Source organism: Hippocampus bargibanti, linkage group LG20, assembly GCF_051943395.1.
Source record: "Hippocampus bargibanti isolate YZ-2025 linkage group LG20, ASM5194339v1, whole genome shotgun sequence".
Taxonomy (NCBI): domain Eukaryota; kingdom Metazoa; phylum Chordata; class Actinopteri; order Syngnathiformes; family Syngnathidae; genus Hippocampus; species Hippocampus bargibanti.
This window is the reverse complement of record NC_142753.1, coordinates 12,579,230-12,716,330: the sequence shown is the minus strand read 5'-3', so window position 1 is coordinate 12,716,330 and position 137,101 is coordinate 12,579,230. Positions and strand designations below refer to the sequence as shown.

The following is a 137,101-nucleotide window of genomic DNA, read 5'->3' as shown; positions in this document are numbered from 1 at the left end:
TCCCGCCCGGGAACAGACACAAGAGGATGGCTGGGAGCATGATAGGAATGCCGCAGTGACCGTGTCGATGGTTACACGAAAACAATCGGATGAATAACGAGATGAAGTCGAGAAAAATCTCCGCTACTGATCTGCTGCCAATGAGGTGAATGCAAGCGATTGCTGTGGTGAAGGAAGGCCTCAGCTCCCCTTATTCATTTTTATTGGGGGGGGGGGGGGGTGTTGGATGTTAAAATGTAATATGGTAATTCTGGAAAACATACAGAATTTGATAAAAGGCCCAGAAAAATAGGAAAAAAATGGACAAATAATTGTCATGGATTTTTCTCCCTCAAATATTGTGATTACGATTTTAAAATCGAGATTTTTTTTTTCCAGGTGCTCCCCCTTGTATTTTCTTAAATAAACACAAATAAAGAATGTATCTATATTACAATAATCCATAGAACATTTATCATTGATTTTATAAATTAGGCTAATGCTAAAATAAATCATGAATTAATCCAAAATATATTGATGTAATGTTGTAAATTTACTCCACTTTTAAGTCCTTGCAGTGATAATTTTACTAAATTCTACCAAGCAGGTGTGAACAAAAGTCACGGATATAAAAATCTGACGAGGTAGACAAGATAGTGAAATGGAAATTGGTCAAATATCACAAAATATTACTCAGAACTTGAGAGCATATTTGGCTTGGTGATAATAGTTGCTTTGGTGACGAGAGACAATGAGTCACGAGACATCATACTCTTTGCTGTTTGTTTGTTTGTTACATGACAAACCTCTCCTCCTGCGGAGCTGAAGCTGTCTGCTCTGGCGCCTCTGGCGCCTTTGGCTTTTCTGGGTGACGAGGGGGAGCCCTCTCTCAGTCCTGCAGAAAATCACCAGCATTAAATGCGTCGGGAGGATCATAAACACAAAAAAAGGTCTTGCTCTTGTCGCTGTGGGAAATGCTAGCGGAAAATACACAGGAAAATACGCTACATTTGGTAGGTTACAATATTACGAGATTTCAGTCACACTGAATCAAAACAAAATCAACCCCCCCAAAAGGTTGAAGGTCTTAATAATGATACATTTCATTTATAAGCAGCTTTTAAAACTCTCAAGGTCACTTGACAAGTTAGTCTGTGGGTGAGCAGCGACAGCCACACGCGTCGGCTTGACTCAACCCGGAAGTAACTCAAATCAATAGAACGCCAGCTAGCTAATAGATAGCTACCTAGTGCTAATATTAGCCTGTAATATTTTAGTAACCTAACACTAGATAGCTAGCCAGCCAACTAGACAGCTAATAGATATATAATAGATAGCATAAGATAGCGATTACATAGTTAATAGATAACTATTCGATGGCAAATAGATAGCTAGTCGCTATCTTAATACCAAGATAGACTGTCATCATTTATGATAGAACAGCTCCCCTAATCATCAATTGAGATCATTCCATTTTTGGGGCACATTGTGGGAAAACACACTGTGGAAATATGTCACGATGAAGGTCAAGGCATCGAAAGCTTAAGTTGAGGTGGCGCATACCTGTCAACCGCCATCATTTTGCCCTATTCCGGACCATCTTTGAACACTTTTTAGACGTGTACGGCATACAAGAAAGTTTGTAGAGGAAACGCAAAAATTGTTCAATATAATATTGACATATTCTCGATTCCGTTTTCGTCATTAAATATTAGCGGTCATGTTAATGAAAGCAAATATCGCTACTTGTAGAAAACGAAGTTCACAACGGAGAAAACACGTCCGTGCGAAAAAGTCTCGCGAAGAAACAAAAGTTCCGAGAAGAAAGATTCCGCTCAAGTGAAATTTAATTTTGAAACATTTTACCGTGTTTTTTTTTCGTCGTAATATCATTTACTGTATGTATTTTTATCAACGTTATACATCGTAAGAACACACATTCATTTTTTTGTTGCTGTGGACAAATTCAATTTGACACAGCAAGAAAGCCACGATACTCTACGACAAAGATGTTCTTTGTCGTAGAGTATCGTGGCTTTCTTACTTGATTATTGCTAAAAATATGTTGTTCAAAGTATTCATGTTTACTTGTGAAATTTGGTGAATAAAATAGCAGCACAATGAAATACTAGACACGCGTATGTTTTTTTCCTCAGCAAGTAAGTAAAAATGGAGCCGTTAGTCAGGTCACAGTGTCTCCCATACAGGTTGACACGGGTAGGGAGGGGGGGGGGCGGATTTCTGCTTTTTAACCAGCTCAAAGCATTGTTTTAAGCTCCGTAGGGAAAAGAAACTTTTGGCACCTTCACGACTTGCTTAGAATTCCAAATGTCAGTGACATTTTATCTCCGCCGTGCTCACGCTGTTCCGGCATGATTATGCTCGCCACAGCCGCTGGTTTTCATGAATATCAGCCGAGATTGGCGGATACGCAAAGCATCCCGGCCGCTGTTGGCAAGCGCTCAGCTCAGCGTCGACCGTCGCCCGCCGCAATTCTTAGCAACTGTTGCCATGTGTAACACCGTAGAACTGCACCTCTCGCTCGCTCTTGAAATACAAATGACTAATCCGTGGCTGAGCACCCTGGAAGCTGTCGGTGCGACCTCTGTAGCCCCCCCCCCCCCCCCCCCCCCCCGACCGTCTCCTCACGACTTGATAATGTATTCACGCTTATGCCTCCGCGGCGCTGGCCCTGGCCTCGTAATGGGAGGAAGCAGCGAGCGGTTCCAACGAGCCCGGCCCAATTTGCACTTCATTTTATTCAGCCAAAAACAGGGCGCTTTGGCTTGCCGGAGCCTCCCAAAGAGCGCCGGGGCTCCAGAGTGACGCATTTCCCGCGACGCGACGACAGGATGGAGACTCTCAAGCATCAGTGGGGTCCCTCCGCCGGCCCCCGGGAGATGCTGTCATCGCGCGTGTTTGCAATCATCGCAGCTGAATAGCCCGGCTGGAAGTGAGGAAGAGGGAGCGGAGCGGAGCGGTGGCTCGGGAGGAGGAGAACGGGCCTGATCGGGACTGATCGGGCCTGATCGGGCTGGGGAGAATCAATGTTTGTGTTTGGAGCTTTCTGAAATGCATGCGCTATCATCGCCGTGTTGTGTTTACCTCAGCGGGAGACAAACACAGAGTCAGAGAGAAACGCCAGACGCGGTGAAATGAGCAAAATACAGACATTACTCATTACTCATAAGACAAGGAAAAGTCATTTGAATGGAAATGGCAGACGAGCGAGCGAGCGAGCGAGCGAGCGTGTCATTATATCAGGGCATATCCCTCTTTTTAGACCCCCACTCCTCCATTTTCTTTACACCTCATGCATGAAAATATCCAAGCCAAGACCCCCGAGATGAGTTGAACTGAGGAGTCAGGATGTCACTGTTAATGTTCTTCCTGTTGCTAAGACACACTCTCTCTCTCTCTCTCTCTCTCTCTCTCTCTCTCTCTCTCTCTCTCTCTCTCTCTCTCTCTCTCTCTCTCTCTCTCTCTCTCTCTCTCTCTCTCTCTCTCTCTCTCCCTCTCTCACATCTATATAACAGAGGCCCCAGTTCCCTCGCCCATGGTCACTGCACGCGCTTTCAGTCAAAGAAGCTTTTCTCTTCTCCGGGTCTTGAGGAGCCTCTCGGAGACCCCAACATCTGGAAGGCTGTGTTGTGTTCATTTCCATTTTGGAGGGAGGGTAGGAGGGTGGGATGTCTCCCCAACAGCTACTTGAACACGCACGCAGCCAATCTTGGGTTGTGATGATCACGCTTGTGTTTTGCGGCGAGTAAGACGCACACTTCCATGCAAGTGTCTGCAGACTTGCTAGCCACTGCATTTTGGCTTCATGAATTGTTCACGCTGATGCAATACTTCTGGGCCGTGGATTTTAGCTCTAGGCCTTCAGTGGTGCTAAGTCTGAATCAATCCAGACTGAAAACAAGTGTGACGTGATTTGCTACAGGTCCCCACTAGAGGATACAATTAGACAGGAAATAACTGAGCCACCTTTCTTAACGATGTCCATTTTTTTTCTTCAAAAGTCCGTCATGAAAATGACTTTAACAGTAAATCTGCAACCGAATCCATATCTGCTGCTCCTTCAGCCATTGTGCGTTGACAAAACTGTTATTAAATCAACATCATATATTTGCTTATGCAGCTAGCTACCGATACAGTGCGCTAGCTCTGGCCAGTATGCTTTTATGACTATAGCGGCTTGTGATATATGTTTGGCTAGTGACTCGCCAATCATAGTTTGCAAAAACGCTGACCTTGACCAGCGCCTTCAAGAAGGCCTTGGCGCCCGTTTTGGGTTTGCCAACTTGAAATTGAATTGATGGACATATTTGATGCGACCGTGCCCGCAGAACTGAGTGTGAAGGCGTCCAGATAGATTTCTTAACCTGGTAACAAGTGATGGTTCAATGATTGAATACAAAAACACGTGTCCGGTCGCAACGCAACAGGGAATAAGTCATGGAATGAAACGGAAAGACAATTTGGAATTATTTAGTAAAAATTCATGGACAAAATATAATGAACGCACCAGTCATTGATTCAGATATTTTTAGATCCTCAATAAATTTCGCATGAGCAAGGCATTTAAAAGGAATCATCGTGACAGTCCGTTGAAATGTGCCCACAAATACGTTCAAATTACACCGAGGATCTAAAAAAACAGCGTGAGAGAATATTTCACTATCCCTGACGCATTTTCATCTCCACGTACAAAATGTCATCCTCGCATTTGGACAGTCGTGCGTTTGGGCATCACGTGAAAAATGTGTCCAGGGGAACTCATGTCCTTGGCAGTGAATATGCACGCAAGGAAGGGGCTGTTCCTTGAGGAGCCGGGCGCTAAAATGACAGGCGGGGATTTCATTCCTGAATCCTTTTAGCGGCACGTTGACACATCAACCAAGGCAACAACAAAAAATAAAAAATGGAGGAAAAACAAGAGCAGGAATGAGGCAGCGACGGGCAGGAGGGGCTAAGGGAAAAAAAAAGTCCACAACCAATTTGGGAGTAATGCGACTAAAAAGTGACAAGTGTAATTTCATCCATCTGGGCCGATGTGTAAAAAGCGCTGGCCTGAACATTCCCCCTGTGATTGATCTGAAACAGCTATTATTAGCCGGCAGTCTAATAGCACCAGGATGGCTCGGCGCTCTCCCAGGGGCCAAATCTCCGGTCATCTGCCCCCTCACTCACCGCAGCTGCATGTGGAAGCCAAACGAAGGGGGGCAAGGGGAGCTGCCACGAGGGGATGCTTGGAGGCGTACCTGTTGGGCCTTTATGGGGGGACGCGTATTGCATGGGCAAAGACACAAAGTGCTTGAACATTGCATGGCAATGGTATAGCCCAAAAACATTCATTTTCATCATGGTAAATTGCAAACATTTCACGGCAAGTATTACATGAGATCTATTATTATTATTATTATTATTTTATTTTATTTGTATTTTTTTGTAAAAAAAAAAAAAAACTGGAAAAATGAATGCTGCGGTCTGAATTGTTGTGGCGACTTGCTGTTTCAATGGCATCGAATGGATTGACAAATGAATGTGACCTCCTGCTATCAAGCGCAACAACATTGAATTGTTCGATTGGTTACTATCGGCATGGATAGATAAACAAAGAAAAAACATTATTTGTTATAGAAAATACATTTTGGAACAGTTTGAGAAAGACTTTTTGTCATCTACTATCTTTGTGACTGCTTTATTTCCTGTATATGATAGTTTTTTCATGTTATGCGATTTGTTACAGCTTCAGCTGTAAAGTGTCCTTGGGAGTTTTGAAAGGCACTTATAAATTAAGTGGATTATTGTTAGTAGTAGTAGTTTGTTTTCAATTACAGTGCTACATAAATCAATATGTCTTGTATTGCTTATTTGTTAAAACTTTCACTGTTGTAATTTGAATTTCATTGGACTTTCAAGAAACCACCACGTCAAAAGAAAAACAACCACTCAGAGACATCATTTGGCAAAAAGTGGAGATTTTCACAAACATGATTCATTTTATATGAATCAATGTGTATTGTATTGTATTGTATTGTATTCTATTCTATTCTATTCTATTCTATTCTATTCTATTCTATTCTATTCTATTCTATTAACTCATTCACTGACATTCCCAAATTTATTCAGGAATTGAAAATATGACGTCGAGCGCAATTCCCAAATTTGTTCAGGTTTGTTTTTTTCTTGTTTGGGTGCCAATAAAGCGCTGGCCACGGCCTCTGGCAATGTTTTTTACCCTTCCACAAGGGGACAGAATTTGCCTTTTTCCTTCTTAGCGCTTCGTTCCAGCTTCAGCTGCATTGTGTTTTGTACAGCCGCCCTCATTTCAAGCTCATATAACTACAGACTCCTATAATTGAGGAATGAACTCTTTTTTTGCGATGAAAGAAGAGAGCCGAAGGTTTCTTCCGTTGCATTGAATGTTGATGTAGTCCTTAGACTGTAAATTCTGTGGGTCCTGGAATTGGAGTGACATATGACAAAAACCCTGGCACTGGAATGGAGCACTTTTTGCACGTCTGTCTGTGAATGAGTTAATTTATGTAGCATAAACGCTTAGCTTTTTATGGTATGTTCTTTTTCGGTGGACTGCATGAAAGGTTGCAGGTGGCCTGTTAATGGTCTCTTCACTCACACTGATTGATTGGCCTCCTCCGGTGAGGCCTGATGTGACCTGCGTGGAGAGTTTTACGTATTATTATTATGAATGAATGCATTTTCGAGGGCAAATGATGACAATAATTGGCTCCCTTCACCTCACCAAAATGGACAAAGTCCTCCAAAAATGCATCCACTCAACACTGACACATTCCATGTCAAAGAAAGAAAGAAAAATCCTCTTAATGGCGATATTATATATATAGGTTGGGTCTGATATGGAAATGAGAGTATTTTCATATCTTTCCTGTATATAAAAGGAGGTCTGCCTTGGCCTTGGCCTTGGCCTTGGACAGCATTCCAGGCCAAGCATGTCATTTGCAACCTCTGCTGGAACATCTGTAGGTAAATCAAGCAATCAATCCATGCATCAATCCATCATGGGGGGTGGGGTGCATGGTGCTAAAGCAGAAAGCAAAAAGGTATGAGGTATGAGGGATACTGCATGTCTTGTTTTAAATTTCAGACAAATTCGTGTCAACGGCTTTCAAGGAGGAACATGGAAATGTTGCTTCCGCCCTCTATTTCAGCGTCCTGGCAACAGAGCAATTTTCTGTCATCAAGGGATAAACGGCTTCGAACAGTGCATTCTGGAGAAAGGAAAAAAAGGGAGCAATATCTCCAGATGGGAGGAAAAAAACAATCCTGTGATTGCTGCCCTTCCTGTCTGTTATCTCGCGACCAAAATCCTCTCCCGTACGTGATCGGGAAAGGAGGTCCCATGCATGCCGTGCAGCCTGTACGTTTCAGAACATATCCCATGACCGCTCCATATTTCAAGATCTCTGTTTTTTTGCACGAAAAGCCCTGACTTGTCGCGCTCATCTAGCTCGTGATCGCGCACCTGCGGCGCGCGCGAGATGAGATGCCAAGTCGCCCCCTTCGTCGTCCGGACGTCGTGCTGCTCTTTTTCCACACGTGCACCATCGACGCCGTTTCAGGGCGTCAAAAAGGCGGCGCGCCACCGTTTGGCGTTCGGGGAGGGTCGAGCGTGGTCTTCGAGGTTCTTTATGTGTCACACGCCAGTGCGTGGGGGAGACGTCGGTTTTCTCTTTCGTGGCAAACCAAAGGGGTGGCTTTCCACGCGCGCGAGCCAGTCCAAAAAAAAGCCACGTGCGGTCACGCGTCATCTGGTGGATTTGCAGCTTCTGGTTAACGCACGCGTTCTGTTTTACACCCGGCGGGCGGCGCGCTGCATGGCGACAAGTTTATTTCACGTTCGAATTTGGACAGTAGCTTTTTTTCTTGTTAATTGTTTTAATTTCAAAGCAGGTTGAGGTACCAGGGGAATCCCGGGGAAAGTGCTTTCAAAGAGTCATTCGTCAGTGTTCATAAGACAGAGTACTTAGATTAAACAACCATTGATTGAGCTACGGGTCAATCATCTACTTATATGGAAACTAAGTGATTTTTTGGGAACATGAAGTTGACGATTATGGGCGCTCTGGCGAGCTGCAATTTGACAATATAATAAGCACGTGCCTGATGTGTGATAACAACGCACGTATTGTCTCGTTGTTTTTTTTTTTTTGGGTGATATGACTAAAATATCGATCACGCACGGAGGGGGCTGTTTATGAGCCTTTGTTTCGTTTCTAAATTTTAAAACTAACAAGTTAATACATCGCCGTTCAATATTTCACCACATAGTTTTAAAACTAAAAAATACATACATAAATAAATAAAGCGTCTGAATTTGGAATTTTAACGTGGTTATTATAGTCAAGCTGTCAATTCAAAGACACGGACTAGCAAGCAACAAAAATTAGCATCGCCGCAATGGACGATGAGTTTACCTTCGATCCTCCGCATATTCGTTCCTTTTATTCCACTCGTCAAATGTAAAAAAAAAAAAAATACATTTGAAAAGAATCCCGGTGGATGAGTCCGCCTGCTCGCTTCTCTTCTGCTCTCCTGCTGGTGTCAAAATGATGATCTGCTAGTCGGGCTGTTGCACTTTTAAATGGCACAAAGTAAATAACGACCGCACGCATGCAGTTGACGATAATAGCAAGGTAGCAAGGAAAAGTGAAACTAAACGCCGCGTTGAGACGAGCGTTCTCGATAAGATGATAATTGGGGCGACACTGCATGGTGTGTAATTAGGGTATAATTTATGCTATATCCACTTTTATTCCAATCTCCCAAAATAAAGCCAGTCCACCATCATTACGTGGAATTATTGTACATTTTATGGCTGCAATTTGACGAAAGTGCGACCGCTAATCTCAGTACCTTAACTGAATGTAATTACAGTATTTCATGGCCTTTTGTAATGAGATGATTTAATGCTACACTCCACGAAGGAGAAAAAAAATAAGTACAAATTGTCTTTTTTTTTGTATTAAAAATAATTTGAAGCCTCGTTGTCGAGTAGAAAAGACGACATGACATGTTGGAATCTCGAAGTCACCCGTTTGCATTGATTGGGAATGAATTGAATTCTGAATTATTCGCTGTGCGTGCCGTGTGCCTGTTTCTTTTCAATCGGATGGGATCAATTGTTCTAGTAAACATGCAGGGGGGGGTGCAAAAAAAGGGAGGTGGGGGGCAATCTATTTGGATGATAATTGTTCGGGGTTATTAGTGGAAATAAACGTACACAAATCGTCTGATGCTCCTACAAGTCAATATAGGATACATTACAAATCCAATCCAATCCAATTACAATACAATACACATATAGCGCTTTAACAACAGCTGAAGCTGTAAAAAAAATTTTTTTTTTTATATGATAACTATCAGATACAGGAAATAAAGCAGTCACAAAGATAGTAGAAAGCACCGAATCTTCAGTGACGGGTCATTCCGGAGAGTAGATCTTGAAAATCACTCTAAAATGATGCATTACATCTTGATTTATTTAGCTATATTTTTACATTGATGTTCATGAGGAAAAAAATAAAGAGTATAAAGTAGTAAATAAGAGTTAGAAAGAAGCACACGTGTGCTGCTGGTGCATTCCGGTGCGTAATTTGATTGTTTGGGTTGATCTGGAAGGGAAAAGAAAGAAAGTGAAAAGCGATAGGGCGATTCCAAGCAGCTCGGCTTGTCTTTCCGCCATGTATTATTTCTCCTCCCCGCCGCCTCAAAGTTGTAGTCGGGGCTGGTAAGGTGGGTTAACTCCGTGCAGCTCAAGTCTCCGTGAAGCTGCGCAGCCCTGCGTGATGACGTCACGATCGGATGACCAATAGGAAGGCGCTGCCCTTTGGAGACAAACCATTTTACTTGTAGCGTCTGCACCAAGTCTGCAAGCAAGGCTGCGATTTTAGCAGCCGCCTCTTCTAGCCTACCTCGTCTGAGACTTCCAATCCCTCACGGTGGTTCGGTGGTGGCGCTGGTGGTCGCGGTGGCGGTAAGGAGGGGTGGGGGGGGACCCCGGACCCGATCGGCGCGGTAAAGAGAGAGAGAGAAAAAAAGAGAGAGGGAGGAAGCCGATTCGGTCTTGAGAGAGAGGGGGGGGGCGAGTGCTCTCAAGGCAGGAAAATTCGATGATGACCATGACTACGATGGCTGGCGGTCTGGAGGCGCAGGACTCGTCCAAGTCTGCTTTCATGGAGTTTGGCCAACAGTCACAGTCGCAACAGAACTCGCCGTCCATGGCGGGCGCCCACTACCCGCTTCACTGTCTCCATTCGGGAACGCACCACCACCAGCAGCACGACAATCCCGCCGCCTATCCGAGCGGCAACGGCTACAACAGGTCTTTAGCCTACCCTTACGTGAGCCATCCGCACCACAGCCCCTACCTGTCCTCTTACCACAACAGCGCGGGCGGACAGACGAGGTTGGACGGCGCAGGTAAGAGCAAAACCGCCTCTGAATGGATCGGTTTTTTCGTCCTGTCCGCCTCCGTCGCGGTCAAATCATTCCACGATATACGCAAGACATCCTTTATGTCCTCCTCACCTCCCCCCTCCCCCCCAAAAAAAACCCCAACAACGGGGTGTGATCATCTGTACCGTGCAATCTAACCACGAGAACAGCCTCGAACGTTGTAATTAGCATTTAATTGACATGTCATTAGGAGGCGATATGTGGAAAATGGCGGCTCCGTCTTGATTTAGACGATAATTGCTTTTCTTTTTGTTGCAGAGCAGCAGAAGACGACGGTGATTGAAAACGGGGAGATTCGTTTTAACGGCAAAGGGAAGAAAATTCGCAAACCTCGGACCATTTATTCCAGTTTGCAGCTACAGGCTCTGAATCATCGTTTCCAACAAACGCAGTACCTCGCCTTACCTGAACGGGCCGAACTGGCCGCTTCGTTAGGATTAACACAAACGCAGGTACGTCTGTGTCGGGTCTCAGTCGTACAGGAGTGGTCCATTGCATTGGTGAAAGGGTTTCTTCAGGCGTCATCTGTACTTTTTTCGAAGAAGCACACGCAGATGACGCTACTCAAGAAACCTTTTCATCGACAAACTCGGGTACAAGCCATTTTGAAAGATCACTTCCGTTCTCATTGCATTGTAATCCCTTCTACTCTTTTTTTTTTTGCAATAGGTAAAAATTTGGTTCCAGAACAAGAGATCCAAATTCAAGAAACTACTCAAGCAAGGCGGTAATCCCCACGAAAGTGACCCCGTGCCGGGTTCTATGACCCTTTCTCCGCGTTCTCCGTCCATAGCGCCAATTTGGGACGTCTCGTCTTCATCCAAAGGAGTAAACATGGCCGCTAACAGCTACATGCCCGGCTACTCTCACTGGTATTCATCCCCGCACCAGGACTCTATGCAGAGATAGACGATGGACACAACCGCTTTTGACCCCCCCCCCCCCCCCCCCGCCCCCACTTCGGATGCGGCCTCGAAATCGAAAACGGACGTTAACGAACGACTGTTCAATGGCGTTATCACAAAGTATATGACTGTCATCCGTCACCAAATATTGTCAGTGACATTATGGGCCTTTTTTTAGGAGGAGTAAAGACTGACTCACTTGGACTTGTACACTGCTTTATTCTTATTTTGTTGTTGTTGTTGTTGTTGTTGTCTTTGCAATCGTGTGTCTGTAAGCCACTTGAGTTTGTACAGCCCAAACACTTTTTACGTTCTTTCAGATTGAGTAAACAGTGACTCAGAACACGCTCCGTATGCTTTGTAAAAAAAATCATCAGCACCCAAATAATTTTTCTAAATATCATCTTCCCTCTTATTGGGCCAACATCTGTGAAAAAAACGCACCGCGTCGATCTGAAAAGCGCTAACAGGCTGTAAATACTCGAGCTAGCGAGGAAATCAACTTACCATGCATGCAGTGCAGCGCGGCGCCGCTTTTCCTGCTTTCACCTCCCAAAAAGCTTCTCGCAGGCAGGCAGGTCGTTCCAGCCGAGCTCAATGATTAATGGCAAGTATTGACAACGTGTTTTCTGCCGTCTGTCCGTCCCTCGCGCAAGCCGTGAAATGCCAAACTCGGCGGGATCGATGGCGAACAAAGCAGCCAGCTGCAGCGGCGTTCAATGTGAAGGAGATATTTGGGACAATTTGCGGGCTTTTTATCCCAGTCGGCCTTTTTTCCTCCCCTCTTTCTCATAAATGCAGCCGTAATTAGGGTAATTTTTGATGTAGCCCGCTGATTACGGCGTTTTTACCGTCAAAGATAATTACCTGTAATTTTCTACCACTTTAATACGAAAAGGCATCTTTATTTTGGTTTGGAGGTAGTGCGGGTGGAACAAAGAGGGGAAATTATTCGCTTATTCAGACACAAATTGTCCCAAAGAGACGATGCGTGCATGGGGAGATGATGTGAAAGGACGACTGCCTTGCCTTGCTCAAAAGGCACCGCGCAGCTGTCAAAAGTCGCGGATATTCACACTACCTGGGGGGCGCCTGCACGCGCACACACTCACACACACATTTACACACTCACACATTTATACACACATACACACGTTATCACATGCACGCACATATACACGCATATACAGTCATACACACACATGATTACACACACAATCTCACACACACACACATGCACACACGCACACACACACACACAATCATACGTAATCACATGCACACGCATGCATACACGCACACAATCACACATAATTACATGCATACACATACTGTATACACACACACATACACAGATATATATATATATATATATATATATATATATATATATATATATATATATATATATATATATATATATATATATATATATATATATATATATATATATATATATATATATATATATATATATATATATATATATATATATATATATATATATATATACATACATACATATACACATACATACATACATATATATATATATATATGTATATATGTATTATAGCACCTCCCGACCGAATGGCGTTTCTATGCAGTCTAATAAGATCGATGCAGATCGGATGTACTTTAGCAACCAGAATGCTAAAAAAAGGAAGCCGGAGACAGTCTTACCTTCCTTAATTGCTCGCAATGGCCAACAGTTAGCCGGCGTCGGCGGCTCCGTAAGCAAATCCAGGTGGGAAAGTGTTTGCACGCCGTGCTAAGCTCTTATATATTGGCTGCAAAATTAGCTGTTATTACTGTCACTGTTTAGTGATGGCGAGCTCGGGAGAGAGGAAAGGAGGGCAGAAAAAAAAGAGCCCTCTACAATCAAGGAGCGTGAGCATCTTTGCAAAGGACAGCTCATTGGCAATGTCCACATTATCGTCATCAGGCCCTAATCCTGCAAGGACAACAATGATTGGAGAGTTGAAACTGTCCAGTAAAACTGGCAGTCACGACTTGTCTTACTCAATTTGCTGAAACATTAAAAAAATGAATACAAGAAAAATAATAATGGGGTGGGGCTGAGTGGAAAATATTCAGTTGCATGGGAATCAACGTGGGCTCTCCATTTAATGGCACCGCTGTGTGCGTGTACTGAGTACAATACAATACATGATCATTTATATCGCGCAGCTGTAACAAAGCGCTTCGCATCATAGTCAACACAAAACAAAATAATAAACACAACAGTAGAAATGGTCATCTTTACATTTATTATTATTATTATTATTATATTATTATTATTATTATTAGTAGTAGTAGTAGTAGTAGTAGTAGTAGTAGTAGTAGTAGTAGTAGTAGTAGTAGTATCATTATTATTTGATTTAGGACGAGGGTGATTACCAAGCATGCATCGGATCTGCCTTATATTGGGGAATTATCCAATTTTATTTTATTAGTCTAAAAATGCTCATAAATACTTTTATTTGCAATAAAATGGCAGTCTACTAAATTGAGGAACAAATAAAGTGACATTTTGTTTAGTGTGATTTCATATTCTTGAATGTAAAATACTACATAAAAATGTGCCCTGGATTTTTTTCACCTATTACTCATTCAACCAATTATGGATTGTATAATGATAAATATTTGCTCCAAAAGACAACAACAGTGACCACGATAATACCAAAACAATAAAAGAGAGAAAGAGAGAGACTGAGAGAATTCACAATAATAATAATAATAATAATAATATAATAATAATAATAATAACATTAATTTTTAAGCGCCTTTCAAAACTCTCAAGGAGACTTTACAGTGACAGGATACATTTCCCAGCGGCAGCCACACACACACACACACACACACACATACACACACACACACACACACACACACACACACACACACACACACACACACACACACACACACACACGCCAGCGTTCACTCAACCCGGAAGTAACTCAAACAGATAGAAAGCAAGCTAGCTAATAGATATCAAATAGATATTTAGCTATATAGCTAATAGATCGCTAGCTAGATAGCTAATAAATGGCTAATAGATAGATGGCGCTATAGCCGGTAGGTAGCTAGATAGCTATCTAGCCAGCTAGCAATTGAAGTGAAAGGTGGGTGCATTTAGTGTCGATTTAAAAAAAAACGCATGCATTATCTTTTGTGCGCATGCCCAGAAAAAAAATGCAATTAGCTCCATTTCAAATACTCAAATATGTCGTGTAAGTAGGCAAGTTTATTTAGTGGTTTCACGGTGGCTCTGTGTGTCTAATAACATGGTGAGGCTGTGGCGGATTTCGCCTTCTTTTTTTTTACCCGGAAGAGGGGTACTTGCGGCCGGGAGTGGCAAATCTCTGGAGCCCCCATGCACGCGGAATGCGGATTGTCTCACATCGCCGCGTGGCGTCCCACAACCAACCACCAAAAACCACCAGAAACCACCAAGAACCACCCAATCGCCCCCTTGCTGCCATTCAAAATGTCTAATTGTGGAGGACACAAAGGGAGGCTGGGGGGGTCGGGGTGGGGGTGGGGGGGTCTGCGGGCTGTCTGCAAGCACACAAAAAAATCTGAGCTGTCGAGTGGACAGCAAGAAAATCAATATTCGCGTGACAAATGCACTGAAAATAGCAACGTTGGAGAGCATCAATGTACAATAAAAGCCTGTCTAAATGCTCATTTCTGCGACAGCTTTATTTTAAGGTGTAATTTTAAGACGTCTATAAAAATGGAAATACACGGCAGGCCGTGCCAAGTGAAACATCATTTGAATACTTCATCTTGCTGCTGGAAATGTGATTTACAAGCATGTCATTTCCCCCAAAAAATCATCTCACCTGAGGCTGATTTTTGTGTGATCTTTAGCCAATTTTCCAGGTAAATCCGCATGCACGGAAGATAAAACGGGAAAATAAAATGGCATCTTGCGGAGTTCCATTGTCCATTTAAACGTTTAATAGACTTCCAAAAAATGCAATAAATTACATGCACACATTTACACATCTGACATGTTTCTTCTACGACGGTCAAATACATTGCATATTCCCCTGAAATGTCAACACGAGTCCCATAGAAGTTTTTTCGAAGGAAAAAAATGAAAGTAACCCCATTTTTTTAATATAACGTCCCCGCTCCGAGAGCCAACGAGTGCTGTATGGAATTGGGGTTCTGCAGGTGGGGGGCCACCGAGCTTCCGACCGCGGCGGTGTACCAAGACGCCGAGTTTTCCAAAAAGTTCGATGCCGACGCGTTGAGGCTTTGAGGCTGCAGGCCGAGCGGCCTGGCGGGCCCGTGCGCGTCCCACACGGCCGGCGACTGCGGGGAGTTGCACGCCATGGGGTCGCTGGAACTCGGGCTGTGTTCCGGGGGGAGCTCGCCGTTTTTCATGATCTTCTTCATTTTGGATCTCCTGTTCTGGAACCAAATTTTCACCTGGGGATGACCAAAGAAAATGGCCGTTTAAGTATTTCGTCCAAGATTATAACGCACGTATGAAGCACGTAGACGGGGAACGGAATAAGGCGTTTAAATGACAAGGCGCGTTATTTTTCCTGAAAATGAAGCACAAGCAAATCTGCAATATGATCGAATCCCAGCAAATGTCTGATTGAATCCCACCTGCGTTTGCGTGAGGCCCAACGAGGCGGCCAGTTCGGCTCTTTCGGGCAAGGCCAGGTACTGCGTATTCTGGAAGCGCCTTTGCAAGGCGGCCAGCTGGAAACTGGAGTAGATAGTCCGAGGTTTTCGCACTTTCTTCGGCTTTCCGTTCACCATTCTCACCTCGGGCTCGGCCATCTCCTTTTCTGTATGGAATAAATAGACGCGTCGCATTTTTTTTATTCTACTGGCGACAAATTCAATTCAACCTTCAGTTTGTTTGTTCGTTTGTTTGTTTGTTTGTTTTTTTTTTTTTTTTTGTCGTGAGGCAAAAAAACAAAACTAAAATGTTGACTGTCATTAATCTAAAAGTAATCCCTTACCTTGTGGACTCGGTTGAGCTCTGCTGTAGGCACCGGGATACTGGTGGTAGGCTGGAGTCGTGTACGAGTAGTCTGTGTAAGATTTAGTCGGAAAATTCCGAGGAGACGCGTTCGCGGCCGGGTATTGGTACTGGTAAGCATTAAGCGGCTTTCCGTACGAGGCTGAAGAAGGCGAACAATAGCCGTGAGAGACTCCGGCGGCCGGACTGTAGTAGCCAGAATCCGTGGCCGTGGACTCGGGTAAAGTCGGAGATTCCTGGGAGGGATGATGCATGGCGGAGAGTTGAAAAGAAGTCTGGAAATCTGCTGCTTTGACACTCGGGGTTCTCCGGTCAAATACTCCAGTCATAGTTCGGAAGGGAACGCTTCGAATAGTTCAACGAGTGCAACCAAAAAAAAAAAAAAAAAAAAAAAAATAGAAGAAAAAAAAAAACAAATGTAGTGTCTCCAAAGTGGTGTGGAAACTACACTGGCATTGTGGGAATAGTCTCAGGTCGTCGGGCTCTGGTGAAGACTGCAGCCAGGCGCTCGGCGAAGACTTGGTTAAATCCGAAACGCGCTTTTACGCACTGCAGGGAGGATCTGGTTCCATTGGCCGGGACACACACACACGCGCGCACGCGCGCGCGCACAATCAAAAACACACTCACACACGCAAACGCGTACACACAAGAGCGGTAACGCGTTCAACATGCACCGGAAGCTTCCTTTTTGGAAGGGATTCACTCGGACGTGAGAGACTGCACTCTTGTGTGCAAGCAATTCGACTGTTTGGACGCGTTGCTCATTTATATACAGTATAAACATATATCAAGTTATAAATCATGGATACGTCAACGATTTGTTCCTATTAATTCCATTCTAATAATAATAATACATTTCATTTCAAGCGCCTTTCAAAACACCCAAGGACACTTTACAATAAAAACAACAAAACAAAGCACATAACAATAAAACCATAAGTAAAATGATACATAATAAAATAGCAGAAACCTATTTGGAGAATATAAATAAAATATAAATGCACATAAAACGAATGGAATAAACAATAACAAGCAAAAACAAATAGTTAAAAAAGAAAATAAATTCATCAACTTGTTTATATTTTTATGAACATTTTGGGTAGGTGAATGAGTTTCTTCAAAAATAACAGCCTACATCCGTTAATTAACCATTAAATCACGTACAAAATATCAAACCATGACCCTAGAAAGCGTCATTTCCTTTTAATTGCGGGTCTTACATTCATCGCATACCAATAAACTTGTTTTAAAACCCCTACAAAAGAGCCAATGAAGACAACCAGGCTGCCATCCGGTGGTGAACCGTGACGACTTGTGGGCATATTCTGTAATTGCACACATGCGCGAAAATCCCAAAGCGGAAATACGTTGCACGAGTCGCCGGATGTTTTGGTCCAATTTTCAAACATCCAGTCAATTTCGTGAGATAATTTATATGAATCAAAATTCCACACAAACTTCAAATGCAACTTTGATTTGACTTTCAAAGAACAATTGGATATTTAACGTAATTTTATGTATGTCCACTGACGATTCGCCTCCATGACCCGGAAATGCTTCTTTTTCATAGCGAAAGCGCGCCATTCTTGTTGCCGAGAATCGACGCGGCGCAATGAGTTCATATACTTCTAAATGAATATTATGTTTCGTAATTGGAACAGTGTAATATATATTTGAAGGGCTACATTTGTAGTTTAAAAGATAAAAACTTTTTGATTCTTTATCCTCGTCAAATCGACTTGCATTCGACGTCATCAACAAAAATAGTCCGCCTCCTGCCGAGGTCACACCATTAAATTCTCATATTATAATTGTAAGTCTAATAATAAAAAATACAATATATATGGATGGAAGAAAAAAAATCGTTTAAGTGTGATAGAGGTGTATCAGGTTGAACCAAAGAGGTTTAGCCGATACCGGAAGTAAACACGATGGTATGCTCTGTGTTACCGCCGAGTGTCTTTCTGTGCTAGCTTCGCAGTTCGCACTCGGCTAGCGTTTGTGAGTTTGGGGTATTGGGCCGCGCTGAAGATGAGCGACTGGAAATATTTAGCAAATAGAACAATTTCGCAGCTCGCATACCCATGTTTTTAACCCAAGTACTTTTCGCATCGCGCATGACTTTTGTTTGGAACTCGCCGACGTGAAGTGGAGCATTTTTGACCGCCACGGCGTGGCTTGAAAAGTCGACAAAATGTATCCCACGGGTGGAGGTAAGTGCTACAAGCTAATACGAGCGTAAGAGAAATCAGAGTTGTTAAAAGTCGACACGAGCGTCAAATAGTTCGCATAGTTTTTACTCGGCAGCTAGTGGATTTATCCGTTGGTTGTTTTAGCGAACGAGCTGACCAAAATAATTGAAGACCAGTTAGTTCAATGTTACGTGCGGCAGTCATTGGCGAGCAAGCTTCGCGTGCAACAACAAGCTGCTGCTAGCCAAGTTAGCTTTGAGCTAACCTCGTTCTCCGAAACTTGGAATCTTCCAAAAACTCGCTTGGTACTAGACATAAAATAAAGTATCTATGTTATTTGTACGTGTAATTTGAATTACACTTCGCCAGATCAATGATGATGATCGTGTAGGGCCGATGAATTTGGTTTTGGAGGAATATTTAGCACCTAATCTCATCCCCAATCTTAGCTGAGGTAAAGATGTAAAGTGAGTTATCGTTGAGCTAATTAGTTTAGAATGGCTTTGCATCATGTGATGCTTTTTTTCCATTATCCAGTATCATGCCTTTTTACCCATCACCCATAGCAAGCGTATTTTATTCATGTTGTTACAAAATATTTCTTCTGTCGATGCATAATCATGAATTTAACTTCGTCATTTAAATTTATCTTTCATGGAATGGGTGGCTCCCACTTCTTTAGATTAACAGCTTGTTGTGGTCCTTCTGGCCTTGTATTGATAACAGATATATTCATACGTGTATTTTTACAACCTGTATGATCCAAATGCAAAAAAAAATGTATTTCATGTAATTTTGTTTACATCTATTTTTTTTCTTCATGTTTAGCAACAGAGATGTTTGAGGGGCCACGTTCTTCTGGGTCAGCGAGCTCCGGTAAGTTCTTTTAAATGTATGCATTGACCAATTGGCCTTTTGGTAAATTCAATGTGAAGGAATGCAATGTAATTGTTTTTTTAAATGTAGACATGTGTGTGTGTGTGTGTGTGTGTGTGTGTGTGGGGGGGGGGGGGGGGGGGGGGGGGGGGGGCTGGTCATGTTGGTCGGATGGTGTCAAGATAAAGTACATTGCTTAAGAAGTGCATGCATCCCTTATTTTAGGGTCTACCTAATCTGTAAAATCTGTGAATAAATCTCATAGTCTTATTGCAATGGAGACAGCATTTTTTTGTTTAAAAAAATACACGGAAAACGACCTTGAAAAAAAAATCCCATATGAAATTGGAATTGCAATCCTAAAGGGGGAAAAATCGGAAATTCCAGTAGTTTCTTTTTCAAAATGGTCCAGCCTGAGTATGTAAAAGTGCATTTTTCAGATTGGTTGCGTTCAGGTTTTGCTGCTCTCGTCTTGCTGTGCTAGCAAAAACCCGGAGGTAAATTTGATGCAAACCAGTCAGACCGCCATTTGGCTGTATAATGTGTTGTGCCAGCCTGGTTGATCTTCATATCTTGCGCCAGACAAGTGGTTCAAATGAAAGTCTTCAAAGTTCATCACATTTCATTCTGTCACCCGGGTGGGCTTCAAACTTAGTGTCATTTTGACATATTTCTTTTTTTTTCCTCCTCAGAGACCACTCATGAAAATGAGTGCCTACCTTCATGTGTACCAATCGTCATGTTATTTCTATCCCATTTCTTTGACTTTGCTCTGCTGAAGTGGTCTGGGCGTGTCGCGTTTGCAAAACAGATGCCTTCATTTTCATGCCAACCCTCTCCGAGGTGTGTGTGTGTGTTCCTCACCATACCCTGGCCTGCAGAGGTTGAAATGCGACCGTGTGATCGCAAGTGTTTGAAGAGTAGCAGGAAAAATGGCTTTGAAGAAGTTAGCCAAGCCCTAATTTGAATCGGCAATGTTATGGACAGGTTGAATATACGCTCTGACGCTGTTTTCACACTTTTCTGCAATCTGGGTGGAAAAGTGAGCGTCCCAAGTGACGCTGTCGCTGACCAATGGAAAAGCAGCCTTGAATAACTTGCAGTGATTTGAAGTGTACGTGGCTTTCTGTCGTAGAGCCGCCCTCATCCCCGGTGCCAGAATATGTTTTCAAGCCGCCCTGCAGGCCAGACTTTGGCACCATGGGCAGGACAATCAAGCTGCAGGCCAATTTCTTTGAGATGGAAATCCCCAAACTGGAAGTGTACCATTATGACATTGACATCAAGCCTGAGAAATGTCCCAGGAGGGTCAATCGGTGCGTATCATTTGGACTTGACTTCATTTCCTTTTGACTTTCACATCTAAAGGGGGCATCTTTCTCTCCTCCCTCTCTTCTCAGTGAAATTGTGGAGCACATGGTCCAGCACTTCAAAACCCAGATCTTTGGGGATCGAAAGCCGGTGTATGACGGGCGGAAGAACCTGTACACAGCCATGCCCTTGCCGATTGGCAGAGACAAGGTCAGTCCATTTTTTAAAATCCCCCTGGACATCACGAATGAGCATTGAGCCTTTGATGATGTGCTCAGGTGGAGCTGGAGGTGACCATTCCAGGAGAGGGCAAAGATCGCAGCTTTAAAGTCTCCATCAAGTGGGTGTCGTGCGTGAGCCTGCAAGCTCTGCATGAGGCGCTGTCAGGGCGGCTACCCAGTGTCCCATTTGAGACCATCCAAGCTCTGGATGTGGTCATGAGACATTTGCCCTCTATGAGGTACGCCCCCGAATCTCCTTTCTGATTCCGCATTCTTGATTCACTCTTGATTGTTGCCGTCCAATTTCTCAATGATGTCTATGACTTCTTTTTTGGTTTGTTTTTCCTTTTCTTGTTCTTTTTTTAGGTATACTCCAGTCGGTCGTTCTTTCTTCACTCCCTCAGAAGGCTGTTCCAACCCACTGGGTGGGGGCAGAGAAGTTTGGTTTGGCTTCCACCAATCTGTCAGGCCTTCACTTTGGAAAATGATGCTCAATATCGATGGTAAATTTATACTCTCAATGTCTTGAAGTCATTTCTGCAACTGTAACGTAAGTCATTCACTGTCATTCCCAAATTTGTTTGGGAATTGAAAAGATTTTCCCTTCCACGGGGGGCATTTGCCTTTTGTACATCTCCCCCCAGTTCAAGCTCAGATAACTCCAGACACATATCATTTAGGAATTAGCTCTTTTTTTTCTGACAGAACAAGAGAGTCACGGGTTTCTAACACTGTATTGAATGTTTATGTAATGCTAAAACTGAATATTCTGTTGGGTCCTGGAATTGGAGTGACAATGACAAAAACCCTGGCACTTGTCTGGCAGCGAATGTGTTAAAAGTCCTTTTTTCTTGCATCTAATTTTGAAGTGATTTTTTTGTTTCAGTTTCAGCCACTGCGTTCTATAAAGCCCAGCCTGTCATTGAGTTCATGTGCGAGGTCTTGGATTTTAAAAGCATTGAAGAACAACAGAAGCCCTTAACAGATTCTCAAAGAGTTAAATTTACCAAAGAAATTAAAGGTATTGTGTCCTTTTTTTTTTTACATTTTGCTATTATTATATTATTTGTGGATAGGTCATGTTTGTCCGTCCGTGTCTACATGACATGGAATAAAAAAGAACCGCATGTTTCTTTCAGGCTTGAAAGTGGAGATCACACATTGTGGTCAAATGAAGCGAAAATATCGAGTGTGTAATGTGACCAGAAGACCAGCAAGCCACCAAACGTAAGAATCATCTTGGCTGGTTTTTGTTTTTGCATATTTTCTATCGGTTTTAATCCCTTTCCGCTGTGTGTATTCTCGCTTCAATGGCCACCATAAATCCAAATATATTCCTTGATTTAGCAACAGAAATGCAAAGATGGGTGTTCTGAGCTTGTGATTTGTACCCGTATGGCACAGTGGAGCAGTCAAATGTGCGTTGTAGCAAGTCATCCGCTATTTTCTCCCCTCTTCAGCTTCCCCCTGCAGCAAGAGAACGGCCAAACTATTGAATGCACCGTGGCGCAGTACTTCAAAGATAAATACAAACTCATGCTGCGATACCCTCACCTGCCGTGTCTCCAAGTTGGCCAGGAACAAAAGCACACCTACCTGCCTCTCGAAGTCAGTCAAGTAGAAGCTCATCCACCATCTTATTTTTTTTGACTTGCGCTTATGGTGTGTGTGTGTGTGTTCCCAGGTGTGTAACATAGTTGCGGGACAGCGTTGCATCAAAAAACTGACAGACAATCAGACGTCTACAATGATCCGTGCCACTGCTCGATCCGCACCGGACCGTCAGGATGAAATTAGTAAACTGGTGAGTGAAAATATTGAAAATGGGCTTTTTTGTCAAGCTCAGTCTATTTCCAACGTCCCGAAGAGTTGAAACAGATCATTTTGCTCAAGCTTGTCTAGCGGGGACTTCCGATGTTCAAGCTCTATAGAGAAACCAATATGTATGTATTGCATTGTACTTTGGATAGCCACCCTCATTTCAAGCTCATATAACTCCTCCGGTCGGACCCATATCATTTAGGAATTCTTTTTTTCTGATGTAACAAGAGAGTCTAATGTTTGTTACGCTACATTGAATGTTGAGGTAGTCCTAAAAGTCAATATTCTGTGGTCCTGGAATTGAAGTGACAATGACACTGGAGTGGACACATTTTTACCACTTGTCTGTCAGCGAATGAGTTAAAATCGACTCATTCAAACACGAATCAGATCTCTGGAATGATGCAAAGTAGCTTTGTCGAAGCTTCGCGGCGATCATTTTTGGCGCTGGAAAGAAAAAGTGAGCCGGCTGACTCCATGGCACGTGCTTGTGTCCAGATGAGAAGCGCCAACTTCAACACCGACCCGTACGTTCGCGAATTCGGAGTGATGGTGAGGGACGAGATGACGGAAGTCAACGGCCGTGTCCTCCAAGCACCCTCCATTTTGTATGGAGGCAGGGTATGTCCATCAGCAGTTGTAAGTACAGTGATTGTTTCAGATGGCTCAGAGAGAATGTGGTCACAGCCCGGCTTTTATTGTCACTTCCAGAACAAGGCCATCGCCACGCCAATCCAAGGCGTGTGGGACATGAGGAATAAGCAATTCCACACTGGCATCGAAATCAAAGTGTGGGCCATCGCTTGCTTTGCACCGCAGAGACAGTGCACTGAACTCTTACTGAAGTAAGTCGCGTCACACGCACGCACACACAACTCGTTCCACATAATCAAGAGAACAATGGCCTCTTTTAGAGCATTCACAGATCAGCTCAGGAAGATCTCCCGGGATGCAGGCATGCCCATTCAGGGTCAGCCCTGCTTCTGCAAGTACGCCCAGGGCGCCGATAGCGTGGAGCCCATGTTCAGACACCTCAAGTACACCTTCCAGGGCCTCCAGCTGGTTGTTGTCATCCTACCGGGAAAGACGCCCGTCTACGGTCAGGGATCCCGACGCCAGTCGCTCCCACGTGTTCATCTTTGATTTTGTGTGCTTGACATTCAATGGATTGGGATTGCAGCCGAGGTGAAGCGTGTGGGAGACACGGTCCTGGGCATGGCCACCCAGTGCGTGCAGGTGAAGAATGTCCAGAAGACCACGCCGCAGACGCTCTCCAACCTCTGTCTGAAGATCAATGTCAAGCTGGGTGGCGTCAATAACATCCTGCTTCCTCAGGGACGGTCAGTGGAAAGGCATCTCTTCAAAATGCACCAATTAGCATTTCAATCCCCCCCCCCAAAAAAAACAAAAAACTTGTATGCCAATGGGGCTGACAATTAGCTCATTCGCTGCCAGACAATGTGCAAAAACGTGTCCACCGCAGTGCCGGGGTTTTTGTCATTGTCACTCAAATTCCAGGACCCACAGAATATTGGCTTTCAGGACTACATCAACGTTCAAGGCAGCGTAAGAATCCTTAGACTCTCTTCTTTCATCAGAAAAGCTTGAAACGATACAATACATACATACTGGTTTATATAGTTCTTTAACAACCGCTAAAGCTGGAAAAGTGAAAAAACATTTCCAGGGGCCATGGCTTTATCGGCACCCAAGCAAGGAAAAAAACTCACCTGAACAAATTCGGGAATGGCACTCCACGCCACACATGCTGATTACTTTTCAAAATGGACAAGAACTCTTTCCAAATCCAAATGTTTCTGTGCCTTCTATGAATGCTCTTGCTGTCTTTTTTTGTTTAGGCCGTTGGTGTTCCAGCAGCCTGTGATTTTTCTGGGCGCCGATGTCACTCATCCTCCTGCGGGAGATGGCAAAAAGCCCTCCATTGCCGCCGTAAGAAACGTCTCGCGCTTTCTATTCCCGGACCGGGTGGAGAGCCAAATGTGTCCTCCTCGCAGGTTGTCGGCAGCATGGACGCCCACCCCAGCCGATACTGCGCCACCGTTCGGGTCCAGCAGCACCGGCAAGATATCATCCAGGACCTGGCCACCATGGTGAGAGAACTGCTCATTCAGTTCTACAAGTCGACCCGCTTCAAGCCTACCCGAATCATCTACTACCGGGATGGGATCTCCGAAGGACAATTCAACCAGGTGCGTAACGCGGATCGACAACTTTTTTCCACCTTCTTGTCTGAAATTGTGGACCTGTGCAGGTTCTTCAGCATGAACTGCTGGCGATCCGAGAGGCCTGCATCAAACTGGAGAAAGACTACCAGCCCGGTATCACCTTTGTCGTCGTCCAGAAGAGACACCACACCAGACTGTTTTGCACAGATCGAAACGAGAGGGTGACTAAGATTATTTTCCGCATGCTAAACTTGACAATCAATCGATCATCTCTCTTTCACCATACGCGGGACCCATCAAATGCGTTGCTGCTTTTTGCGCAGGTTGGAAAGAGTGGCAACATTCCAGCAGGCACCACGGTGGACACCAAAATCACTCACCCATCCGAATTTGATTTCTACCTTTGCAGTCATGCTGGCATACAGGTACAAAAAAAAGAGAGAGATTTCACTGATGACGATTGCCGATCACATTTTCCAACCCACGCTGTCAGAGAAGCTAATCAATAACTTAGAAAAAAAATTTTTACAAGACAAAGTTGGTGAAATAAGTTACATAGTGCTACGGAGGCCTGCTCATTCTCACATTATACTACAGAGAAAAATAGTCCTTTTCTTGATTCATTTTTTTTTTTATTGAACAAATATTTTCTGAAAACAATTCTTAATTCATGAGAACATTCAGTTTAGTTATATATCTTTTCATACCCGTGTAAAATCAACTTGAACTCATTGACCGCCAGACAATGTGCAAAAATGTCCACTCCAGTGCCAGGGTTTTTGTCATTGTCACTTGAATTCCAGAATATTGACTCTTAGGACTCCATAAACATTCAATGCAGCGTAAGAAAACTTAGTCTCTCTTCTTTCGCCAGAACAAAGGAACTAATTCCCAAATGATATGGATCTGGAGTTATATGAGCTTGAAATGAGGGCGGCTGACCAAAATAAAATGCAATATTGGCTTATATATAGCGCTTGAACAACAGCTGAAGGTGGAGCTGAGCGCTAATATGGAAAAAAGGGAAATGATGACCCTCGCGGAAGGGAAAAAAGACTGAGAAGCGCTTTATCGGCACCCCAGCAAGAAAAACCAAATTCCGAACAAATTTGGGAATGGCACTCCTGAATAAATTGGTGAATGAGTTAAACTGCAGATTTTATTTCCACAAAATCACAAGTGTTCTCCGCAGAATGAAGGCCTTTTTTGTGGGCATTTCTGAGGGGTCAATTCAACCTTAGAAATGTGTGTTTACTGTCCAAAAAAAAAATCAATTTTCTTCTTGCAACTAACAAACATGCATCGCCACAATCGTGTGGCTTGTAGAAAGGAGCATTCGAACTTTCTCGCTGCTTTGCAAAAAAAAAAAAAAGAACACAGCAAAAAATGTAGTGTGTCCACGCGCGTTTTGCGGGTATTTGTGTTTGCGTGTGCCACCGCGACAGCAGACGTGACTTGCGTGCAGGGTACCAGCAGGCCGTCTCACTACCACGTCCTCTGGGACGACAATCACTTCTCTTCGGACGAGCTGCAAGTGCTGACGTATCAACTGTGCCACACTTACGTGCGCTGCACCCGCTCCGTTTCCATTCCGGCGCCCGCCTACTACGCCCACTTGGTGGCTTTTCGCGCCCGCTATCACTTGGTGGACAAAGAGCACGACAGGTGAGGATGACGACGCCCGCCGGCCGTCTGGTGACATCATAACCACCTGTGGATTTCTGACTTTTCAGCGCCGAGGGCAGCCACACGTCAGGTCAGAGCAACGGGCGTGACCAACAAGCCTTGGCCAAAGCCGTTCAGATCCACCAGGACACCCTGCGCACAATGTACTTCGCCTGAAAGTGAGGAAACGCATTAGCCACTGCCGCCCTTTGCTGTCCTGTCCTGTCCTGTTCTGTCCTGTCCGCCTCTCAGCTATGTATGTGCTTTTCATGTCCAAAACACCAGGCAGCTCAAGCCCAACAAAAACATGCCCTCTGTTATTAAACACCTTACCAACCAGATACGTTCCCAGCGCTCGGAACAAACTTTAATTTGATCGTGTGTGTGTGTGTGTATATACAGTAAAGTCTCGTTATATCGGTTATATCAATAGTACTGCTTATTACGATACTATTTCTATGAACGCAAGGAGAAAATTTACATGCCGCAGGATCGGATATATCGATAGTCCGGTTAGATCGATATTTTTTGCGACTGCCGAGAATATCAATATAGCGAGACTTTACTGTATATATATATATATATATATATATATGAGTATTGTTGGTGCTTTGTGATTTTGGGGAAGCAGCACCTCCCCCCAGCAGCCTGTTTTTTCAAATCCTATTTGAGGGGGCTCTTTATTTATTTTTCATGGAGCGTGTGTTTTAACCAGCCAAGTGCGCAGTCAAGAATGAGTCCTTGAATCAAAATCAAAGTACTTGCGACGTTCTCAGAAAATAACAACAGTGCCATTCAGAGACCACATTCGATCCTGTTAGTTTAGCCACACTGTTTTGTTTGTTTTAATTCAGTATTGGTCCCGGATGACCTTGATGCGCCAAAACGTGGGACAGTTCAGCCCTCTTGAATCTTGACATGAACTTTTGAAGCAACACTTGCAGGGCTCTTCATATTTTCCTAGTTGTCTGTTTTCATGAGTTTGTTCTCTCATCCAAACGGCCGTGCTGGGCCCCGATTGGGACGGGTTCCCAGAAATGTACAAATCAATATAGGAAGCAGAAACACCCCCCCTCGCCCCACTCCCTTGTCTTTTTCTCCAATGTTTTTAATTTCAGTCAAACTTTCTCGTGAATATGCATGTAGCCAGATGCTCATTATTCAGATGCTTATTAATCTCCCCTTTCCTTGATACACTTTAACCGGTACTCTATTTTTGTTGCATAATTATACAGTATATATATATATATACAGTGTATACGAGTGGAAGTTTTGCCAGAGGAGCATGTTGATGCGGCGTTTCCATAGTGATGCGTTGGGTACGGTGGTCTAAAAGCTTTGAGAGCAAATTCCTTCAAAAACAACTTCAAGTATTTCCTCCTGGAAGCGAAAAAAAGGAGTTGTCGCGCACACTAGCGTTGTTTTTTTTTTTTATGCAAATGACTTTCTCTGAGTCTTTTTATGCTGTTGAAAATGAGCTATATTTTCAATGAGTCTTCAATGGCGACTGCCGAAACAGATTTTTTTGAATGATTTTTTTCTATTTAAAATAACAATCCCACAGATAGTTGAAAGTAACAATATTTGTGTGTCGAGTCCAATGCAAATCTTCTCTTGCCTTTCAAGACTCGGAACAGTCTGGGCACATTTTCTCGAGTCCGCTCGGATCAAGTTGAACCTTGCTCATGTGCTCGAATGGAGTCGATGGCGTCTCAACTTCCAACTATGCATTGTTTTTTAAACAATGAGATTTCTCACCCCAATCTGTCGTTTTTATAGATGTCGGGTGGCGCTTTTTAGTCGTTTGTAATCATGTCGCGTCCTTTGTCGCTTTGCCGATTTTTATACAGCTGGACTATTTGGTCTGCTCTCAGCCAAATAAGATTAACAAATAAACATTCAAAAGCACAGTGATGAAACAACACCAATGTGAGATAATTTCATGACAAACCATCTCACTAGACTGCTCAACGTGTTTTTATTTTCTTTGTTTATTTTCACAGGAGACGTATGGTTGTAATGCTAAAATGAAAACCAATTGAGACTTATTGTCGCCATCTTGGCAACAGAAATCCGACTGACTGTGTTTGCGGGGCATTCCGAACACCGTGTACTTGATATTTCCTGTTGACGTCAATATTGTCATTCTTGGTGCTCGTCTCAAAGCATGCACATGTGTATGCGCTTTTGATAGCATGGCGATGAGCTCCGCTGGGTTTGTTTGTTTGTTTGCGATCGTGAGTGAGTTTGTGAGGAGAAAAAAAAATCACATAGTCTTGGCCATATTATGACACTGGCGTAATTGTATGGAAATGGCTTTGTGTTCTACCTCTTGTTACCTGTTCAAGTGTTATGGTAACATCACACTGCTGGCCATTTCTGCATAATTGCCCATCTGCATAATTGCTATCCATCTAAAATGGCATTCAATTGTATTTTTTTTTTTTTTTGTGTGTGTGCGCGTGGCGGCAAAACACATGTTGTGTTTTCATCGTCAAACGAATATCGCCGAGCGTGGTGGCATTTGTATTCCTTGAAAAAGAGACTTTTAGCATCAAGCTGCACGACCAAATTCTTGAAGGTGCGTCACTACTCGCGCACAGCTTTTCCCGTTTTTTTTAGCCATTGACTCTATGCACCGGTGATGTTAACGTGGTAAAAAAAATGGACACCTCAATCTATTTCGACTTGCGATTTACACCAGTAATAAATAAGTCATAGGAATGAATGTTTTTGTGGTTGGGTTCAGATCGCTTTGGTTCCCGCATACTGAGTGCTTTTCAAATGAAGAGTGTACGCATAGTTGTGATGAGATTGGTTCTCGGGGGCGGACACCAAGAGCGATATTGTGGTCTGGCTTTGTTTTTGGGACTCAACTTGTAGTCTGATGACAAGTACTTCTCAAGCCGCCTGTTTTGTGTCAGTACCCCCTTTTGCGCCCCCAAAAAATGGGGAATTTATTTATCTGTGCCTTTGAGAGAGAACGCAGCAAAGGGGCGAGGGCAACGCAGCCACCTGCAAAGTCAAGGATTGAGCAGAGCATGCGCCCCATGGGAAAGAATCCCTCCAGCCGTTGGTCCTTCCTCTGATATGAGGTTGGAAAAGTTGACGTCAAGCCGCCAAATCCTTCCCATTCACGCTGAAAAATGACCAGGAAGAATTTAGATGGCAAAAGTCTCTTGCTCAAAAGCTTTTCGTACTTGTTGTTTTGTCTGTCATGGGGTTTGACTTGACCTACTACTATACCAGCACCTTAAAATACCACAATGTAAATGGCGTTTCCTTTAAATCTATCGAGTCCAACCTTTTGATGATGTTTGTTTTTGCACTAAAACAAGAATGGCTTTTGTAGCGCCCACCCCCCGATCCTCCTCCCAGCATTTCGTTGTTTGTATTTGGGACGAAAGCAGTCGTAAAGCAAAAAATAATAGCCTTCGTCGGACCGCTACACACGCCTCCTGCGTTTTCTCCCCCTTTTTAAAATAGGAGAAAGCGTGGGCTGAATTGCCGAGAGAGAAGTTGAATTAGCACCGACGAGCTAGAGATCTACAAGATCCAAAGCCCAAAAATCCACCCCTGTCAAAGAATGGGAACATCTCTGAATGTACTTTGTTTTTGATGCCAGTATTGGAATAAATGTAGTATAAATAGACCATCCATTTTTTTGAACAAATAAAGTCAAATTGGATCACCCATCTGACCACTTCAAAAGATGCACGAAAATGACTCAAGGCTTGGGAATCTCTGACTTTGACTACATGTTAGTTCATAGGATGAAAAATCCAAATCAAGACCCTCCACATGGCCCCCGTCCCTAAAATGAATATACATTCTCCAAGCTCCATAATTCTCATTCGCGTGTTCCCAAATTGACCCTGTCGCCGTTTTATGATACAATTGTTGAAGGCAGTTGATGAAAACGGTTTCTTCAGCCGTCATCTGTACTTCTTCGAAGGTTTCGGACGTTTCGCTTCTCATCCGAAGCGCTTCATCAGCAAACTATAGTTGTGCTGCTAACTGGTGCCCTTTATATATCCCTAATGGACAGAGGTGGCGGTGCCAGACCTCTGCTCTCACAGGCACCTGCTCCAGGATTGGGGGAGACTCCTCCCTGAAGCTAACCTGATTATCTCTTTTTGTAAAGGGTAAAAAAAGCCATTTTTGTCAAACAGAAAAATCCTTTCACTGAATCGCCACGATGGTTTAACGTTTAATTTAGACCGTGCTTATAACAGACTTCTTAGGACGTTAACACGTAGCCTTAATCAGGCTAATGAGGTGACACCGAAGCGAATGGGGCAATCGGAGCCAGGCATAGACATAAGAGGTAATCGGACAGAGCAGAAGAGATGAGATGAGCTTCAGGGAGTAGTCCACGGCTCCCCCAACCTGAGAGCAGGGACCTATCAGAGCAGAGGTCTGGCGCCACCACCTCTGTCCGGCACAACTTTAGTTTGCTGACAAAGCTCTTTGGGTGACACCTTCAAAGAAGTACAGATGATGGCCGAAGAACCATTTTCATCGACGGACCACTTGTGCACGGCTGAGAGCCTACACAGACGTAGAGGTATCGTGGTGCCGGGAACTACATTGAAGTACATTGAGGAGCTTCACGTACCGTATATGGTGCCGTTGGTCACGAGGTGGCATCCATCGGCGAGTACAGAATGTGTACAAGTACATCCCTTTGTACTAAGCCGCGAGCTTGAGACTTGAAATGAACCCAATGCTGATGAGGAATCTGGCGGCGGCTCCCGCAAAATGGCGCTCGCCGACCTAAAGGTGGCACAGCTCCAGAAGTTGACCGACGCCAGGGCTGCAGACAGCCAATTGACCGGATTGTTTTGGATCGTGTTTGACATTTTGGCATCTTTCGAACTTGAAATGCACATTTTCACCTTAGTTGGCCTGCTTTTTGCTGTCCCTACACCTGGACAGACAGACCGACGTGCTAACGTAAGCTCATTGAAAGGTCATTTCACCATAGCAGCGCTTGGTCTCCGCTAGAAATGGCGTGAGGTGGACAAGGACATTTTGTCTCCGTCATTCCGGCGGGTTTTCGACCAAAGCTCCGAACGTCTGGAAATCAATTAGCGCTGCCCAAAAGCTTGAGCGTTGGATATTTGTGTGTTTTCTCTCTATGCTAGCGCGACAACCAATTTTCCTAGCTAGCTCCAGGTAACAATGAATGTATTTCTAGCTCCTGTGTGCTTTGTAATATGATGTCGTTAAGCCACCTTTTTACATTTCTAATTAGATTTTTGTTGTGTGTGAAAGGTGTATTTTTGGGGGTATTCTGTTCTTGGTTCTTAAAGTAGCTCCTTTTAGATGTTTTGCCCTTGTGATCATTAGCCGGCTGTCTCGATACTTGCCAACCCCGACTTCTCTTTTGTTGTTTTTTACTCCCGAGTCACTCTCTTGATAGATGATTTTTATTCTTACGTTTTGTGATTGTACCACATTCCGATTTCCCGTCTGGTTGAAACAGCACAATTATTGGGAAGCGTCATTTTTAGTCAACCCACCACTCCAAACTAAGCCACGTTGGCATTTAATCATTATTTTTGGAAATCAAATGTGAATTAGAAAAACAATTCGGATTTTAGGGTTTGTTTGACCAGCTTGGGGGAAAAAATAACCTACCTCAGCGCACAGTGTGGTGCTAGCTTACATATTAGCCCTGATTTACTATCACAGGGGGTCGGGGGGGGGGGGGTGTCCCATTTTATAGTGAACGAAACAAGTTCATATCATATGCCAGCACTGTTAAATGACTGATTTGGTAGTCACGGGGCTTCTTAAGTTTGCCAGTTTCCAACCTTGAGTCTTGAGACTTCACCATTGTTTTTTTTTAAACCACCATCTTACAATAAGCTGCCACAGTCCGGCCAGTACTGCAATAAAAAACAACATTTCTTTTCCACGCACAGCCAAATAATACTCAGCACTACGTCTGAGGGGTTGTCGAAACTGCTCACTTTGCCGCCGTTTTCTGTCCCTCTTACCCCCCAGCCCCCGAGACGTGGCAATCTGGCCCATAGATGCTGCGTAGAGATCGATCAGTATTTGTGTTTTGCACTTTTGAAGCAGTCTCAAACACGGCCCACTTGAAGTCGGCCGCAAAGTTAACAAAAGTCGAGGTATTTTATGCTTTGAGTAGGAATATGACTTCTTCAAATTAAAAAAAAAAGTTGATCAGATTTTTTTATATATATAAATACATATATATATATATATATATATATAGCTATACACATATATAGATCTACACATCCATTCATGAAGTACCTCATAAGCCTGATATATGCTGCATTCACTTATTTCTTCGGTGTACTTCAATATGTCCAAGAAAATTGTATCCCGCCACCCCCGCGGGGGGAGCTTTGAATTGAAAAGGCCGCCGTGTATTGATTTCATGGCTTGTTCTGTCTTGACAGTCCCAAAAAGCAAGCCCCAAACTAAGCCCTCGAGTTGCTTGCCGTATCCATTTTACGGTTGGACAATCACCAGCTCTTCCGCAAGAACAGCTATGGGCCAACTGTAGTTTAGGTTGGGATGATCAAGTCAAAATTACAGGTGGAGAACATCTGTCAAATCGTGTCCAAATGTCATGATAGCTCGATGACACTCACTTGGATTGAGTTGCAGATGTAAAAAAAGGATAACAACCACAAGAAAAAAAGTGAGGCCGTTCCTGTTCTAAATGACCATTCAAGCCTGGAGCTTCCAATGGCGGCAATTCCATTTTCCAAATCCAACCCGCGCGGCCATATCCATTCAAAGCTCCCATCATTCACGTCTTCTAGATTCTTTATCTTCTCCCTTATTTAAAGCGTGACATGCCAAAAGTCCATTTGCAGTCGTTCCTATTCTGGTAAATGGAGGGAGTTTGGGTGACGGTCGGACGGACGGGTCTTTATATAATTGATGATTTTTGAATTCCTTCATCCACTTGCAAAAACTCCTTTCTTTTTTTTGGAAGGGGGGGTTGTAAAGTTTGTAAAGATTTTCATTTCTATGTTTCCTGTTGTATTTTTTTATTTTTTTGGTCTACTTTTACGCTTACGGAACACAAGATATGCTGTAAAACCCTGTTAGGACACAATGTGAATATGTATCACTTCATGTAGTTCTTTCCTTGGCTTGACTGTAAGTTACATTCATTAATAAAAAAAAATATTGAACAAAAACTACAATGTTGCTGTTTTCTTTTGCAATTGTATTTCTTCTATTAAAAAAAAAGACAAATTATTGCTCTGATACTTAGCGCAGGCAGTACAGTGATCCCTCGCTACTTCAGAATTAGAAAACTTTTGTTCGTCCCACAATGGGGAAATTTGCACGGTTCACTTATTGTGGCTTCGGCGCATCGCAGGTTTTTTTTTTTTTTTTTTTGCCTGGAAAAAATGTTTCAAAATGATGAACGACTCAGAGGTTTTGTACATGGCTATAGTTTGATTGGTTCCCAGCGCTGACGCCACCCAATGACGGCACGATATCTCATCTAGATTGGCTGTGCATCTTGTCAGCCCCGCCCAGCACCGCCCTCTGTGTTGTTATTATTATATAACTCTACTTGGCGGATTTTTGTCTATCGCGGGTGTTCCTGGTCCGCATTAACAGTGGAAAGCGAGGGACGACTGTCTTCTGTCATTTGTGTTTCTGTGTCCAGGACGCGTCTCAGCAAATCGTGGCTCGTTGGTGACACCTACTGGCCACTTGCATTGTTTTTTTCCAGGCAATCAAGCATTTACATTCCAGTCCTGTCATATTTGTTGCATTCATTTGTCCCTCCCGCGCCCCAAATTGGTTCAATGCTACCATTTTGTGATTTATTGTCAATAGTAAAGTCCCAAATGATGTCGCAGCTGTTGAAATGCAGTCACCTTTATTCATCTAAACTTTGCAGGTAAAAATGTAGAAGCAAATTGTTTTAACATCGAGTGATTGATGAAAACACCTTTTCACAACATGCAGCGGGTTTCCTACAATGTGGCACAGGAAGAACATTGAACTTGTAATAAATAACGACGAAGCGGGTCCCGGAGGGCCGCCGTCCCGCCTGTTTTCCAGCTCTCCCAGGAGCAACGCACCCGATTCAAATCATCGGGACCGTTTTGATGCTGCTTCAGAGCTGGCTGATGAGCTGATCATTTGAATCGGCTGCGTTGCTCCTGGGAGAGCTGGAAAACAGGCAGGACGGCGGCCCTCCGGGACCCGCTTCGGACACCCCTGACCTACATGGAACTGTTTTCAAATATGTTAAACATGACGCACGTTGCCTTGAAGTTGAGGACAGTCTGAAGGTCATTTGCTCCAGCCGGTCAGGCAGAAGCGTTGAAGACAAAAACAAACTCTAATCACGTTCAACAAAAACTACAAAGAAAATTAACAGTGTTTGATCCTGAACAAAACATAAAAGAATAAAGCCGTCTGTTGACGAAAAGCCTTCTTCGGTCGTCATCTGTACTTGTTTGAAGGTGTCGGACCTTTGGCTCCTCATCCGAAAAGCTTTGCGAGCCGACACGGACGAATAAGCCGTCTGGTGAAACACGGACGGCAAACGTCAGACATGTCAAGAAAGACCAAATCCTCCGCGCCCCTTCTTCTTTTGCAGCGCTCGCACGTGATGTAAAGACCTTGACTAAACGGTTACCAAATAAATAAGCACTCTTTCCCTCTGAGTCGAAGTAGAAAAAAGTTGCGCGGCCCCCGAGGACGGACAGTGTTTCAACATTTGTCTTGTTTGACAGAAGTAGCTCTTGGTATTGGTTCTTCCCCGTCCGTCCGAGGTGAGAGCGGGGTGGGGTCTCCTCAGTACACCCAGTTGACCGGGACCCACTGAGATTCAGCACGTAGTTTGTCCACTGCCGACCGTAAGGCGTCAAAGGCTTTGTCCAGGTTGTCGTTGGTGATCGTCAGATCAAAGCAATGGCCGTAAGCCCTCTGGATGCGAGCGCTCTCGTCCACCGTCTTCCTCAGGTCCACGTCCTGCCAAGCGGGACTTGACGTCGGTGGAAATTCATCCCATCCACATCGGACCGTACAGACGCTCCCCAATTTACCGACGAGATGGATACGTTGCCAACGCTCGCTCGTAAGTTGCTTCAGTGCTATCTTTTGGATACAACGCTTAGATAAGTATGTTTAAGATTGAAATAGCTTTCCATATTGTCAGTAATACGAAGTGCTAATTTTCAGCACGTTTTTCTCATTTGGAGCAAATGAATCTACAAAAAATATGAGTCGAGATAAATGCGCTTGTTTTGCCCCGAACTCGTTTTAAGACCTGTGTAGGTTTTCCGAAGCTCCATATAGTGACTTATTTGAAGAAATAGTGTCAAGCCAATTTTAGTTGTTCTTTTGGCAGATTATTTGACTTACTTGAAGGCATTTTCATCCTATTTTAGTCACTTTTTTTCTGGTCTTTAAGGACTGTAACCCGTATTGGTTTTGAAAGGCGCTTATAAATGAAATGTATTGTTATAACTGGAGAGAATACGACATACGTTCCTGTGTACTGTTGTCCGTAACTGGAATGTTTGTAAGTAGGGGAGCGTCTGTACGCCGAAACACTTTTGCCGTGGATTGAAATGGCCTTTTCCTTACCGTGAGCTGTTTGGTGGTGAGGCCTGCGTCCACGACGGCTTGGTGCATGGCCTTCAGAGTGTCGAAATCTGGCGCGGCGATGAAAACCACGTAAGGCATGAACTCTGACCTTTTCAGGACCTTTAGAGCCTGGGAGGAGGGAGGGAGAAATCACGGGATGCCTTTAGTTTGCATTTGGAAGGACGAAAAAAAGAACGCGAGCAAAATGAAAGGGCTGTTTATGAGTGAACATGCGGCAAATGTGGGCCTGCTTTCTTTCAATGTGAGTTACTATCTCGCTTTGTCTCTCTCTCACACATACACACGCTAACCTGCGGGTTGACGTCGAGGATGCACGTCCGCCCCGCTGCCACCACCTGGTGGATGGACTCCATCTTGGTGCCGTACAGATTGCCGTCGTACTCTCCGTGCTCCAGGAAGCGCCCGGCCTTCACGTCCGCCTCCATCTCCGTCCTGGAAGCGAAGTGGTAGGAGTTGCCGTCCAGTTCGTCGTCGCGGGGACGCCGGCTCGTGTCTTAGCGAGGCAAAGTGGCGTCGGTTACGTCCCAAAGAACTTTGCGTGACCTTGACGTCGTCGCAATGCCGGCCGACCTACGTGGGATGGTGGTTCCGAAGCGGGTGGGTTGAAGGACCGTCAGCCGGTTCTTGAGGCTGCGTCGGCCTACGCCCTGCGCGCCGATCAGAACTAGCGTCTTTCTCTGGAATGGCGGAACCTTGGCCACTTCTTCGTAGATCTGCAGCTCGTGCCTGTCAAACTCTAGTTCACAGAATTGTTATTATGCTGCTTCGGGGATCAAAAACGACGCTAGCTAGAGACGCCGCCAGCCTGACCTGCATTCTTGGCGGTCAAATACATCATCTTTTTCTTCTTCTTTCCAGCAATAGTGCCGCACAATATGCCTGGGGGGGGCAGGGGGGTGTTGAAAAAAAAAAACAAGAATAGGGAGCCCGTCACTCATCCCTGCTTGTGCAGTGTTTGGCCACGAGGGGGTGGGCTAGACCACAGTTAGCCCTGCAAAATATTTTGGATGAGAGACTTTAGACCAGGACAGGATGCTCGCCTCTTGACTGCTACTCACTCGTAAGAGGGAGCGTAGAACTTCGACATGTGACAGTTGTTTTCAGGATCTTCTTATTTGTTTTCAAATGTTGAAATGGCCTCGATCAGCCACCCCGACACACCTCAGGTCTGCTGACCAGACATGATTAGCCGTGCCAACAACTCATCGGAGGCTCAGGGGGGTTCAAGCCTCTTCCCTTGCCGGAATGGCCTGCCACCCGACATCTTTTTGAAAACTGCCTCAAAACTCAAGACGTCCCTGATCCACTGGTGAAAAGGACTCTTTGGCATTTGACTCTGCATGATTCCAACTTGAAATTAGTTTTACTCCCCGGTGCTTCCTCCTATCTTTGCGACTGCTATAATTTCCCGTATATGATAGTTGTCAATGTTATAGCTTAAGCGCTATACATCAATCAATCAATCAATCAATATGGATTGTATTGCATTGACTTCTGACAAAAGAGTGACGCCATTTTGCCACTTGCTGCCAACGTGGCGGTTCAGTTTGCCAATCCCGCAATCAGGAGAGCAAGCCCGGGCCGGCTTGACAAAAACGGAGGTGTTGAAATACCTACCCGATCCATCCGAGTCCCGCGGAACAAAAGCTTTCCTCTTCTCCTCCAAGAACTGACTGGGGATCAGCCCCGTGGCCCCGCCCACCACATGACAAGCCTGCGAGACATTGCGCAACCCGTCGTCGCCCTTTTGCCGTCTTTTAGCACAAAGCTAACTTGCGTTAGCGCAAAAATCACCTGCCACCAGTTGGGATCTTCTCTGTTGACGATCTGAAGGATATCTCCTCGCTCGAAAGCCATTCCGGCCTCCCGGCAAGGGATCAGGTTGTCGCTGGCCGGGTCGTAGTCAAAGTAGGGCCGCACGTAGACCTGCCGGGGTTATGATGGGACAGCGTGTTGCGCTTTGTTGTCAAAGTAAGGCAGGCAACTGGAGCGACACTTGATTCCAAAATGAGACACCGAGCGTGACGGATGAACGGCCGCGGCCCTCTGTTTGACGGCCAACGTGACGCCTCTTCCGGATGCGCAATTGTCGCGGCTTGGAATGGAAGTGGATTTACGGCGGGATGTCGCCTTTGAGAAAAGAAGGCGTCCGAACGAACGGAGAGTGCTCCCGGATGGAAGATCGTGCGACCCACATAGCCGGTGGAGCGTTATTAATGGACTTGACGTTCTTCCTCGGGGGACACCAGCGTGGCACGGCATCGGCGGCGACGTACCTGCGGGGGTGCGGGGGCGTGGCGGTAGCTGGGTAGTATTTTCAGGGTGATCCCGCCGCTGCAGTCCTTGAGCAAGTCCTGCAACTCGCCGGGATTGTTGCCCACGTCTTTGCCGTTCACTTCCTTGATGATGTCGCCCGCGTGCAGGAGTCCTTGCCTGTCAATCATGCCGCCGTGGAGGATCCTGGCGATCACAAGGTCGTCTTTCTCCACGCGAAAGGTCACGCCCTGCGGGGGGGTCGCGACAATTCCATTTCCTTTCTCCTTCCCCTTCTTTTCCCCCCAAATTGTGGAGCTGACCAGAGGCTCGCCGGCTTTCTTGCGAATGCCGATCATGCGCACGGCGTCGGCCTGCGTGAGGGCGCTGTTGACCGCCGCGTCGTTGGCCATTTCGGGAGGGGGCGGGACTTCGTAGCATTTGGAGGCCACCGTGTCGTGCGCCTCCAGAAGGGACTGTTGACCAAAGGAAGACAATCAACTCCCAAATTGAAAAGCATGATGCGGATGGAGCGCCGTTCCCAAATGTGGGGTTTTTTTCATGCTTGGGTGGCGATGCAGCGCTGGCCGTGGCCTCTGGCAATGCTTTTCCCTTCCGCCAGGAGGCGGAATTAGCGCTTTGCTGCAGCTTCAAGCGCTATATAAATCAAGAATTGTATTTTATACAGCCGCCCCCCATTTTCAAGCTCAGATAACTCCAGAGCCATATAACTGAACTAATTAACAGTGAATGAGTATCAATAATATAGAAAGAGGGTCTTCTGCTTGTGGAAGTTGGGGGGGGGCTTCACAGGGTCCACACGTGATGCCCAAACATTCATTTGTGGCCCAAAAGTTGAGCGGTGGAGGCAACTTCACCAACTTCGCCTCACATCTCGGCAACAACTCGTGTTGCCGGAATGTTCCTCAAAAATCTAATCACGGAAAAGCTCAAATCCCACAAATGGATTAGAAACTAATCTATTGGATTAATTGTTGGCCCACTTTGCGTCCAATTTTAGAAGGCAGACAAATGTTTTTTGTTGAGGAAAACATGACAAGACGACCCACAATGACCCCACCCCGAATGCTCGTCCTTTTCACCGACGCTTATTAAAACCACCAACACCTGCGCAGCTGAAGGCGGAGCTCTACAGCGCCACCCGCCGGTCGCAAACCCAAACGTAACGTTTTGCGGGCGCGGAAGTGCCAAAAAAAGAAACCACTCCCCAAAAGCCCGAGCCGCGTTGACCTGAAAGTGGGGCTCCTGCAGGATCCTGGACAATTCGGCCGCGCCGTCGTCTGCGACTTTGAGGCCGCCGATGTCGCCCAGGATCTCCGTCAGCAGTTCCATGTTGTTGTCCTGCACCGCCTCCAGTTTCACCTCCTCCGGGCGTTCGGAAGCCTGCCGGAGAGACGTGGAAACTCAGGGAGGGCGGGGCGGCGTCTCAAGCGCAAATGAGCAGATAAGCGTAAAGCTGCGCGTGCTGATGAGGTGATACCGGGGCGAATGGGGCAATCGGGGCCAGTCGTAGACCATAATCAGTCAGGACAAAAGAAGTCATTGGTGTAGGCTCAAAGCACCGCCACCTCTGCACATTAAGGATATAGCTATGGGGCCGGAGCTACCGGCAAATTTTAGTTGGCTGACGAAGCTTCTCGGATGAGAAGCGAAAGGGCCGACACCTTCAAAGAAGTCCAGATGACGGCTGAAGAAAGCTTTTCCTGCACGTTTTGTCCCTCGAAGGGCGTAAGCGAGCTCTGATGTCAAGGCGTCGATGTGCGCGACTACCTACAATTGGGCTTTCCATGATGCCGCGCAGGAAGAGAAGGTCCATGTCTTTGGCGCTCCCGGAGGCACTCGCCTCCTCACCCAGATTAGCCAACGCCTCCCGCGTGGCTACGGAAAAGAGAGAGAGAGAAAATGGGGAGGGAGGGAGGTAAGGCCTCGTGACGTCCTGCAATTGGAGTGAAAATGCCAAAAACGCCGGCACTGGAGCGGACACAAAGGACGAGAGCCGTTCAAATGTCGACCTTCTGTTAGTTTATGGATGTCGGTGCTTGTATTCCATCCCCCTGAAAGGATTGGACGCTGCCAACGAGTTCCTCACCTCCCGACGCTTCCCGCTTGGCGTCCGCCGGCGGCGGCGTCGCTCCTTGCGCCCGCGCCACGTTGGCGTCCTCCATGGCCACGACCGTCTCGTCCCGTCTCGTCCCGTCCCGTCCCGGTCCTCCTCCTTCCCCGCGCGACGGCCGCGAGGTCCGCGTCCTGCGCCGATCGCGCCGCTTTTCAAGCGCTCGGCCTTCCAAGTGCAAAAAAGCAAGTGATTCCAATGGGGGGAGGGCATCAAGTGATGGCGGCGAGTCACGTTTTTACCAAGTTGTTAAAAGGCAGCCACCAAATGCGCTTGAGTAGCCCCTCCTTCCACCCCACCCAAAGTTCAGGTGCTGCGCCCGCCTGTCTAGACAGAGTACACCCCCCCCCCTCCAAGTAGGATATTATGCAAGTAATCTGACATAAGTATTTAGGGCAAAGGGGGTCGGTCTTGACCCGACATTCCCAGTCTCCTCCACTTTCCCCCAATGTTGGTTGGGACCCCCGCAGAGCAGACGAGGAGTACAGATTGTGCTCTCGCGCGTCTCGTTTGCGTCAGATGAACAATGTTGCCGACGGAATGGCGAGCTTGCAATTGAACACGGACCACAATGGAGTCTCGTCATGTTTCATTGGATACTTTTTCAAGCCACCGTGACGGTATTTTCCCGTGAATAAGGCGCATCCCCCATCGATGGTGTATTTTCTTCCATTTTTAAGGCGCAGCGGACTCTAAGGTGCCCCTTCAATCAATGAAAAAAACGTCTTCCAAATGTATAAATAGCGTATTTTCAAGGCGCAGTGTATTTTCAAACGTTTTCCATTTAGACTGACTATATGGCGCACCTTTCCAAATACGTATAAACATATTTTCCAAATATAAAGCAGAGCAGATGATGAGGCTGGCCGGGGTTATGCGATCGATACTTGTTCTACGGGGGAAATGGAGCAGGGTGACCTTTGAAAGAAAAGGTGCGCCTTATACACCAAAAAATACAGTACTTTGACCGTGTATTTTTTCGTACTTTGAAATACTGTATGAGAGAACTTGTGTAGCGCCGGCGCCGCAGGGTGACGTCAAAGCAACGGGCTCGTCCCGAGACCAATGTTGCGCATAGCAAGTTGTTGTTGTTGTTGTTTGTGCTTCTTCTTCCAACCATCTTGTCAAGCTCCCTTTAAGGCCCGCGCGTGTTTGTTTGTTTGCGTCTATACATACATACATGACGTCTACCCTTTCCATTTCCGCGTCATCCCAAGACAGGGCGGGCAGCCCCCTCCCCCCCCCGTCCCGACGCAGCTGTGCAGCCTTTAATCCGCGCTCAATTCGTGCCGCCCCTCCCCCGACGTTGGATTTTAATCCGGCCGCAAAAGCTCAGGATTACAAATGTGGGTTTGCGCCACTGGCCTAACATAAACGTCGTCGCCAATGTTTGCCGCGTTGACCTGAAGCGTGGCCGCTATTGACTTTGCGTCGTTGTCGTGAACTCATTCGCTGCTGGACGCGTGCCAAAATGTGTCGGCGACTTTTGTCGTTGTCACTCCGATTCCACGACCCACAGGATATTGACCTTTAGGACTACATCAACATTCAATGCGGGGTTAGAAACCCTGGACTCTCTCTCTTCTTTCGTCAGCCAACGGAAGAATTAGTTCCTAAATGCTATGCATCTGGAGTTATCTGAGCTTGAAATGGGGGCGGCCGTACAAAACACAATACAATACATACATATGGATTGATCGTATTTTGCGGTCTCTAAGGCTTGGAATGGTGCATTTTCAAACTTGCGCACCGGAGTAGAAGGCGCATCGCCGATGAATGAAAAAAGTCAATATCATATATAAACATTGTAACTTGCCCCATTTCAAGCTCCGATAACTCCAGACCCATATAATTTAGGAATTAACTTTTTTTTCTGATGAAAGAAGAGACTACAATGTAGACATGTAGTCCTAAAACGGAATTTTCTGCGGGTTCTTCAATTTGGATGAAAATGACAAAAGCCCTGGCCCAAGAGTGGACACGTTTGCACATCGTCTGGCAGTGAATGACTTCATTGATTTTCGCAACAGTCGTGTTAACATTTTGGCGGCTTTTAAGATGTCCTCCAAACGCCTTTTTTTCCCCCTTTTGACTCTTTTTGCGCACGATGGAGCTGGGCAGACTGAAGCCGGCGGGGGGTGCAGCGAGCTCTCAAAGCCGCTGTCGTTCCCACTTCCTGGCAATGACGTGCCAATCACAAAGAAGGTCGGGGGGCGGGGGGGCGATACAGCACCGGGAATCCAGATGTCACTCTCGGGGCCTCGCTCCCGGATAAACAATTTACAACAAGTCCACCTGATGCGATCGGACGTCATCTGTCACACGATGTTTCCATTTTGTCTCGAACGTGATCGGATAATCAAGGTACACGCCCGCGCCGCGGAACGTATAGAGCACTTTGGACATGGACTGACTCCTCCCGCTTGCCCGCCTCTCGGCCCCCCCTGCCTCTGCCGCCATACCGACCCCAATGTAGGTCACCGCGAGTGAACGCAGCCCGCGCACTAAGAGGATGACGCGCGTCACGCGTAAGACGGCCGCCGTTGCAAAGCACGTCGTCCTATCGGCGCCTTCGCCCCGCCTTACCTCGTTTGGATCGGCGAGAAGGGATTCGTGGGATGCGACGAAGCGCCAACGGCGTCAACTCGGCAATCAAATTGAAAAGTCGACAAATCAATATTCTGAGGGTCGTGGAATGGGAGTGACGCTGACAAACAAACAAACAAACAAACAAACAAACAAACCCTGGCACTGGAGGGGACGCGATATCTATGTATCGTACGGCTGCCCCCATTTCAAGCTCAAATAACTCCAGAGCCATATAACTTGGGAATTAACTCTTTTTCAGTCTCAGGTTTCTCACCGTGTATTGAATGTTGATCAAAATCAAATGTCGCGCGGGCCTTTGAGTGAAAATGACAAAAGCCCTGGCGCTTTTGCCCCTCGTCTGCCAGCGAAAGGAGTCCCCGCCTGCCTGGTCCAGTTTCAGTCTATTCCATCGGTGTACGTCGTGCCTCCTTCGTCCTTCTCCGAGTTGACATTGATGTTCGTTTTGTCTTTTGTCGTCCCTTTCAGAGCGCCGGCGCAATCGGACGCGGGCGCTTCCCCCCCTTTCTCTCGCACGTTGCGCCACGAGCAATCCGTGCAGCCAGGCGGACATCCTTCCAGGCGACCGCCGTCCGCGCCTGGTCGTGCTTGACGGCGGCCGTTGCGAGGATGCGGAGGAGCGCCGCTGAGCCGTCTTCATTGTCGGTCGGGTAAGGAAGAACTGCTGACAAAGTCTGGCGACGCGTCTCATTCCGACGAGAAAGGTCGCGCTGAATCCCGCCTCGGGGTCGCGACGCTCGTCATGTCGCGTCTAGCCTTCTTCCTCGGCGCCGAAACGGGAAGCGCCTCGTCTCCGTTGCGCCTTCCAAGCGAGCTCGGTGGAGAAAGCTGGTCATTTCACGCGAGCCGCGACGGACCTCTTCCGGGACGCTCGCACGAAATAGATCCGACATGTTGTTAGTCAATTATTATGGGATGAGGGAGAGTGAAGCAAAAGAGAAAATCAATAGCTTGTACTTGTACTTGGCCGCTGCGCGAGCGAGAGTCAGCCCGGTGACTTCCAAACGATGATCAGAACAAGAGGCCGTGTCACGTGACCTCGTGACCTCGTGCCTTTCAAAAGGCTCGAGGTCACGTCACTCATTCGATGCCGCACGTGCAAAAATGCGTCCACTGCGGCGCCAGGGCTTTTGTCATTGTCACTTGAATTGCACAAGATTGAGTCGGTAGGAGCACATACGTGAACATTCAATACGGCTGTCTGTCTTCCATCGGGAAAAAAAAAGAGTTCATTCCTAAATGTCTGGAGTGTTATGAGCTTGAAATGAGGGCGGCTGTCCAAAATACAATGCAATACATATACATATACATATACATATTGGTTTAATATAAAGCGCTAACATGGAAAAGGGAAACGCCGCCCCCTTGTGGAAAAGGAAAAAACATTGCCAGAGCCCCCGGCCAGCGCTTTATCGACACCCGAGCGTTTGGGAATGGCGCTCGACGTCCTATTTTCAGTTCCCGAATCCATTTGTGAATGAATGTTGAATTTGGTGCCGCTAACGGGCTGTTGGACTCGTATTTGGAGTTGGGCTTGCGCTCCATTCCGACGGCCCAATGGATCGAAATCAAAGCGCGCACCGCAATTCGACGTCGTTGCAAACTTGAAAGCTATTTGGAAGCGCGTCGATGTCCCGGATGTCCCGGATGTCCCGGATGTCCTGCCCTGCGTGCAACCGGGGCCAGATGCTATTTAATTGTCCGAATGACGGCGCGCGTCTCGCCACGCGTGCGGCCATTTTTGGAGCCATCTACCCGTCAGCCTTTTGCGCTGCGTGCGCGTCCGATCGGCGACGACGCGGTCACCCGCCTTTGAGCCCACGGAGCGAAGAAAGAGACGCGTCCCGCCGTCCGTCCGCGCCGCATCGCGACAGCTGCTCGCGCGAGCGACCCGCAACTCTTCACGCGCGACAAAGTGTCAGTGTGATTCCCATTCAAAGGGGAAAATGCGTCCGGAAGCTCTTTCTTACCTTTGGCGAGGGCGTGAGTTCGCAGTCGCTGGCCAAAATGTCCCGAGTGGACGCCAAAGACGCCGCAACGACCCCGCAAAGACGCCGCTACTCGGTCTCCGTCCCGGTCCCGCAAAGGACTGGCCGGAGAACGCGGTGCCAATCGCACGTGTCGGCACCGCCTACCGAATGACGTCGGATAAAGCACACCAATCGCAGCCGAGCATCAACCGTCACTCGGTGGGCACTTTTTTTTGTCAAATCACTGTCGTTCGTTCAATATTTGCGTTTAAAAAGCGAACGAATATGCAGGATTGTTTTACGCAACTGTACTGGTTTTAATAATAATTAAAAAAACACTCTGGTTCATTCAATATTTGGACCACAGCGAATACGAGCAAACGTTTTGAAGCTAAAAGTGTTTCCAGGGGAGCTTCGTGGCTCTTCACCTTCGTCTCGCTATCTCTGAAATAAATGTATCCTTCTATTCTATTCTATTCTATTCTATTCTTGAAATAGCGCACAAATTAAATGCTCTTAGGTTTAAAAAGCAGGAAAAAAAGATCCCGCGGGCAGTCTCGACTGGTGTGTGTGCGCGTGTGTCGGTGGACCGCTAGAGGACGCCAAAGCACAGCTTTTCTCCAAATTGATTGAGACGGCTTTATCCATCAAATCATCGCAAATAGATATTGTGTACGGCTTTTAGATTTGAGGTATGAAGATTTGGACATCGTGCTCTCGTCAAATCTAAACTAAACGATTTTAAAGCCTTTTAAACTCTTTTGTCAGTCTTGAAGATTGCCAAACAAACTGCTAATGATTTGAAAACCTGTTACAGATATGTACCCGTTCGTGATTCCTTGATTTTGCAATCAGACCGAGAAAGCAACAGGCATTTCATATAATGACTCTTTAATTGCACCAACTACCAACTACCAACTACCAACGACGTACCCGGTCCCCCGGTTTATTGGAGACGTTTGCAAACGATGAGGAGCCTGCGTGGAATATTTCCAATTGGATGGTGCAAAGCGGACAAAGGAGGAGGCGTGCGAGCGGGGCAGGGTGCTCCTTTTGCTGCTCCTTTTGGTGCTCGTACGACGACGACATGACGTTGACACAGGAGGGCAGATGGACCCGCGACCTCCTCACCACAATGATGGCTCGTATCTGCTTAGAAAGACAGAGGTTAGCTTCCTTTGAACTCTGCTTCCGCCGCCGGACAAAATGTTTTGAAGCCAAGTCAAGAGCTTGACTTGCACAGAGAGTGAACGTGACGGACCTTGACTGCGGAATTGCGTCGGCGCTCTCCTTCAGTAACAGTTGGGCCGCCGGCGTGTCCAAAATCTCCGGATTGGCCCTCTTGCCATACCTTGGAGGACCAAGAAACCAAAATCAAGTACAATGAACTCATCGACTGCCGTTGACGATTCTTTTCAGGACTCGAAAATAGGACGTAGAGCGCCATTCCCGAATTTGTTCATTTGTTTTTTTATGCTTGGGTGCAGATAAAGACCCATATAATGACCTCTTTTTATCCGATTTTATCTTCCTCCTTTCACTGACAAATGGCCACGGCAGGTGACAAAATAAGCCTTTCACGGAAATCATCCTTGCATTTTTTCTACATGGAGAGGCCGTCTTACCATCTTTTGTGCAATGCAACGAATGACTTTGATCTTTCAAAACCTTTTTTCGGTAGCAGCGCATGATAAGGAAGGAAGGGGCCCCTTTGACGAATGATATCTGTTTTCCATCCAGAAGGCGCACGGTCAGCTTTTGAAAACAACCTTTTCTTGGAGGTGCGCCCTATAGTGCCGAAAATACGCTACATCCCACAGTGCGGCGTTGTTATTTTGGATGTTTTCTGTGGTGTGTGATAGAGGAAGTGGTTTGGAGGAATCAATGACGCTTGTGAACCGCCCCCCCCTCCGTGCGCTGGATGGATCCTACCTCTGTCTTGTGATGAGGTTGATGTAATGTCTCAAGGCCGAGTAGTACTTGGCCAGATCCTCAGCAGGGGCGTCTTCGCCGGGGTTCTCTGGTTTGAGCGGGTAGCCATTTGTCGGAGTACCCAAGCACAGGAGCGCCCACGTCAACAATGCCGCCGTGCCCGCCAAACTAACAAAGTTGGAACGCATCTGAAAGAGCGGGAAAAGAAACCTGGCTGACACTTTTCCCATCTTTCATCATCCCCAATCCAAGTGTGAGAAACCCGATCGGGTTCCACTTACATTTCTTGTTCTGATGAAGCGTCGCCGTGCAATGCTGATTGATGCCTTTCTCCTCCGACAAGTGAAGCGCGGCTGGCGCGCGCCGCGCTTTATAGGCGCGCTGCGGCAGACGCGCGTCAGAGCCGCACGCCGGCGTCAGCGCCGATGCTGTCATTGCTCTGGTGTTTTCTTTCGACAAACGTCTCGTGTCATTCATTGAAACGAGCCAAAATAGTCAAGTTTCAAGTCTGTTTCCAGTCGCCGCTGTGATATTTTGTTCCCTTGACGCGTCCGGTCGGGTTATCCGCCTGAGGCAGCGTGAATAGATTGAATTGATCCACTTGAGAGAGGACCTGAGGGTGTTTTGGTGAAGGTCCAAAAAGCTCTTGAGTTTATGAGACACTCATCCCTGACTACTTAGTGGGAAGCCAAAAAATAATCCTAATCATACAAAAGTTCTGTAAAACAACAGCAGCTTTAGTTTTGAATTTCTTTGTCCAATTTGAGGCATTACCGTGCTGTAAACGCACCAAAGCCACCATGATTTCACTCCCCTAAAATATGGCTTTGATTCGGCCACGCCTGACAATGAGTCGACGATTGACGGAAACCAGATTTCCAGCACTTTGCTTCCAGTACATTTGAACGGTGGTGACTTGTTTTGGCGCTAAGTCGGGCCGAAGCGGATTGGCCCGGAGAACACGCCATTGGACAATTCACTAAAACAAGCCAAAATAGCCCGCCGCCTTCAAAATCATCCAGCAAATTCTGAAAGAAGAGGAAAATGATGACAGTGAGAGAAAAATAAATACTTTTAAAATACAAACTGAGGGGAGGCCAACGTTCTGCCGCCATGACAACGTCAATGAATCTATTACATGAAGAAAAGCCTGTAAATATTAGACTCGATTTTGATAGTGGACTGTTGACTTGATTGCATTTGAGTTTGGACTGCCCGAAAAACATTTACGATGCTTCTTTATGCACGCCCCGTATTGTATTCAGACTCAATTTGGCCTTAGAAATATTTTTTGTACTCATCCGCGTGTCAATTTGCTATTCTACGTAGGGTTTGCTACATTACTGTTCTTCATATGTCGTGGGCGGTCCCGGTCCGCAATCAGTGATAAAGGAGGGATGACTGTCTCGCCAGTCGTGCTGAATGCTGCGGTCCGGGAATGTCATTTGACATTCGGACAGCGAGCGTATTTTTTTGGGTGGACACGTGAAGACGCCATCAATCGACAGATTTGGACGAGCGCATATCGCTTCAGAGCAAGTGTCACAAAAGTAAGCGTGATCCACACTTGACGTTAAAAAAAAGGTCTCCTGATGGCGCCTGGGTAAGAAGAACATTTCAAAGCGCCCGAATGAATGAATGAATGAACGTTCCCCTCGAATCACTTTTCAATGTCATTTTCTTCCCGAAAGGACGTGCGCATCAACAACAAAAAAAGCGGCGCCGAAGGAAGGGAGCGAGCGCGAGCACCCACCCAAATAGCTCTTAAATGAATGTGGAAAAAGCAAGCGCTTCATTTACTCGCCATTCAACATCCTTTTGTAAGTCAGCCATCCCAGCCAGCAATTGGGGATGCGGCGAAGGCCTTTTGTGTCACGCAGGATGCTTTGGCGCTTTTGCCACCAGATGACGAATGAGACACAAGTGAGAGAACACGCAAACGCCAATCAGCAGCCATTTTCCACTTTTTTTCCTTTTCTTTTCGGGAAGTGGCGTCAATGGCCTCAACGTGTGGACAAATGTAGCGGGATCTTGGGGGAAGTTGAAAGGTCACCCGGCGTTTGACGTGCCTTAACCTGAACTCATTCGCTGGCCGATGAGGTGCAAAAAAAGGTGTCCACTCCAAGCGCCAGGGTTTTTGTCATTTTCACATGACCCGCAGAATATTGACTTTTAGGACGAACGACATCGACATTCAATAACAGCATTCGAAACCTTCCACTCTCTTCTTTCATCGGCCAACAGAAGAATTAGTTCCTGAGTTATATGGGTCTGGAGTTATCTGGACAGAAGGTCACGCCGTTGTAAGGGTGGCATTTGTTGGGCTCAGGTGCGACGCGGCGCCATCCTGGCGGGAGGACTCCTGTCGGATGACGGCCGCCCGCAAAGTCGCCGGCGTCCGCGCCAAACAGCTTCGGACGAGACGCGCGATGGGAAAAGGTCATATCGTCGGAATGTCGCCTTGACTGACGACGCAGCCAAAGAGAATAATAAGACCATTCAAATTAGCCAAGGTACAAATCTGCGGAAATTCAACATTCGCCGTCATTTTCATCTTGATCTGGTCTTGCGCGTGTAAAGGTCAAGACGATTCTGACAAAGAATGACCGGCATCTCAATCCGATCGGATCCAACACGGCGGCTTGCTTGCGAGCCACAAACCCAAAAAAAAAAAGCTGTCACTTTCATTGACAGTGGCCAAAATGTCCACCGAGGACATTTTCCCGGTTTATTTGAAGTCCTCTCACATTGGCCTTTATTCGTCTCACGGTGGTGACATTGACATTTCGCAGTAGCAAAGTGACGAAAGCGAGAAGAAAGGAAAGGAAGAAGTAGAAACCCCAAATACGGGACCTGCTGTGAACTCTCGCGGCGCCGTCTTGAAGTCAAAGCAACAGAAAAATGAATCCCGACACAAAAGAAATACAATGCAATGCATGCATACAGATTGGCTTATAAGGCACTCAAGCTGGAACAAAGCACTAATATGGAATAAAGGGGCAATGATGCCCCCTTGTGGAAAAGAAAAACTTTGCCGGCAGCCATAGCCAGCGCTTTATCGGCACCCAAGCATGTAAAAAGTAAACTCATATTTTCAATTCCCGAATGGCAGCAAAGAAGTTAAAAGTCCCTCAAGAGGGAAATTTGATGCTTGCGGTCCTGGTGACCACGAAAGCCCCGACTGGACTGGACTGGACTGGACTGGACTGTCATAATACACATATCAAGTCTTTTGCTTGTGTGTCAGCCATTTTGTCATTGTTTTAATTCATTTTTTTAAAATATTTGGGTCAGTATGATAATTGGTTGTTGACCAGCAACTGTCTGTCTATGCTGAATGATGCCCCCCCCCCCCCCCCCCCCCCCGCCCCCTTCTACAGTTGCATCCCATAACTGTCACAGGGGTAATGAAGTATTTCAATGCGACGTAATTGGCAATTTCATCTTCTGTGGCTGCCTCTTGTTTTTTTGTTTTTATTTTTTTTTTTCTGGTCGCGCTCTGTCAGTCAAGGGAGGTGTGGTTTCCATGGGGATCGAACAGGCCATGCTAGTGATGTCGTTCAAGCAAAAGTAAAAGGCTGCCGTCTCCTAAATGTGGTTGCTATGCAGAGGCAATTAGCTCCAATTATATTTGTGGCAAACAATAACGTGTGATGCGCACCCCCCAAAAAAACATAGAAGGTGTATCTGTTAGTTGCTATTTGCTCAGTTCACATTTCTTATTGCTACTCAGTTCACAATTTGAGCAAAGCAATGGGAAATCGTTTAGTTTTATTTTTTGATAGCGTATTAGCTAAACGAGCATTTTTCATCACTCATTTTGTCACTCGTAACTCATTCACAAATGTATCCGGGAATTGCAAATACGTATGACGTAGAGGGCCATTCCCTGATCCGTTTGGGTTTTTGTTTTTCTTGCGGGGGTGCCAGTAACGAGCCGGTCAGACCTCTGGCAATGTTTGCCTTTTGTCCATCTTTGCACTTTTTTACGGCGTCAGCGCGATATAAATCAAGATGTATTTTGTACATCCGCCCCGCCGCCGTTTCAAGCTCAGACAACTCCAGACCCGTATCATTTAGGATTTCACTTTTTTTTCGGATCAAAGAAGAGAGTCGAAGGTTTGGATTGGAAAAAAATGACAGCGCTCATTCTAGCTGCGCCAGAATGAGAATGTTTGATTGACGCCGACCGGAAATCCACCTGGCGTGGGCTTTGTCAGCTTTCACATGGGATCCCGCGAGCGCCGCGGTGATGGAGACTCAGGTGCAGCCGTGACCTTGTTCACGCGCAACCGGAATTCTTTGCCCTCGGCGCCACCCGCGAGACAGCGGCCGGCGTCCATCTGGAGACTCATCGCGTGCGGTCGTGACATGAGCGCGTTGGAAACACACGGAGGACAAATCGGACTCCGTCAAGTCGGCGGGAACGACATCTGCAAAAACAAAGTCGGGAGAACAAAAAGGTCCAAAGTAGCAAACAAAACCAGGAGTAAAACGTGACAAGATGAAAGACAACAATGAGGCAACCCTGAACGGCGGTGCCGGGAGTCCGCCAACACCCGTGCAGTTGCAGGCGGTGCTCGCAAACGCATACGTCACACTCACTCCATTTTTATTGAACGTGTTAATTTCATTTCTTTCTTTCTTTTTGTGTGTGAAAGTGTGCCACCAATCGAGGAGGCGAAACTCGCCTCACTCCTCATATGCGCTGCGGATGAAATCGGCAGTCGTCGCTTCTGATCCAGCGTGACGAATAGGATTAATCAATAGCAGACAATAGTGTCGCGTAGACAAATATGAATTGCTGCTGTTCTTTGCGGTGACGCTTTTCGATCCAGAAGAAGCGACATCCGCGCATCGACCTTTTTGCACGCTAAAACCAACCATGGGGGGCGGGGCCTTACATCACAGGGGCTTTGCTATCAACTCATTCACTGCCATTCCTGAATTTATTCGGGAATTGATAAGATGACATCCAGCGCCGCTCCCCAATTTGTTTGGGGTTTGGCTTTTTTCATGCTTGAGTGCCGATAAAGCGCTGGCCGTGGCTTCCGGCAATGTTTTTTCTTTTCCTTGCGAGCGCTTTGTTCCAGCTTCAGCTGTTGTTGAACCAATATGTATGTACTTTATTATATTTGTATTTTGGACAGCCGCCCCCATTTCAAGCTCATATAACTCCATACCCATATATTTACTGGAGTATAAGGCGCACCCACGATTAATGGTGCATTTTCAAACTTTCCATCGATAAGGCGCACCAGAGTATAAGGTGCACCTTTAATCATTGAAAAAAGTATAGTAAATATAGCGTATATATTTTAAGTAAAAAGTGTATTTGTCTATAAAGTAAATATGATAGATGAATATACTTTAGAAATATCTATAAAATTATAATAAATGTATTGTATTTTGTACAAGCTCATATAACTCCAGGGCCATATCGTTTAGGAATGTCCTTTTTTTTTTCCTCGTGAAAGAAGAGCACCTAAGGTTTCTAACACCGTACTGAATGTTGATGTCGTCCCAAAGGTCAATCTTCTGCTGGTCCTGGAATTCCAGTGATAATGACAACAACCCTGGCACTGGAGCGGACACATTTTTGCACGTTTCTGGCAGTGAATGAGTTAACGGAGTCGCTGCCGGATGAGCTCAAGCTTCTGAATTCTATTCTTGGCATTTGCGATTTGAAGCGGCCAAGCCTTTGGGTTCTCCCGAGATGAGACGTGGCCGGTAACGACGAATGTGTTGAACTTGCTCAAATGTCTCTTGTGTCATCCCAAAGAGCACGTCCGTCAATTCAGTCGCTCGCTGTCGACTGATAACATTCAAAACAATCCGCGTTGATTGGAGGATGGCGGCATCTAATCACGATGGCTCACCACAAGACGTTTTTTTTGCATTCTCGTGATGGATGTTTAGTCTGAAATCCAATCATTGAAAGTCTATCGTAAATGGGACGTCGATCAAATCTTAAACATTATTTATTTTATTTTTTTAGAAAAGAACGCTGCTTTAACTGTCAAATGGTTGTTTTTCTCTGCCACGTTGCTACGGAAATGACCCAGGAGCCATCTAACGGCCGGTAAATGTACTGCAGTTGTTCACTCGAGGCTTCAAAAGAGCGCCAGACTAATTTTAGCGACCTGAGCTCAGTTCACACATTCAGATCAAATCGAAATTGTGTACGTCGGAAGTGTTTTTAACACCTAATCGAAGATTAAAGTACAGTCGCGGGTATTCTTGTAACTGTCCCTTTTTGCCATCCGTATATGGCAGCAAAGACCGCAAGTCCCACAATGCATTGCGGCGAGGCTCGGCGACCCTTGGAGGGAACCGTGACGGTCAGCCCGCTTGCTTGCATTTTTGATTTCCGGCTGTGCACTTTAGCCGACCGAGCTCGGGGGGTTTTGCCCGGCTTCGCAGAAGAAACGATTGCCGGTTCGAGTCTCGGCTCACGATGAGCCTCTAAGCGACGCATAAAGACGGCGGGGACGTCTTTTTTCCCCTTGAAAAGGCGACCGCGACAACCCTGCGAGTTCATCCTTTTGGGTTTGGAGCCCTCGTCCTCCTCCGTTTGGTTGCAACGTGGCTATTACATCTCCGATTTCAAGATAACCTCGGATGCAGGAAGCCCGAGGTGAACTATATCGCCTGTTGGGTTATTATTTATCTTCGCGCAGTTAGCGAGCTAACGTGAGGCTAACACGTAATTGCAAAGTCGCTACACGTTCGCTTCCCCTTTTGCAACTGCGTCCAGATGTATTCAAAGTACCGCAAGACGCGCCCTTGTCTAGTCTCGCGTACCGGAGATGTTAGCGAGCCGCTCCGTTTGCAAATTGGCGCTTGCTTTTTCGTGCAGTCAAAGCAGGTCAACTTGAGAGACGGACAGAAATTCTTGGCGCTCACTATCCGATCGTTTCGTTGCCGATCTGCAGGTCGGACGAGCACGAGTACTTTGTGCTTCCACTCGGCGATCGGCCAACGTTCAACCCGAGTGTCGCCCGCGTGCCTTGATCCAGAAGTAGAAGCGTCCTGTGACATCTAGAAAAATGGCGTGGCGTTTTTTTGTGATGATCATCCGAGAAAAAAAAAAAAAAACCAACATGTTTGATTATTTGCAGAACAGCGTTGTGAGCCACGTAGAGCGGAGGAATTTCTTGGAACGCGATTTGGGAAAATGCTGAAAAAGACTTGAGCGATCGGCTCTCGCCCGCAAGCGACAAGGTTCCCGTTGCCCGCCTTTCACCATCCTTTGGCATCCCTCGGTATCATGCCGGGCGCTCTCCTGCGACGCAACACGTCGCAGAAGCTGAGCGCGTTGCTCCTGATCTTCGGTCTGGCGTGGGGACTCCTGTTGCTCCGCTACACGGTGCGGCAACCTCGCCACCAGAGCAGCGCCGAGCTCCGCCAGCAGATACTGGAGCTCAGTCGGCGATATGTCAAAGTCTTGACGGAGGAGAGCCACAACGCCGCCGGTGGGCCGCGAGGGACCTCCATGGCTGCTTATGGTCATTATTGCATCACAGTTTTCCCGACTTTTGCCCCACGTGTCGTTGCTTAACTCATCCACTGGCAGATAATGTGCAAAACGGGGGAGTTTTGTTTGTCATTGTCGCTCCAATTTCAAGCCATATTCAGTTTTAGGACGACATCATCATTCAATGCAGCCTAAGAAATCTTTGAGAAAAAAAAAGAGTTAATTCCCAAGTTACATGGGTCTGGAGTTATATGACTTTGAAATGAGGGCGGATGGCCAAATTACAATGCAATACATCCATATGGTTTTCTATAGCGCTTTAACAACAGCTGAAGCTGGAACAAAGCTCTAATATGGAAAAAAAATGCACATGCTGCCCCCTCGCGGAAAACATTTCTGACCGGGGCTTCTTTTGACATCCGGCGGCTCTTTACAAGTCAAAGGGCGCCTTTTCCTTTGTCCGCGTTTTCAAGCATGCATAACTTGATTTATTTGCTATCTATTAGCTTTCTCGCTGGCCAGCTAACTATCTTAATGATATAGCTAGCTAGCTTTCTATCTGTTTGAGTTACTTCCATGTGAAGTAAACGCTGGCGCTTGTGGCTGCCGCTGCTCACCCGCTGCAAACCTTCTCCTGTGATGGCAGCGAATGAATGACGAATGTACTTTTGTTGACGCAGCGGATCTGAAGAGGACAATAGCGGTGCTGCTGGATGATATCCTGAAGCGGCTGCTCAAACTGGAGTTGGCCGCCAATGCGTCTGGAAGTACCGCCTCCCACGGGACGGTCCTGGCTTCCGCCGCCGCCGCCGCGCAAAGAGCCTCCGGGCAGGAGCGAGCCGCCAGTCATCTTGGGACGTCGCGCTTCAACTCCCCAAGCCCCAAAAAGCCTCAACAACATTTTTGAGCTTTGTTTTGGTCTCTCGGCTCATCCCACTTTGTCTGAATTGATTCCAAGATGTCCGCAGACTTCCTTTTCGCCTCCCCTTTTTTTTTTTGCGCTCCGTAGTATTTATTATATTGGATCACAATTGCAGCGTGCATTTTTTCTATTTCAAAGTTGCATTTTTATATAATGGCATCATTGAATAGTATTATTACGAGTACAGTACTTGTTTTCAAATATGTCTCGGCCTTTGTGAAAAGCGCATTTGGGCTCACGATAGTTGTTGTATAGTTGATACGATGTCAACCTGCTGAATTGAACAGAATACTCCCCGTTTGAATTGCTGTATTTGTGCTGCGGACTATTGCTCGATGCAATAAGATGTGATTAGTTGCGTCGAGACGATAATCCAAAGAGTGTTCAGCCTCAATGCGAAGCTGACGATACAACAAATGCATCTCGTTTGTGGCTGAAACGTGGCCCTTTCCCTTGACTTGCCTTGGGAGTGATTTCACTCCATGGAATGAATGTCCCGCAAGGTCAGTCAGTATCTTTTGTGCTGTGAAGATGACTGACCATTTGCTAATCCGCATTCAGGGTTCGTGTTGCACTGTGACTGTAGACATTTTAGAACAAATAATGAGCTAATAATCCACTCTTGGTAGTGCTCTTATAGTGTATGCGGGAGACCATTGTTAATTGCCGGAAGAGTATTTTAAAATCAATCTCTGCTCGGTGAAACCTTTCAAATGTGCATCATAATGATGTCTGTTAACCATACTCAACTTTAAATCAACACACGTGGACGATATCTGTAATGTCTCATTTTGGCACAGTTGAACTGTACCCCAAGTCCACCAGACTCAATAAACTGGTTCAAATATGACCGGTGTCATAACTGTGTCGTACCGTATACTATTTAGTCCACAAGAACGTCCAATACGTGTTGGATCTAAATTCAAAAGTGTGATTTTATGTCGAAATACTGTCCTTTCACGACTTAGTGTGATTTTTTTTTTTTTGTGTGTACTTGACGTTTTTCGCGCATGACGTCATCCTCAACGCGACAAGTTTACACGCAATGTCGCCCGCTTTAATATGCAAGGAAGTCGTCATCGGAAATGACGTATGACGCGCGACATCATCGCTCCGCCCTCGCGCGCCATTTTCTTGTCGCAGAACACCTCAACCCAAAACATTTCGAATTTCAACCTTTTACTTCTTGTTTTTGTTTAATTCTTTTGTATATTCTGGTTGAAAAAAGGTTGCTCGGTAGATAGATGACCTGAAAATGAGTGACGTCGACGAGGGAGGTGACGAAAGACGGGTAAGGAGTGATAGTCTTGTACCTGACTCGTTGCACGACGTCAAACAACGCGTACTTTTAACCGAAAAGCAATTCTTCAATTATTCAAAAGTCTTCGATCGATGACATTTTGTAACAATTACCCCCAGTCTCATTTTGGTTAACTTTTCCTTCAGAGCTTTCAGCTGTTACAAACTTGACGAGAAGTTCTGTAAATGTTCTTATTAAAAAAAACGGAAGACAAAGTATGTCCATCGGTTAAATAAACCTTGCTTGATCATAAAACTGCATGTTTGAATTAGATGGACTTGTTTTTTTTTTATTGACTTTGTATTAATAAGCGCCTTTGAAAACTCTCAAGGACACTTGTGGGACTTTGTAACAAATTTCTCAACGCTGACACTCTTAATAGACCCTCTCAATATGTATTTTTTTAAAGTAGCATTTATTTCACGCAGAATCACGTTTTCATTTGATGTTGCTCACAAAGTGTCTGGACAGTTTACATTGTATGCTGTTTAATGTGTAAAAAAATGTAATTAATGTCATAAATGCATGCGCTGTAAGTGTAAATGTTTGACCGCTATGGCAACAGGGATCTCGGTCCTCATCTAAATCCGAACACGGAAGTCAAACTCATGCCAAGTCGGAGAGCGGCTCAAGCTCCCAGAGTCCATCCCGAGAATCCAAGCGTTCACCATTCAGATCCCGTTCTCCGTCAAAATCGGGGTATGTTGTTATTCATGTTCATAAACAGGTGAAATATTGTTTCTGTCCACTTTGTAAGAAAATGTATCACCTTTGTGCCTCACGCATGTTGTTGTTGTTTGTTTGTTTTTTTGTTTTTTTCAGCTCTGGTTCGAGGCCGGTTTCTATCCGCCATGGTAGTCACTCACTCTCTCCATCTCATCCGTGCCCACGGAGATCTCGGCCTCGTTCCAACAGCCCTGACTCCCGTCGCAGGAAAAGTCGCTCCCCCATCTCAAAGCGCAGCCCCAAAGCTCAGCTCAGGGCGAGTGGCAACTAATTTGTGACACGGTCCTATTTGCCTTGTGACGAATCATCCAAGTTAACAGAGCCGTGATGAATTTGACAAGGGATGGCAGATCAAAAGCAGCCAATAACCATGGCTCTCATTTCATTCTCTCGGCAGAGCCTTGAAAGAAAAGACACAAACAGCCACAGTGGGCTTGCCGATCGGGTAGGTGGATCTTCCCGCCGTGTTTTGCGCAAGCGTGGCGTGTGCCATTTCTTGTGTTCAATCACATAGAACTGTTGTTGTTGTTTTGTTGTTTTGAATTTGAATTTGTAGGCAAACCCCGATCCCAGCAAATGTTTAGGGATATTTGGCCTGAGCTTGGACACCACAGCGCGAGACCTGAGGCACGTGTTTTCACGATACGGTCGCCTGACCGGCGTCAGCGTGGTGTTCCACCATCGCTCGGGTCGCTCGCGAGGATTTGGCTTTGTTTCCTTTGAGAGGCTGGAAGATTCAAAGGAGGTACGTACCGTTGACTCCTTTCTTTTTACCGACCCGAATGGCTTCTGCTTTTGTGCCACTCATGACACCGTCCAGCGCGGTGTCATCTCAAGTCAACAAACCTCTTTTCAAATTGTCCCCGTGTGTCAGACATAAATTGGCCGCATCAGAATCAGAATCAGACAACCTTTATTGGTCCCACAATGGGGACATTTGCAAACGTGCGCCGTTTCCATATTTGCTGGACGGGTGTGATTAGACGAGCGCGCCGCTAGATGTCGGTATTGCTCCGTGCCAGACCCGGAGCGCCCATATATGGGGCTGACGTTCATCTTTTGACTCGTGCGGTTTGTTTCTCAGGCAATGGAGAGAGCCAACGGGATGGAGATAGACGGGAGGGCAATCAGAGTCGATTACTCCATTACCAAGCGTGCCCATACACCTACACCTGGAATTTACATGGGTAAACAAACGATGTAAGCGTCGAACCCACCTTTCCCCTTTTGTTTTGTGGAGTCCGTTTCCTTCAAACCTCTTTTCTTTTCTTGAATAGAGATGATGATGATGATGATGATGGCGGCGGACGGGCTTTCCCGAGGGGAAGGAGTTCTTATCGTGTTCGAGGCTACGAGCGAGGCTATGACCGTGGTTACGACCGGAGTGACGAGCGTTCTTACGAACAAAGCTACGATCATAGTTACGACCGCGGCTACGATCGAGGCTACAGGCGATATGACAGCTACGAAGAGTACGACTACAGATACGGGCAAGTCATTCTCACAATTCAATTGTTGCTCGACTCCATTTTCACGTCTGTATGTGTAACGTTACAGGCGCAGGCGTTTCCCGTCACCAAACGACGAGAGATACAGAAATTCTTCCTGGTCTCGCTCCTATAACCAAAGTAAGTATGAATCCAACTAATTGAATAGGAGGACTCTGATGTACTCAATAGGGTTTGTGTCGCTATTTTGATCAAATATAAGGGGGGTGGGGGGAGGGTGTCAAGCCACTGACTCGCCTTGACTGTCTTTTGTTGTTGTGGTTGTTTTTTCAGGGCGCTACTGAGGTGCTGCACCCGATATGAACTTAGCATGTCGAAATTCACACTGCACTTTGACTTCAAGGTAGTTTACATGCGCAGGGTGTTTTTTCATGATGCGAGAGTAATGGACACAAACTATTTTTTATTGTTACCGCCCCCTCTCGCTCCATTTTTTTATTATGACCTCAAATAATCATCACTGTCACACAGTGGGAATCGAATCTTGTGGGAAGTTAGCGTGAATCTCTGCCGACACTTTTTAAGGTCACCATTTGACTTTTATGATCAAACACTGGCTTTTTATGGATGGGGGAGGGTGTCTATGGAAATGCAACTATGAACTCTGAGAAGTTTCTCATTAGTTTGCCACGAAATGTGCATTCGAATTGAAATTGGGTTTCAAACACTGTCGCTTTTAAACCCTTAGTGTCATCGTGGCGCGGTTTATTCAAATGGATGTTGGGATAACATTGGTTCATGTTTGACAATCTGGAAAGTTCTCCAGCTCGAGGTTCAAAGTAAAACATTCTCAAGGCAAAAAATGGACGCATCGCCTTGTTTTCTTTATCTCTTTCATTGTGTGTCATGTTTATGCTCCCCCGCCTCCATTTTTTCCCCTTTCGTCTGTTATTGAAGCCGTGACCTTTTGACGTGACGCTTTTTGGCAGCTATGCAATTCCATGACAAGTGCAACCGTATTTGCGTGGACCAAAAAAAGAATGCAGCTAATTAACATGATTTTATAGTAAGCTGTGACGTTTCAAGAGCTCTGACGCGGGTTCATTTTCAGGGGTCATCTGCTGATAGCTTGATCAACTGTAGACCGCCCGGATAAGCGCTTTATGTTTCAGAAATGCACTTTATGGCCTGTTGTGCGACAGAATGGGCCCAAGGGTCCCCGGCCGGCCTTGATGTCGTAAGCTGCATACGGCTAACAATTAAGCGATATGAGGGAGTGTGGTCTGACGTGAATCGTAATTGCGCAGGGGCTCCTTTTTTAAAATTACATTCGGCACGTTTTGAGACATTTCAAACTTTTTTTTCCTGTTGTACATCGACACAACTTGCTAACCTGGTGTAACCTGTTGAGTACTTGCGCTATCAAAAAAATGTTACGTGGCCTATGTTAACTCTAAATCACTTATATACATGGTCAGTAGGCTGTCTGCTCTGCTCATATTATACTTATCCTGTGACTGTAAAGTGACCTTGAGTTTTGAAAGGCGCTTATAAATTAAATGTATTATATTCAGATGCAAAATATCCCTTTTCCCTGACCTTCACCATATCAAAACTTATTTATGCAAATCACTTAGTGCCAAGCTTGCCCACCCCACTTCAGTTTTCACTGAAAACGTCTTTTATTCAAATTAAATCACAACTTTTGAATAAACACAGTATGGAATACAGATGGTCTTTCAAAATAATCTTTATCAAACATCGCAATTGAATGACAGAATAAAAGATGGAAACAACTTTCAGAGCACGAATGCAATGTGAATTACCCATAACGACGATTTAGCCTAATAGCCTAACAAGCTAATAGATCGTACAAATTTGCATTCTCAATATTCCCACAACAACAAAAAAAAACTAATTCTGTACACATATTAGCAAACTAACCAATTCCACGCTAACAGACAAAAGTACAAATGTGGAAAAATAAGTGGTTACTTTCACAGTCATTTTTACCAAAACATCGAAGGACTAATTTACAGAGAACATAAATCTTGAAACTCTAAAATACGACCAAATTACGCCCAGTCGTTCAGTTAAATACAAATACGTATCAGAAATATGATTATTGGGACTTTAACCACATTTATGGACTGGGAGACGTGAACTAGTTTTATATGAACAAAAATGAGCTCGTTGAATCAACAGCCGTTCATTTAAAGCCTACATTTTTTTTCAGAAATGACATCAGTTAATCAAATAAATAAGTTTTGTGTCGTAGCAGCTTTCGAAATAATAAAGCAATTCGTGACGTCTACTTTCTGATCCAGAGGACACGAGCCTGCCTTGCTAGGTCACGACCAAAAACAGCAACATTTTCACCATTTAAAATAAAAGTACCAATGTATTCGTTGGAGCATCACAAGACGGAAGACATGCTACGGTACAAGTTAAAATAGTTTAATTTTAACAACCCCATTTTTTACATATGAGATATGTCACTCTTTTATTAGTTATTTGATGTGACTCAAGTGTGATGCAATTCCGTTTTTATGTTAAAAAATAGAAAGTGTCTTGTTTGAAGGTGCTCCACACAAAACACACACACCGCCATTTTACTACTGACATGAGGGTTGGCATCTGAATAGCAAAAATGGAGGGAGGGGGGAGCTTAAAAACCAGCCAGTTCGTTCGTTGTTTTAGGGGGAGCTTGCGTGGATCCACTTGGGCTTCGTGGATGTATGTTTTCAAACAAAAAAAAGTCTTAAGACGCCGGCTTGTGTGAGGAGACATCAGTGAACGTTAAAAAGCCCTGCCAGGCTCCAACATGGCGCTCGAAACGGTCACTCAGTATATGCTCCGTCGCACACGCTTAAACACTAGGCGAAAACCCACCTGAGCAAAGATGAGATCGAATAAAAAACGTAAAGAATTCTCACCAGATGACAGAATCCAGATTGTGTCGTATACATTGGTGTGCGAGGACTTCACGTAAGCGAGGCCGGCAACAACTGATTGGTACCTAGGACATACTTGAACCTAACAAATAAGGACCCCAAACAAATTAAAAATCACGGTGTTCCCCCACTTCGCGGTTAAATCTGGACCACGTGTACCAAGTAACATCGGAAATGATAGAGACTCCCAACTTGATGTTACTTCCCCCCCTATGGAAGGAGTCCATCGAAGGGGGTGGAGGGCTTTGCAAGTGTGGGGGAGGCGTTCTGTACATTCCTCAGCGATACATTCATCGGTCGCCTCGCGCACGCGCACACAGCCGCACCGCAGCCACGCGTGAGCTCATTTAAGTCGACGTGCACGGCCCGAGAGCTCGCACGGCGTGGCCGCAGTTGTCCGTCCACGCAGCGGCCCCACAAGCCATCCTTCCCACTGCTTCTTCTTCTCGCACATTTTAGCGCCGGATAAATTGTCACCGTTTTTATCAACGCAGACGCCTCAACGGAAAGTGTCAAATAACGCAAATGTTGATGTCAACGCACCGTTTCGATCAGTCGACAAAAACAGTTTTTAAAAACTTCCCGTGATCGAACCAGAGACGAGAATCCACACAGATTAATTGTGTGCGCTTCTCGGAAGTAGGCGCGACGCATTTTAAAGAACCTATAGTTCCATACGGTTTGTTGTAAAAGTAAATCAATTGCGAGACAGTCCCGAGTTGAGCAAGAACCCAACAACGATCTGAAAAAAAAAGACTTTGTGGCTCATAATTCGTCCCATCCCTATAGCGCGAACCAAAGTCCAACAATTTGAACGTGGACGTAAACGCATCATTGGCGGGCCGGTTCATATAGAATCGTCGCTCTCCGTCAGCCAATCAAAAGACCGCATCGGAGGCAGTAGTAGGAGCGGCCGCGCTGCCTTCTGATTGGTCAGCTCTCCCGACCAATCAGAGCACAGCGTGTGTGAAACAGGAGGAAGCTCTCTTGGAGGAGGCACGGCCCGACCGACTCTTTTCCATTCATTCAAAAGTCTCGTCAACTTGATGAGGATTCTTTTTATTTTTACTTTAAAATAATAACAGACACTTTGAACTCTACTACTACTGTAGTACATAGTTTCCCATCGAACAATACACTATTTGATCACTTTAATAGACCGAGCTTATACTTGTTTAGCGGGCATTGGTATGCATATGTCATGCACATTAGCATATTTGACAATAAAGCTGACTTTGACTTTTGACTTTGACATACAATTTTATTGAGAGAACTTTAGCACTACCGCGGTGTCGAAATACATTTTTACACCTTCTAATATTGGTATGTATCTACAAATGAAACAAATCTAATGCAAAAGCAATTGTACGGCATTTAATGTTGCACCTTTAATGAGGTATACAGTTCGTGAATTTGAGAGTCGACACGGTTAGCATGATACAATTTATATTGACAGAAAGTGCAAGTGAAGCTCACCCAACCACATGTGGCAGTAGCTTATGTGAGTAATGCTATCCGTCTTTAAGGAAAATGATAAGGTACTCACGTCCAATTAAGTTAATGAGGTCTGACATCACCTTGCTTTAATTCATACCGTCAGAAAGCCGTGTTTCTTTCCATTTTTGTGGCATCAAACCGATACGTTGCGGTACTTTAACTGCGAAATATTTGGAAAATAACCCACCGCAGTTGTGAATTTAATACATGTCAATCAAAAAACTCAAAGTAGCTTTATAACAGTGGCAATTTTATATATAATCCTTATTAAATATTCCACGACAAATATTGTTATTAAATATGATTCTTAACTGGTTTAACGTATTTATTCCACCACGAGTACTGTATTTTGGTTCATGTACATATGCCAATTGTGACAGACACAATCATTTAACGCTCCGGTACGACCGCCAGACATCTTGACAATTTCTCCGCTGAACATTTACTCTTTTATGACATTTTTACTTTGGTGTTGATCCCGGTTGATTTTCCCCAGTGGAAAATATGAGACTCACTCCGTTTTGTGAAGCGAGCCTAAAGTTTGTTTTTTGACAAACGCCGCCTTCGATTGTGCGGGTCTACCTAATATTGTGGCCCGCCCGTCGTCGTCTTGACCTTTGACTTCACCGAACAGACGTGTCCGTTTTGAAAAAAGGCACTTCTTGCCTTTCAATTGGGCCGTGCGTCGAGGACGCCGTGTTTGAAAGCCCCGCCCACTGGCAGTCAACATGGCTGCCAAGGGCTCCCGAAGAACCGCATGGCCAAGCCCAAACTAGCAGCAAAGTAGAACCGTGCAAGCATTTCAAAAAGGAATGAATGCAACATCTAAATATAGCGACGGAGGGTGGTGACGGTCCACTCGGCCGAGTTGTTTGACTTTGGTTGCGTATTGACGGGGGGGGGGGGGGTAAAGCGTAAAATGGACGCCTTCATTTGAATAGGAATACGTGTCATTCCCACGTTGCGTGAGGAGCACGGGTCACGATCTTCTTTTTTCTCCCCCCCACATGTCACGTATCTCTGATTCCAGCAAAATAGTCATTCAACATCATTTATGAATGGCCCCACCCCGCCCCCCTTTCGTCCCTGTGAGTGAGATCACTCGCGCACGCGCGCACGCACGCACGATTTACTATAGCTTCCGCCACCCAATGAAAAGCAAGCTTATTTTTAATGCAGAAAAAGACATGCAAATGTGTGCTTCGAATGTAATCTTTTTTTCGAAAGCTCCCCAGGTTCGTTTCCTTTTTTTACACCAATCCCCTCTTCTTCCCCTCCTTGAAAAAAAGGGGGGGAAACCCACCCACACCCCCTAAACCTAAAGTGTCCCCACCCCAGATTCGCCAGTAATTTTCACCGATCCCAAACACTTAATTGAGCAATTGGGTTTCCTCACGTGTCGGTTGATTTGTAGTTTGAACACGTGGCTCATTCAAAAAAAAAAAAAACGAATCGTAGCGGATTTTTTTTTCTTCTTCGTCGCTTCTTCTTCTTCTTCTTCTTCTTCTTCTTCTTGGTTGTAGTCGAGCCAGAGGCGGCTTGCCTTGCCTGAGCGTGTGTCACATTGTCCGTCTCTTCGGAGGAAGACGCAAAAGTAGTTTCACCTCCCTTTATTTCTACGTCGTCGTCGTTTGGAAGAGCGTGCAAGATTAATAATTAAGCGTTTATTTATTGCGTAGTGAAAGAAGAGGCAAAGTGAGAGCGAGAGAGAGAGAGAGCGAGAGAGAGAGAGAGAGAGAGAGAAGAGGCGCGAGGGAGCGCCAAGCCACTACGAGGCTGCCACTTTGAATCTATCGCTCCTTTCCGTAGTGCACAAAACGGGCTTTTTTTGCTTGTTTTTTAATTTTTGTTTTTGCGGTAACTCCATCGTAGCACAGTCGCTATCCAAGTCGTCCGGGGTGCTTTTTTGTTTGTTTTGTGTGTATGTCGGTTATGAATATGAATAAGCTCTATATTGGCAACGTGAGCGCCGAAGCGAGCGAAGAGGACTTCGAAACTATCTTTGAGACGTGGAACATTCCCCACAGTGGACCTTTCCTGGTCAAAACCGGCTATGCTTTCGTGGATTGCCCCGACGAGAAGACCGCAATGAAGGCCATCGACGTCCTTTCAGGTGAGACGTTTGAAACGGCGTCAAACTGGATTTTACGCTTGTGTGTGTGGAAATGCATGTGGTCGTTACGACTCGGGTGTTTTGCTTTTATTTTCTATATATAAATCTTGTTGTTTTTTTTTGAAACATTTAATAGAGTCGATGAATCAAAAATATCAGCTGGATTCTCTTATCCAGTCGAACCTTGTTGCGGGCCTTCGCTCGGGTTAGAGGTCGTCGTCGTGTGAATAAATAAATGTGTGTGTGTGTGTGTGTTGTAGCTTTGTGAGCAATCTTATCGTCCTAAAATCCAAACGTCTTTTGAAAAAAGTCCCCCAAGCCTTCTTCTCCCTGTGGTCACAAGTCGCTCGTTGTGTAGCCATTTTGCCCATGCTGACACACCAGGTGGTTTAATTGTGTTGCTCAAATGTAGGCCAACTATGAGGCTCATACATTTGCTTTTTTTGCACGAGCCACACTGTTTTTTTTTAAATATTAAATATAATAGTTGCTCTTCGGCAGGAATATGATATTTGACCTGAATGCTTTTGAATGCAACCGTTTCCTCGTTGCAACTCGCCTTTGGAAAAAGCCATTTTGTAACACCCACCCACACACACACACACACACACACACACAGACACACACACCTAACCCTTCACCGTACCCGTCCCTGGATTTGTTTTTAATTAAACGAAGAGGCAAAAAAAAATCATACAAGCAAAGATAAATGCATAATTATTTTTGCTTTTTTTTTTTTTTTAGGTAAAGTTGAACTCCATGGGAAACTTCTCGATGTGGAACACTCTGTGCCAAAACGTAAAAGGTACGTTGTAGCTTATAACCTTTTTTTTGTTGAAAGTTTTTTTAAACGTATGTTTGGCACCCCTCCCCCTTGAATGTTGTGTGTGTGTGTTGGGGGGGGGGGGGGGGGGTGGGTGTCAATGAAAAGGGGCGTATGGCTTGTTGTAGCTACTCCCTCCTCTCTGCCTTGACAGTGGGGTGCTGCCTCTTGGACTCAACCGTCACATTTTTTGGTTGGATGTGTATTTCTTGTTTTTTCAAAAGAACTTGTGTAGACAAGTGCTGGGTGTCCCCTTCAAGTCTTCCTTTGGGCAAGCGTTTCCTTTGACGGGCGGGGTCGCCACAGCAAATCAGTGTCGTCCATCTTTAGAGGATTGTTTTTGGATTGGATTTGCCTTTATTACTCTCGCAGTGGAGAAATGTACATTTCACAGCAGCAAAGTGATGAAAGCCAAGCTTTTACGTCGGAGGCCCTTCCTGACACAAGCCTCTGTATTCATCCGGGCTTGGGACCGGCGCAAGAAGACATATGTCCCTTTGTGGCTACAGAGCAAGCAACTCGCTCAGTAAAAGGCTCCCAAACGCAAAATGCTCATGGGCGCAGCGACATTCAAAAAGGCAAAAACTAGACTCGGCATTGGATGACGATGCTCTGATCTAACCGTGAAATGGCCATCCCTCTCTTTCCTTTCCTTACATTACATCACACGCAGAACTTCAAAGTCCTTTCAGATGCTTTATCTTCCACTCACAGTATATAGATCGAAATGATCATCTCTTTTCCTTTATTACATCACAACCAGAACTTGAAAATCCTTTAAGCGCACAAAAGCTAAAAACTTTACACAACAAATAATAATAGCGACACTACTATGGTTGTACAAAAACAAGTCAATTTTCTGGCTAAAGGGGCCTGATGGAGTCGTTGGTCCATTTGAAGGATCTGCTCCGTCACTGCTTGCTTCCGCCCCTTCCTTTTTTTTTTTTTTTTTTCTTCCTTCGCCAGGCACGAAATGGACGCCAAGAGCAAAATGGGAAGCCTCGGCTCCCCCTCCCCTAAAGTCGCGCAAAGCCTTGTTGCACAAGCGCACACCGGTCGTCACCTCTCCTGTTGTATTTGGATGTTGACATTTGGGCTGATGCTCGTGGACGGCTGGCTCTCTTTTCGTGCATATCTTGCGCCTGATCAATATTTTGTAGGTTGTCCGATTTAGTACGTTGATAGCGTGAGCTCAGATGTTGAATGATTTCTTGTCATTGGCGACACGTTTTGTGTGCAATGTATTGTTTGAAAGATCTGGCTTTTACTTTGGAAAATATGTTTTTATCAACTGGCCCAAAAATTGTATCTAGAAATTGATGACATTGAAATTGTATCTTTTCCGACGGGGCCTCTGACCTAAAAAAAAATAACCGCCATTTTTCTCATGAGTTAATTTTGACCCCTCGACACCAGAATGTCATGCAGTTTATTTTGTACGTAGTAAAATTTGCCTTTGAAATACAGTAGATGTGCTCAATGCATCAATTCTTCACACAAACGTGTCTGTTTCAATTGTTTATTCAGTGCCGCGGTTGAGTTTCAAAACAAAACAAAAACTTGCACAATGCGAAATGAAAGTGAATTTCAATGGCGAGTTTTGGCAACACGGGACGCATCCGCAGAGCGTGCGCTGGGCCATTCTTTGCATTCTGCAAATATCAGCTGGGGGGGGGGGCGCTTGGCCAATCACCATGTCTTTAACCTTTGGACTCCTTCGGAGAAAAAAAAGGGGAAGTGCTAGAAACGGTCAGGAAAAGATGCAAACATGTATTTTTTGGGGGGTGAGCATCGAGAATTAAGAATGAGAATAGCAATAATACGTTTAATTTGAAAGCGCTTTTCATGGCAATCAAAGGCGCTTTACAAGAAATGAAAATGTCCACCTGAAGACTCGCTTCCGTCATTGACGTCCAAAATGGATTGAAAAGGAATTAGATGAAATGGTTTTGGAAATCTAAAAGATGAAGAGAGAAAATCACACGTTTCAATGTCAATATGAAAAAAGAATAATCTGTTTGCTTTACTGAGTCACTCATGTACATCCGTTACATACCAATTGTATCGTTTTAAATAATCGAAATGCAGCAATTGACCTCATTCGTGTGCAACGGAAAGTGATATTGTTTTCAGTTGTTGGTGTCAACGAGAGAAATGACCTTTTTTAGCAACTTGCTTTAATGGGACATCGTGTTTGACTTCAATATTTTTATTAAATAGAGGCTAATTTTATGAACAAGCGACAGATTTAAAAATGTGAATTTTAAAGAGAATATAAGCAATAAAGTGAGGCCATTTTTCTCATTCGTTCCTTTTTTCATTTCATTTGTTAATTTTTATTATTAAACATTTTTTTAGCAGCTTGCTTTTACGACACATCATGTTTGAGCTACGTTTTTAATAGAGGCTAATTTGATGAGCAAGCTATAGATTTAAAAAGAAAAGAAACAATGTGAGGCCATTATTTGTGTATTTGTGGGAGGCTCACAATGAGCATTTCAGGGCCTTGAGGCAGAACCTGGAGCCCAAGTCAGTCAGAACCAGTGCGAACGCAAGTCTTTTTTTGTTGTTGTTCTTCTCGCATATATTCTATCATTATTTGCTAATTTGTGATCTCACACGCAGAGATGCCGTATTCAATAGAAATAAGAAAGTGTGTATGGAGTGGCGGCTGGCTCGGTCTTGGTCATCACATGACAAAGCAGCCCCCTCCCACATTTAGCCCAGCTCTACATGTTCCTGTCAGTGGACTTGTCCGTGTCCATGGTAACAGGGCCCCACCCCCACTGAGTAGAGTGGGCCCTTGTTACCCTTGCCTGAAACTGGACTATTGCCCCCCCCCCCTTGTCCACCACACCCCAATCACCCATCCCCAAATCAAAGGCTGCAGGGGGGCGGGGGACAGGGAATGTATGGGGAACCCAACCCCCACTCCTCTTCACTTGACCCCCCCCCCCCCCCCCACCTCCTAACCCTGCCTGACTTCTTCTCTGTGGAGCGAGAGGTCGGTCGGCTCTGGTGCATTTGCACATTTCACATGGCGTTCTCACCGCAATGCAGAGCATACAGAATGTGTGGGTAGGAGGAGCTATTGGGGTGGGGGGGGGGGGTGTCAGCCAGGAATGGCACACAGTTGGCCGGAAAGGGCTGGAATTCCTCTTGGGGGGGGCGGGGGTTATCTTTAAATTTTGGTTGCAATTGCAAACACCATGTTTTTAAATTGAAGACATCCTAGTGTTGAATCTGTGACGTGTCCATTGGCGTGAATGCGTGCCGCTGCTTGGAATGTGAGAACCACACACGGATTTTGCTAAGGGCGGGGGGGGCCTCATCAACTTCAGGTGTCCTTTTAAGATCCCTTTGACACTTGTGCCCCCCCGTTCCCTACCTGTGCTGGACCTGGTCCATGAGGCCACCTTGGTTGTCCGGTTGGACGTTCTGGGCCTTCCGGTTTGTCAACAGGCGGCGGACTTTGGAGCGGGCGGCCTCCCCTTTCTATAAAACGTCCTCCCACGGGGGGAAAAAGCTTCAAATATCCAATTGCCGCTTTGCTTGCCCCCCCCCCTCACCAAAAAAACCCTTCCCAATTGCTTTTAATGACTCGTGTGGCTTGTTTTGAAGCAATCGGCACCGTGACTTGCGCTCATCTTCGCTGGCTGAACAACTGCATACATTTAATGCCCCCCCCCCCCCCCAACATGACAATCGTGCAATAGTGCAAGTAGGACATTCATTTTGTTTCGTGCACTGTTCCCAAGTTGTTCTTTTTTTGGGTGGTCTCAATGGTCTGTTTCCTTTATGGTGGGTGTGGGGGGGGGCTGGTGTTGCAATTTGAGCTTCTTATCTCATCTTCAATTAAAGCCCCCCAATTAAATTCAATCTCCACATCCTGAACGCAGAGGCCTCCCTGCACTTTTTACCAACCAGATACGTCTCCAACACTCGCAAAGCCGATTAGAATTCACCGCTCACGCCTTTCAAGATGGCCGACAGCAAAAATAAATGCTGCCTCTGCTGCTCGCCCCCCACCATTTTTTTTTTCATTTCAAAAAGCATCCTTCTCTCATTCAATATCATCTTTTTGTCTCTATTCAGGAGCTGCAAGCTGCAAATCAGGAACATCCCGCCTGACATGCGATGGGAGGTGAGTGCTAACACGCTAGCTAACGGGTGTTCTCTATGTGGTGGGGCTACTTTCTCATTCATTATGATTCGTTCTATTTTTATGTGCAAGAAAATTTGCATAAGCGACATGTTGCCTGCTCTTGGAGCTCGCCCTTTGCTTTCAATCAAATGCGCGCAAATGTTTTTCTCGAGCCAATCGGTGTCTTATCAGCAGAATTGATCGCGTCAAAGCTAAAAGTGGGTGTGCAGATGTAGTGATTGAATCGGCGGGGGGGGGGGGATAATGCTATGGATTAAATCAATTATAAAAGAGGTTTAATAAAAATGGCGGTGATCGATGCGCAAAGCTATACAGACACTCCCCGATTTCCGAACGAGATAGGTCCTTTGGAAGGTGAATTTGTTCCTAAGTTGCTTCGGTGCTCTATTTTGGATGGAATGGAAGTTTAAGGCTTTCATGAGCACGTTTTAGACTTGTATAAGTAACCTGCATTGGTTTGTACTGAAAAAGAAAGCTTTAATACAATCTATAAAGATACGTACAACCGGCGAGAATACTACATGTATGACTACCAAAATGTTGGCAAGTCTGTCATGAGTGGAGCAGGCGGTGCGAGTTGAAATGTCACTTTTACCCTATTGGACTTTTGCTTTGGAATTGACGTCAATAATCTGGCTTTTGTGAGAGATTATTGTATTGTATTTTTGGGGGGCTTTTTTTCAATTGAATCTAGATGCTAAATCACCAATCTTGCCTTGCCATTCCTCCGCGCTCCCCTTTTCTTTGTACAGTGGCTGACATTGTGCGCTTGGAGTCTTGTTGCATTGTTGTTCCATTCGGAGGACAAGAATTCTGAATTTCCTCAATGACACACACACACACACACACACGGTGAAACAATTGAAGCCATAAAATGTCTGACTGTGTGCGTTTATTGGATGTATTTTTTTTCTAAAAAGGAAGCAGGCGCTGTGGCTCCGCACGTGTTACTAGCATGTAGCCTAGGGTTGCCTTCTCCAAAGGTGATGAGGAGGTCTCCCCCACCCTTGGGAGGACGGGGGAGGGTTAGGGAAAAAATGGGGGTTATTTTAATGCCACCCCCATCTCCCTTACGTATCTTATAATAATAATCATACATTTGATTTCTAAGCGCCTTTCCAAACTCTCAAGGTCACTTTACAGTCACAGGATAAGTTAGATAGCTAATAAAATTGCTAATAGATAGCAAATAACTGAATTTCTGCTTGCTTCTCAGGTAAATGAGACAATGGTGGCGCCGCATTCGAGATGGCGAGAATTGTGGCGTGTGTGGCTAAGGCCCGGATGGCACCCCCGACCCCCTCCGCACTTGCGTCCATGTGCTTCGATTCACAGAATGTGTAGCATGAGCTGGCACCCCTCCCCCAGCCCCCTTCTTCCTGTTGGAATGCACCCCACCCTTTTCCTGAATGGCCTGGATTCTTATTGGCCAACCCCCCACCGCCTTTGCGGAAGGACGGGCGGCCCAGCCAGCCGGCGGCGGGCGGCGGCGCTTTTTGCCGAAGGCGCAGCCAATGACTCGCCGTTGACATGGCAGAGAGGCGGGAGGTTGCGCGCTCGGTGGGTCGCCTCGGGGGGGTGTGTGCCTGCGTGGAAGTGGGTGGGGGGGCAGTCTTGTTGGCCACAACGTGGGCTCGAGCCCTTGGCGGGGAGGGGGCGGGGCCTTAGCTACAGCGGCGTATGGTCAAAGGTCTCGGTGGGCTTAGGTCCTATGGCTCTTAGCCCCTCCCCCCTCCGCCACAAATGGCTTAGTTCAAATGCGCCGGTCGGTCTCCAGGTGGCCCGCTTGGATTTTCCTGGGAACATTTTTCCCACTTGTCATATTACCCGAAAGAGTCATCTGTCTTCATTTAGGGGGGTTGTATAAAATGTTTGGCTTGTTGGTGCCGGTTGTATTTAGCTGTGATTGTAGCTTCCGGCGGCGGTGCGGTGTGGAACATTCATTATCACCGACGCATTTAGCCTATTTGAACTCATTCACTGCCAGACAATGTGCAAAAAAATGTGTCCGCTCCGGTGCCAGGGTTGATGGATTTGCACGACCCACACAATATGGACTTTTAATAACAATTTAAAATGGCATTTTCTGTGCCGCTCGCTCTCTTGTTTCTATTTATCATTGTATTTGTGATTGGATTTTATTGATGACTTGTCTGCGACTGTAAAGTGTCCTTGAGAGCTTTGAAAGGCGCTTAAAATGTCATGTATTATTATTATTATTATGACTTTTAGGACTACATCAACATTGAAGTCAGCTTTCTTGTCAAACATGCTAATATGCATGACATGCAGCACAGATGAAACCTTCGACTCTCTTTTTAAAGCCATTTTTGTTCCCATTTTGATTGAGAGGTCAGTGTGATCCGGTTGGTGGAAAGTCATGATTGAACCGCCACTCAAAAAAAAAAAAAAAAAAAAGATGCTATCGATATCAACTATGAAACTCATTCCGCAGTGTGATAGATAGACTTGGAGCCGAGAACAAAAAGGGGGTCTCGGCTAATTTTGGCTTTGCATTCCCCAGGTTCTGGATGGCGTCCTGGCCCAGTACGGTGCCGTCGAATGCTGTGAACAAGGTGACTACGGGCGGCAGTTTTTGTGGAATTTGTTGGCCTTCAGAAACTGAAAAAAATCAAATCAAAATGTCACGTGACTGTCCAACTAACGAATGATTGATTATCTTTGCTGTGCGCTCCTTCACAGTCAACACTGACACGGAGACTGCGGTTGTCAATGTTCGATATGCAGCCAAGGACCAGGCCAGGCAGTGAGTGGACACACACGCACACACAGACACACACACACACACACACACACACACACACACACACACACACACACACACACACACACACACACACAAAGGTGCGCAACAAAAATCGTCTTAGTTTATCCCAAAAGGCTTCCTAAAAAGTCAATTTGGTTTGTCAGAAAGTGATCGAAGCCGACGGGGGTTCGATTTGCCGTTTAGTGCCCTCTAGTGGACGCACATCGCTCTTGTCTGGCGATGCGTTCACGTCGTCGTACAGTGTGGTTTTTTTCCCCTACTTCCTCGATAATCTATTGATTGTTCCGATGGTGAGAACGGTTGAGCTATGGATTGTGTAGAGATTTTCAGTCGCTCATTTTGTCGTCGTCGTCGTCTTCCCCCCCCCCCCCCCCCACCAGGGCCATTGAAAAGCTGAACGGCTCCATGATGGAGAACTGCGCTCTGAAGGTGTCTTACATCCCGGACGAGACGTCGGGCCCCGAGGGTCCTCCGGCGGGGGGTCGGAGGGGCTTCAACGCCCGGGGCCCCCCCCGCTCGGGCTCCCCCGGCCCGGGCGCCCGCCCCAAAGTGCAGTCGGACATCCCGCTGCGCATGCTGGTGCCCACCCAGTTCGTGGGCGCCATCATCGGCAAGGAGGGCGCCACCATTCGCAACGTCACCAAACAGACGCATTCAAAGTGGGTGGCGTGGCGAGCGACGCGACGCCCCGGAACCTTCCGTCATTCTCGCTTGCCATCTTTCAGGATCGACATTCACCGCAAAGAGAACGCCGGCGCCGCCGAGAAGCCCATCACCATCCACTCCACGGCGGAAGGTTGCTCCAACGCTTGCCGGACCCTCATGGAGATCATGCAGAAGGAAGCGCTCGACACCAAGTTGTGAGTTTCAAACACCCCCCCGCGCGCTTCCTTTTTAACTCGGTCACTTCCATTCCCCAATGGAAAATATGACGTGCGGCGCCATTCCAGAATTATTATTACTTTTTTTTTGCGAGGGGGGCCGATAAAGTGCCGGTCAGCCCTCTGCTCATGTTTTTTCCCTTTTGTCCATGTTAGCGCTCGGTTGCAGTTTCAGCTGTGGTTAAAGCGTATATGTATGTATGTCATGTATTTTGGACAGCTGCCCCCATTTCAAGCTCTGATAACCCCAGACCCATCGAACTTAAGAATTAACTGTTTTTTTTTTTTTTTCCGAATGAAAGAAGAGCATCCAAGGTTTCTTCCGCTGAATTGAATGTTGATGTCGTCCTCAAACTCAATAATAATAATACATTTTATTTCAAGCGCCTTTCAAAACACATAATGTGTGGGTCCTGGACCTGGAGTGAGAATGACAAAAGCCCTGGCACCAGAGTGGACGCGTGTTTGCACATGGCCTGGCACTGAATGACTTTGATTGTGTCTCTTTGTCTTGCAGTACCGAGGAGATCCCACTGAAGGTTTTAGTCCACAACACCTTTGTGGGAAGATTAATCGGGAAGGAAGGACGAAACCTGAAGAAAATTGAGCAGGACACAGGCACCAAAATCACAATCTCACCGTAAGATCTTGTGCCCCCCCCACCATGGCCCCTCCCCCCACCCCGCCCCTAATCGCCTCCCTTGATGGGTTCAGTCTTCAGGATCTGACCCTGTACAACCCGGAGCGGACCATCACGGTGAAGGGCTCCATCGAAGCCTGCGCCCGAGCAGAGGAGGAAGTGATGAAGAAGATCCGAGAATCGTACGAGAGCGACATGGCGGCCATGAACGTGAGCGCTCGCGTCTTTTGTCAAGTGAAAGAAAGTATCCCCTCGCAACAGCCACTTTTGTGCCTCCGCAGCTGCAGTCCAACCTGATTCCAGGCTTGAACTTGAACGCTTTGGGTTTGTTCCCCGGCGGCACGGCCGGCATGGGTCCGTCCATGTCCCACGCGCCCCCCCCCGGAGCCGGCGGTCCGTCATTCGGAGTGAGTCACTTTGTCCCCTTGAGACCCTCGCACGGCGACTCCCTTTATTGCCGCGCGACGCCTCTTTGTGACTTTGATGTTTCTCTTGCTTGCGTCTTTGAGCAAGCGGTGCGCCGCGGCGCTTTGCGCGGGAGCATCTGTGATGGCGTGACAACGTTTTTCTCCCCTCTCGAATGAAAATGAGAAAGAAAGAAAGAAAAGAAATCTCCACCTTGATATTATTTTGCCGTGGCGTGATTGCTTTTCAAGACTTTTCCTGGTAACGTTTGGGCAAATCGCCGGAGGCCGCCGAGCTGCCTTCACCTCATTCCCAAATTGATTTTGGAAGTGAAAAGCATGACGTGGAGCGAGCGCCGTTCCCCAAAGTGTTCGGCTTTTGCTTTTTCTGGCCTCCGGCAGTGTTTTGTTTGTTTTCCGCAAGGGGGCGGCATTTCCCTTTTTTCCGTGTTGGTGCTTCGTTCCGGCTTCGGCGCGATACAAATTATGCCTGGGTTGTATTTTGGACAGTCGCCCCCATCTCAATCTCACATAACTCCTTAGAGCATTTTTTTTCCTGATGAAAGAAGACGGGCTAACGTTTGTTACACCGTATTGAAAGTTTGCGTCGTCCTGAAACGCGGTATTCTGTGAGTGGCCGTCATTTGGGTGAAAATGACAAAGACCCCGCCGGCCCGCATTTTTGCACTTTTGTCGTCTGGCTGTGACGGAGTTAAAAGTGGGTTTGTGGGGCCCCCTGTTGCTTTGGCCCCGTGCCGGACAAACAATTCCACATCAACTAACATCTCGGAATGGATTACGTTGGTTCCGCCGAATTGGTTTTCAAATTGGAGACGCGTTTTCCACGTCGATGGCCTCATCCGTTGGAAATTCAGACCGAATGAATCGCATCAAGAAATACGAAAGGGCAAAAAGTGACCAATGGTATTGTTGCGCAATCACTAAGACGTGAAAATGAAAAAAAGCCGCTAAGGTTTCCCCGCTCGGCAGGGACACCCGGAGTCGGAGACGGTCCACCTGTTCATCCCCGCGCTTGCCGTGGGCGCCATCATTGGCAAACAGGGTCAACACATCAAGCAGCTGTCGCATTTTGCCGGCGCCTCCATCAAAGTGAGTGGCCCGCCAATCTGGCCCCGAGAGGGCAAGGGAAGGAGGTGGCCGCCGCCTCACATGACACGGCGTCTCGCCCCCTCCTCAGATCGCCCCTGCCGAAGGAATGGATCCCAAACAGCGCATGGTGATCATCGTCGGGCCGCCGGAGGCTCAGTTTAAGGTAGAAGCGGCGAAAGAAATGGAGGTCTGGGCGGGCCTCGCTCAATTGCTATGTTGCCCCTCCCCCGTCCGCAGGCTCAGTGTCGCATCTTTGGCAAACTGAAAGAGGAGAACTTCTTTGGGCCCAAGGAGGAAGTCAAACTGGAGGCCCACATCAAGGTGCCCTCCTTCGCCGCCGGCCGCGTCATCGGCAAAGGCGGCAAAACGGTAAGCCGCCGCCATTCCGCCGTGACCGCCAAGAAAAGAAAGAGACCAAAGCTAAGCGGCGCGACGGTTGTGTGCGTGGCAGGTCAACGAGTTGCAAAACCTGACGTGCGCCGAAGTGGTGGTGCCGCGCGAGCAAACGCCTGACGAAAACGACCAGGTCATCGTCAAGATCAGCGGACATTTCTTTGCGTGTCAGGTGGGGACGGCTCGCTTCGCCCCAAACTTTTGAACCGACATTATACTATGCCCCTTCTATTGGATTTCTATTCATTTCATATCAGATTTATTGGCTTTCCTATTTATTTAGTTTTCACATGTCTCGGGTTTCTTTCTTTATTCTCGCTATTTGATGGAGTTATGCTATGAGGCATTTTGTTGTATTTACTTGAATGTATTCCTTTTTACGTGATCTATTTTAGCTCATATGTTTCTTTATTTTGGGAACTTAAATCGGCGTCGGGTGGACATGAAAACAAAACGCGCTTCGAGTTGAAAAGTACGCGATGGCCCCCAAATGTGACGCTTCTTCTGTCGTTTGTTGTTGTTGGCGTGCAGCTGGCCCAAAGGAAGATTCAGGAGATTTTGGCCCAGGTGAGAAGACAGCAGCAGCCCAAGGCGCCTCCCGGCGGAGGTCAGCCTCCGCTACCTCGCAGGAAGTAGAAGGAAGGCCGCCTGCCGGACGGCGTGCGCTCGATGGACAACGCTGACTCGCAAAGACGCTCGGCGGGACGGATGCAGCGGGGGTACGACGACAATGGGGGGGAGGGGGGCGTTTCCACAACCAACGCTCCTCTCAGGGGTCAAAAGAAGCCCAGCAAAACATCCAGCCCCTCCGCGCCTCACTTGAATCGAAAAGTGTGGCGAAAAGACCCCCGCTGTTCATTTTTTTTGCCCCCCCCCCCCTCCAACCTCGCCTCTGCATCACAGACATCGACGTCACTTTGCCCTCGCGTGTACGCCTCCTCGACCTCCTCGACCCGCTCTGTCCCCTTCCCCAAAGAGCGCCTCTTTTTTTCCGTTTAATTTTAATTTTTAACTTGCAACACAAAGAAGAAATGAAGACCCCCCCCGGCCCCCCACCTGCCCGGCCCCCCTCCCGCTTATCACCTCTTTGGTGTGATTCTTCAAACCCGACAAAGAAGTTTTGGTTGATACTTTTCACTCTTTCAATTGGTTCATGAAGCTTTTCTCGTGAGTTGAAAGGTTTCCCAAAAACCGGCATTGCTCTCACGGTCCTAGTGGGGGGACCACCAGAGCCTTATTTTTTTATTTTTTATTTATTTTTTGGGGGGGGGGGTTGGCTGAAATTGGTCGGGCCATGTTTAAGGGGAAAGATTGTCTGAGGCCAGGACCCCCTTCAAATTGAAAAGTGGCATTTTTTTTACAAATTCGGATGCATTTTATAGATAGTCCTCAATAAATAGAAATACATTATATATATATATATATATATATATCTGAAAAAAATACATAGATAAACACACATCAGGCATCTATCTCTCTATCTATAAATATCTATTTAGAGGTGAGGGCGGCTTTGGGAAATGCTGCTGAAAGGCTGCTGCTGCTGCCCAAGGAAAACAAAGTTTGATATGCATTTTTACTTAACTACCTCAGGATCGAGTACCTCAGAAGAGACACAAAAAAAATGATTATATATATATATATATAAAAAAAAAATAGAAGAAAAAAGTTTTTTTTATTTTTTTTGCTTTTGTGGTATTTTGTATACTTTATAAAGCTGATAGTCTTTTGAACATTTTTATTTTTTTAAGAAAAAAAAAATCGGAAGGTTTCCGGGTCGGCTGCCAACTGAACTTTGGCCTTTAACTCCTCTTGCTGTACGGCGGCGGCGGCCATATTGTACATGTGTGTGAGTGGACTAAAGATGAGTCTGTACATAAACGTCTATTTGTACATAGAAAGCCCCCAAACGCGCCTCAGCTTGGCGGCTGACACGAGAATCCCAGAGTATCGCCTCAGTCCCCGTCCCCCCCTTAAGGGGGTCCAACTGTTTTGGGTTTTTTTTGAATGACAAAAACACCACGGCAACCGATACACGATTACAGCAATGTCATTTCTGTTTTTTTTTTTTTTTTTTTTTTTTTGGGGGGGGGGGCTTTGACTTGATCCGCTAAATGGTACTTTAATTTTTTGGACCAATGAGATTCAATTAATTTTCCGCGGTCCGGGTTTTAGATGGCGCAAATGGGGAGTGGGCTCTCATTGACTTCTGCGCCCCATCGAGGCTCCAACCCGAGCAGTTGAAGCAAACTTAATCAACGTCCATCACTGCATGGTTGAGGGCGGGGCACTCGCACTGATAGATGCGTGTTTTGTTTCTTTCTTAAGTTGCAGCATACGACGAAACGGGATTTCAATTTTTAGGAACAAACTGACTTGGGAGGGATAAGAAGTAAAAACCCTGACACGAAGGGGTTGAAAAAAGTCCATTTGATTTGCGTGTTTGAATGGCCGAATGTAAATAGTATGTTGATTGCGGTGGAAGTGGAGCGCTTCCTTCCACGGTAAGAACGCCGTCTACCTCAGCTAAAGGGGGCGGGCGAGGCTATGATGCCCCGCCCCCTCTTTGCCCCCACTGAGCGCGCACGTTTACCTCAGCCCCCCTCCCGACCCCTGACCCCTGTTCCTCCCACCGGCGCGCCATCTTAACATCACCTTTAACTGAGTGGCACAAGTGAGACTTAAAATGACACCTCCTTTATTTTTTTTTTCTCCGCAGTTTGTTTTGATCTACCTCTTTAGACAAGTATTTGAAGTAGAGGCATTCTATTTGTTAGAATTTAATCCCGCTCCCCGCATATGAATGAAAAAAAATAATCAAATCATGTACTCTTTAGAATTGCGAAAAATGTATGGAAAGTGATCAAAAAAACAGATTTTCAGTATTTATATGTACTTTTTTTTTGGGGGGGGGGCTTAATTGAACTCCTCCAGCCATCTTTCTGCTTTCTCTTTTTGGTGGCTTACTTGTATTTGAACTTTTTTTGGGTGGGAGGGGAAGAAAAAAAAGGTCAAATCACCTGTTTTGATTTAGCTTTCAATAGTTGATGAGAAAAAAATGCAGTTGTTGTTGTTTTTCATTTTAAAGGGCCTGCCTTTTTTGTTCAAATTTGTAAGAATACAAAAATAGATACAAGTCCAAGTCTTGTTTCTCTTTGTCTTTCACAAATGCTACTCAATTGCAGATTTTTTTTTATTGGTAGCCATTTTCTTCTGTTAGCATTTCTTGGCTGTGTGCTATTTCTACTATGGGACTGAATTCAGGGATTGGGGTCCTCCTTTTATTTGGGAAAGTGATCCAACTACAGCATGAAACACGCTACCCGGTCTGCAAACATGCTCGTGCCCCTTCACCTCCCCCTCACACAGTTCCACTTGTCAAATGCCTCTGAATAAAGGACAAAAAAAATCATATTGGTAGCCTTCTCTAGTTTGTACTCGCACCGGGATGTTATTTTTGTAAGTGTTGCATTTGTCCCTGTGGGAAACGGCATCGCTCTGATCATTTGTATCGGAGGTCAAATGGCACACTTATTTTCAAATCAATGCTGACCGAAATGAAACCCCAAAATGATGTTTGAATGGGCCATTCTTATATCCACAAAAGCAAGCGTGAAACTACTCATGAAACTATTTGGACACGAATGAAGTTAGTTGACAGCTTTTTATTAGAGTCTGTAAGGCCTTAAAAGTAATTGCTATTTCAAGCTTGGCTGCTTCACGTTTGTTAGAAACTTTTTAAACACCATATCGCATCGCGCGTTGCTGCAAAAAAAAGATTAGCGTGCACCGTGGTTTTCTCTCTGACATCTGTTCTAAGAGTATTGGATCCTCTTTCTTTTGAATATGACTTGGATCTACTACCATGAACCGCCAGTCACTGCTATATGACGGGGGGGAGGGGGGTGTCTAAAGTTGGTGCGTTTCGGTCAACAGGTAATGACGCTCCTCGTTTGCGGGAAAGAGCGCCTCCCTCAGGCGCATCGCTCTGCCAGCAACCCCGGCGCGGTCGCCGCTCCGAGTATCCTCCGACAGCGAGCGACGAATGGGCCGGTAGACCCTGTAGCGTCTGGGAAGAAAAACAAATGTGCGGCTTCGTCACCAGTCGACGACTACACCATTGCCCTTTTAGCGTCTGCGTACGCGCAAAAGTCAAGCTTTTTTCCTGCCTTTTACAAAGCCACTTTTTATACGCCTCCTCTTGTCTAAATATTAAGATTATGTGTAATTTGAATCGATATTCTTTGAAGCAATATTCATCTATTTGTATGGTCGTAGCGTAGCGCGATTAGATTTTAGCCCTTGTTGTGGACTAAAAATGGCGTCGCGGGTAACGACCAATCACGGCTGACTTGTTTACTTCGTTTGACACGTGACAAACGGATCCGCGACTGATTGGTTGATACCGGAGGAAGCGCGACGTCATATTTAGTCGACCGCTAATGGCAAAACGGTCGCACCCGAGATGGATAAAAGCGGGCTAGTTTTACTGCCGAGTTAATGTATTTGTTGTTAACTGTTTTTCTTAGTTCCCCCTTTACTGTTAAAACAAGCTAGCGCATTGTGGGCACACGTGGGGATTATGAAACAAACTGTGATACATTGGATCATTGACAACGTTCTCTATAACACAGGGACAAATATACCAGTCAGTCTCTTTTTGACGAACTCTTCAAGATTGATTTCAGGTATTGTCTTTCCGCACATTTTTGATTACTTCAACGTTATTTACGACACGGGATGTCCAAAGCGAAGACTGACTTACCTGTAAACGACACATGCAACCAATGCCAAGAAAGCTCCCAGGACGGCGCTTGTTGAAAGGATCACCTCAATCGTATGAGGGTTATTGGACTCTTGGCGAGAAAAACAAAACAAAACAAAACCAAATAGTCTACGAAGGTTTTGCAAACAAGGGGCTCGACTCTAACGCTCTCCGTTGCACTCACCGGGGGTTGCTTGCAACTTGTTGACGGTGACGGTCGTGCTGGTCAGTGTCGCGGTATGAGAATCCCGCAAGGTAATGTTGACGCAGTAGGTCCCCGGCTCCTGAAAAGTTCTTCTCAGGTTCACCTCGCACTTTGCAGAAGGGGGAAGGTCGTCGCACACGATGCCGTGCACCGACGTGCACGTGGGGTCCGACACGATAGTGCACGCCGAGGTGGGGACGCTGAAGGCGAGTTCGAGCAAACTTGAACGAGCATTTTTCATATTATTGGAAGCCGCTGTCAGTCACATAATGGCCACTTTGAACATTCACACTGCACTTACATGTATGAAAAACAGTATTTACTAAATTGCAATTATAAGATTTTTACTACTTATTTTGTTATATATTTTAAATAAATACATTAAGAAAAATTAATTAACTTATATACAACTGAACGATATTTGGACAGTAGTTCCGGTGAGCGCCACTAGGGGGAGCCCGCGCACCACCCTTTGGAATCGACAACGTTTCATGACAATACGGTAATCCCCCGTTCCTCGCGGTTAATGCAAAGCGGGACAACCCGCTATAGATGAAAAACCGTCAAGTAGCGAACTCCAAAATATATTGGTTAATTTACATGTGTATGAGTCCCAAAAAAATAATTCTGAGGCCAAATTTAGTGGAACACAGTACATGACATGCATAAAGAAGCAAAGTAGTACAGTACAAAACTCGAATGCGATATAGTAATCAGTCCACTATCAATATACAGTATATTTACAGGTACAGTACTGAAGTGAAGTAGCAAGGGATTACTGTCGTGTACTTACCTCCCCAGACATTTTACCAGGAAGCTGATGTCAGTCTTGGTGACTCTGGCAGCTGAAACGTCAACAATTCGGCTGTTGCCTTTGCTCTGCGGTGCACGTTTGGGCTCTGCCGGGGGGAATTTGTTGCAATGATCGATCAGGAAAAAAAGTGCTCAGCTACACTCAATGAGTCCAAATTGGGACGAAACCTTAAGCCGTTCACGGTGTGTCCTCCGGTGCCAGGGTTTGTGTCATTGTCACTGGAATTCCAGGACTTAAACATTCGATTGAGGGTCAGAAAAGTTAGAATCTCTTCTTTCGTCAGAAAAAAAAAGAGTTAATTCCCAAAGGATATGGGTCTGGAGTTATATGAGCTTGACATGGGGGCAGCTGGACAAAATACACTACTTGAAACGAGGGCAGAAGCTAGCAAATAATGTTCCAATTTTATGAGGTTATGACTATGAATCCCTACATTCATAGTAAAAATGTCATGACAGTATTTGTTAAGTTTCCTTGTCTAGTTATTTCCTGGCTAACTGCACCCTCTAGTGGCTGATTGATTTAGACTTAGCACTACTGAAGGCCTACGAGTGACATGCACAGCCCGCCACCGCATTGATTATTTGACGTGGTAAAAAATAAACAACAAGATAAGATGGCGGCTTGTGAGCATTTAAAAACGACCTTCAAATGCCGTTTGCACTTCAAGCCGCTTCTCTTTTGACTTTGAGATGAGAAAAGAGCGCCGATTGCGCCGCACCCACCGATGACGCTGATGTTGCCCACAAAGATTCCGCGAACGTAGCGGACACACGCGTCGCCCCGTAGCACGCGCTCGTTTCGGGCCGCGGCTGAAGGGGTCGACTCCGGGGTCGCGCCGGGATCCATGGACGGCGGGACTTCCGTGGTTGTCACGGAGACGGGAGAAGAGCCGGATACCACTGCGAGAAGAGGCGTGGATTCAATGGAGCGGCGGCCATCTTTGAGGTACGTACAAAGGAGCAACTTCTGAGCTCACTTTGGGGGCTCGTCGTCACGGCCGCTGGAGAAATGGAGCGCCAAAGCCAATTATTAGCAGTCGGAGCGTTGTTGAAATATTGAGCTAACAACCTTTAACAGTCTTTTTACCGGTTGGACTCGTCGGCGCGGAGGTGGCGGGAGGAGGCGGACATTCGGCCGGGAAGGCCGCCTCCACCACCAGCTTGACGCTCCTGTTGCCCGGCGCGCCGAAGGCGTGCGTGGCCACCTGGCTTTGGCTCACCGCCCGGTCGCCGTCGTCAAAGTCCCACGTGTAGTCGACGGACGAGGCCGTCTTCAGGTAGCCGCCGGGGTCGTGGACGTGCGCTTGAAAGATCACGTCCTCGCCTCGCAGGAACACGCGCTCGGCCGAGCGCTTGAGCGGCCGTTTCTGGGAGATGTCCACCGCCACTGGGATGGCATCTTGACACGGACAACATCAGGTTAGCGAGCGGCCGTGGACACATTTTGCCACATTTCATTGTTAAAAACCCACACTTTGAGGGGCAAAATGTCTCGACACCACGGTCAGCGCTTGATCGGCACCCAAGCATGAAAAAACAAAAGCCAAACAAATTTGGGAATGGCGCTTTCCGTCATCTTTTCAATTCCCAAATAAATTCATGAATGGCAGTGAATGAGATTAAAAAGAAAAATCTTGCAGCCAGTGGATGATAATGCTCCCTCTTACGGGTTGCAGTTGTTGTTTTTTTTTTTTTTTGGGGGGGGGGGGGAGATGATATAATCATGCTTAAAATGTTGAAACTAAGAGTATACTCTACCCGTGACGTAGAAAACAATGTTGTCCGTACTCAAGGGAGTGTATTTCCTGCGCTGGCGTTTGCGGTACACCATGACCTCCATGACCTCGGCTCCCGGAGGGATTCCAGAGGTGTTGAGCTTCAGGCTGGACGAGTGGCCGTCGCAACTCTCAAAATATTGGCCTGGAAAAGAGGATTGTGGAGAAATGAATGCAAGAGTCAGTTTGGAGGCTCCTCCCTCCCTCCCTCACCCATGGCGTGCCAGACGTAGACGTAGTTTTTGCGCCTCCGGTCGCCGCTCTGAGGAAACGGCTTCCCGTCGGGGAAGGCGTTGCATTTGCTGCCGTCCGGACATTTGACAAAGCCGTAGTCGTCCATCCAGGACGTCCAGTCGTCCACGTAACCCGAAGGCGCTTGTCCCTTTGCTGCAATCAAGACAAAACGTGCGAGTGCTGTGAGTGCGCCCCCCCCCCCCCCAAAAAAAAAAAAAAAAAAAAAAAAATCTCAATATTGAATATGGAAAAAAAGAAATTCAATCCGCGTAGGCAGCCGTCAGCTAGTGCGAGCAGCACTAGCTTTGTCTTTTTGGGGCAGCTCTGGGGCAATTGTAACTTTTTTTTTTTGCGGCTGTAATGGCGGAAAGGTTGATTTGTATGCGGAACTGTCGCGGCTTGGAATTGAAGCGGATTTACACGGGTTCGGAGTCGTGATACAATCTTTTGGTCAAGGGATGCTACAGCTCGGTGTTTTGCTTTCCACATTTAGCTTGTAGCAGTGGTGCGCATTTCACCGTGACGTCTCTGATCCACTGGTGAAAAGGACGCTTTGCTCCTCTCCTAGTTCATTAAGAAGCGCTTCATACGACAAAGGAGGGTGCAGAAAGTGCTTAAGATTGAACGACTGTCTTTGTGCGCTCACGTTATTTGTGATTTAGTGTTTTGTTGTTGTTTTGACTCCAAGACGGCGTTGCGAGAGTGGCCGCTCGTCTCTTTAGTTCATTTCCTTCCGTGACTTTGTCAACGTGTCCTTTGCGAGACGACTGAAGGCGAATCCGATGTGAGATGGAAAAGGCGCGTGAGGGTTCGCTACCGTCGTCGCGGCGCTCGTCCCGCGGCGGTTGGCCGCCGTCGTCCTCTTTCTGACACGGCGGGAACGCCAGCGCGGCCGTGAACGTGATGACGGAGCCGCGGAGCGCCGGGCCGTCGCCGCTTAGGCGCACCGCGACTTCGCCTCCTGTCGCGTTCAAAAGGTTGAGCAAAAGGAAGAGGAAACGGAGCGACGGGAAATTCACCTGCTCCGGCTTGAGCTTTGATGGGCGGGTAGAGGTCAGCGTCCCACGGGCGACTGTCGGGAGTCCAGCCCGGGATGGCCGGTGGAGACTTTGCTTTGGGGCCGTGCTTGTGGGGGAACATGTCAGCATATGCTGGACAAAGACAAAGACTCAAGCTCAAGCTCAAGTTGGCATTATCCGGTCCGGGCTGGATCCCGCCTCTTGCGCAAGCGCGGCGGAAAACTTCATCGATTTATACTTGTGTGTGTATATATTTGTTTTTTATGTTCATCTGCAGTGCAATGGGGTTATGATGGCAGGAATTAAGGCGTTAATTATCTAAATTAACTCATTCACTGCCATTGCGGAATTTATTAGGGAAATGGTGGAGCGCCAACCAAATTGGTTGCTTTCAGGCAGGGTGCCGATAAAGTGCTGGTCAGACCTCTGGCAATGGTTTTTTCCCTTCCACATTTGCTTTTTGTCCACTTTAGCGCTTTGTTACAGCTTCAGCGCTATAGCAATCGATAATTGTCTTGTATTTTGTCCAGCTGCCCCCATTTCAAGCTGGGATAACTCCAGACGGCATCTAATTTGGGAATGAATTTTTTTTTTTTCTGATGAAAGAAGAGAGTCTAAGGTTTCTTACGCTGCATTGAATGTGTAGGTCGTCCTAAACCTCAATCTTCTGTGGGATTCCTGGAGTTCGTGTGACAATGGCAAAAACCCCGGCACTGGACTGGACGTGTTTTTTGCACATCGTCTGGCAGTCAATGAGTTAATGAATTTCCAAATTGACAAAAATACTTGGACAGGTGTGGCGACGTCTTCTGTCCACGTTGCTAAATGCGCTCGCTGTGGGACCGTGACGGCTTTTCGGATTGAGCGGAAGACGACGGCTATTGCAATTTGATTGACACATTATGATCTATTTTTTGTTTTTCAGGAGTTTGAAAGTATGCAGTCAAATTTCACCGCTGACGACTTGGCTAATCAAACTCATGAGACGGCGAGCCGGACGGAGGACGTCATCACGGCAAGTAAAATGGATAAGATTGGCACAAACAAAGGCATTTTGTTCAAACGTGGCAACCCAACAAAGTTTCCTTTCTCCATCTTACTTTTGCGTCCTTCCGCTTGGTCAGAAGAAAAGAGGCAGGCCAGAAGAAAGAGATATTTTAGCCCAGCCATTTTCTTCCTTTGAAAGGATGAGCGTCAATGTGTCCCCTTTTGGCGCTTGCGTGGATGTTGTCGCTGCTCGTCCCGCCGCGCTTTGCCTGTTTGTGCGCTTTGCTTGCCTGCTAGCGAGCGAGCGCGCTAATTCAATCTGCCGCTGGTCAGCACGTCCACATGTGACGCTCGCTAACCGGGCACATCTCATCCCTCATTAGGGAGTCACGAGGAGCCAGAGGGGCGCGCGGCCTCTTCCTCTTGCTCTTTTCTTCTGGACACTTGCGTCAAGAAAAGTGAACTCGCCACAGGAAGTGTCCGCTGCGGTGCCTGCCAGGGTTTTTGTCATTTTTCATTCCAATTCCCCAACCCTCGCGATATTCACTTTTCGGACTCAAGTCACTGACGACTTTCCATTGTGACAAAATCAACGTCGTTGCAACCGCGTCCAGTTCTCACGAGCCGGCTGGCTAGCGAGCTAGCTTGGTGGCTACTTCGCCATACGCCGCTCATCCCTCACCTCGACTATTGACATCCTTTTCAAGCCGTACAACGTGGCGGTCAAGAACCTCACGGGGCGGCGCGGGCGGTCGGGTCACCGCGGCGACGACTCACTCACGCGCCACAAAGCGAGACGGAGGTCGCAAAGGTGACAACGGCGCCGCCATCTCAACTCGGACGGGCGGGCGCGCCGCAGGAGAACGGGCGGGCGGGCGGGCGGGCGGTCCTTTCCCGGTGTCAGATGCCAATCGGCCAAAAGCTCCAGCGGATCTTCATCGAGGTAACGCGGGAATGTCGAGGCGTGTTTGTTTATCCAAAGCCCCGGAGGTGGCTTTGAAACGGGCACCGTTCCGATCGGCTCCGGACGAGCGGCCGGTCGCTCCGTCGCCAATCTCAGCTGTGAAAGATGGACGTCAGCTTCCCGTCGGACCGGGTCGGGGCCCACGCGTCCTGCGCAGCGGTGGTACTTTGAGCAGCTCGCGTCGCCCTCGTGAGCGCGGCAAAAGCTTCAACTGATTTTGACTTGACTCTCTGCTGATTGACAAGAACGTTCGTCATAGCGACGCCAAGGAGCAACTTTTCACTTTGTGCATTTTGTTATGAATGCCGCTTGGCCAATGGACAATAGACTTATGTCACTCGTCTCCGCCTCTCATCGCTCAAACAGTTGCCAAATTTTGCGCCTGTCAGTGTTCTAACATTCTACACTCGGATCCAACGTTGTACTTATTTATTCTGTATTCAGTTTACAATGTTAGCATCAGTATGGGACCGCATTCTATTCAAAAAATATAAAATCAATAATGAAGGCAAAGTAGTGTTTTTATTTAATCTCGCTAGCTAGCTAGCTAGCGAGATATCGAGGTAGCAAGCTATCTAGCTCCTTCGCTGGCTATCTAGCTCGCTTGCTATCCGTCTAGCTGGCTAGCTATCTAGCAATTTTTTTAATCATTTATTAATCTCATCTCTCTCTCATTTATTAATGTATTTATTTATTTTGTGTGTGTGTGTGTGTTGGTAACTTTAGGTAAGGTACCAAAGCTCATTCCCCTTTCTTGGGAATCGCATGTTCTTCCGGCACCGCTCGTTGGTGTCCACCAGAGGGCGTTGTTTCACTCCCGGAGCGTTTCTTGACGTCTCTAAATGGCGCTCGCGGCTCGCGCGCTATCCGGCAACCGTCCACCCGATCGCAGGTGTGTTTACTTGAAACGAGAGCCCTTCGTTGACAGCGGCGCCGTCAACACTAATCTATTGAGAAGCCGGCCAGCCATCCGTCTTCAACGGAAGTCATCGGCGGACACTTGATTCCCCGACGCCTTCGTCCAAAGTCAGCTCGGTTTGAAAACGAAGCCCTCCAAACTGGGCGTTTGTAGGTAGGGTGCCTCATAAAGTGGCTTTGATTCGATTGTGTCAATCGAGGGTTTTTCGCTGGCGACTTCGAAATGCGTGCGCGAGCTGAGAAAAGTGACAGTGACGGCCGTCTTCCGGCGTTGCACGCTGCTGATAGACGACGACTGAAGCCGCGTGACAATAATGTCACCCGCTGACAGGCGGTCCGTCACCCTGCCGGTGCCGCTGTCGCTCCTCTCCAGCCCCAGCCAACTACGTTCCCGGCGGCAAGTACGTCGCCGCCCCTCGCCTCGCCACCTCGGCTTTTCCTGAACGAAGCTCCAAACCTCACAAGGCGCAGCTCCCCAAGCAAGCGCGCCTCCATCGAACGATCGAGACTTCGTGAGCGTCACACAGGGCGTCCAAAAAAGAACAAGAAAACGACAAACCCCTTTCGCGGGTGCACTTGACGCGTTCGGACGACTTCTCTTCGCTCACTTTGATGGGGACAGCAAGAAGGGAAAATGCCTGTGATGAAGGGATTACTTGCACCTCAGAACACCTTTCTGGACACCATAGCAACGCGCTTTGATGGCACTCGTAAGTTTGCTTTTTCGCTATCTGCGATCTTTTTTCCCTGATCTCGAACACTTCCTGTGACTTTTTGAAACGTTATTCAATGTTCCTGGCATCGGCCAATCGAATAACGGGCGCTTGGGGTGACCTGGTTAACACTTTAATAATAATAACTTGTGGTATTGTCCATTTTTTATTGTTGTTCTTGAGTGTTATTTGGATTAGAATTCATGACCATACTTCCCCAGATTACAACCAGCAGTTTTACGTGCACCCCCGCAGAGAGCACGATGCATTTACGGGAGGAAAATATCTATTTTAATTTATTTGTTTCAATATGTATGTATGGACAGAATGTGTGTACTGTATGTATGAATTTATGTATTTGTGGATTTATTAGTGTATTTATCTATATAGGTATTTGTTTATTTATTAATTGATTTATTTGTGTATTAACATTTATTTTTACTGGTTTTACTCATTTTTATTTATTTATTTATTTGTGTATTTATCTATATTTGTTCTGTGTCCATTTTTAATAGCTTGCCCAAATAAGGAACTATTTTTCATCCAAAATAATTTTTTAAAGTGCAGTATGTATCTGGCTAGCTAGCTAGCTAGCTATCTCTGTGCTCAGCACCATGGCCAGTAGCGCACAGGCTTGTTGTGGATGTCAAACACTCGTTTGTATCCGACGAGGCGTGCGTGCGTGCAGCTTTGAAAGAAACCAGATCGTGGATCACCATGAATTGTACAGCGACAAAAGCCGCCTTTCTTTTCCCTTGCTGGATTTGTTTGAACGTCTGCGTACACATGGTGCTATTGTATGTGCTGATTTGATATGTTTCCATTTGGTTCGGAAGGCTTTCATCAGAGCCGATTTGTTCAGCAATTGGATCGTGTCAAATATATAATAGCAGGCCTGTACTATTTCACGGATGTTGTTTTGAGCTGTAAAATGCCATTGCAACCTTTGCGCCGTGACATTTTCATCCGAGAACATGATGCTGGAACTTAACGCCAGCTCATTACTTCCACGGATGCCCAAAATGAGCGGCACTTTTTGGACAACAATGAAAATCTACTGGGCTGTATTTCCGTGTTGACGTGCCATCGTGCATCGCAATAAATGTTAGATGACAACGAGATTGGATGAAAAGCAACATGGCGCGGCAGGATTTCCAATTCAAGAAAAGGTGCCAGCCCAACCCGTACTTGTGCGCCTTCGCGGCATTCCCAAGCTGCTTTTTCATTTGCCTCCGCCCAACATTCTGCAGCTTCCGCATCATACAATGACTCCAAGACGACTCCACTCGGATTCGTTCTTCGCTCTTTTTCTCACGCTGGGGAATTGACCCAGGATCTTTAGCGCGCGAGCGTGATACACAATAGATAGAATAGCGGTTAACATGTTGAAAAGTTTCATGCTGTGGTACGCTTAGCTGGCTGCACGCAAGGCCTACAGTGGAAGCGCAGAAAGTCTGGGGGTCAATTTGAGGAATTTAAGAAAATTAGCCTTGGGCACAGGAAGAGCTCACTGGCGGGTTTACTAAAATGTCTACGTTGTGTTGTTTTCTGGGTGTTGGTCCTTGTACTACCGTGGGACGTCCAGGGGCCTGGTTTTCAAATCAAGAAGGCTGTATTTTACTCAAGTATCAGTTAAATTTGCATAAAGTCTCAATAAATAGCTTGGCGGAGGGCGGCGGGCATCGCTTCCGAGAAGCGCTCACGAAATGCTTTCATGAAAAGTGCGCGCCCTGCCCGGAAATCAAAGACAATCTGCGCGTTTGAGCCTTGGTCTGCGAGTGTCCTCCTTGAATGGGAATGGCAAGGCAGCAAAGCAACGGGGAATTTGAACTCTGACACGCGGGACGGAGGCCGCGACGGCCTTGTCGGCAAATGCATTTCAAGAGCTTCACGTGCCTCCACCTCGCCTGAGCCCCGCATGGAGGCCTCTCACATTCAATGGACGTACGGCGTTTAACCTTTTGCCGCTTACTACAGTGGATGGCGCCAAAGGGTTAAACTGGAAACCTTTTCAACATATAACGGGAGAGTTTGTGAGATTTAGTCGCTCGGCCTGCTATTGTGAAAGTAGTGGCAAGCGAGAATTGATACGAGGGCTGTGAAAAGGCGCTGATCACTCGGCGCTCTGTGAAATAACACTGATGAACGTCGCCGTCGCCGTCGCTGTCGCCGTCGCTGCCGAGATCTACAAGCGGCTTGAATAAGGCCTGCCCGCTTTAATTGGCGCCACTTGAAGATCCCTTGAAGGACGAATCACCGCGCGACGTGCGACCGATCAAAAGACCATTAGCGCTGCACTTGATACCTTCATTATCGTAAAGAGATCCAATATGAGGAGAAGAAGAAATGACTGATTACTTTTCAGAATTGTTATTTTGCTCCTGTTGAATGTCGTTTTAGCTGGGAATGCAGAGTTGCCACGACATTGATCAACTCCTCAAATACATACATACATAAAAAAAAAGGAATTGGGAGAAACCAAAAAATATCTAAATCGACTCTAAAAAGGGAAATTGAAACTGAGCAAATGTTGCCAAAAGAGAGGGATAAGGAGAGACAAAAAATATCAATCTGCTCTAAAATTGGAAATTCAAACTGGACTAATTTTGTCCAAAAAAAGGGCAACAAGAATTTTTGGGCACACCCAGTTCGCCATCCTTACCAGTAGGTGGTGGTAATGTACTTGCAAGTTTCTTGCCGGACCAGCCCAAGAACTCAAGAAGACGTGAAAGGTCAGAGGTCACAACATGTTATATCCTGTTTTTTTTTTTATTGCTCAACTCGAGCTACGCTCCCATTTTTCTTTGAGGTAAAGTTTGGGAATGGCGCTCGTTCGACGTCATATTTTCAATTCCTGAATAAATTGGCGCTACCGCTTGCGCTACCGTTTGCGCAGATTTTCTTATTTGATCACTCCGGAGTCCCGCTTGCTACGTTTCGGCACTTTTTTTCCTGCCGCGATGCGCTCCAAGAAGCTCATTTGTCTCCGTCTTTCAACAGAAGGCCACAAAGGAACTGCCTTCATTCTCCCAATTAAGTCGTTAATAAGATTCTGTTGGGATTCCCCCCACCCCCACCCCCACTTCTCATGACCACTCTCGTCCGCCTCTTCAGATGATCCGCCTAAAAACTCATCAGAGTATCTGGGACGATCAAAGAATCCGTTGCCCCTCAGATCCTTCCGGCCGGCTGAGATTGTGGTGTTGCTTATTTCACCTACACTCATGCATGACCTTCTATTAGTGATGGGGAGCTTAATGAAGCTTCACGAAGCACTTGTGATCGTTTTTGACTGCTCTATATGGCAATCTTGGATTAAAGATGCCGTGAAATTTGAAGACATGTCCTTTGCACTAACCTTTACTTTTACAAGTGCTTCATGAAGCTTTGTTTTCCCATTGAGCTTCACGTCTTGAAAATGTCCCTGCATATTTAATCTAAGAGCGCTATATAGAGCAGTCAAAAATGATCACAAGTGCTTTGCGAAGCTTTGTTTTCTCATGAAGCTTCGTGAAGCACTTTTCAAGCTAAAGATTAGTGCAAAGGAAATGTCTGAAAAATTCACTGCATCTTTCTATTTCTAAGCGCCTTTCAAATGGCTCAAGGACGGAGAGCCACATAGAGCATCCAAAAACGATCACAAGTGCTTTGTGAAGCTTCATTTTCCCATCACGACCTTTTAACCCCGCAGTACAAACCGGTCTCGTTCCCAAGTGTTTTTTCTTTGTAATTGTTGAATTTTAGAAATGGCCTTCATCAGGACATTCCACAAGGTTGCCCGACTCCCTTCGGGGTTCATTTTTCTTGCCGCACTGGTTTCAGTGGCACTCTTTGCTTTCTGCGTTGGAAGAATGGGATGAAGCCGAATTGTGTGACGGTAGACTAGCAGTTGCCCGCCGTGTATGAGGTGAACGCCTGCGAGGGCGTAATCAATCATCATTGACTGTCGTACCGCGGGGTACACGCACGGCGGGGGGGGGGGGGGGCTCTCATTTCCTGCCGATGGATTGGCTCAGCTGCTTCCATTTTCTCCAAGTCCCACTTAATATGGTGTGTTTAGAAGGAACATGGTGAAGGGGGAGAGTTAAAGACGTGTAGTTTTGCCATAACATTATCACCACTTTCACAACAATGAATCATTGGGCCGTGAAACGTTTTTTTTCTTGAAAATGATTGACAGGCGTCTGTCGGGATCCTGTTTTTTATGCTGACAGAAAGAGACAAGCGTGGTTATTGTTGTATAAGTGAAATATGTTTGTTTTGCGAAAAAAATTGAAGCGCACTGTCTTTGACACTATATTGGTGGCATCCGGTGCTTTTATCTTTTTGTCAATATCTTTTATTTATTCAAATATATTTGGCATTATTTAATTTAAATAAAAATCTTTGTTATTATGTTTAGATATCTTATTGTGGAGTTTGCTGTAGATAGCGCTTTGTTACAACTGTTGTTAAAGCGCTACTAAATCAATAAGTATTGCCTTGTGTCAAGCTGCAAATAAATAATTTGCAAATCTAGCCAAGCTTAAAAATATTTTTTTAAGACGAGCATTTTAGACTTTTTTTTTTTTTTTTGGAATTCCACCGAGCATATGACTCAGTATGTAAGGCTACCTGACCTCATTCTTCAATTTGTTGCCATCATTAAACATTGATATTATCAAGTAGTAAACTGATATTGGGGATTGGGACATTGAAATTCATTATTAAGCATCGTCCACGTTGAAATATTTATCAACGCAAGAGCTATAATTGTACTTTTTTTTCCCTGAGAAATTCTTCCATGTTGCATACTGGTAGATTTTGTCATGGCTGCAATGCAAATGTTATGATGGAATGAATATCCCAAAAAAATATGGATATATACATAGATATCAAATAAAGTGTTTGTCTTGTACTCAAACATCGTATACTACATGGGGAAAGTCGTTAAGATTGCGCAATAGTTCATGTTTTTATGTTCCTGTTGTGTTTATTATTTTGCTTAGTGTTGACTATTATGTGAAGTTACAGGTGCAGCTATTGTGAAAGCGCTCTATAAATTAGGATGTATATGTATCTATATGTGTGTATGTGTGTGTATATGTATATATTTGTATATGTGTATCTAGGTCCTAAATCCTAAATCTCAATTTGAATCCAAGGTTGTATCCAGCAAGCAGCTTCGTAGGTCGCGGTGTCGTGGCGATAAGGTCACCCAAGGGGATGATTACTGCCCACTAAAAATGGCCAAACTTGGGAATGAGAGCAGCTCTCGTTAAAGTGTCTAATTAGCAAAATTCCGCCCTGAATGGCCATGTCTAATGGCCTGTCGACAAACGTGGATTTCACCGGTGGAATTTTGGGCCGAGTTGCAGGTTTTTATTTTAGTCTCGCTCGAGTCTTGATTGGAAAACCACTTGGCTGGTTGAATAGGAAGACAGGCAAAAGACAGACATGCTCCCCGTGAAGAAAGTTTGCCCGTCTCGTTTGTATCATGTCGCGACCTTTGTCATTTTTCATTTCATGGTGGTCAAAGAATGCGTTTCATTGAGTTCTGGAGCTTCTTTGCCACCCTGAAGGAACTGTGTCCAAATGAGTTGAGGAGCTTCACGCCATCTTGTGGCCACTCGGTGCTTGGATGAAACAGTTTGAAGCTTGAATACTTGAGTTGGGTGCCAAGCGTTCAAATGGTCCCTCCTGGTTGTCAGGTTCACCTTTGCTGATGACGTTTCACAAGATGTGACTGCTCCGTCTTACTTTCAGAGTCGCCGTCATGAATTCTTGCGGAAGCGTGAGATGTTCTCATCCGTCACTTCATTCCCAACTCCATCGCGCTCCATCTCCACGTAGATGTTCTCCTCGTCACCGTCCACTCCCCCCATGACGGATCTTCTTTCCCTCCATTGCATGAATTGTTGTGCTGGAAAGAGATATGAATGGGTTGAGGTCTTGGTTCAGGCTTTTCCACGTGTGTGCGATTTTTGACCCCAGTCTAGAAAAATGCATTCAATTAGTTTGATTTTTGTTGTTGTCATTGTTCTTTCCTCTGTCACTTTTGCCACCGTCCCGACTTTCTGGGTTTCCTCAACAGCTGTCGGGCACTATTGCGAGCTTAATAGGGAATGATATATGGGCTTCCACATTGGAACAATTAGGTTCAAGACATTGAGAGGAGGACGAGGAGAAAAGAGCGTCTGTGGAAAATTGGAGATGATGAAGAGGCTGGAAAAAAAAGAAGTGTGGCAAAGAGATGATTCGGGTGTTTTTGAGGTGAAAGGAAGCGGTCGGTCAAAGCTAATGCTGCTGTGAGAAGGTGTTTGCCCAAAGAGGGATGGGAGGCGGTTGGGGGTAATAAATGATCAGGAGAGGATGGCTACTCTGGTGGAATTCCAGCGGCTCTCCGCAAGCATTTTTCAACCTCTCCGTCCTCCACAGCACTGCGGCCGTTTGCTTTTGACGCATTCCTTTCCTGTCCAATACTGTCTCTCGTGCGCCGTCAAACAAGCCCAGGGCCTTCGCATCCGGGCCTTTAGAGGCCAGCGCTCCTGTTGGTCTTTGCTTACCATCAGGGGCCGGTAGGGAAAGGGGGGGCTTACGACTGACAGCTGGTCCCAATGCAGTGAGCGCCTTTTGACCAGCTGTCTTGTCCAAGTACTGCCGCTGACAAAACATTCCTGCTTTGTGCCTCCCTTTTCTATCTTGTCGCTGGATTTCATTCCTTTATGAGGATTGTGGCTACAATTGGTACATTTTGATCGATTTATCAAAGCCTGATGTGCAACATAAAGCAATTAAATACCGGTGCAGTTGTCAGGCGTGTGCGTGTGCGTGTGTGTGCGTGTGTGTGCGTGTGTGTGTGTGTGTGTGTGTGTGTGTGTGTGTGTGTGTGTGTGTGTGTGTGTGTGTGTGTGTGTGTGTGTGTGTGTGTGTGTTGAGAGAGAAATTATTGATGCAGAAAATAGAAATTATGAGAACAAGGCAGTTTGCAGGATGACTTGTACCAATGAATATTATCAGGTTAGGACTCTTGTCTTGTGTAATAGGGTTGCATCAATTGATTTTGGGGGCCCCCGTCCCCCGTGTACTGTACTGTATGGAATGTAGAGGCCATAATGTATCAACATCCACGCAACATGAAAAGCCAAAACACATATTATTGTCTAAATTACATTTGGACCATCTTGATGATTAATATGCAGTACGTACATTTGTGTGTGTTTTAATTGTCTTCTGATTTGCAATTCGGATTTAATATGCAATTATTTTTTTCTTGTCCATATTAAAAAAAATAACAAATAAATTACTTTGTCTGACAAAGTAATTTATTTATTGTAGTTTGGTTTGATAGTTATTTGTATTTGTATTTTTTTTACACCGGTCTTGTTTTGCTACCAGGTCAAGCAGAATCGCGTGAGACGATCGTACTAGTTAGCATTGAATATCCATAGCTGTGCGGTCCACGGAACCGGTCCAGGGTCCCCAGTAAGCCCCCCGACACCCCCAAACCCTCGTCTTTATTCACATTCCGCCGTTTTTTCATTCCAATATTTCTCTCTTCAAGGTTTGTAACAATGTGTGTGACACACGTGCATTTCATTAGCCCGTCGACCGTTAGCATTAAGCTAGCGACCGTAAGACGAAGCTCTGTTTTTATTGTAGACGCAGAAAATGTACTTCTATTTCTTCTCTTTATTTTGACAGTAAACTTTTCTTTGTTAGAGGAACTACTAAACGTAAAGTTTTCTATCCGTTTTATTCTCGTCATTGTTTCGGCGTACGTGTTGAAATGTGTTTCCAATGTGTTTTAAATAGCTGAAGCGTGTGCTAAGAATTGTGTTCATTTTGAACGTTGGTAGCAGGGGTAACATTCTGAAATGTTTTCATATGCTCTCTCTGTATTCGGGAATTTCAACAATGCTGGATGGGTCTTGGCCACTAATAGTCAAATGCCTCGTCTTTTCCTCCTCTTTCCAGACAGTAATTTCATTCTGGCCAACGCTCAGGTGTCCAAAGGCTTCCCCATCGTCTATTGCTCGGATGGCTTCTGCGAGCTGACGGGTTTCTCCAGGGCGGAAGTCATGCAAAAGAGTTGCGCGTGCAAGTTCCTCTACGGCCCGGAGACCAGTGAAAATATCATCATCGGCATCGACGATGCCTTGGAGGGGCGCAAAGAGTTTAAGGATGAGATCATGTTTTACAGTAAGACAGGTCAGCCACGGCTCGGTCATCATGCTGGTCATTTTGCTCAATTTGGGCAGGACGAAATACACAGTCTTTTGTCTAGTCTTGTTCATCTTTTTCCATTCGTACTCAGACCCAAAATGTCATATCCTAACTTGTGCTACTCAGTTGTGCCCGGACAGACGGTTCACCATATCCTCCCAGTAAATATTCATAAAATGGTAGTCCCGATCATCTATTTTCGGACATAGCCTCATTTGAGTTGGCACTGATGTACAGCAGCCATGGAGGAATCCAATTATTTGCTGAAGAAAAAGATGATGTGACATTTGCTTCCGCCCCTTCATTATTTCAGAATTAAACGTATAAGTCACCACCCCTTATAAGTCACCCGGAAAGAGTCAAAGTGGTGAATGAAGACGCGTCGGTAAATGATGTAGGTCGGCGGGTAGATAAATATACATAGTTTTGCTTGTTTATTTATTTTTAGCGAATAGCATCACAGATGTGGTCCTCTCAGCAAGTCCCGCTTTGTGTTGTTTTTCCAGTCACACTCGGCAATCCCATATCACGTGGATCTTTTTAGCCGCTTCCAACATCTGTCTTTTTGCACTTTGTTCCAAAGTGCAATTTCAAGTTGACTCTTTCCACAATGTATAGTTTGTCTGTTGACAGCACCCCCATCCTCTTTGAGGCCCTTTGTTGTTCTCTCAGCTTGAAACCCAACACACGAGCTAATTGTTATGCTGGCGACACCCCGCTGTTCCTACCACTGCAATCTTGAAACTCATCATTGACCCGATGGATCATCTCATGATTTTGGTTTTCCGGCTACCCTGTAATATGGGGAAAATGACTAAAGGATAAAAAGGTGGCGCACGCGTTTAAGTCCTGAGCCAATTGACCGCCAAAACGTTGTGTAAAAAGTCTCCCAAAGTCACACACACACACACACACACACATACACACATACACACATATACACGCGCACTGCCTGAGTCATCAGCAGGCAAGTGAGTGTGAGTGAGCGTGATGGGAGAAAACTCCATGGGAGATTGTCGTCTTTTGCATTTGGTTCATTCCTATTCCTCCAGACGAGAAGGGGGGAAAAAAACCTCTCGTGGTTTTTTAACCACTGTTAAAAAGTTGAAGTTGACACCTTCGACCTGAAGTACGAAGACACAAGATCACCTGCGCTCGTGAATAAAATGAAAATAGACGTTTGATGAAAATGGTCAGGTTGAGGCCGGTCGCACATGCGCATGACAACGCGACGCCGTGTGTCCACTTTCACTCAAAGGCGGTCAAGAAAAGTCTTTTTTCTTTTCTTTTCAGGCGTGCTCTTCTGGTGTTTGTTGGACATTGTACCCATTAAGAATGAAAAAGGGGATGTGGTGCTCTTTCTGTCTTCGTTCAAGAACATCACTGACGTTAAGGCCAAAAGTATCCAAGAAGACAAGAAAGAAGGCAAGTGACAATGCATTCAGTGGGTGGGCTGTGGATTTCCAGCTCTGGGCCTTCAGTAGCGCTATGTCTGAATCAATCCAGACTTGTGTGATTTACTACAAGTACACCAGAGGGTACCAATAGCTAGGAAATAACTTTGTTAATCATGTCCATTTTTTTCTTGAAAAATCCTCCTTGAAAATGGGTTTAACAGTAAATCTGCAACCAAAGTCATTTCTTCTCATTCTTTCGTCATTGTGGGTTGACAAAACGGCTATTAAGTGAACACAATATATTTGCTTATGCAGCCTGCTGACCGATACAGTGTGCTAGCTCTGGCCAGTTTGCTCTTATCATTATCGGCTAGCGATACTATGATTAGCTGGTGACTAGCCAATCATAGTTTGCGAAAACTCTGACGTTGCCAGCGCCTCACTTTGGTGGTCTCTTTGTAAAAGTTGCCGCCATCGGGTTTTTTTCCCCTTCCCGATTGGAAAGTAGCGCAAAATCCATGACCTTGTGGGTTGCATCATGATTCTCGATAGGAAGAAAATAAATAAATAGAAAATCTATTGCTCGTTTGCAACGGGTAACATTTGATGCTGGTATATTTTCCCGCAGCACCTATGGACCCCCCCCCCCCCCCCCACCACCACCACCACACGCCAACGCTTCTAACAGCAAAGGGATATTCATTAGGTCTAAAAATAAAGCATTTCACCACCTCAACGCTCCTGCCGTGCCGTGTCCCCCAAGGCGCTGCGCTGCCTCTTTATGGATGGGCCCTGTCTGTTCCCCTCATCTGGAGGGAGGGGGGTCTGCCGGCGCTTTCCAAGAGGACACTCTAAAGCAGTTAGCGCTTCATTTCTTCTGCGCCGGCCACCTTTGTTGTCGCCTTTATCTGCCCCGGGGCCAATGTGGACTTAGTCCTTTCCAGTAGGTTAAGAGCGCGCCGGCAATATCCGAGTTCCGTTCTCGACGCATCACACCATCCATCCGGCGCGCTACGACGGCAACCCACGAAATGGCTTCAGTAGCCAAGATTGATCGTAACGCGTCTATCGCGGTTAAACTGCTTCCGCAGAATGTCACCGTGCCTTGTCGGAGAACGTCTTAATCCATCAAGCCCTTTTTTCGAAAGAGTCATCGCAATCAATCAAATTTATCCGTAGACTAATCTAACATGTAAAAATAAGAAATGAAGTAACGTAGGATGTGTATATAAAAACGTTGTATCAATCCGACTCCCGTGAAAATTTGGTCATCACGATGTGACGAAACTCATCGATTGTGTTCATTTTTGTTGTTGTTGTTGTTTTTTTTTCAGAGCGACGGCGTGGCAGAATCCGAACAAGCTCTCCGTTCAGCTCTGCCCGAATGCGCAGCAGCACCGTGCTCTACCGCGTCTCTGGGCACCTCCACAGCAGAGAGAAGAGCAAAATTAAACTTAATAAGGTATACATGAATAAACAAATAAATAATTTAACAAACAAATACATGAGCGAACAAATGAATGAAATAAATGAAGAAATACATAAATAAGTAAATTGATACATAAATACTGAATAAATAAAAAATGAATAAATAAACTATACATTAATACATAACAAAATAATAAAAATAAATAAATAAATACACAAATGAATGAATAAATAAATAACACATCTCTGGACACCCACAGCAGAGAGAAGAGCAAACTTAAACTTAAGATATCGCAAGCAAAAAATGAATATATACATGAATAAACATTCATTTGTTACATAATACATAAATAAATACATGAATGAATGAATAAATACACAGTGATAAATACACAAATGAATGAATGAATAAATAAAAAACTGAACAAAGGAAACATACATAAAACAATAAATAAACACACAAATAAATCCATGCATACACAAATAAATACAACTGACTTGTGTTAGCTATTGCGTGTTAGCATTAAGCTAGCAGCCTTTCTTTCAACGCTTCCATGCTCACATTCGGAACAGCCTAGCGCACATTGGGGTTGTAATTTAAAAAGACAACTATTCTGTTCCGTGCTATACGTTAGCATTAAGCTAACGGGCATTGTTGAGATGAAATGAGATGGCTTGGTATCCTCTCCACATGCTAACATTCAAAACACGGGCAGCGTCGATTGCGTTTGTATTTTGTTTGTGTTCCAAATGTCCATTTGAATTGTGTGTCTTGTCCAGAATGTGTTTGGCGACCCCCCCGCCCTTCCAGAGTACAAGGTAGCAGATGCCAAAAAGTCCAAATTCATCCTGCCGCATTACAGCACATGCAAGGCCGGCTGGGACTGGTTGATCCTGCTGGCCACTTTCTACGTGGCGGCGACCGTGCCGTACAACGTCTGCTTCATCGGCGACGACGACGACCTGACCCGCAGCACGACCGTCAGTGACATCGCCGTGGAGATTCTCTTCATCTTGGGTGCGTTACAAACCTTCGCCCGGGAGCTGGCCTTTTCGTTTGCGTGCCTTTCGTGCGTCAGCCTTCTCTGAATGTCCATCCCTAAAATGTAAAAACTCTCCCGCAGACATTGTCTTCAATTTCCGCACCACCTACGTCAGCAAGTCGGGCCAGGTGATCTTTGACGCTCGGCAGATTTGCTTTCACTACCTGACCACCTGGTTCGTCATCGACCTGGTGGCCGCCTTGCCCTTTGACCTGCTCTATGCCTTCAAAGTCAGCGTGGTGAGTAGCCTCTGCATATCGTCGATACGATCGCTTTGGCTTTGAAAATGAGAGTTCGTTCAACTTTCAGCAGAGGAGGCTTTATTACCATATTTGAAGACAAATCATACGGAACTAATTTAAGGTTTTTAAGGCACCCGAACGTCAAGTGATGTCAAGACCTGACGATCTTGCCCAACAGAGGCCTTAACGAAGCCCATCCGACATTCCTGGACACAGCGCCTTCTGGCGCGGGTCTGGTTCCCATCGCTGCTCCGCCGCCTCCTTGATTCTCTCTATCGATTGCGCACGCAGAGGCAACTTGATTGCGTGGTGAAACTTTTGTTTTTCCCCCCGCGCAGCCCGACTCAAGCGCTCGACGCCCTCTGAGGAAAGCGGAGTGCAAAGTGGCAAGCCGGCAATTAGTTGGAGATGCACCACTTGACCTTGGCCAACTGACACTTTGCCTGACAAGGCCTTTTTCCTTCCACTCACCCGAAAGCCGTTGCGCTAGCATATGTTGTCGAGTCGGTCCATCACTCTTGTGATGAGGAGAGGCACACGTTGCTGCCGATAGGTGTCCTTTAAATGTGAGTAAACGAATCCCATGTGAGAAACGGTGAGCAATGGAGTGGCGGGGGGAAATTTGGAGTGAGGCGACACGAATGAGATGAAGGCAGCAATATGGCTGATGGAGAAAGGCAGAACGTTATGGGAGGTTCTTCTGCGGCTTCCTGGTGGACGAGGTAGGGCCTCGCCGTCGATGATGGATGGTGGTGGGGAGATGAAGTCGCTCCCCGAGGCCTGGTAGGGGGGTTCATTACCGCGCAATTTCTCACAGCAAGAAATGTCTTTTTGGGCCAGCTCTGATGAGAAATGACCGCACATTGATTCTTGAAGCCTTCCACGCACCATGTGACCATGAACGCGCGATAAGCTGTCCACTGAAAGAACCCCAAAGGGTTTTTTTCTTCTTCAAACGCCCTCATCATCCATGTCCTTCTTTACCCTTCCGAGTTGCAATATGACGCAGGTCTTTGCATCTTGGATAGCATTTATGTCCCACTGGCTCGTACTCCCCACTCAGGCGCCCAAATATACCGTATTTTCCGGTGTATAAGGCGCAGCCAAAAGCCTTGATTTGACTTCAAAAGATGACCTTATACGCCGGTGCGCCTTACAAGTGAAGTCATATTGCGCCACGACTGTCAGCAGCCACCGACTCCATTTCGCCCTGCACAAGTCGTGCGCAGTTCATGCTGGGCGGGATATATAAAACGGATCCTCAGCCTCTACCGTAGCGCCTTATCATGTGGTGTGCCTTATATTTGGAAAACTTTTATATATTTGTGTATTATATCTGGGGAAACGTGTCCTTCATTGAAGGTACGCTTTATACTCCGGTGCGCCTTACATATGGAAAAAAATACAGCATTCATTGGGGGTGCGCCTTATGCGCCGGAAAATGCGGTACTTGCCGTGTGGCTTCATTGCAAAGGGTTACATAAAGAAAGACTACTTCCTCTTAACCAACAAACTGCATCTGCAAACGGTTGGATTTGATCACACCTCATTTTTTATTGATTTCTTTTTCATCTCTTTCCACCAGGTGTCCGTGGTGCACTTGTTAAAAACGGTGCGCCTGCTGCGTTTGCTTCGCCTCCTTCAGAAAATGGACCGCTACTCGCAGCACAGCACCGTGGTGCTGACCCTGCTCATGTCCGTGTTCGCCCTGCTGGCCCATTGGATGGCCTGCATCTGGTACATCATCGGGAAAATGGAAATGGAGGCCAACTCCTACAACTGGGATATCGGTGAGCAATGGAAAATTTCACATTCGTTTTAGCCCTCACAATACTATTATGAAGGGACCAAAAATACAGTAAGTATTCTCTCATAAGGACTTCTCTCAAACGGAAATTCCTTCACCTGGAAAAAAAATTGTATATATTAATTTTTTTTTTTTTTCGAACTTAATTCACTGTATATGCGACAAAATGGCTGTGTTTTTTTTTAAGCGTCTACATTTAGATGATGACGAGTCGTCGTTTTTATCGATTGCAGTGTTTTGTGGAGACGGACGGGTTGATTGTGCGAATTTCAGATTCAAGCCGAGGCTTCCCCCATTTAATGAGAAGGGACCCCTCGTCGGTATTGATGAACTGCGCCGCTTGTAATTACCCCTCGCTGTTGTCCTCACAAATGGTTTCCGGGTCAGCGTTGGTCGCGAGCACTGAGGAGAATGACACCGATTCCTCTTGACCAATTATTGCGTATCGGTGCCATCAACACCAAAGAAAAAGAAAAAACAGGAGGCAGGATGAATGCGTCGTGTCCTAATGATGCATTTTGGACGCCGAATCGGCTTTGGAGCTTGCTTGTGTCCAATTACCATTCATCAGTGTCTCCGGGGATCATCTGCATGTCTTCATTTCGGCTTGACCCGGGAATTCATTATACTCCCAAAACATCTGATATGCTTCCTTCCGGCCACTTTTTTTCTGTTTTGAAGACTGAGCATCCTGTGTGGCGTCCTAGTGGCAAAAATTGTCATAACGACTCAGCGCAAGCACTGAAACTGTTGAAATGGATCGCACTATAAGACGCAGCAAAAAGCATTCAACCGTTTGCCTTCTCCTCCGATGCGCCTTAGATATGGATCAAAATTCAGATTACTTACACATGTTTTGTTACAGCTGCCACAGTTCTATTGTATTATCTTTAGCGTTGTTCCATCTAGTGGATGCGTGGTGCAAGTGCAGCCACAGTTATGGCTAATTTTTAGAACACAGTAATAATAATACCTTTAATTTCTAAGCACCTTTCAAAACTCTCTATGCGCCTTATAATACCCAATATATGAAAGCAAGTTTTAAAATCAGCCATTCAAAGCACCTCATACTGCGAAGCGCCTGGTGGTGGGGGCAAACGGGCTAAGCAATATTCCGTCATCTCACCAGGATGGCTGCACGAGCTGGCCAAGCGTCTGGAGTCGCCGTACTCCCCCGTCGGAGGCGCCAACACCACCACCGCCACCAGCAGCGGGCCCGCCATCCGCAGCGTTTACGTGGCCTCGCTTTATTTCACCCTCAGCAGTCTCACCAGCGTGGGTTTCGGCAACGTGTCGGCCAACACGGACGTGGAGAAAATCTTTTCCATTTGCGTCATGCTCATAGGAGGTACGCCGGGGATATTATGATCTTGTATTGTTTTGCGGGGACTTTTTAAGTCGCTGAAATAGCGCAATTCCCTGCCGCCTGTGTAAAATGTAGCAGGTTCATTCATCAAGTCGATCGAATTGGGTCAGTGCGATCCAGCTTCGGCTTGTTGACCTGCCGTTTGCGTTTGGAGGGCGGAAAGAGGTCACGGCGGCGGCGGGGTTTTCTAAAACCCCTGCATCCTTACTCTTGCACAATGTTCTCAAGCCATCACTTTTCCCATACGCAATCAAATGCATGGATTTTTGTTTTCTCCCCTTCTTCCTCCCGCAGCGCTGATGCACGCGTTGGTCTTTGGCAATGTGACAGCCATAATCCAGAGGATGTACTCCCGCTGGTCCCAGTATCACACCAGGACCAAAGACCTCAAGGACTTTATCCGAGTGCATCATCTGCCGCACGGACTGAAGCAGCGAATGCTGGAGTATTTTCAGACAACCTGGTCAGTCAACAACGGCATCGACTGTAATGAGGTACAAACTAGAGAGGTTTTGTCTCCTTTGGAATTGCGGAGAAACTAATTCCGTCCCTTAAACTGCTGGTATGCATTTTCATTTTGTTGGTGTTCCATTCACCGTATTTTCTGGTGTATAAGGCGCACCCCAATCAATGGTGTCTTTTCAAACCTTAGGTTACATAAGGACATATTTTTGCTGGCCAAAATGAATTTGCGAGGAACGGCGTCTCGTCGCCACCTTGAGCCCAGGCCCGCAAGAATTGAGGCAGGCGGCGGCGAGACAGCTGTCACCCTCGCGCGGCGACGCCGAGACGGAGCCATCCTGATGAATCTCAGACAGATGAATTAAAGATGAGCCTCTTGATTACAGTGGGTTCGGCCCCGATGGCTCATTGATCGCTCTTCTGGTTGCCGACTTCCAGATTGTCATCCTGACAAGCAGCTCATATGTTGAGCATTTGTCAAAAGCTTCTCGCGGATATTTTGGCCTTCTATTTGATGTGTATGGCACACCGTTGCCATACACCGGCGTGTAAGGCGCGCCTGCATATAAGGCGCTGGGTCATCATCTTTTTAAGAAAATGAAGGCTTTTGGGTGCACCTTCTACACCGGAAAAACGCTCAATTACCCCGAATCAGTGTGTTCAGGAATTTTCAGGAATGTTTCTGGTGGTCTTCCCAGCTGCTGAGGGACTTCCCGGATGAACTCCGCTCCGACATCACCATGCACCTCAACAAAGAGATCCTGGAATTATCCCTGTTTGCCTCGGCCAGCCGGGGTTGCTTGCGCTCGCTGTCGCTGCACATCAAGACCACCTTCTGTGCTCCCGGAGAGTATCTCCTCCGAGAGGGCGACGCCCTGCAGGCCATCTTCTTCGTATGCTCCGGGAGCATGGAGGTCCTGAAGAACGACATGGTGTTGGCAATACTCGGTCAGTTCCACCAAGTTTTTTATTTTTTACATTTTTTTATGTTTTATAGCTTTTTTTTCTTCATATTTTTAAATCCTTTGTTTATCCTATCAGGTTTTATCCTATTTATCTGTCTATCTATTCATCTATTTATCTAGCGAGCTAGGTATCTATCTATCTATCTCGCTATCTAGCAAGCGAGATAGCTAGCGTGATAGATAGGTAGCGAGATAGCTAGCTATACACACACACACATTGGTTATGTTTGCAAAACTGCAATGAAACACGACACAAACAAGTTTGTGATAAAAATGTCGACCTCCCATTTAATGAGCTAAAGTTTTCAGCAAAGATGCAAGTCTGCGAAAAAAAATCTGCGCGTATAATAATTCAAATCTGAGTGTATTTTTATCCAAAGCATTTTTTTGGATCCTTAATGAGTGCAAAAGCAAACCACGCACGGCCCGCATGAAAACACGCCACGTGGCTGCTGCCTTTGTCGACACAAAACAATGAACTTTTTCCAAGTGATTCTTTTTGTTCCGGCTTTCAATCAGCGGGGGGGAGGTGGGGTACTTCTCCGTAATAACGGGGTAATTCTCCGAAAGTCACAGCAATTTAAACCAAGCTGATTCCCATGATGAGTATTTCTATCCACAAACATCTGCGAGGAACAACTCTCACCTAGAATCAATATGCGCGACGCACCCGTGTATGTGCGTGTGTGCGTGTTGATTCCCTCCTGGGTGAGGATAACTTAATTGCATCATTACAAAGTCAATCGAGGACAGAATTTGGAATGCTTTTTTTCTGTCTTCTGTGGCACCTCCTGCGATGTCCCTTCATCCCATATGCCGCCCCCTCATTTGTGCGTGGGACCAACAAGGTAAAGGAGACTTGATTGGAGCCAACCTCTCCTTAGACGAGCGAGTGATCAAAACCAACGCGGATGTGAAAGCGCTGACCTACTGCGACCTGCAGTGTATCAACTTGAAGGGTCTGTACGAGGTACTGGATCTCTACCCGGAGTACTCGCATCATTTCGTGCAAGACATTCAGCAGGATCTCACCTACAACCTGAGGGAGGGACAAGAGACACACGTGAGTCAGACATACTGATGCCCAATTCCATGTTGGGCAGAAAATGCTTTTGCGGCCCTGTTTAAAGAGCAGCCAGATACTGGTTGATTGCTGTTTTTTGTCTTTCGGGAAGGCACATTTCCCTCTCTTCTCTTTGGCTGTCTTCCAGGTGAAGGCTCGACTGTCCACAGCAGCTCTTGATCCTCAGGTACTACATTACAAATAATGGAGGCGTCTCTGAGGCAGGGGGATGGGGGGGGGATGACTTTGTTGTTGCAATGTCGGGTCAATTAGCACTCAGGCTGCACTCGGGGTAAAAAAAATCAATGAAACGTTCGTCAACTTTGTGCTTGAGATGTTTTTTTGTCTTCGTGTTGGGTCAATCAATATTTAAGTCTTGACCATAACCCCTTATTACGGTACTGTAATCTTCATTAAAATGTGTTATTCATGCAAAACAAAACAGGGCGCAAGTTGTCAGCACTTTCTCCCGGGGTTGAATTATCATTTTGATATGCACTTCTTTGTCTCCGATGTGCGTCGACCGGTGCAGGTTGATGCCATTCAAAATGGATGAATGTCTTCACACGTTTCCCAATCAATCCATCAAATCTGATTCCCTGACTTGATTGTTTCCCTCCATCTCCAGCCAGCTGTGAAGAGGAACGGGCGACCGGTTCAGGGTGGCCCGCCTCCGGCCGAAGCCCGGGGGGCACATGAGAGGGACGAGAGGGAAGGTGATGAGTGTCTGTCGACGGGGCGGAACAGAGCGGCGACCCTCCTGGGCCGAGGCCATTGCGGGAACGCAGGACGGAGCGGTGCAAAGTCTGGCCGGATGAGCCCGGATAGGACGGCGCTCCCTTTCAAGCCTTCCCACCTCGGCCCCAGGTCGGTTTGGATCACTTTCAAGAGTGCAGGGATGCGTTGCGCCATCCACGCATTTTGACAGCCACTGGCGCAACTTTGTAACTGCCCTGCGCTAGCACCAACGCTAGTCTATTGCGATTAGCGCATTTTGCTACATGATCTGCGCCACATCGGACGGACTGTTAAATTACCTGGACAAAAGCAATCTTTGGATAGCTGGCGCCTTAGCCTGTCGCTATTTGGCTCACGCGTTATTTCCTCCGCGCAGAATAGCGGACGGAACCGAGGACGCCGACGGGACGGAAAGTCTGCCGCCTTTCCCCGGCTTTGCTTCCCTCCTCGGTCTCCGTGACAACGATCCCACCAGTGCCTCATCATCCACCGCAGGTGCGTCGCCACGCGCAATCCGTCGAAATACTCGCCTTGGCCTGTTGAGCGATGATTAACTCATTCCCGAATTTATTTGGGTTTTGCTATTTGTATTTTGTACATTTCAAGCTCACATAAGTCCAGACCCATCTAACTTAGGAATTAAGACAGTCTAAGGTTTCTTATGTTGAATTGAATGTTTATCCTGTCCTAAAACTCACTATTCTGTGGGTCCTGGAATTTAAGTGCAAGGGACAAAAACCCAGGCACTGGAGGGGACACATCATCTGGCAGTGAATGAGTTAATGAGGCTTTTTGGAATTTCTCACTGCCAGATGATGTTTAAAAAAACTGCGACTGGTTTGTCATACATGTATTTATTTATTTTTGTGTGTGTGTGGGGGGGGGGGGGGGGGTGACAGAAATGCCACAAGTCGTCAGCGCAGCGGAATTGGCGGACGACACCAGAGGACAACTCCGACATCTCAACCAACAGGCGAGTTTGTTCCACCAAAGGAAAAAAAAGTGGGCGACATCAACAGGAAGCATCCCTAAACTAGCATTACAAGCATGCGAGATGGTCCAGGTGTGCCTCACGTCGTGCCGCTCATACGATGCTGCTTTTGGCTGACCGCTTCCCACAATTCCCCCTCTCCGAGGCGGCCAAGCAGAACGGCCAGCGTGTCGCCGGCGTGTCAGATTGAACTGTCGCTCTCACGTTTCTATTTTTGGATTCGGGCTTCTCGTTGGTCGCCGCCACTGATTACGGCGGCCTGTGTGAGCACCTCCAGATTTACCCCCCCCCCCCCCCTTTACTAGTCCGTCTTGATCGAGACGTGATCCCTGGCTGGGGGTGTGCCTAATCTTGTGGCCGGTGCGGCGCGGTCACAACTGAGCGATCATCTCGCTTTCCACCCACAGTAGCGGGTGATTCGCGATCTGCCGGTGTTCTCTCTCTCTCTTTCTCCCTCCCCCCCCCCCCCCCCCCATGCATGATTGACCCGATGAATGGCAATGAACGCTCCAAGCGACAGAGACAGATGGCGCCTTGGCACGGCTTCGTGGCCCTCTGTCGACACGCGGGGGCACGGCGCCTCCTCGCCTCGCCACACATATCATTAATGGCGCTGGTTCACGACGGCGGGTGTTTTCATGTCCATGTCTGATCAATAGATGGAGGGGAGGGGCTTGAAATGACCCCAAGGAGCCCAAAAGCCTATTTAGAGGGGGGGGGGGGGAATGCTCTCTCCTGGTGATTTTCCTTGGGATGTCGTGGAGGTGACCCTTTGAAAATCCAAACAGCAGATAAAAAGGGAAAACTGCCCTTTGCGATTTCCTTTGGCCGTTGTTTTTGTTGACCCTGACAGGTGCTAAACCTGGGCCGGGAAGTGGCGGACCTGGGCCGGGCGATGAAGCGGATGGCCCAGCTCACGGAGACCCAAGCCGCGCTGGCGCGTTCCCCTCGCGGCGACCTTCCTGCGGACCGCCCTCTCCCTCCCTCCGTCTGGACGGCCCGGCGGCCCCCCCGAACCGCGCCGCCGCTCGGTTCCGCCCCGAGTCCCTTTCAAGCGCAGGTCTCCTGCGTCACGGCAGAAGCACGCGTGACTTCCTCGCCCTTCGGGCGGCCTCCGTCCCACCCCTGCAAAGACGGCTTTTCTACCTCTATCGGGTCAAGGCAGGACGGGAGTGACGCAGACCCGCGGTGGGGCTCCGGGCGCTCCCCTCGCTGTGGATTCATGCAGATGTACCACAACCAAACCAAGAGTTTGTAGCCAGCCTGCGGAAACTTATTTTTTATTGATTTTTTTTCCCCATCACATCAATGGATGATGTCTTTTTTTTTTTTGCGTTTGGAGACGCGCAATAAGAAAATCCACTTGCATGACAACGTATGACTCGTTAGCATTAGCTGATAGCAATTTATCAATGTATTCCCGCCACCCAAATATAACCCTTTGAGGCAGCTTACACATTTTGAAGCAATAGACACACAGTCGACTCTTTCTGAGGGTGCGATTTTTATTATGATTGCGATTTTATACCTTTTTTCCAGGGCCAAAATGGCAGGTGCGCGGCCCTCCCCACGCTGTCAAAATGAAGGCTACAAAAGACAATACTTGCTGAGGAGCAAGTCTTTAGCGGAAGCGGCCATTTGGTGAGAAAAGCCATCTTTTGCCAACTACACCCTCTTTCCCCAACTCGCACTTTGATTCCCCGAGGACCCTCCCCTCCGACCCCCAACGCCCAACCCCGATTGGTTGGAATTATCCACCGCCTTGCAGGGATGAGAGACAAGAAGCCGGACATATTTTTTTTTAACCACTGGTCCTTGGGGAAAAGGGGGGAGTCGGGTCGGGTGATGGCCTCCGGCAACTGAAGGGGGGCTGCGGGCTTGGGGCTGTCACACTGTCGTCTGTCACACTGAGCAGGCTTTGCTTCTCTTTCTTTCACTCTCGCTCCGCATGCTTCTCAGAGCACTTTTTGGGGGCTCGTAGCTAGACTGTACATGGTTGCACATTGGCATCTGCCGCATGTCCCGAGCAAGGGAAACCGGCTCGCCCTTTGACCCTTCCATTGAAAGAATGAAACACTCCAAACCAAACGTGACATTTTGAGCCAGCTGTCTGCAGGATGCGACTTGCTCGATACTTTGTTGAAGCAGAGCCATCGTAACATCGGTTCAAGGCTTTTGCGGCCGAGTTGTTGTTTGGGGTGAACAACATGTCGAAATGCACAATCTTTGCAACTTTTATATTTATATGAATGTATCAACACCAAAATAATGTATTTTTTTTAACCTTGAACAATGCAAGACTTGCGTACGATATGAGTTTGTGGCGGTTTTGTCGGACGGCACTCGCGGGATCCCGAACAGGAAGAAAAAACCCAATCCCGACTCTCCTCCCAGGAGGTTTTGCGTTGCTTGGCATTCGTGTCCAGTCAGTTGGATGACGCGAAGCTGCACGTGGGATGTACTGGGATCAATCGTTTAACCCTTCATTTTCCATTTTGAGATCTGGTACAAGAATTGCTATGCTAATAAATGACCAACATGACTGTTCGTCAGAAGTTAAGATTAATTGTTTTTTTTTTAATGTTTTTTTACTCACTCACTGCCATCCCCGAATTTATTCGGGAATTGAAAATATGACGTGGAGCACCATTCCAATTTTTTTTTTTTTTGATTTTTTAATTTTTGGTGGGGGGTGCCCATAAGGCACTGGTCAGACCTCTGGCAATGTTTTTTTGCCTTCCAAGAGGGGGCAGCATTTCCCTTTTTGTCCATGTTAGCGCTTCATTTGTTCTATTGTTCCATTGTTTGTTAAAGCGCTATATGAAATCAATACATATGTATTGCATTGTATTTTGGACAGCCGCCCCCATTTCAAGATTGTATAACTCCAGACCAAAAGTCTATGTTTGAGCCATTTGATTTGTGTGTGTGTGTGTGTGTGTGTGTGTGTGTGTGTGTGTGTGTGTGTGTGTGTGTGTGTGTGTGTGTGTGTGTGTGTGTGTGTGTGTGTGTGTGTGTGTGTGTGTGTGTGTGTGTGTGTGTGTGTGTGTGTGTGTGTGTGTGTGTGTGAGATGCCAGCCAGCTGCTGTGTTTGCGTTGGAGACAAAAGGAGAGGACGTGAATGGGGCCGATGGAGCTCACGTTTGATAAATGAGTCTGAGTTGCTCCCGTGTTCGGGTTTCAGAACAATAGCTGCGTCAGAAAGCGCCGATGAATGCTGGCTTCCCGCTCCGTCGAGTCATGCTACTGGAGCATCTGCCAAATCACCTCCCATCTCTTTCTCCTGGAACACTTTGGACGGTAGGAACATCAAAAACAATCGTTCCCTTATGTCTTTTGACTTCTAAAAGCAAAATAGAATTTAGCAGCCTAAGATGCCACAGGGGGGAAAAAACTCAATCTATTCATTTTGTATTTCCCACAGCATTACTCATACTGACCAGAAGATGGCGACAACGTGTCATTTGGGACAGTGTTGGTCATGCAGCAGAAGATCATTGTTTAGGATTGGCAGGCGTGACGTCAGACCTGCAGGTGAATCTGAGAGAGGTGCACAAGGGAAAGAGCGCAAATCCGGCAAGATGGCGGCAGACTGACCCTTTTCTCAGATAATTGGCGTACACGTGAGTCAATGTCACTTTCCCCCCTTCCTACAATGATATTTTGTTTTGTTTTTTAATTTGCACACTTGGGGGACACAATAGTGGTTGAAGTTTTATACGTCACGCTTCACAGCCGCGATGTCCCCTAACATCTTCACTGTCACCCCTTATTTTTGGATACCATTTTTTGGGTGCACGAAAGAGTGAACTGATCTGTGCTGAAGGAGTGTCAAATGATGACAGTTTTTGGAGCCTGTTTACTAAATACGGTTGACAAAAGATGCAAGTGGTGAATATATGGTGGAGTGCGCCCTCTGCTGTTGATGGAATGGAGTGCAACTTTGGCCAATGCCATATTTTTTATTCATAGTCATAAATTGTTTGGCAACTTCATCACGTTTCAGATATTAAATGCTAACGTGAGCTAAAAATGTTCGCTTGTTTGGCACCGCTTTCCAATCAATGGTCTTTGTGAATGATTATGATAACACATCATACATTTAATTTACCAGTACAAGAGCCTTTCCAAGCACCCAAGGACACTTTACAATCAAAAACAACAATAAACACCAGAACAATAAACCCATAACTATCATTATAAATAAGAAAGGAGCTGGAATTTGAAGACGGTCAGACAAGATTATGGATGGCTTTAAATGTACATAGATGTTTTTTTGACAGGGAGCCAGTGGAGCTGCTGGAGGACGGGGATGAGGGGGTGAAAGGATGTTTTTTTTGTGATGATCCGGGCTGAGGAATTCTGGACTAGATGGAGTTTATGAAGAAAGTTTTGATGGACAAGGAGGCTAACGGTGTGCAAAGTGTCCAAACAAAAACAAGTAAACACAAGTCAATCAAATTCCGTACTGGGTTCAGCAAGCATATCATAACTCACGAACCGCGACCGCAATGAAACTCGAAGCTAATTGGGAGAGCTAACACGACTCATCGGGTGTCTCCCGAGACGAAGCTTACAGTGTCCCGCCGTTCTGCGCCATGCGCCGCTAACATGCTCAGTGAGCATGTAATGGCCTTAATTAGCATTTAGCGTGCCGGGCTCATTGACAACATATCAAGTCGCTTGTAAAATAGTGTGACGTGGGAGATTTAATCACTCAAAGGGACATTTTACGCATATAATGTCAGCATTTAACCCGAAAACAGACACCACCATCTCTCTCTCTCTCTGTCTCACTCTCAGAGAGGACTGAGAAGTGCATCATAGGGGTGATTATGGATGACAAATATATAATTGACATAGCAAGGTAGAATAACAATGTTAAGAGTCAACCGTGCGACTTTTAACTCAGTCACTGCCATTTCCAAATTTATTCGGGTATTGAAAAGATGGCGTCGAGCGTGGGTTTGGTTTTGTTCTTGTTTGGGTGCCGATAAAGCGCTGGCCATGGCCTCTGCCCATGTTTTTTCCCTTCCACAAGGGGCAGCATTTCCCTTAGTGTCCATGTTAGCTCTTTGTTCCAGCTTCAGCTGTTGTTAAATCATAACAAACAAATCATTTAGTTATTAACTCTTTTTTTTTTTTTCTTATGAAAGAAGAGCTTGTAAGGTTTCTTACGTTGCATTGCATGTTTATGTCGTCGTCCTAAAAGTCAATATTCTGTGGGTCCTGGAATTTGAGTGACAATGACAACATTTTTGCACATCGTCTGGCAGTGAATGAGTTAAGCGCCGCTTGAGGATGCAAAGTGACCAGAAGTGAAAAACAACACTAGTCGACCTTTGTTTGGTATCCACGTTATTATTTATGCCGCTACCCTCCCCCGCCCTCAATAAATAAATGAATAAAATAAAATCGACATGAATGTTACAGTACAGGCGCTGCGCAGCATGCTGCAGAATTCAAAGGAAAGAGATGTATTTTAATACATTTATGGAGCGCGCCAGTGAATTCATGATGACGCCATATGTTAATGCAGCTGGCCTCCCCGCTCCCGTAAAGCCCCCAGCCCCTTCCTCGCAGCCCCCCTGAAGCACCCACCCCGCTCGCTCGCTCGCTCACTCGCGGGCGCGCACTCTGGTCTTTGGAGGAGAAGCAGGAAAACAAGAGACCGTGTGTGCACGCCTCTAAATCTGAGAAGAGGCTGAGCGAGCGGCGGCGTATTGTTCTCCGCGCGGGACCGAGACCGTCCCCGTGGCGCCACGAAGCAATGCAGAGATGAGGAGGGTCTTCGGAGGTACGCTTCAAATGAATTGGACGCCGTCGAAGGTCGATGGGACTGGCGGCGCCGTCATCTGAGGCGCGATTGAGCTGGCTTGCGCGACGCTTGCTTTCCATTCAACTTTCAGGGTTAAAAAACCGTCGCCGGTGGGTTATTTTTGCGCGTGGGGATGCAGTGGCTTATTTGAATGTGGCTCAAGAGCGGCTTTGTTTTGGAAAAGCGGGCTGCTTTTATGACTGGAGAGGAAGCCGATGGGTGCAATCCGAGGGAAGGTCATGAAGTATCTTTGGAATTGGAATCTCATTTGAAATCTAATGGCAAGCGATATCAGGAATGCGGCCGAGTTTACCATGCAGCTCGTTTATTATTTCATCCGCATGAACGAAGAGCAGACCCCCCGCCCGCTTCCAAGTCCCCGTTCACTCACCGGAAAGGATTTTGTGTGCGCAGTGTGACTCCCCAGATGGACCCCCTGTGTCACGGAGCCAAGAAAGCAGAGGGCGCCGATCCCAATGCAGACCTGAGGCCCCCTCCTACCAAGATGGCCCGTCTGGAGCAACACGGGGTGGCAAGCGCCGCGGTCCAAGAGAGAAGTAAGCAGGCAAGCCCCTCCTACGTGCTCCAGAAAAGCAACACGGGAAGGCATCAGCGCAGGAACTCTCATCATCAGCCCACAGGTAAAATAGGACACATCCTGAATGCTAAAAAAAACAACGTGGCGGTCAACTATTCCTTGAGAGTTTTGAAAGACTACCAATGTATTATTATGATTTAAAACAAAAGCACGGCGTATCGTTGAACTATGGTCTCCACTCCCGCGCCAGGAAGCTCGGTGCCTGTCTTCTGCGTGGTGGAGCACGCGGAGAATCCCACGGAGGGAGAAAGGAAAGAAGAGCATGCGGAATTTGTCCTGATCAAGCGAGATCTGCTCTTCAACCAGCTGATCGAGACGGCCCTGCTGACGCTGGGATATTCACACAGCTCCGCCGCTCAGGCCAAAGGTGCCACACACAAGTCTGACATACCTTGGACGCTTCGAGATCCTACACACTGAAATCGCAATCATCGTGATACGCCAAGTATGGAGAACACACGAGGAATTTGTCTTTGCTACAACAGGCTGCACTAGTATCATTATTAAAAAAAAAAAAGACGTGACAAATAAGTACGGAGGAGACTCGTAACGGCTAATCTAATCTATAATTTCTGTGCATGTGCATGTGTGTCTGTATCAGGTTTGATCCAGGTGGGCAAGTGGAAACCGTTGCCTCTTTCCAGTGTGACAAATGCTCCGGACGCCACCGTGGCTGACATGCTGGAGGACGTCCACCATGTTATCACCCTTAAAATACAGCTGCAAACGTACGTGCAAATCCTCATTGCTATTTGTTTCGCACGCCCTTGAACTCCATCACTGCCATTCCCAAATTTATTCCGGAATTGAAAATATGACGCGGAGCACCGTAAAGCACTGGTCGTACCTCTGGCAAGGTTTTTCCCCTCCCACGACGGGGCAGCATTTGAGCCTTGTTACATACATTATTTTGTACATCTGCCCCCATTTCAAGCTCAGATAACTCCAGACCCAAATAATTGAGGAATCAACTCTTTTTCATCTCCTGATGAAAGAAGATTTCTAACGCTGCGTTGAATGTTTATGTAGTCCTAAAACTCAATGTTACGCGGGTCCTGGAATTTGAGTGAAAGTGACAACAACCCTGGCACCGGAGTAGCCACATTTTTGCGCGTCTGGCAGTGAACGGGTTTATTTGCGTCGCATTCTACATTCAATCATCTACAAAGAGCGTGATATGAAATGGCATTTATCCAGCTACCCCAAACTGGAGGATTTGCCGGCGGAGCAGTGGACCCACTCGATTGTTCGAAACTCGCTGAAGGAACTTCTCAAGGAAATGAACCAGAGTACACTGGCCAAGGAGTGTCCTTTGTCTCAGGTACGACACGCGCACACAAAACCTGCGGGGTTTTTTTTCCACTTATCGCTGGTAATATGACAGACCGTGTGGGGCCAATAGTTAGACAGGAAGTTCGCATGCGGGAGTGCGCGCCCGACTGAAATAGACAATCTCCATTTTCCCTCTTTGGAACAGAGGCAAGTGCGGATAGCATCTGTTAGTCCCCTCGGGTTTACAGATGAGAGAGAAGAGAGATTGCTCGCTATCTGCCATCTTCCTCCTCTTCTTTCCATCTCAGCCGGCGAGAAGATGCGAGACGGGCAAAGTCCTCCCTACGCCGCCATCTTCAGTCTCTGTCGCTGTTTATTTGCAAGACACAGATTAAAAGAAATATGAGAAGATGAAAGGTGTGATCAGATGTAAAGATTGCGCAGGAAGGCCTTGAGGGAAAATGGGCGAGAGAAATGAAGAGAGAGACAGTTAGAGGGAGGTCCAGAAAGAGACGTCTTTCTGTATGCATGCACCCTCATCCGTCTTTATTATTGTCTTTACCTTTGGGCTCTTTTTTTTTTAATAACCCAGACGTGAGTGCCTGAATATCAAATATGCGAGCGTGTGATGCGTTTGATTTTATTTTCTTCTATTTCCACGTTTCAGAGCATGATCTCCTCCATCGTCAATTGCACCTACTACGCCACCGTTTCTGCGACCAAGTGTCAGGAGTTTGGACGATGGTATAAACACTTCAAGAGCAGCAAATGCAACAGTGAGTCGGAGCTTTCCAAAGCAAACCGTCAATCACTTTTCATCTGGACTGTAAAAAAAAAAAAGAAGGACACTTTTTAATTTGGATTGTATTGGATTGCATTAGCTTCCATTAGTCTCGCAGTGGAGGAAGAGGAAAGGGAAGAAGGAAGCAGAAAAACAAAATGCAGGAGCTGCTGTAAAGGTAGCCGTTTCAGAAGCTTTTCCTTTGAAGGCTGCTCGCTTCACGCTAATGCAGAATGGGAAATGCCATAGACGGGCTAAGAAATATCATGTTAATCAATTTGAGAAGTGGAGCCCAGTCACACTTTGGCTGATGGAACATCATTGAAGCCCAATCGGCGAAGGAGTTGATTTCATAGCTTGCCTGCGCTTTTCCTCAGCAGAGATGGACGCCTTCCCAGAGGGGTCGTCGCAGCAACAACATCAGCAGCAGCCCGTCAACGGCAGCCCATCGGATCCGAGCTCAGGCCTTCTGTACCTCCACGGGGGGATCTCCAACGCGGTGGCCGCGGCCCCCCCTCGCACTCTTTGCGACGCCGACTTGCTCGCGCAGACCGTCGGCAGGTCTCAACAGCAAGTCGCGACTCAAATTCTAAACCGGCAATACGCCGTCCGCCTCATGCTAACGGGCCGGGGCCCGTCGCCGGCCTCGCGGCCATATCTCCAGCACGCGCCTGCGGGGAGGACCCCCGTCCAAGGCGTCCCCAAAGCAGCCGATGCCCAGGGCCCTCGGCGGAGCCAAGACGGAGCTCAGCCGGCCGGGCCGCAACAGCAGACGGCGAGCGGCCCGTGCCTGGGCCCGCTCGACGTGCCGACCGACATCTACCACTGCGTGCGTGAGGAACTGAAGAGAGCGGGAATTTCGCAGGCTGTTTTTGCGCGAGTGGCTTTCAACAGGACCCAGGTAGGCTAATCGCCGGGAAAGTCACTTCGGTAGGCTTCTCTTTTCTTTTGCCTGTACTGACGTTCCCCACCTTACGAACGAGATACGTTCCCAGCGGTCGTTCCTAAGTTGCTTCACTGCTATATTTTGGAGGTCAAACACTGAACGGGGTTTAGTAGAAAACGGTAGCATGACGACGTAGCCGGCACCTCATTATGAAATGACGTGCCGGCAGCCGTGACTTTTTTGTCGACCGGGAAGAGGGATTTCCTCCCTGCTCGCGTACTCCACGCAGCCAATCGTAAACGAGCTCGGCGGACAAAAATTGTTCGTATGTAGCGTTTTTCTCAAGTTGTTGGTAAGTTGGGGAGCGTCTGTATTTTGACCAAAAAAAAAAGCAGGAATGTGTTGATTTCACGGTGTGATGGATGACATTTGAACTGAGGCGGTCGGAACAGCATCTGGAAGGGAGGCCGTGGTCTGAAACAGCCTTCACCTTCGGACTCTGAAACCGCCATTCATTTCTTGATTTGATTCATGTATTCGCTCATCCATTTATTCATGTCTTTATTTATTCATGTATTCACTCATCCATTTATTCATGTCTTTATTTATTCATATAGTCAATCCTTTATTTATTCAGCCATTTGGCTATTCATTTATTTATTTATGTATTTATGCATTTATGGATTCATGCATTGATGTATGCGTCCATTTATTTATTTCTTTGCTTGTATATGTATCTGAAGGAGCCCTTCTCCTTTTCGCCCGCCCGCCCGAGCGACTTGAAAATCCCCCAAATTGAGGGCGCCATTTCGGTGTGGCCTTTGCCGCAATGCCCCCCAGCCTTTCCCCTTGGCCCGTTCGTTGTTGCGCCAGCGCTCTGCAGCAAAAAATGTGGCGCCAACACCGAAGCAGCTGCCGGCTACCTCATCACAAGCCCTTGGAGAAATCCTTTGCCACCTCTGCTTCCCTTTTGGCGCTGGCCCTCCCTCCATTTTGCCATCCTTCAATCTGGCAGAGTTTCCATTCATTTGACCTTTTATTGTCAATCTGTCTTTTCTAATCTTATCCTCCTTCGTCCCCCCCCTCATTTTCATACCAAATCTCATATCGGCTCGAATGTGAAAATGCCACATTAGCCGAGGCCACTTTACATTCAGAAACGGGACTCAAAGGAGGCTTGTTAATATTATTATGGTCATTATCATTTTCATCACAATAAGCGGAGCAGGCCACCCCACCGCCCATTGCCAGCTCTGGGGTGCCCGAGTATCATCCGTGCAAGTTGGCGTCATTCCAAGATGCCATCTCCAAGTGGAAGGGATCGTTTGTCATACAGGAGGGGGCGCGTGACGACCCCCCCCGACGAGCTGTCGAGCTCTTAGCTTGAAACATCATTCATTTTTTACATGGCTGCCATTTGTAGAGAGAGGACTTTGATGGCTTGTGCGTCGACTGGAGATGCGCTTGGAGTGATGCGAGCCTGCAACTGGCTTTGAAATATTCATCTGTTGAATAGAAATTCCCATTTGAGGAGACTCTGCTTTTCGCCAGCACTGTTTTTGATTCGGGATGGAATGTCAGTGCCATTTGACTGTCATCGTTGGACACCTCTAGCACGATTTTGTGTGTGTGTGTGTTGTTTTTTTTTTTTTTTTTGCGCCTGAAATGGGCAACATTTTCACGGGTGAGAAGAAATGAGCGTCAGTGCAGAGCGTCGATGCGTATGTGGAACTGTCGCGGCTTGGAATTGAAGTGTATTTACGTGGGACAGGAGATGTGAGACAGCCTGTTTTCGTCAATGGATGCTACAGCTGTGTGTTTGCTTTCAACATTTAGCCTGTGGCAGACGTGCACGTTTTTTACCATAACGTCCCTGATCCGCTGGTGAAAAGGAGGCTTAGATCCTCTCCTATTTCATTTAGAACCGCTTCACACAACAAAGAGGGCGCAGAAAGTGCGACCGAGTGTCTGTGTCACATTATTTGTTTTTTGTTCTTGTGACTTCAAGATGGCGCCTCGAGTGTGGCTGCCTTTGCAGCAGCTCCTGTAATTTATTTTTCTACGCCTTCCTTTCCCTTGGTCTTACTTTCATTTCTCCACTGCGAGACTAATAAAGGCGAATCCAATCCGAGATTGATAGGAAGGAGGTAGCGATCGGTTCGCACTAAGCGACCCAATAAACAACACGTGCTTGACTTAATGCGCCACATTTGTCTAACAGGGCCTCCTCTCGGAGATTCTACGAAAGGAGGAGGAGCCTGAAAATGCCTCGCAATCCCTGCTGGTCAATCTACGAGCCATGCACGGCTTCCTGCAGCTACCCGAGGCGGAACGAGAACGCTTCTACCAGGAGGAGAAAGAGCGAATTCTGACCACGTTCATGCCGGGCTGCGACAACACGCCACCAAGATGCACTCAGGTAATGACGCCGATGCTGTGCGGCGCATAGCTTGCCGGGCTTATTATTTTTATTTATGTGGTGACATTGCAATGCGCATACATTACTATCCTGCGGGGCTTCATTTTCTTTGTTTTTTTGTGTGTGTATTCTGACGATTGATGAAAAGAAATGATGACTCCGGCTACAAAAAAGAAACGACTTTCATTGATGTCAGCCAAATGTTAGCCTTTTATTTCTTTTTTTATCTGCACCAAACTGCAGCGACGTCTTACTCGAATAGAATCAAATAAGAAAAGTGGAACCATTTCAGCTTTGGATCGTCCTCCAAAGCCGAGACCTTTGACCCACTTGATCAGCGCGTTGAAATCTTTGCCCGATTCCTTGGCTCCGTTGCTGTGGCAACCGCCAGCGACGCACGGAACAAGTGCTTTTTTCCAATCGGTGAAAACTCCACACGCAGCAATCGTCCTTGAGTGAAACTTGGGCTCATTTCTGTGACCTCAAAAAAACAGCCAATATTTATCATGCCATGACTTCAAAATCAATACTATAATTAATTGGTTATTTTGTTCAAACATTCGTTTTGTTTGATGTTATTTTTGTCTGCGCTTTTTAACAACTTTCTATTGTATAGATTGGCCCGCTGCCAGTTTACAGCGGCTAATTCCCTTTTGCTCATGGGCACTTTTCGTAACGGAATGGCCCTCGGGCCCCCCCCTCCCCATTCTTCTTGCAGGCCGGATTGTCACCCGTGACGACGGAGCGAAGCGTGAGGACAGACGCTTGCGTTGTCAACGTCAGCGCCTCAATCTACGAAGAGATCCAGCAGGAAATGAGGCGAGCCAAAGTCTCCCAGGCTTTGTTCTCCAAGGTGGCCGTGTCCAAGAGTCAGGTATGACCGCGCTAAATGAGCGGGAGGGATTTACCCCGACCGAGGCCTTCTCCGCTGGCCTAATAAAGAAGAAATGGATTTAGTTCCCCGTCTACTGTTCAAGCCATTTTTAAGATGGACTTTTCAAGAAAAAAAATGGCATCATTAAGAAAGGTCGGACCGCTCCGAAGCTAGCAAAAATAGCAAATAATATTGCAATTTTATGAGGCCATCATGAATCCACACGTTGCTAGTAAATATTCCAACCGTTAACATTTCTTGGCCAAGCGGACGTGTAGTCATATCGCACCACACGCGCAGCTGATTGATTCCGACATAGCACTACTGAAGGCCTAGTTGATGAAATCCACGGCCTGCCACTGATGGCCCCGAATTATCCAGGAAAGACCAAGCGACAACAAAATGGCTGCAAAATGCATCCGCCCGCGACGGCACCTGACGCTGCTTCCTATTAACGTCCACGTGGACGCTATGGAATCTCCGCACGTGCGCGCGGGCGCGTACACGTTTCCCGCCTGCCGCAAACAACTAAACAGCAGGACGTACGCACGGGGCACGCGATGAATGTTTATTCTTCTCATATTTCATAGCGGCCCCCGTAAGCTGGTGATTGCTTTTGTTTTGGCGGATCATTTGCCGCCGAGGGACGGAGGGAATGTTCTTTCCTTCATCCCCCCCCCCCTCGTTCTCTCTTTCGAGCATCAGTATGCATTGAGGTCATGAGGTCACCAGTCATCATGGTCAAAGCAGCTGCTCCGACGCCCATTAGGCCTACTTCTCTCTCTCTCTCTCTCTCTCTCATATTATCTGAGTGCTTGGCAAAGTCATCCATGCGGGATCTTTTGTGTTCGCTCTTGTTGGCGCATCTGGATGTTTTGTATTGCTCGCTGGTGTTGGGTTGGGCATCGGCCATGTTTTTGTGTGTGTCGCCAGCATTCGCGAAGACTTCCGAAAAGACTCTTTTCTGGATGCGCTTCACTGGGAATTGCTCTTCCCGCATGAGATGGATGTAAGCTGCGCGCGTATCGTACGGGAATGGTGGAAATGGAAAAAGCTTTTTGCTTTTGCGTGACGGGAGCCGCGGATGACACGTGCGTGGCGTGGCTTTGTTCCGCAGGGCTGGCTTTGTGAGCTCCTTCGCTGGAAAGAAGAACCCAATCCGGAGAACCGAACACTGTGGGATAACTTGTGCGTGATCCGCCGTTTCCTGAGCTTGCCCCAGAGCGAAAGAGATGCCATTTACGAGCAGGAAAGCGTCATCCCTGCGCAGAACTCCGCTGACAGACGTGCACTCCTCGCACATGAAAACGGATTGGTAAGGCTTCAAAAATACACGGGCCTTCTTTTCCGTCTCATTCCCGCATTTATTGGGGAATTGAAAACATGACGCGCAGCGGCGTTCCCAAATATTTTGGTCTGATTTTGGATTTTCTTGCAGATAAGGCGCCGATCGGATAGCTGCCAGTTTGTTCCCTTTCGCGAGGGGGCGCCATTCGCCTTTTGTCCACGTTAGCGCTTTGTCTCGGCTTCAAAGCGCTAGAAAAAGAAAGCACGATGTATGGAGCGCATTGTGTTTTGTACAGACGCCCCCATTTCCAGCTCAGATAACTCCAGACCCATATCACTTAGGAATGAACTCTTTTTTGATGATGAAAGAAGAGCATCCAAGGTTTCTTACTCTGAATTGAATGTTGATGTCATCTAAAAGTCAATATTGTGGAGTGCAAATGACAAAAACCCTGGCACTGGAGTGAACACACGTTTGCACCTATATACAGTAAAGTCTCGTTATATCGATATCGGATATATCGATAGTCCCGGTTATATCGATATTTTTTCGGACTCCCTTGAATATCGATATAACGAGACTTTACTGTATTTCCTGACGGCAGCAAACAACCTCCCAACGACTTTAGCTCTGAATGGTGAAATATAGTCATTGTCATTTTCTTCCTCCCCCTCTCTAGTATCAACGCAACGCTCTGCTGTGCCAGCCGCACCATCCGCAAGCTCAGCAACCTTTGCATCCGGACGCGGGACCTCGTTTGTCTCCACGGCAACCGTGCGCCGCATCGCCCGCCGAGCTGGAAAGCGGAAGCAACTGGGGATTTTTCCGAGTCCAGAGCGATGCCGACCATTTGGTTGAGGGAAGAGAAGAAGAAGAAGAAAACGGCACTTTTGCGCTGGACTGGAATCCTTTGATGAGTGTGACAAATGCCCAAAGTGGCGATCCGCTGGCGGAGGCCGATGAAGGCGGAGACGTCCGAAAAGAAATGGCCACAGAGGGGAAAAATCCATTTCCGAAGGCCGAAGACGGCGACGACGACAGCTTTGGCATTTGGGAGCGGGCACGTCGGGAAGGTGACTTGCAACACGTGGGATTGAACCACCAGACGTTGGGCATTTTGCAGAGCTTCATCCAAGACGTGGGCCTCAATCCGGACGAGGAGGCGGTCCACACCCTCTCGGCTCAGCTGGATCTGCCCAAACGCATCATCCGGGGCTTCTTCAACAGCCAAGATCTCATAGCCGCTCGCCATTATCCAGAAGGTCAGATGTTGAAGCGCGGACGGGAGAGCTGCGCGGCCAGGACGGCCATCGTGGAAACAAGTCGGCGGGAGCAGGAGGTCAAGACCGAAACGGAAGAAAGGAACCAGGAGAAAAGACTCCTTGTGACAAATGGCAAGATGAACACCATGACTTTAAAAGGGGTGGATTTTAGTACTCAAACCCTTCTTCCCGCCATGAAGCAAGAAGATGAAAGCTACGGCATTTCAAACCCCATTTATGATGTTCACCTATGACTCGCTCGCTCGCTCGCTCGCCTTGTTTTTGGAGTCCGGATGGATGTGTCCGTTGGGAGAATCATTTCACACGTTGTCTTTTTCCCCTCTGCTGGTGTATGAACGAACGCTCACTAAAAGGTTGATGTACTTTGAATGGCATTCCAAATGTCACATTTTTTGACTGGATGACTCACAAATGTTGCCCCCCCGCCCCATTATAGCTTCACATTGCATCGTCACAAAAAGAACTGTTGCTGTTCACACCGCAATTGCCTTTTTAAGAGCCCATATCGACAAAAGGGCAATTGTGTCGGACTCTCTCATCATGTCTTGAATATTCCTGCTACGTTAGTTAAAATTCTATGGAAAATATGCTATGTCATTTCCCCTTTTTTTTATCATGGTTGCCTCCGTTTCACGTGAAAGTTCTTTTTTTCACTCATTCACACTGCCATTCATGAATTTAGTCAGGAATTCCCAAATTGTTTTTTCTTTTCCACAAGAGGGCAGCATTTCCCCTTTTTCCGTGTTAGCGATTTGTTCCAGCTACAGCTGTTGTTTAAGCGCTATATAAACCGTGTATTATATTTTGTACAGCCGCACCCATTTCAAGCTTAGATAACTGCAGACCCGTATAACTTAGGAATTAACTGTTTTTTTTCCCCGATGAAAGAAGAAAGTCTAAGGTTTCTAACACTGTATTAAATGTTTATGTAGTCCTAAAACTCAATATTTTGTAGGTCCTGCAATGCAATTGACAATGACAAAAACCCTGGCACTGGAGTGGACACATTTTTGCACATCTGGCAGTGAATGAGTTGTCATTACAGCGACATATACCTCATTTCTCGATAAATAAACAAATCGAATGAATCAATAACATAGCGAGAGATCCAAGCAAGAATTATGTTTTGTAAATAATCACACACACACACACCTGGAGAAAAAAATGTTAATGAGCACAGGCAGTGGAGAGAGAGAGATGTTATATCAGATAAAAGTTGAGCCTGTGGCAGAATTGTGATTTGGGGAATTATTGAGCGGTGGATTGTGAAGACCGTGTGTGTTTTTCTTCATGTTTCTCTAAAAAATAACATAATAATGACAAGTACATTTTCAGCGTGTAGTTGTCGTCGACGTCACGTGTTCAAGTGGCTTTACCTGCAGTCGACCACGTGACTAGTCAGCTGCTCTCCCGCACTTCCTGATTGCCTGGCGACTCCTTCCAAAGCTTCGCTTGTTCCAAAAGTGCCAGATTGGAGCTCGTGCGCCAACAGAAAGCAGTCACAAACATGTTCGCTCACGGACTCCGCTTCGCTCGTTAAGATTTGGGTGAGTATTTTGTGTGCGGGAAAGATTTTAGTCGCGACTCCTCGCGTTGCTTGACTGCCTTCGAGTTTAGCTAGCCGCGTGTGGCGGAAGTAACAACGGGGTCGTGCTAATAGCGGTGCTAACGTCGCATTATAAGCACACGTTTCATTTCCAAGTGCCTTTAAAAAGGCTCGGGGTCACTTTACAGTGACTAATGTTTCGTCCCTTTTAAGATTGTAACGGTCGTGCGATTGGCATTTCATCCATTTCTTTTTAACGTCGTCGAGCGCTGCATGCCGATTGTGCTTCCGAGTTTGACGCTAGCTGCCCCGTGTTCGTATGAATGTGCTGGACGTCCATGTTTTTGATGTACCGAAATCCAACTTTGCATTTATAGTATTCATAGATTTCGTTTTGGGTTTTTTTTGTCCTGGCCGCAAATATATTTTTTTGCGTAACGCCCTCCGTCGATTCGTGTTGTGACATTGATCAGGTACCTGTCGACGCTTATTGATCCTCATCACTGTCATGCCTAAGCGGTTATAAATTTGCGTGCACCTAAAATGTGTAAAGCAAGTAAAAGATACTAAATGAACGATTCCAAACATTTATGCGGCCGAACCACGTGTTTGACATGATGGATAATCACTGCACGGTGCACCACAACGAACAAAAAGGATTATTCTGTCTGTCTGTCACTGACGTAGAGCGTTTAGTGTTAAAAATGCCAACCGGCTGGCCGGGTGGCCGGGTGCCCCCCCCCCCCTACCTCGCGCATACGTGGGCTCTTAGCTCCATTTTGAAGGAGTGCCTTGCGAGTTTATTGAGCTGGGCTGCCTGCCGCGGACCACACTTGTCATTGCTGCTTGCTGAAATCCACAAAAGGAGGAGAAAAAACTCGAGTTTGAACTGCGGTCGCCGGCTTATGTTATCATTGTTGAAGCATGAAAGGCTTCATTTAAAATGTTCAACATCACTTGAGCTTGGTGGCGAATATTTGAAGCTCAGCCTATCAGCATTTTTGCCCCCTCTAGGAAAAAAAAAAGTCTATCGGTTTGATTCCTTTTAATCTAAAGAGCTCTGAGCAAGCTGTTCCGAACAAGCTCGTCCTTGTTTATCATGTCATCGACACTGAACACTGTGTCTTTTTTTGTGAGCTGCTTGTTTGTAGGGAAAAAACCAGCAGTTGAAAGAGGCGGCGCTATTAAATTTGCAATGTAGTGAGGTGACGCCACCCCTGAACCCTCATCGGCTGATTGTCCGTTCCCAAAGCGTTGTCACGATGCATGCCAAAGATGGTGAGACCGCAACTCCAATCGAACGGAAACGGATCCGGAGGTGTTTATGGCAACTGCCAACGTTCCGAGAGGGATGTCAAAGAAAACGATCAGCATTTGGTTAAAAAAAAAAAAAAAAAAACTAAATGGAGGGCGTCAAAATGTCATGTCACGTCTAAAAAGACACTTGTATGATTTGCGGTGATGTCAAAGTGCATCCGTGGAATTTCAAGTGCTTTTTTGCGTCCTTTCCAACTCGGCCGCGCTGAGTCGAAGCATGCTCGATTGCATGATGGAAGCAATCCCTGAAGGAAAGTGCAACGCAATCACATGATTTGGTCCTTCAATCCTTTTGTGTTACTCGGAAACAAGTTCCAGCAAGCGGGAGAAAAAAGCAACAAGTCATTTCGTCAGATCATAAGCTGATTTTTTTTTGGGGGGGGAGATAATACAATAGCTTGGGCCTGTTAGGCCTGTCAAAATGGCTTTGATAGTTTAGTTTTAGCAGTACTGCTGAATTTAGAAATATCATAACTAACTCTGCGACGCAATTGTAAACTAATAAACATCTGGATGTGCCTTGGGAGACTAAGAAGAATAATAATACATTTTATTTTCAAAGCTCACTTTACAGTCACAGGATGAGTTTTTCTGCGGGTGAGCAGCGGTAGGCGCACGCGCCAGCGTTCATCAACTCAGAAGTAACTCAAATAGATAGAAGGCGATCAAAGCATCCTTTTCACCAGTGGATCAGGGACGTCACGGTATAATGCGCGCGTTGTGTTGAAATCAAAGAAGCTGTGGCATCCATGGACGTCTCACATCTCCCGCGCCACGTAAATCCGCTTCGATGCCAAGCCGCGACCGGTCCATATATCAAGATGAAAAAAACAAATCTATGAAATATTCAAAGCACGCATCTCTTTGCAAAATCGTTCTCGCCGGGAAAGCGATGAACATCCAGGCGGGTTTGGGATCCCAAACAGCAGCTCATATGCACCAATTGACCAATTGGAATCCGCGCTTGACGTTGACTCAAGCCATTTTGAATTCCACGCGACAGGTCGGGCAATGCAGCACCCAAACTTTGAGACCCGCCATCCCCTGCGGGCGGACGAGCGCCAGGAGACGGGCTCGGACCCGCTCAACGTCATCGAGAAGAACCGCAGTCGTAAGTGGGCTCCAAAACCGCCATTGCGATCACATGGCGTGCGTGCGTGCGTGCTCTTCGCAATTCAACATTGGAATGATTTGTGTCATCCGCGGGCTGCCACAGCGCGTGTGTGTGGGTGTGTGTGTGTGTGTGTGTGTGTGTGTGTGTGTGTGTGTGTGTGTGTGTGTCTTGCAATAGGGCTTGTCATGTTACGGCGCTGCTGAATATTAATTTGTGAGTGTCCCTGTGGAATGATCCACTCCTGTAATGAATGTTGACAGACAGCTTCCTGACTTGAGCGCATGTTGGCACCGCAGGCTAAATTTGACGTATTTACTGGCAACAAAGACAAAAAAAGAGTTAGAATCATCACGTCGCCCTTGGCCGTCCTTCTTCTTCTTCTTCAAGTTCCGCTTTATAAATGCGAGTTTCCATGTCCGGAGTCTTTTTTTCTTTGCTCCTGAAAAAAGGAAAAGCTGTCTTTGCGTTTATTTGCGACTGGCCTCGTTTGTCTCAGCAGGAGGCTCACTTGACGGCGCCGCTCACTCCGAGTCAACGTTCGCCTCATACAGGTGAGCCGCGTTTGCCTTGAAATGCGGACGCCGGCCCGTCCCTCGACATGAAGATCCCGCCTTGCCTTTCAGGAGAGAATGGGAGCAGTTGTTCGCCGGCGCTAATTACCTGTCCAGGATCCGGCAGGCGGGCATCGGCGGTCGATTGAGGAGCGGCCGATTTCGCAGCGTGTGCTGGAAGGTGACCGGCGGCCGCTCCCGTCCGCTCTGAGCTGGCCGGCCCGGGCCGTTTTAGCCCGCTTGCCGCTTGTCCGCAGTTGTATCTGGAGGCGCTTCCGGAGGATCGCGCTCGCTGGATCGGCAGGACCGAGGAGCTTCGAGGCCGCTACGACCGGATTAAAGAAAGGGTCGGACCTCCTCGTTCCTTCCCGCCGCTGCCCAAAGTCACCAAGACTCAAGCAGATGCGATGATGCTTGATTCTCGGTGGTGTTTTTTTCACAGCACATCACAAACCCTCGTAAGGCCGCGGGCCAACAGGATTTGGCGCTCAACAATCCGCTTTCTCAGGACGAGGGGGTACGTCGAACCGCTCGCCGCCCACGTTTCGAATAATAAGACCGTGAAGCTGCCTTCATGATCACTGTCGCGCTTTCAGAGCCCGTGGAACAAGTTCTTCCGAGATAAAGAGCTGAAGGCGATGATCAAGCAAGATGTACTCAGAACGTACGTCGTGTGGAAATTCCAATCCAATGTGACCAAATAAAAGAAAACAAACCATCTTTTTCTTTTGACTTTTCAAGCTTTCCAGAGATTTGTTACTTCCAGGATGACAAAGTGCGCAGCAAGCTGACCGATATTCTCTTCTGCTACGCCCGAGAAAATGAACAATTACTTTATAAACAGGTACGGGGGGCGGGGGGGGGGCTCTTCCATCGCCGTCTCCGTACAAATGTTGCTCACTCCACTCGGTATTGATGGCGCAATGGCAGGTGGCGTATTTGCCGCCTTCGGAAGATCAGCCTGCGCCTTATACGCCGCTTGGTGTCAACTTATAATGAGGTGTGGCAACGACTGTCGGCAGCCGCTGACTCCGTTTTGCCTCCGCCTTTTAACAAGGTGGCCCTATTTTCAGGTTCATTCATTGAAGGTGATACTCGGGCGTATACCAGAAAAGACGCTCGTTGTGAACAACCTTTTTGTCTTTCTTTGGAACGCTCGCTCAATCAGCCCGCGACTGATCCTTCATTTTTTTGAGAACTTTTTGCGGTTCTAAAAAGAAAGACCAAACAGGTCGGTGGGGAGGATCTCCTCCAAATGTTGTCGTTGTGTCCCGCCAAAAGTGAGTCCTGCCTCTGATGGAATCGTCCCCCGAGTCTGCAAACGAGCGCCGGCGACCGGTCGAGCAAAGCATCGTTTTGTGGCCGCTAACGATATCGAAATGAAAGCTCGTGCGTCGCCGTTCGAGGAAGACTGAGCCCAAATGAAGCCTCTTTTGCTCTTCTTTTGTGTAGGGGATGCACGAATTGCTGGCTCCGATTGTCTTTGTGCTTCACTGCGACCAGCAAGCCTTCCAAGACGCCAGCGAGACGGCGAGCCCCAGGTCGCTTGAGACTGTTACCTACTACTTGTCTAGTCGAGCTTGTCTTGGGATTGAGCCTCCACATCTTTGCTCATGTTGCGGCTAACGGCGTCTTATTTGTTTGTTTTTCCTCCCCCGCAGTGAGGAAATGAAGTGCTTGTTGAATCCACGATACCTCGAACACGACGCCTAGTGAGTAAAGTGACCTTGAGAGTTTTGAAAGGCGCTTAGAAATGAACTGTTTTATTATTATTACATCTTGCCGCTTTGTCAACATTAGAATGTACGTGAGCTGAACAAGAAGTCGCTGGCTTGACGATCCCGAGCTTTTTGGCTTCCGGTCTCAATGGGATTATTTTTGTCCTCAATAGCCGTATTTTGCTGTGTAGAAAGCGGACCGGAACACAAGGCGCACCCCCGACCAATCATATATCAATATGGTATTTTGCGTTGTATAAGGCGCATGAATGGTGTCTTTTCAAACGCTGCACCCTCAAGTGTTCCAAATATCACGTGGACATTTTCTGTCGTGCTTCCTTTAGTGCGCTCTTCTCGCTCCTGATGGAAACGGCGGAGCCGTGGTTCTCCTGCTATGAGGGACAAGTGAGACGGGTCAGTTTTCTGCACGCGCGTACGCCTTTGTTTGTTTGTTTGTTTGTCTTTGTATCGGAGCGGCGTTTTTGTGCCCGCAGGGTAAAGAGGAGACGCTCGGCGGCATCCCTTTTGCTCGGCCGCGGGACTCGGGGCCCTCCGTCGCCATAGTGACCAAAGTCAACCGCATCCAAGAGCAGCTGGTGAAGAAACACGACGCGGAGCTGCACATGCATCTCAACCGGCTGGAAATCGCCCCTCAAATCTACGGAATGTCAGTGGTTGCGCTCCCGCCGTGGTTTTTTTTTTTCCAATGAGGCGGCGGCGGCGCTCCCGTCCCATCCGTCCCGTCCGTCCCGTCCGTCCCATCCCGTCCCGCCTTGTGCTTTTCAGCCGCTGGGTGCGTTTGCTGTTTGGTCGGGAATTCCCGCTCCGGGATCTGCTGGTGGTTTGGGACGCTCTCTTTGCCGACGGCGTCAGCCTGGACCTGGTGGATTCTGTTTTTGCCGCCATGCTGCTCTACATCCGAGACGCTCGTACGTGACGCCCGACTGGCGCGTCGGCTTGACACGCGTGCGTACTGCATCGGTGGACGGTGTGCCTTTCAGTGATTGCCGGCAACTTCCAGACTTGCCTGGGCCTCCTGATGCGCTACCCGCCGCTGGGTGACGTCAACTCGCTGCTGCGGAAAGCGCTCTTTCTCCGAGATCCTCGAGTAAGAAATGCCTCCGAGCGCATCCCTAAATTCATTTGGCAATTGAAAAGTGTGACCTTGAGCAGCATTCCCGAATTTGCTGAGGTTTGGCCCCAAACAAAGGCTTACTTTTCACACTTGAGTCCGCTCCCACCAAAGTGAGGCGAGGCAAGGCGGGCGGGACGCTCACGTCCGTCGCGCGTCGACGCTTTGGGGTGCCATGAGCGCCGAGGCGTTTCTTTCCAGCTGCTTGTTTGACACGGCGTGCGGCTGTCAAAAAATGACGCTATCCTCTCTCGATGCTTCTGCGAGAACCACCCTCGACCCGTCAACTACCGGTTCCAGCAGAACCTGGATTACTACGAGACCCGCGGCGCCGACCTGATGAAGAAAACACGGTACAAACAAGCGTATTTCTGGATTGATTGGCAAATAGATTCCAAGTCAGTTAGCGTATTTTCCGCTCGAGAAGGCGCACCTGAAAGCCTTGATTTTCTTCCAAAGAAAAAAATCCGCTAGCGCCTCATCATGCCACAGATTTGCAAATCTTTTCTAGATCTATTATATTTGGAGGACTTTTTTCATTCATTGAACCTTAGTGTGCCTTATTGTCTGTCCGGTGCGCCTTATATTGAAAAAGGACACCATTGAGGGTGCGCATTTTAGGCCTTGCACACTGGAAAAGACGCTATTTTTGGGGGTGCGCCTTGTAGTCTTCTTTGTAAGCACCTTTCCAAACTCTCAAGGTCGCTGACTTGATGCGCTTTGAGATTGTGACTTGCCGTTTTGTCTTCCAGCACCAAAGGCGCCCCCCTCAACATCAACAAAGTATCCAGCAGCCTGCTCAACTTTGGCAGGAAGCTCATGTCGCCCGCCGTCGACGTCGGCTCCTCCCCCGCTTCGACCTCCGCGCCCGCTTTAGCGCACCCGCTCGCCGAGCCGCCCGCGTCGGCGCCGCAGAGCCGTAGCCCCGCCCCTTCTCAACATTGCCGCCTGTTGAAATCGGAGAGCGTGCCCGTCCGTCTGGGTCAGGGTACGTCGCGGGACGTCACGCCGGGCCATCGGCTCGCTCGCTCGCTGCTCCCACTTGACGCTTGCCTTTCTCTGATGCGCTTTCAGGCGACCGGTCTCGGATGTCCACGCCGGTTGCCCCGCGAGGTAAACCGCAACCGCTCGTCTGGCTGCGCTCGTGTTTTTGCACGCGGGGGATCATTTAACAGGTTGTCCAGCAGAGGGCGATGACAGACGGCCTTTGTAAGCCAATGGGGGGGCGGGGGGCGGGGGGAACTTTGCTCTGATATCATAATCATCATCATCATCATCATCATAATACATTGTTGTGGTACGAGTTTGTGGCCTCAAATACGTTTTTTTTTAGTCTTCTCATCCAGCGCTTTATTGCCGCGGACGCGCCGACATGGTTTTTGTCTTTCTGAGGCGTTCATGTCCGCTAAGAGAACACTTGACAAGGTGTTGAGAAATGGTGTCGTTTGGCATGCAAGTTGGTGGGAGTTGCCCAGCGAACCCCCCACACTCTCGCTTTCTCTCTCTTCTCTCAGGCTCCAAGAGACTGGGCTCCTCTCCCAGCTTTGAGAAGCTCAGCGTCAGGCCTCGTCAGTCGTCCTCCTCCTCCTCGCCGCCGCCGCCGTCGTCGTCGTTTTTCCACATCAGCCGTTCGCGTTCCCGCAGCGAGAGCAGGAAGGAGACGACGGTCAGATCCACTCATCGGCCCTCGTTCATCTGCTCATTTGTATGATGATGATGAGATTTTTGGACTGTTGACAGGAAGAGGATTTGGAGGCCCAGGTGTCCTTCTTGCAGGGTCAGCTCAACGACCTGGAGGCCATGAGCAAATATTGTGCCAAGATGATGGACAGCCACATCTGTAAGTTGGCCGGCGGCTGCGCAAAGCAAAGCAAAGCAAAGCAAATGCTTTCCTTGTTTTTTTTTTTTTTTTTTTTTTTTTTTTTTTTTTACACGTCCACCGCCATTCCCCAATTTAGGTCGGCTCAGACCTCTGGTCATGTTTTTCCCTTCCACACGGGGGCAGCATTTGCCTTTTTGGCCATGTCAACGCTTTGTTACAGCTTCAGCGCTTTATAAATCAATAATTGTTTTGTATTTTGTACAGCCGCCCCCATTTCAAGCTCGGATAACTCCAGGCCCGTATCATTTAGGAATTGACTTGTTTTTTCTGCTGAGAGAAGACAATCTAAGGTTCTAGTCGTCAAAGTCAATATTCTGTGGGTGTTGGAATTCGAGTGACAATGACAAGAACCCTGGCGCTGGAGTGGAGACACTTTTGCTCATCGTCTGGCAGTCACTGAGTCCAGACAAGATTTGTAACAATTGTCCCGTGTTGCGACTTCCTTAGGTAAAATCCAGGAAGTGATTTTGCAAGAGCGCTTGGAAAAAGAGGACGAGGTGCTGGTTTCACTGGCGGGGCTCAAACAGGTCAGCCGCCGCCGCCGGCGTTCCTGAGCCAAACCCGAGCAACCACCTGAATGATGGTTTTGACCTCCAACAGATTAAAGACATCCTCAAGGGGGCGCTCCGCTTCAACCAGAGCCAGTTGGAGGCCGAAGACAACCAGGAGATCGACATTGCGGACGACCACTACGCCTCGGCGGCCCGAGCCGATGACGGAGCTCCGAGCGTCGGCGGGCAAAGGCGAGGATCCGGCGCCACGATGGCGGATGACCGCAAGCGGCAGCTACGGCAGGAGGAGGAGGCGGAGCAAACCGTCACGCCGCACCAGGTTCATTGACCGTGACACGACGGAATCAATGTTGGGATTAAATTCACATTGCAATCATTTGAAATTGTCCCCATCTTTGACATTTTTGGACGCCGTCAACTCATACACTGCCAGTGTGCAAAAATATATCGGAATGATATTGATAACCTATTGATTTGGCCAATTACTTTAAGAAAATAGCGTGAATTAATTAACTCATTCGCTGCCAGACGATGTGCCAGGGTTTTTGTCATGTCACTCCAATTCCAACACCCACAGAATATTGACTTTTCGGATGACAATACAGCGTTACAAACCCGAGACGCTCCTCTTTCATCAGAAAAAAAAAAAGATTCCTAATTCCTAAATTACATGGTTCTGGAGTTATCTGAGCTTGAAATGGGGGCGGTTGTCCAAAATACAATACAATTATTGATTTATAAAGCGCTGAAGCGCTAACATGGAAAAAAGGGAAATGCCGCCCCCTTGTGGAAGGGAAAAAAAACGCTTTATCGGCACCCAAACATGAAAAAACAAAACCCCAAATGTATCCTTTTTACAATCACGGCATGTCAAAACACCTCCCACTGGAATTCTTTGTCATTTTTTTTCCTCTCTTTGCCCACTCCATTGAAAATGGCCGACCGTCCTCTCGTGCACAGGTGCAGTCCGCGTCCTCGGAAGCTCGTAACTGGGAAGACGACACCCTGCTATCCCAGGAGGGAGATTTGCGGGGGGCGGACGGAGGCGGGGCCGCGTGGGATCGCACCCCTCCCGTCCGGCGAGGTCGCGGCTTGGTTCGCACGGAGCCCGAAGGAGCCGCCGGGACCTTCAACGACCCCCTGACCTCGGCTTCGTCCGGTCCGGATGACGATTCGAGCGCCAGCAAGGACTCGGATTTCACCGTCGTCAATATTTGAACAAGTAAAGCCTATTTGTCAAACTACTCGTGGTTGCCGTCATCGTCATCCGAGCTGCTCTTCTTTTCAAAGTTGGACATGTCGACTGTGACGTCATTTCTTCAGGACTGTTTGAAGAGCGTGCAGGATCCGCCGGCACCTTGACTTGATGAACCATTTAGTCATTTCATCTCCCAAAGATCTCTTTTTTTTTGTGTGCGTTTTTAATAAGAACGGTGGTATGTAAAAAAATAGGCCAAATAACATCATAACATAGAAAAAATGCATGCTCAAATGTTATCACTTCACTTGAACTAAATGTTCTTCCTTTTCTTTTTTCCTTCCCCACTTTCTTGCACTCGTGACATCAGCCGTCACTTCCTCACATTTCGACGGTGTCATTTTGACGCCCTCCATCGACTCCTTGTCTCACCTACTTGGTATCCACTGTTGGCGGGGGGGGATTTGGCAGGATCATGAATGCACAAAAAAACTGCAAAATACTTAAGGCTGTCTATTTTTTTTTTTTTTGGGGGGGGGGTGTTGAACACATTTAATAATTGCAGCTGAAGACATGACTTTCAAACATGCCCCAAAATCATACATGGATTGGATTGGAGTATTGACGTCACTGTTTTCCTGTAAAGTACATTATAAGGTGCTATTTTAGTACAAAGTACAAATATGGTTGTTGTTTTTTTTGCAATGCTGGATTGAATGAGGCTTGAGGTGATTTCAGAGGCCTTGATTGATCAAGACGGTATGCATTAAAAAAAAAAATGATTTCAGTTGACTGTTATTTTTACAAGTCAACCTATCATGAGATAACTCTAATAAAAAATGAGTAGATTTTGATTCGTGATGAAGGCAACAGACGCTATTGATCATGATATGGGGTGTAATTGATGTGCTCATATCCCAACTTGAAAATAGATTCCGCAGCAGAAAAGCTCTCACAATCTTCAGCGGTTTTTACAAATATGATCAACAGACTTCCGCCGACATGAACGGCGCACCACAGATCAAACGTACAGGTGCGTCCTTGGCCGTTATCGGCGAGTCGTGGCTGCCGGTCGACTCGAGTATCGCATCGCCGGAATCATAATAAGAATTATACATTGTATTTAGAAGCGCCTTTCAAAACTCTCAACGTATGTTTACAGTCACAGGATGAGTTTTTGGATTTGCCTTTATTAGTCTTTTCTGCGGGTGAGCAGCGGCAGCCAAACGCGCCAGCGTTCACTCAACCCGGAAGTGACTCAAATAGATAGATAGCTAATAATAATACATTTCATTTACAAGCGCTCTTCAAAACTCTCAAGGTCACTTGACAGTCGCAGGACAAGCCAGATAGATAGCGAGCTAGCTAGCGCTGTGTACAAGTCTTTCAATCATCGGCGAGGAAGGAAATGTCTGCTAATTGTTCCGACAATCACTCTGACGTCACACGCGTTGAGGTGGAGGTGCTGGCTTTTCGCATGCCCTGCTAACTCCTCGACTCTCCCGGGCGAGCTTGCCCGTCAGAGCGGCATCGTGGACCTGCTTCATGTTCTCCTCAACTTCAGCCTTGGCGTTCGCGAGAAGATCAGCTTGACCCTCCGAGAGGCCGAAAGTCCAGGGTCGAACGTGAGTAAAAAAAAAAAAAAAATCAATCAAGTGGATTGGCGTTTGTGACCTTTAGGACGGTGATGTTCCAGGTGAAGCTCTCCGCGGCTCGACCCGCCTTTCGCCCTTTCAAGCCCTCTTTTGCCGCCAGGCTCTGTAGATGCTCGTGGAATGTCATGGCTGTAAAAAGGCAACTCCTAAAGGTTAGTACTTTGACTCAAATCATCCCGAATGAAACTGATGGAGATCATGTTTCAAAGGTTCATCTCGCAGACCTTGAAGGGGTCCTCCATCTTTAGAGGTTTGATCCGCATGTTTGTTTTGGCCAATCTTTTACGTCGGATGCCCTTGCTGACACAACC

General features: G+C 46.8%; 12 protein-coding genes across 25 annotated transcripts; 8 read left to right on the top strand and 4 right to left on the bottom strand.

The window, feature by feature from the left end:
* Positions 1-8,450: 8,450 nt before the first annotated feature.
* Positions 8,451-11,887, top strand: dlx6a (distal-less homeobox 6a). The gene is made up of 3 exons (XM_089023395.1): positions 8,451-10,446; positions 10,741-10,934; positions 11,152-11,887. The coding sequence occupies exons 1-3, from the start codon at positions 10,137-10,139 to the stop codon at positions 11,389-11,391; spliced, it is 744 nt and encodes a 247-aa protein (XP_088879521.1). The 5' UTR covers positions 8,451-10,136; the 3' UTR covers positions 11,392-11,887.
* A 3,242-nt stretch (positions 11,888-15,129) lies between these two features.
* On the bottom strand, positions 15,130-16,875 carry dlx5a (distal-less homeobox 5a). The gene is made up of 3 exons (XM_089023401.1): positions 16,382-16,875; positions 16,020-16,204; positions 15,130-15,833 (listed from the first exon to the last, which is right to left on the bottom strand). Exons 1-3 carry the CDS (start codon positions 16,728-16,730, stop codon positions 15,516-15,518), a joined length of 852 nt encoding a protein of 283 aa, XP_088879527.1. The 5' UTR covers positions 16,731-16,875; the 3' UTR covers positions 15,130-15,515.
* A 1,484-nt stretch (positions 16,876-18,359) lies between these two features.
* Positions 18,360-88,462, top strand: ago2 (argonaute RISC catalytic component 2). Of its 6 annotated transcripts, none has more exons than XR_016113463.1 (21): positions 18,360-18,617; positions 19,425-19,472; positions 20,608-20,788; positions 20,873-20,993; positions 21,062-21,243; positions 21,371-21,507; positions 21,891-22,025; positions 22,144-22,231; positions 22,465-22,612; positions 22,689-22,808; positions 23,324-23,670; positions 23,740-23,924; positions 24,006-24,165; positions 24,685-24,775; positions 24,841-25,035; positions 25,098-25,232; positions 25,335-25,436; positions 26,477-26,676; positions 26,745-26,855; positions 43,769-43,950; positions 54,324-54,457. XR_016113463.1 is itself a non-coding variant. In XM_088986954.1 (20 exons), the coding sequence occupies exons 1-19, from the start codon at positions 18,599-18,601 to the stop codon at positions 26,851-26,853; spliced, it is 2,703 nt and encodes a 900-aa protein (XP_088843080.1). In that variant the 5' UTR covers positions 18,360-18,598; the 3' UTR covers positions 26,854-26,855; positions 88,335-88,462. The 6 variants fall into 6 exon arrangements, 4 of the variants coding, with proteins under 4 accessions (XP_088843080.1, XP_088843079.1, XP_088843081.1 ...); XR_016113464.1 differs by lacking the exon at positions 54,324-54,457 and adding an exon at positions 52,732-53,001; XM_088986954.1 differs by lacking the exons at positions 43,769-43,950; positions 54,324-54,457 and adding an exon at positions 88,335-88,462.
* pals2b (protein associated with LIN7 2, MAGUK p55 family member b) lies at positions 34,740-45,402 on the bottom strand. The gene is made up of 13 exons (XM_088986964.1): positions 45,271-45,402; positions 40,670-40,861; positions 40,355-40,458; positions 39,811-39,963; positions 38,883-39,035; positions 38,583-38,810; positions 38,101-38,232; positions 37,924-38,020; positions 37,117-37,185; positions 36,881-37,042; positions 36,597-36,799; positions 36,286-36,414; positions 34,740-35,667 (listed from the first exon to the last, which is right to left on the bottom strand). The coding sequence occupies exons 2-13, from the start codon at positions 40,743-40,745 to the stop codon at positions 35,491-35,493; spliced, it is 1,683 nt and encodes a 560-aa protein (XP_088843090.1). The 5' UTR covers positions 40,746-40,861; positions 45,271-45,402; the 3' UTR covers positions 34,740-35,490.
* npy (neuropeptide Y) lies at positions 46,133-47,603 on the bottom strand. The gene is made up of 4 exons (XM_089023171.1): positions 47,484-47,603; positions 47,203-47,390; positions 46,532-46,621; positions 46,133-46,419 (listed from the first exon to the last, which is right to left on the bottom strand). Exons 2-4 carry the CDS (start codon positions 47,388-47,390, stop codon positions 46,398-46,400), a joined length of 300 nt encoding a protein of 99 aa, XP_088879297.1. The 5' UTR covers positions 47,484-47,603; the 3' UTR covers positions 46,133-46,397.
* ccdc126 (coiled-coil domain containing 126) lies at positions 54,473-56,451 on the top strand. Its single transcript, XM_088986968.1, has 2 exons — positions 54,473-54,710; positions 55,360-56,451. Exons 1-2 carry the CDS (start codon positions 54,473-54,475, stop codon positions 55,584-55,586), a joined length of 465 nt encoding a protein of 154 aa, XP_088843094.1. The 3' UTR covers positions 55,587-56,451.
* Positions 56,701-60,720, top strand: tra2a (transformer 2 alpha homolog). The gene is made up of 9 exons (XM_089023253.1): positions 56,701-56,892; positions 57,467-57,600; positions 57,724-57,883; positions 58,025-58,072; positions 58,184-58,372; positions 58,712-58,827; positions 58,905-59,117; positions 59,185-59,255; positions 59,409-60,720. The coding sequence occupies exons 1-9, from the start codon at positions 56,857-56,859 to the stop codon at positions 59,417-59,419; spliced, it is 978 nt and encodes a 325-aa protein (XP_088879379.1). The 5' UTR covers positions 56,701-56,856; the 3' UTR covers positions 59,420-60,720.
* igf2bp3 (insulin-like growth factor 2 mRNA binding protein 3) lies at positions 64,919-80,354 on the top strand. 2 transcript variants are annotated; one of them, XM_088986963.1, is made up of 15 exons: positions 64,919-65,639; positions 66,384-66,444; positions 70,558-70,606; positions 73,152-73,203; positions 73,331-73,394; positions 73,796-74,074; positions 74,141-74,275; positions 74,814-74,936; positions 75,011-75,146; positions 75,224-75,343; positions 76,331-76,450; positions 76,539-76,613; positions 76,688-76,819; positions 76,902-77,015; positions 77,375-80,354. In XM_088986963.1, exons 1-15 carry the CDS (start codon positions 65,450-65,452, stop codon positions 77,477-77,479), a joined length of 1,755 nt encoding a protein of 584 aa, XP_088843089.1. In that variant the 5' UTR covers positions 64,919-65,449; the 3' UTR covers positions 77,480-80,354. The 2 variants fall into 2 exon arrangements, with proteins under 2 accessions (XP_088843089.1, XP_088843088.1); XM_088986962.1 differs by having other exon boundaries at positions 64,922-65,639; positions 75,218-75,343.
* gpnmb (glycoprotein (transmembrane) nmb) lies at positions 80,489-86,897 on the bottom strand. 2 transcript variants are annotated; one of them, XM_088986960.1, is made up of 12 exons: positions 86,758-86,897; positions 85,658-85,789; positions 85,456-85,599; positions 84,618-84,791; positions 84,388-84,549; positions 83,717-84,028; positions 83,607-83,630; positions 83,353-83,529; positions 82,607-82,712; positions 81,793-82,013; positions 81,609-81,699; positions 80,489-80,912 (listed from the first exon to the last, which is right to left on the bottom strand). In XM_088986960.1, exons 1-12 carry the CDS (start codon positions 86,825-86,827, stop codon positions 80,753-80,755), a joined length of 1,773 nt encoding a protein of 590 aa, XP_088843086.1. In that variant the 5' UTR covers positions 86,828-86,897; the 3' UTR covers positions 80,489-80,752. The 2 variants fall into 2 exon arrangements, with proteins under 2 accessions (XP_088843086.1, XP_088843087.1); XM_088986961.1 differs by lacking the exon at positions 85,456-85,599.
* kcnh8 (potassium voltage-gated channel, subfamily H (eag-related), member 8) lies at positions 83,910-112,544 on the top strand. Of its 2 annotated transcripts, XM_088986946.1 has the most exons (18): positions 83,910-84,048; positions 86,583-86,672; positions 97,196-97,429; positions 98,738-98,869; positions 100,176-100,303; positions 101,050-101,287; positions 101,394-101,551; positions 103,140-103,344; positions 104,491-104,709; positions 105,022-105,221; positions 105,888-106,137; positions 107,003-107,217; positions 107,366-107,404; positions 107,846-108,084; positions 108,332-108,450; positions 108,855-108,928; positions 109,800-112,246; positions 112,371-112,544. In XM_088986946.1, exons 3-17 carry the CDS (start codon positions 97,300-97,302, stop codon positions 110,202-110,204), a joined length of 2,751 nt encoding a protein of 916 aa, XP_088843072.1. In that variant the 5' UTR covers positions 83,910-84,048; positions 86,583-86,672; positions 97,196-97,299; the 3' UTR covers positions 110,205-112,246; positions 112,371-112,544. The 2 variants fall into 2 exon arrangements, with proteins under 2 accessions (XP_088843072.1, XP_088843071.1); XM_088986945.1 differs by lacking the exons at positions 83,910-84,048; positions 86,583-86,672 and adding an exon at positions 89,097-89,236.
* A 2,003-nt stretch (positions 112,545-114,547) lies between these two features.
* On the top strand, positions 114,548-125,474 carry satb1a (SATB homeobox 1a). 5 transcript variants are annotated; one of them, XM_088986948.1, is made up of 12 exons: positions 114,548-114,743; positions 115,179-115,405; positions 115,553-115,729; positions 115,964-116,090; positions 116,560-116,683; positions 117,302-117,410; positions 117,516-117,593; positions 117,793-118,316; positions 120,523-120,720; positions 121,439-121,594; positions 122,712-122,909; positions 123,562-125,474. In XM_088986948.1, exons 2-12 carry the CDS (start codon positions 115,192-115,194, stop codon positions 124,396-124,398), a joined length of 2,742 nt encoding a protein of 913 aa, XP_088843074.1. In that variant the 5' UTR covers positions 114,548-114,743; positions 115,179-115,191; the 3' UTR covers positions 124,399-125,474. The 5 variants fall into 5 exon arrangements, with proteins under 5 accessions (XP_088843074.1, XP_088843075.1, XP_088843077.1 ...); XM_088986949.1 differs by having other exon boundaries at positions 114,549-114,743; positions 117,796-118,316; positions 123,562-125,473; XM_088986951.1 differs by lacking the exon at positions 117,516-117,593 and having other exon boundaries at positions 114,549-114,743; positions 117,796-118,316; positions 123,562-125,473.
* A 91-nt stretch (positions 125,475-125,565) lies between these two features.
* Positions 125,566-135,989, top strand: tbc1d5 (TBC1 domain family, member 5). Of its 2 annotated transcripts, none has more exons than XM_088986959.1 (22): positions 125,566-125,712; positions 128,032-128,139; positions 128,642-128,693; positions 128,766-128,874; positions 128,951-129,040; positions 129,136-129,210; positions 129,290-129,357; positions 129,435-129,537; positions 130,146-130,234; positions 130,355-130,405; positions 130,756-130,825; positions 130,906-131,078; positions 131,198-131,340; positions 131,413-131,519; positions 131,811-131,896; positions 132,296-132,531; positions 132,618-132,656; positions 133,058-133,209; positions 133,284-133,383; positions 133,873-133,952; positions 134,026-134,256; positions 134,898-135,989. In XM_088986959.1, exons 2-22 carry the CDS (start codon positions 128,040-128,042, stop codon positions 135,153-135,155), a joined length of 2,412 nt encoding a protein of 803 aa, XP_088843085.1. In that variant the 5' UTR covers positions 125,566-125,712; positions 128,032-128,039; the 3' UTR covers positions 135,156-135,989. The 2 variants fall into 2 exon arrangements, with proteins under 2 accessions (XP_088843085.1, XP_088843084.1); XM_088986958.1 differs by having other exon boundaries at positions 128,639-128,693.
* Positions 135,990-137,101: the final 1,112 nt, after the last annotated feature.

Bases quoted from the DNA above. Each gene is read 5' to 3' on its own strand.
- dlx6a (XM_089023395.1), top strand. From the start codon at position 10,137: ATGATGACCATGACTACGATGGCTGGCGGTCTGGAGGCGCAGGACTCG. The intron at 10,447-10,740 runs GTAAGAGCAAAA...TTTTTGTTGCAG, and splicing joins GACGAGGTTGGACGGCGCAG to AGCAGCAGAAGACGACGGTG. The intron at 10,935-11,151 runs GTACGTCTGTGT...TTTTTGCAATAG, and splicing joins TAGGATTAACACAAACGCAG to GTAAAAATTTGGTTCCAGAA.
- dlx5a (XM_089023401.1), bottom strand. From the start codon at position 16,730: ATGACTGGAGTATTTGACCGGAGAACCCCGAGTGTCAAAGCAGCAGAT. The intron at 16,205-16,381 runs GTAAGGGATTAC...TATTCCATACAG, and splicing joins AGCTCAACCGAGTCCACAAG to AAAAGGAGATGGCCGAGCCC. The intron at 15,834-16,019 runs GTGGGATTCAAT...GGTCATCCCCAG, and splicing joins TGGGCCTCACGCAAACGCAG to GTGAAAATTTGGTTCCAGAA.
- ago2 (XM_088986954.1), top strand. The intron at 22,613-22,688 runs GTCAGTCAAGTA...GTGTGTTCCCAG, and splicing joins ACACCTACCTGCCTCTCGAA to GTGTGTAACATAGTTGCGGG. The intron at 24,166-24,684 runs GTCAGTGGAAAG...TTTTTTGTTTAG, and splicing joins ATCCTGCTTCCTCAGGGACG to GCCGTTGGTGTTCCAGCAGC.
- pals2b (XM_088986964.1), bottom strand. From the start codon at position 40,745: ATGGAGGACGCCAACGTGGCGCGGGCGCAAGGAGCGACGCCGCCGCCG. The intron at 40,459-40,669 runs GTGAGGAACTCG...TCTTTTCCGTAG, and splicing joins CAAGCGGGAAGCGTCGGGAG to CCACGCGGGAGGCGTTGGCT. The intron at 38,811-38,882 runs GTCAGCTCCACA...ACCCCCCCGCAG, and splicing joins AGAAAGCCGGCGAGCCTCTG to GGCGTGACCTTTCGCGTGGA.
- npy (XM_089023171.1), bottom strand. From the start codon at position 47,390: ATGCGTTCCAACTTTGTTAGTTTGGCGGGCACGGCGGCATTGTTGACG. The intron at 46,622-47,202 runs GTAGGATCCATC...TGGTCCTCCAAG, and splicing joins AACCTCATCACAAGACAGAG to GTATGGCAAGAGGGCCAATC. The intron at 46,420-46,531 runs GTCCGTCACGTT...CTTTCTAAGCAG, and splicing joins GACGCAATTCCGCAGTCAAG to ATACGAGCCATCATTGTGGT.
- ccdc126 (XM_088986968.1), top strand. From the start codon at position 54,473: ATGCCGGGCGCTCTCCTGCGACGCAACACGTCGCAGAAGCTGAGCGCG. The intron at 54,711-55,359 runs GTCATTATTGCA...TTGTTGACGCAG, and splicing joins GACCTCCATGGCTGCTTATG to CGGATCTGAAGAGGACAATA.
- tra2a (XM_089023253.1), top strand. From the start codon at position 56,857: ATGAGTGACGTCGACGAGGGAGGTGACGAAAGACGG. The intron at 56,893-57,466 runs GTAAGGAGTGAT...CTATGGCAACAG, and splicing joins AGGGAGGTGACGAAAGACGG to GGATCTCGGTCCTCATCTAA. The intron at 58,828-58,904 runs GTAAGCGTCGAA...TTTCTTGAATAG, and splicing joins TACATGGGTAAACAAACGAT to AGATGATGATGATGATGATG.
- igf2bp3 (XM_088986962.1), top strand. From the start codon at position 65,450: ATGTCGGTTATGAATATGAATAAGCTCTATATTGGCAACGTGAGCGCC. The intron at 74,075-74,140 runs GTGGGTGGCGTG...GCCATCTTTCAG, and splicing joins ACCAAACAGACGCATTCAAA to GATCGACATTCACCGCAAAG. The intron at 76,820-76,901 runs GTAAGCCGCCGC...TGTGCGTGGCAG, and splicing joins TCGGCAAAGGCGGCAAAACG to GTCAACGAGTTGCAAAACCT.
- gpnmb (XM_088986960.1), bottom strand. From the start codon at position 86,827: ATGGCTGGGCTAAAATATCTCTTTCTTCTGGCCTGCCTCTTTTCTTCT. The intron at 85,600-85,657 runs GTGAATTTCCCG...TGAACGCGACAG, and splicing joins CAAAGCTCAAGCCGGAGCAG to GAGGCGAAGTCGCGGTGCGC. The intron at 82,713-83,352 runs GTGGGTGCGGCG...TCCCCCCGGCAG, and splicing joins GGGCAACATCAGCGTCATCG to AGCCCAAACGTGCACCGCAG.
- kcnh8 (XM_088986945.1), top strand. From the start codon at position 89,161: ATGCCTGTGATGAAGGGATTACTTGCACCTCAGAACACCTTTCTGGAC. The intron at 101,288-101,393 runs GTGCGTTACAAA...ACTCTCCCGCAG, and splicing joins GGAGATTCTCTTCATCTTGG to ACATTGTCTTCAATTTCCGC. The intron at 108,929-109,799 runs GCGAGTTTGTTC...TGACCCTGACAG, and splicing joins TCCGACATCTCAACCAACAG to GTGCTAAACCTGGGCCGGGA.
- satb1a (XM_088986948.1), top strand. From the start codon at position 115,192: ATGGACCCCCTGTGTCACGGAGCCAAGAAAGCAGAGGGCGCCGATCCC. The intron at 115,406-115,552 runs GTAAAATAGGAC...CTCCCGCGCCAG, and splicing joins CTCTCATCATCAGCCCACAG to GAAGCTCGGTGCCTGTCTTC. The intron at 116,684-117,301 runs GTACGACACGCG...TCCACGTTTCAG, and splicing joins AGGAGTGTCCTTTGTCTCAG to AGCATGATCTCCTCCATCGT.
- tbc1d5 (XM_088986958.1), top strand. From the start codon at position 128,040: ATGCAGCACCCAAACTTTGAGACCCGCCATCCCCTGCGGGCGGACGAG. The intron at 129,538-130,145 runs GTACGGGGGGCG...TCTTTTGTGTAG, and splicing joins AACAATTACTTTATAAACAG to GGGATGCACGAATTGCTGGC. The intron at 133,210-133,283 runs GTCAGATCCACT...GACTGTTGACAG, and splicing joins AGAGCAGGAAGGAGACGACG to GAAGAGGATTTGGAGGCCCA.